This window comes from Oncorhynchus kisutch, linkage group LG17 (genome assembly GCF_002021735.2).
Source record: "Oncorhynchus kisutch isolate 150728-3 linkage group LG17, Okis_V2, whole genome shotgun sequence".
NCBI lineage: Eukaryota > Metazoa > Chordata > Actinopteri > Salmoniformes > Salmonidae > Oncorhynchus > Oncorhynchus kisutch.
The window spans coordinates 9,521,817-9,665,995 of NC_034190.2; the positions used below are offsets into that span (position 1 = coordinate 9,521,817).

At 44.1% G+C, this 144,179-nt stretch overlaps 3 protein-coding genes across 22 annotated transcripts; 1 reads left to right on the forward strand and 2 right to left on the reverse strand.

Moving 5' to 3' along the window:
* Positions 1–10,235: 10,235 nt before the first annotated feature.
* LOC109907152 (MAP7 domain-containing protein 1-like) lies at positions 10,236–84,418 on the reverse strand. Of its 8 annotated transcripts, none has more exons than XM_031795071.1 (18): positions 83,979–84,418; positions 45,085–45,537; positions 41,191–41,259; positions 40,111–40,131; positions 35,500–35,663; positions 34,604–34,712; positions 32,872–32,976; positions 24,183–24,311; positions 21,017–21,171; positions 20,783–20,886; positions 19,000–19,229; positions 18,463–18,787; positions 17,834–18,014; positions 16,528–16,632; positions 15,819–15,881; positions 13,935–14,004; positions 12,053–12,325; positions 10,236–10,656 (listed from the first exon to the last, which is right to left on the reverse strand). In XM_031795071.1, the coding sequence occupies exons 1-18, from the start codon at positions 84,043–84,045 to the stop codon at positions 10,646–10,648; spliced, it is 2,634 nt and encodes an 877-aa protein (XP_031650931.1). In that variant the 5' UTR covers positions 84,046–84,418; the 3' UTR covers positions 10,236–10,645. The 8 variants fall into 8 exon arrangements, with proteins under 8 accessions (XP_031650931.1, XP_031650932.1, XP_031650934.1 ...); XM_031795072.1 differs by having other exon boundaries at positions 19,000–19,232; XM_031795074.1 differs by having other exon boundaries at positions 10,236–10,653; positions 12,065–12,325; positions 19,000–19,232; positions 83,979–84,416.
* A 10,982-nt stretch (positions 84,419–95,400) lies between these two features.
* LOC109907154 (chromatin modification-related protein MEAF6) lies at positions 95,401–100,955 on the forward strand. Of its 13 annotated transcripts, none has more exons than XM_031795081.1 (11): positions 95,419–95,543; positions 95,800–95,901; positions 96,194–96,311; positions 96,830–96,945; positions 97,051–97,138; positions 97,433–97,478; positions 97,613–97,802; positions 98,433–98,462; positions 98,994–99,062; positions 99,246–99,279; positions 99,396–100,955. In XM_031795081.1, exons 3-11 carry the CDS (start codon positions 96,222–96,224, stop codon positions 99,408–99,410), a joined length of 678 nt encoding a protein of 225 aa, XP_031650941.1. In that variant the 5' UTR covers positions 95,419–95,543; positions 95,800–95,901; positions 96,194–96,221; the 3' UTR covers positions 99,411–100,955. The 13 variants fall into 13 exon arrangements, 12 of the variants coding, with proteins under 12 accessions (XP_031650948.1, XP_031650944.1, XP_031650941.1 ...); XM_031795082.1 differs by having other exon boundaries at positions 96,215–96,311; XM_031795084.1 differs by lacking the exon at positions 95,800–95,901 and having other exon boundaries at positions 95,403–95,442.
* Positions 100,956–109,742: 8,787 nt separating this feature from the next.
* LOC109907155 (four and a half LIM domains protein 3-like) lies at positions 109,743–140,125 on the reverse strand. The gene is made up of 6 exons (XM_020504958.2): positions 139,957–140,125; positions 119,819–119,998; positions 116,675–116,849; positions 110,969–111,138; positions 110,643–110,829; positions 109,743–110,154 (listed from the first exon to the last, which is right to left on the reverse strand). Exons 2-6 carry the CDS (start codon positions 119,972–119,974, stop codon positions 109,994–109,996), a joined length of 849 nt encoding a protein of 282 aa, XP_020360547.1. The 5' UTR covers positions 119,975–119,998; positions 139,957–140,125; the 3' UTR covers positions 109,743–109,993.
* Positions 140,126–144,179: the final 4,054 nt, after the last annotated feature.

Here is a 144,179-nt window from a genome sequence, read left to right on the forward strand (position 1 = left end):
GTCTGTCCACCACAGACCTACAGGGTATCATCAAAATAACCGCCTGTCTGTCCACCACAGACCTACAGGGTATCATCAAAATAACCGTCTGTCTGTCCACCACAGACCTACAGGATATAATCTAAATTACCATCTGTCTGTCCACCACAGACCTACAGGATATAATCTAAATTACCATCTGTCTGTCCACCACAGACCTACAGGATATCATCATTATGATTGTAGAGAGGAGACAAACCCAGCTGTGCTCTAAAGCCATCTCAAGGAGAGGGACTGCCCAGAGGAGGGACAGTAGACTCTTTATGTGTTCCAAATGGCACCATATTCCCTATATGGTACACTCTCTACTTCCATATACTCTACTGTATAACATCTCATCATAACTAGCCACTGCCAGCTCCAAGACCTCATTGTCTCCATTTCATCATATCATTCCCTTGTCTGCGGTAGTAAATTCATCCCCCTTTTGACCCTTTTTTTGCCACTCTCCCTTCCCTTCGGTCTCTTCTGGACAGCAGGTGTCTCTAGAGCTGGTGGTGCCAAGGTTAAAAGTAGCCCTGCACAATTCATTCACATTGTTTAGCCCACATGCCTCCTAGACCTGTCAATCACTATAATAGGCTGTTTATGGTCTCATTTTGGGCTTACATTCCAATAGCTATGGAACTAAACAGGTAAAAGGAGGCGGACAATGAACATTGTTGCCACCAAGGTTTTGACCCTGTAAAAGTACTAACCTACAGGGCGAATATATGGCAAGGATTTTTTGGCTATGTCTGCTGTAAAATCCCTTCTACAACTCAATTACCAGCTACTAAAGTTTCATTTGTCTAAGGTCTTGATACTCTGAGAGTTTTTATGACTGTAGTCCAACAGCCAGTCAACTGATGTTTGGGGCCTATGTGAAACAATCTTCGTGCTTCAAATGCAAAATCCTTCAGGGATCCTCCTTCTCCCTTTATGTTTAGGAAATTGTTACACACCACATAATTGCAAGCATAAAAATAAATGAGTAAAGTTGTTATGCCAGAACTTGAGTCATTTAGTCATAGGCTCTCCAGATTAGTATACTTGCAGTCCTGAACTCATCCCACAAAAGGGCACAAATCAACACATGACAACACTAAGCCCATGGCACAATGAAGGAAAGAGGCACAATGAAGGAAAGATAGGTACAATGAAGGAAAGATAGGTACAATGAAGGAAAGATAGGTACAATGAAGGAAAGATAGGTACAATGAAGGAAAGATAGGTACAATGAAGGAAAGATAGGTACAATGAAGGAAAGATAGGTACAATGAAGGAAAGATCAGGAAACAACAAATAATACAAATAATAAAATAAAATCAATTCAAGGGTTTAATTAGACTTTTTATCAAATGAAACACTTTTGTGGTTTCATCAGTGTGATTCCCAGTTTACTGCATTCCCATTGAAGGAATGTCATTTTAAGAGCAGTGAGTGGCTGGCTGGCCACTTAAACACTGAAAAAGAACCACATGTTTAGTCAGTCCCTGTTTCTATGTTAAAGCCTTGATCATTGCCCTTCACTTCCATAGGAGACCGGAGGTACTGTAGATATCCTGTGGGAACAGAACGGCTGCTGCTGCAGTGCTGACATGAACCATGTTGTGCTGTGACTCATTTCCTGCTCCTCCTGGCTGAGAGCTGTCCACAATAGAACCCTATTCCTTATATAGTTCACTACTTTGGACCAGGGCCCATAGGGCACTATGTAGGAAAATAGGGTGATATGTGACGCAGCCTATGTGGCTCTAGTTGTGCAGAAAGAAAATTGAGGGTAATTCTGCTGCTTACTCAGGCCTTATTGACCCCAACCCCCTGCTCCTCCTCCTTACTCAGGCCTCATTGACCCCAACCCCCTGCTCCTCCTCCTTACTCAGGCCTCATTGACCCCAACCCCCTGCTCCTCCTCCTTACTCAGGCCTCATTGACCCCAACCCCCTGCAACTGCTCCTTACTCAGGCCTCATTGCCCCCACCCCCCCTCCGCCTAACTCCCCCTGTCCCTCTTAACCTGGGGAGAACTGTGCATTATGTCTAAGTGAAAACATATCAAAAAGAAAACACCTTAGTTTGGTGGTAATATTCCCTCCGCTCTGTATTGATCACTTGATAAAAACGCATTTTATTTCCACATAGGGTCATTTCAGGCAGCAGGTAGCCTGGTGGTTAGAGCGTTGGGCCAGTAACCGTAAATGTTGCTAGATCGAATCCCCGAGCTGACAAGGTAAAAATATGTGGTTCTGCCCCTGAACAAGGCAGTTAACGCACTGTCCCTAGGCCGTCATTGTAATTAAGAATTTGTTCTTAACTGACTTGCCTGGTTAAATGATAGTTTATTTCGATATATGTTGTTTACATCAACAGCTTAAAAGGAATGCATCCATTCACTACATAGTGGAACACTCTGTATCAACTTAGCATGACATGTACATTCAATTGAGGAAAAAAATATTAACAAATCCATAAGGAAATTGCATTCATTCCATTGCTTAACAAGAAAGGATGTTGACTCTTTCAGCATTTTACACAGGTACAGTGCCTTGCGAATGTATTCGGCCCCCTTGAACTTTGCGACCTTTTGCCACATTTCAGGCTTCAAACATAAAGATATAAAACTATATTTTTTTGTGAAGAATCAACAACAAGTGGGACACAATCATGAAGTGGAACGACATTTATTGGATATTTCAAACTTTTTTAACAAATCAAAAACTGAAAAATTGGGCGTGCAAAATTATTCAGCCCCCTTAAGTTAATACTTTGTAGCGCCACCTTTTGCTGCGATTACAGCTGTAAGTCGTTTGGGGTATGTCTATCAGTTTTGCACATCGAGAGACTGACATTTTTTCCCATTCCTCCTTGCAAAACAGGAGGAATGGGTTTCTTCTTGCCACTCTTCCATAAAGGCCAGATTTGTGCAATATACGACTGATTGTTGTCCTATGGACAGAGTCTCCCACCTCAGCTGTAGATCTCTGCAGTTCATCCAGAGTGATCATGGGCCTCTTGGCTGCATCTCTGATCAGTCTTCTCCTTGTATGAGCTGAAAGTTTAGAGGGACGGCCAGGTCTTGGTAGATTTGCAGTGGTCTGATACTCCTTCCATTTCAATATTATCGCTTGCACAGTGCTCCTTGGGATGTTTAAAGCTTGGGAAATCTTTTTGTATCCAAATCCGGCTTTAAACTTCTTCACAACAGTATCTCGGACCTGCCTGGTGTGTTCCTTGTTCTTCATGATGCTCTCTGCGCTTTTAACGGACCTCTGAGACTATCACAGTGCAGGTGCATTTATACGGAGACTTGATTACACACAGGTGGATTGTATTTATCATCATTAGTCATTTAGGTCAACATTGGATCATTCAGAGATCCTCACTGAACTTCTGGAGAGAGTTTGCTGCACTGAAAGTAAAGGGGCTGAATAATTTTGCACGCCCAATTTTTCAGTTTTTGATTTGTTAAAAAAGTTTGAAATATCCAATAAATGTCGTTCCACTTCATGATTGTGTCCCACTTGTTGTTGATTCTTCACAAAAAAATACAGTTTTATATCTTTATGTTTGAAGCCTGAAATGTGGCAAAAGGTCGCAAAGTTCAAGGGGGCCGAATACTTTCGCAAGGCACTGTATTAATAAAATATAATAACCTTCACCTCTTTAGATAATGTTGGTACAGTAAGGTTTACATCAATGTCGTATCTTTCTTTTATATGGTCGACACACAAGTACAAAGGGCATTACAGAATGCCCCATTGGATGTCCACTAAATCGTTGTTATGGCTGTTCTTCTATCAAACTATTTTTGTTAAAAACATTTAAATAATTGGTTTAAGACAAGCATACTAAATATCACATAAGATCAGTTTAAAATCACAGTTTAGCAAAGCACGTAATAGTAAGAAATCCTGAAAACAGAAAAGAAGACTCACCTCGAGTCAGCAGAAGAAGAGAAAGTAAAACTAAGACCAGAAAGTCCCCTATGGAGGTGGAATACAAACCACTTCCTGGTTCTAGTCTGCCATGTGCTTGATAAAAACCAAACTGAAAACAAGCTGTATACAGCACATGCTGTTAGTTATATTTACTGTATAATCATCTTTAGTTATGCAGTAAAGATGGTGCCGGAGAAGAAGGCAGATGTTTTACATGTCCCCATCCGATTGTGTTTTTTTGTTTGTAACATATTTTGTACATAATGTTGCCGCTACCGTCTCTTATTACCAGACATAAGTTCTGGACATCAGGACTGCTGTTACTCACCACGGACAGGCAGAATCCTTTTTTTTCCTTTAATGAGTCTGACGAGCCCGACGCAAACAATATACTGCTTTCTCGGGAACAGGCCCAGATCCCCGTGATTTGCGTGAAGAGGAGGCGGAGAAAAAGGGGCCAGACGGCGGGCTGCCTTCTGAGAATTGGTAGGTGATCGAATAAGCACCTACTTCCTTCCATTCTGCAAGCAAATGTGCAATCTTTAGAGAATAACATCGATGACCTACGCGGAAGATTAAACTAGCAACGGGACATTCAAAACTGTAATATCTTATACTTCACGGAGTCGTGGCTGAATGATGACAATACCAACATCCAGCTGGCGGGTTATATCCTGTACCGGCAGGACAGAACAGTGGTGTCTGGTAAAACAATGGGTGGCGGACTGTATTTTGGTAAATAACAGCTGGTGCACGATATTTAAGGAAGTCTCGAGCTATTGCTCGCCTGAGGTAGAGTATCTCATGATAAGCTGTAGACCACACTATCTACCTAGAGAGTTTTCATCTGTATTTTTTGTAGCTGTTGACATACCACCACAGTCAGAGGCTGGTACTAACACAGCATTGAATCACCTGTGTTCCGCCATAAGCAAACAAGAAAACACTCACCCAGAGGTGGCACTCTTAGTAGCCAGGGACTTTAATGCAGGGAAACTTAAATTTGTTTTACCAAATTTCTATCAGCATGTTAAAGGTGCAACCAGAGGGAAAAAAACTCTGGACCACCTTTATTCCACACACAGAGACACGTACAAAGCTCTCCCTCGCCCTCCATTTGGCAAATCTGACCATAATTATTTTCTCTTGATTCCTGCTAATAAGAATTTTTTAAAGAAGGAAGCACCAGTGACTAGATCAATAAAAATGTGGTCAAATGAAGCAGATGCTAAGCTACAGGACTGTTTTGCACAGACTGGAATATGTTCCGGGATTTCTCCGATGGCATTGAGGAGTACACCACATAAATAATTTGCTTCATCAATAAGTGCATCGATGACATCCTCCCCACTGTGACCATACGTATATACCACCACCACAAACATACATCAACACCATTATCCCAGAAACCCTAGACTCACTCCAATTTGCATACCGCCCGAAACAGATCCACAGATGATGCAATCGCTATTGCACTCCACACTGCCCTTTCCCACCTGGACAAAAGGAACACCTTCTAGGGTTTCTAGGATAATGGTGTTGATGTGAGCTATGACCAGCCTCTCAAAGCACTTCATGGCTACCGACGTGAGTAGTCATTTAGGCAGGTTACCTTAGTGTTCTTGGGCACAGGGACTATGGTGGTCTGCTTGAAACATGTTTGGTATTACAGAATCGGTCAGGGACAGGTTGAAAATGTCAGACACTTGCCAGTTGGTCAGCGCATGCTCAGAGTACACGTCCTGGTAATCTGTTCCACCCTGTGGGCTTGTGAATGTTGACCTGTTTTAAAGGTCTTACTCACATCGACTACAGAGAGCGTGATCACACAGCCGCCTGGAACAGCGGATGCTCTCATGCATGCTTTAGTGTGGCTGCCTGGAAGCGAGCATAGAAGTAATTTAGCTCGTCTGGTAGGCTCGTGTCACTGGGCAGCTCACGGCTGTGCGTCCCTTTGTAGGGAAAGAGAAAGGGGGATACCTAGTCAGTTGTACAACTGAAATGTGTCTTCGTCATTTAACCCAACCCCCTCTGAATCAGAGAGGTGCGAGGGGCTGCCTTAATCGACATCCAGGTCTTCGGCGCCCGGGGAACAATGGGTTAACTGCCTTGCTCAGGGGCAGAACGAAATATTTTTTTACCTTGTCAGCTCAGGGATTCCTTTCGGTTACTGGTCCAACGCTCTAACCACTAGTTAGTCCATAATAGTTTGCAAGCCCTGCAAACTATTAACTAAAACATCCGACGAGTGTCGGCGCCGGTGTAGTACGATTCAATCTTAGTCCTGTATTGACGCTTTGCCTTTTTGATGGTTCGTCTGAGGGTTTTATTAGTCATATATACAGGATACACATGGTATACACTTTCCAACGAAATGCTTACTTGCAGGTCCCTTCTCTACAATGCAACAACAAATTGGTTGATTATGTTAGATAGAAAAGTTAAAGTGACCGTGGAAACACAGGCATGTACACACACACACACACACACCTGTCCTAGTGTCTGCTTTCACTACAAGGCTCAGTCATCATGATGCCGTAACCCAGAGCAACGGCTAAACAAATACAGCCTGTCCTGCACAGATAACAGGTGTTACATTTTTAGTCCGATGCATCAAATCATTATTCCATCACAGTTCGATGACCTTTCTACGTTTCAATTGTAACCGCAGTAGAAACCTGAGACGTCTAACAACACAACAAATGCAAATATCAATGGTTTTAGCCATAGCAACCAAAACCTTGAAAGATGCACTGTGTATAATCTGTTTGGGAGGATCATGCGTAAATAACAGCAACCAATCAACACTGCAGTAAACCATCTGTAATGTTGCCACTTTGCAAACCTTCAGCGTAGATTGAATGTTTCAAATGCAGGCATTGGTGGCTGAATCCATCATGATGGATCCTGTTCCCCATGTCCAGTAACGTCCCATTCCCAATGAGTTAAGTCCCATTGCGTCCCAAATGGCACCCTATTCTCTATCTAGTGCACAACGTTTGACCAGAATGACTACTTCTGACCAGAGCCTGATGGGTCCTGGTCAAAAGTAGCGCACTACAGAGGGAATAGGGTACCAATTGGGATTGCAACCCCTCTTGGCACAGGCCATGGCTGAAGCCCCATATGTCATTGACTGTTAACACTCTCAACTATAAATAAAAAGATAGACAGAAGCTCCTTTGTTCAGTCAGCATCAGCTGTAGATCATCCATCAGAGTGGGTGGGACTTGTTTTGGGAATGCTGGTGGTGCTTCGACAGTGAGAGGTGATGAGTCACGTTTTGATGTCCCTACTTTGGAGGGACTAATACCAGCGAGTAAAACTCTCAATTTTATTGTTTGAATTTGAATGTACTAAATAGAATCCATGTGTTGTTGTAGATGAGGCTGAACACATATGTGATAAAGATACCATTATAAAAGACCAGCAGGAGAAATCAGAAAGCTAATGCTGCCACCTTGTGGCATTATAATCCTAAACGACTAAGCATACTTGTATCAAACTAATGACCAAACAACTAACCTATAAACTCACTATTACCATTGTCCACGTGTCGTACTGGTGAGGGAGAAACCACACAATTTGCATCAACAACCAAAAAATACAACATTGCACAGTCTCCTCTTGAGAGAAAAAATATGTCTGGAATGGAGGGATGAAACAGATTGAATTATTCACATCACCAGCTGCTACTCTGGGTGAAACGGGCCGGCAATTGTACCCCAGTGATTCCTAGTGAAGTGTGATCAGACAGAACAGCTGTATGGCTGCACTTAAAGGCCCAGTGCAGACAAAAAAAAGTAATTTTTTTCCTGTGTGTTATATATATTTCCATACTATGAGTTAGGAATAATACTATGAAATTGTGAAAATGATGATAATGCCCTTTTAGTGTAAGAGCCGTTTAAAAAAAAAACGTTTTGGTGGTATGGAGTATTGGCCATGCATTGTGACATCACCATGCGGTAAATTAATTAATAGACCAATAAGAAAGAGCGTTCCAACCCTATCTGCCAATAACAGCTATTTTTCTGTTTTCCCCTCCCCACTCAGACCACTCCCAGTCATAGCAGAATTCTTGCTAGAGAAATTGCCCTTTGCTAAGAAGCCATTTACATACAAATGTTTATTTTTATTTTTATCGCTGTTAAGGAACTGAATTGTTCCCAAGAAATAATGATGGTACCACTTCATTTGGGTAGTCCATCTGTAGATGCTCTACAGACTAATCTACAGAGTATCAGTAACCTTTCAACTATCTACTAACCCTAACCTTAACTCTAACCCTAATTCTAAACCTAACAAGCAGTTGCTTATCAACATATAGTTTGTTGATAGTAGGAGAGCATCTACAGATTGATTTTGAGATAAATAAATAAAAAGTGCTGATTTGGACCTTCAACACATCTCTCGCTCTCCATCTTTCACTCTTTCTGTCTCTGTTTGTCTCTCTCACACTCCATCTGTCCCTTGATCTGATTAAATCTCTCAACCTCCCTCCTTTCCTTCCCCACCTTAATATTTCTCCCTCTGTCAGAAGCCTGGAATATGAATATATGTGTCTAGAAGTTCATCCTTCACTGTAAAAACCAGGCAGGAGGCAGCTTATATGAGTCACAGCCATTAAACCAGCAGCGGCCAGGAATAGAGGACAGATACTGTGTTCTGATAGCAGCGGCCAGGAATAGAGGACAGATACTGTGTTTTGATAGCAGCGGCCAGGAATAGAGGACAGATACTGTGTTCTGATAGCAGCGGCCAGGAATAGAGGACAGATACTGTGTTCTGATAGCAGCGGCCAGGAATAGAGGACAGATACTGTGTTCTGATAGCAGCGGCCAGGAATAGAGGACAGATACTGTGTTTTGATAGCAGCGGCCAGGAATAGAGGACAGATACTGTGTTCTGATAGCAGCGGCCAGGAATAGAGGACAGATACTGTGTTTTGATAGCAGCGGCCAGGAATAGAGGACAGATACTGTGTTTTGATAGCAGCGGCCAGGAATAGAGGACAGATACTGCGTTCTGATAGCAGCGGCCAGGAATAGAGGACAGATACTGTGTTCTGATAGCAGCGGCCAGGAATAGAGGACAGATACTGTGTTCTGATAGCAGCGGCCAGGAATAGAGGACAGATACTGTGTTCTGATAGCAGCGGCCAGGAATAGAGGACAGATACTGTGTTCTGATAGCAGCGGCCAGGAATAGAGGACAGATACTGTGTTCTGATAGCAGCGGCCAGGAATAGAGGACAGATACTGTGTTCTGATAGCAGCGGCCAGGAATAGAGGACAGATACTGTGTTTTGATAGCAGCGGCCAGGAATAGAGGACAGATACTGTGTTCTGATAGCAGCGGCCAGGAATAGAGGACAGATACTGTGTTTTGATAGCAGCGGCCAGGAATAGAGGACAGATACTGTGTTTTGATAGCAGCGGCCAGGAATAGAGGACAGATACTGCGTTCTGATAGCAGCGGCCAGGAATAGAGGACAGATACTGTGTTCTGATAGCAGCGGCCAGGAATAGAGGACAGATACTGTGTTCTGATAGCAGCGGCCAGGAATAGAGGACAGATACTGTGTTCTGATAGCAGCGGCCAGGAATAGAGGACAGATACTGTGTTCTGATAGCAGCGGCCAGGAATAGAGGACAGATACTGTGTTCTGATAGCAGCGGCCAGGAATAGAGGACAGATACTGTGTTCTGATAGCAGCGGCCAGGAATAGAGGACAGATACTGTGTTTTGATAGCAGCGGCCAGGAATAGAGGACAGATACTGTGTTCTGATAGCAGCGGCCAGGAATAGAGGACAGATTCTGTGTTCTGATAGCAGCGGCCAGGAATAGAGGACAGATACTGTGTTCTGATAGCAGCGGCCAGGAATAGAGGACAGATACTGTGTTCTGATAGTTCTACCTGTATTAATGTGATCGCCATGGGAACTGCTGAAGAAACCAACCTAAACTCATTCTGTATCACAACAGCAATACAATTGAAGAAGAAACGAGCCAGAGAAACTTTAAGACTGTCTCAGGTGAAACATGAAGTTATGACAGACATGTCAGATGTCAACGCACTAGAGGCGATGTCCACACGGATCAAACTTACTCTTTAGTCTATATCATATCTTAGTTAAATGAGAGGCAGACAGACAGACAGACAGACATCTTCTCCCGTTCATTAAGCTTTATCCCACAGCTTCCCCTGACAGCATCCTCCCACTGCTTCCTCCCCTAGTTAAATAACCCAATTATTCCAAGACTAACAAAACACACACTTTGATCAACTTTAAGATAACAACAGCAATAGCATAACAACAATGATAATAATAACCGTAGTCAAATACTGTATATTTCCAGGTCTTACAATGCTCTAAAACTCCTCATATTACATTGTCAGCCATTTTAAAGGTACACCATAAAATCTCCATTTGACATTTTCAACTAAACCCAACGTATGTTGCACCAAAACATGCCGAGAAGACAGACAATATATATATATTTTTCTTCGCAGAGTTTTCTTCCTCCCTCAGGACCTCTGTGGAATTTGATGTTTTTCAGTGATTTAAAAGTTTAGTCCATAGTTTGTTTCTTTGTTTGACACACTTCCTTTAGAAGCTGTTGCAGTGTGTGGCACACAATCAACTACATCAACCAGTGGAAGCGTGTGGAAGCCTGGTGTCTCAGAGAACTTCTGGAGAGAGGGAGAGAAAAAGAGAGAGAAAGAACAGAGAGGGAGAGAAAAAGAGAGAGATTTTTTTTTTAAATCAGCATTGCTTTCTGCTTCAATTGGGAATATGAGCTAGTTTGAAGTCTACAGTACGTGAGGCATACCGTCTATCAGACCTTATCATTAAAAATGTTCAGTTCTAGGGATGATATTCTGCACGTGCCATTATCATTAGAACCGTTGGGCTGTGGGGACATAGACATGGGATATAATATGGTGCGGCAGGTAGCCTAGTGGTTAGAGGGGGAGGCAGGTGGCCTAGTGGTTAGAGCAGGTAGCCTAGTGGTTAGAGCAGGTAGCCTAGTGGTTAGAGCAGGTAGCCTAGTGGTTAGAGGGGGAGGCAGGTAGCCTAGTGGTTAGAGGGGGAGGCAGGTAGCCTAGTGGTTAGAGCAGGTAGCCTAGTGGTTAGAGCAGGTAGCCTAGTGGTTAGAGGGGGAGGCAGGTAGCCTAGTGGTTAGAGCAGGTAGCCTAGTGGTTAGAGGGGGAGGCAGGTAGCCTAGTGGTTAGAGCAGGTAGCCTAGTGGTTAGAGCAGGTAGCCCAGTGGTTTGAGCAGGTAGCCTAGTGGTTAGAGCAGGTAGCCTAGTGGTTAGAGCAGGTAGCCTAGTGGTTAGAGCAGGTAGCCTAGTGGTTAGAGCAGGTAGCCTAGTGGTTAGAGCGTTGGGCCAGTAACCGTACGGTTGCTGAATCTAAAACCCGAGGTGACAAGGTAAAAGTCTGTTGTTCTGCCCCTGAACGAGGCAGTTAACCACTGTTCCCCGGGCGCTGAAGACGTGGATGTCGATTAAGGCAGCCCCCCCCCCACCTCTCTGATTCAGAGGGGTTGGTTTAAATGAGGAAGACACATTTTGGAGGCATTCAGTTGTACAACTGACTAGGTTGTCCCCTAATATTATGTATGTCCCATTGGTCTCAGTCATATTGTTTGTTTTGCTTACATTTAATGCTTGGGTATGGCCGTCTTTGAGACCGGCCGTGGGGGCCTTGGCATAATAAAGGGGGCCTCGTTTGCCAACCTAAGGAGCATGGCAAAACAGGACTGGGATCCTCTTTCCAGTCTTAGATGCCAACTCTCCCACATAGGGAGCCTGGGCAGCATGCCCAGAGGCTAGGACTCAGGCTTTGGGATAGTGGTAAAGGTTTGGAGTCCCCTCTCTGTAAACTCTAGTAATGGTTGTAGCTATCTACAGGATGCATATCTTTTAGCACAAGATCCACACTGTGATTCTCTATACACATGCTGGTAATGTAGTTATAGAGTTATGGATTGCGTACATCCTAGAGTGCTATGTACTGATACAGTGATAGTATGCTTTATTTGAAATGTTAAAATGATATGGCATGTCTGGTCCTAATCCTGACCTGTATAGCTACCTGCAGCATGCTGAGGCTTCATGGGACCCGTTTTCATCAGGAAGGGATCTCCTCCCTCGAAGGCCAGGATTGGGTCGCTGACGATGCCACTCCCCGGTTTTCCCGGCCCACCGTTGCTGTTCCTGCTGTGATTGGACAGCTGGATGATCTGCTCAAAGTCAGCTGCCTTCCCGTTGGCTGAGAGGCCATTCTGGTGCATGGCTGGCCGGACAGCATTCAGCACAGGACTGGATTCTGCTTCAATCTGCTGCATTTTAGGAGCTGCATGAAAAAAAAATGTAAAAAGTTGCTCTCTTTAAAATGACCAATAAAATAGTCCTAGACTGAGTGTTATCTCTCTAATTGAATGTAATGTTTTGTTACTGTCGTGTCTTTTAATCATAACATTATTTGTTAGCATCCAAGACCACTTTGTAAATAAGTGCCATCCTCTTGGGATCTAATGCACAGCCCAGCTAACAATTCTAAGGAGAGAGAACATTTTTTGTAACGTTACCTGTAATGTTCCCCTAACGTTTCATTGTCCAGTTATCAGTTATTTAGGGGAACATTCTATCTATGTTAGCAAAGACCTTCAGCAAACCTTTTAACCATGGTAACCAGAACGTGGTTACCATGGTTACCGTGTTCTCAGAATATCCTTTTGACCTTACCTTACCGATTAAGAGGAGCAGAGTTAGGTTTTTACGTGGCTATTGTATGATCTGCTTACTGCCATAATTGGTTCAATATCAAATTATTTGAACTCACAACCTCTTGGCTCATGGTACTCTGAACCCCCCCCCCCCCCTCTTCCTCCTCCCCCTCCCCCTAGGCAGGAATGTAGATCTGGAAAAAATGGATAGGTGTAAGGCTGTGAATGGACTTTGAAGTAAATCTCAGCTCTGTTAAAAGTACACTCAAGAAAAACTTGTATTGATCGTAGTGATTCAGGAGGATCATTAAAACAGGTTCACATGTCCCACCAACATCACAACTATACTGAAAGCCTTTAAAAGTATTTCATTGATTTATTTTACCTTTATTTAACTAGGCAAGTCAGTCAAATTCTATTCCTATTCCTATTTTCAAATAGGCCGAAATCAAATCAATGATGAAAATAGTAAGAGTACTGACATGGTGGCGTAGTGGGAAAATCTGAGTACCGTGAATCAAGAGGTTGTGACTTCAAATCCCAGATGAGGACACGTTGAAAAATAATTACTTTATAAAATAACATACACAATGTAATCAAATACGTAAGTTGAAAAAAAATGATGTTAAAAGCACTGTGTGTGTGTTTGTATCTCTAATCTTGCCAACAGACACAGAGCTATGAACGGTTCACTGGTTCACCAATCAGAGCCTTGATTGGCTCAGCAACAGTAACGAGGCAAGATGTGTAATGTTTCTTTGGGACCATCAGGTGACATCCTGACAACTATTACACAGAAATGTTCCTGCAAAGTTCCCATGAAACGTGTCTAGAACATGAATATCTTATGTTCTGAGAACATGGCAACCATGTTCTGTGTATGTTTGGTGGGACGTTTATGGAATATTCTCCTAACCCTCAGATAACTGGACACAAACGTTCTTGCAATGTTTCCATGAAGCGTGTCTAGAACATATCTTAAATTCAGAGAACATGGTAACCATGTTCTGGGTAAGTTCTGTTTGACATTAAGGGGATGGTCTCTTGGAAAAATTCCTTGCACATCACTGTAACATTGCAAAGAAAGCATTAGTTAAAAGCCCAATGAAACTCTTAAGGAAACGTTCTCTAAAGTTGTGGGAACGTTTGTTGTATATTTTTTATACCCAAATACATTTTTATCAAATCAGATCACAGGTTGAAGGAGACCGCAGAATGGCACTGTATGTAACTTACCTTTACTGTTCTTCGTACTATCTTTGCCGTTGACCTGTGCTGGGGAATTAGACTCATTCGGCAGTGAAGTCTAGAAGAACACAACATGGGACAAATGGTTGCTGTGTATCACACAAGGTTGCTACACATTGGTGGTGGATGAGGTGTTCTAATCAAGAAGTGCTTTGAACATCTGCACAGACACTATTATGAATTCAGTTAATTAAATAAGAAAACACATACAGTTGAAGTCAGAAGTTTACATACACCGTAGCCAAATACATTTAAACTCAAGTTTTTCACAATTCCTGACATATAATCCTAGTAAAAATTCCCTGTCTTAAGTCAGTTAGGATCACCACTTTATTTTAAGAATGTTTAATGTCATAATAATAGTAGAGAGAATGATTTATTTCAGCTTTTATTTCTTTCATCACATTCCCAGTGGGTCAGAAGATTGCATACACTCAATTAGTATTTGGTAGCATTGCCTTTAAATTGTTTAACTTGGGTCAAACGTTTCGGGTAGCCATCCACAAGCTTCCAACAATAAGTTGGGTGAATTTTGGTTTGGTTTGTAGGCCTCCTTGCTTGCACACACTTTTTCAGTTCTGTCCACATATTTTCTATAGGATTGAGGTCAGGGATTTGTGATGGCCACTCCAATACCTTAACTTTGTTGTCCTTAAGCCATTTTGCCACAACTCTGGAAGTATGCTTGGGGTCATTGTCCATTTGGAAGACCCATTTGCTACCAAGCTTTAACTTCCTGACTGATGTCTTGAGATGCTGCTTCAATATATCCACATCATTTTCTTACCTCATGATGCCATCTATTTTGTGAAGTGCACCAGTCCGTTCTGCAGCAAAGTACCCTCACAACATGATGCTGCCACCCCCGTGCTTCACGGTTGGGATGGTGATCTTCGGCTTACAAGCCTCCCCCTTTTTCCTCCAAACATAACAATGGTCATTATGGCCAAACAGTTCTATTTTATTTTCATCAGACCAGAGAACATTTCTCCAAAAAGTATGATCTTTGTCCCCATGTGCAGTTGCAAACCCTAGTCTGGCTTTTTTATGGCGGTTTTGGAGCAGTGGCTCCTTCCTTGCTGAGCGGCCTTTCAGGTTATGTCGATATAGGACTCATTTTACTGTGGATGTAGATACTTTTGTACCTGTTTCCTCCAGCATCTTCACAAGGTCCTTTGCTGTTGTTCTGGGACTGATTTGCACTTTTCGCACCAAAGTACGTTCCTCTCTAGGAGACAGAAAGCATCTCCTTCCTGAGCGGTATGACGGCTGCGTGGTCCCATGGTGTTTATACTTACGTACTATTGTTTGTACAGATGAACGTGGTACATTCAGGCATTTGGAAATTACACCCAAGGATGAACCAGACTTGTGGAGGTCAACATTTTTTTTCTGAGGTCTTAGCTGATTTCTTTTGATTTTCCCATGATGTCAAGCAAAGAGGCCCTGAGTTTGAAGGTAGGCCTTGAAAAACATCCACAGGTACACCTCCAATTGACCGAAATGATGTCAATTAGCCTATCAGAAGCTTCTAAATCCATGACATCATTTTCTGGAATTTTCCAAGCTGTTTAAAGGCACAGTCAACTTAATGTATGTAAACTTCTGACCCACTGGAATTGTGATACAGTGAATTATAAGTGAAATAATCTGTCTGTAAACAGTTGTAAAAATGACTTGTGTCATGCACAAAGTAGATGTCCTCACCGACTTGACAAAACTATAGTTTGTTAACAAGAAATTTGTGGAGTGGTTGAAAAGCGAGTTTTAATGACTCCAATCTAAGTGTATGTAAACTTCAGACTTCAACTGTATAATGTTTCATCTGAATCAAGGGTCTAGAAGGGTTGTTATACGAAGCATGGGCCTTACATCAATTGCCTTTTCTCCAGCATCAGTACTTTTACGAGTTCTCTTCATGATCTCCTCAAGGCGCTGTGGAGTTCAACAGCAGAGGCAGAAGTTGTCAGCTGCTGGATTTGATTACTTACAACTAATGCACTGTGTATCTTTACTGATTCTATATTTATGTAGAAAGTAGAAAGTAAAGACAAGTTAGACTTTTTCAATCTAAGTCCCCTTTATCCATCCCATCCATCTTTCCTCCCTCCTCCCCTCCATCCCATCCCTCCTCCATCCATCCTCACTCCTCCCATCCTCCATCCCTCCTCCATCTCTCGTCCCTCCTCCCCTCCATCCCATCCATCCTCCATCTCTCCTCCCATCCTCCATCCCTCCTCCATCTCTCCTCCCTCCCTCCATCCCTCCTCCCCTCCATCCCATCCCTCCTCCCTCCATCCCTCCTCCCATCCTCCATCTCTCCTCCCATCCTCCATCTCTCCTCCCTCCATCCCTCCTCCCATCCTCCATCTCTCCTCCCTCCATTCCTCTCTTCTCCATCCCTCCTCCCTCCCTCCTTCCACCTCTCCTCCCATTCTCCATCTCCCCTCCCTCCATTCCTCTCTCCTCCATCCCTCCTCCCTCCATCTCTCCTCCCATCCTCCATCTCTCCTCCCATCCTCCCTCCATCCCTCCTCTCATCCTCCATCTCTCCTTCCTCCATCCCTCCTCCCCGCTCCACCTTCTTTCTCTCCAGGCGCGCCTGTTCCTCCTTCTGGAAGTGCTTCTCTCTCTCCAGGCGCTGACGCTCCGCCTCCTCACGAGCTTTGACCTCGGCCTCCTCCCTCTGACACAGACGGGACAAAACAACATCATCAATACGATCATCAATACTATAGGATGTTCATCATTCTATTAAGACAACAGGGAAATGACTCAACAAGAGAATTGTGTCAGTCTAGATAAAACCCTACTTTCATATAATATCAAATGATGGAATGTAAAAAATTATTATTAGCAAATGAATACAAGAGTAGATGAATGTCCCCTTTTCTAACCACTAGGTGGCAACATATTTCCAGTCTAGACTGTTAAAAAAAAAAATAATTTTAATTTGACCTTTATTTAACCAGGCAAGTCAGTTAAGAACAAATTCTTATTTTTAATGACAGCCTAGGAACATTGGGTTAACTGCCAGTTCAGGGGCAGAACGACAGATTAGTACCATGTCAGCTCGGGGGTTTGAACTTGCAACCTTCCGTTTCCTAGTCCAACTCTCTAACCACTAGGCTACCCTGCCGCCCCACTGTATCTCCCTGTAATAATGCCAGTACACAGCTCACTGGATCCTTCATCAGTACTAAATAGGTGATGCATTGTGGGATGAAAACAAATCTGTGATCACATCAGTTCCAAACAAACCACTGGGCTACACCACAGGCAGCACATATCTACATAACGACATCCATCAAAACAACAAGGTTGCTATGCTTCATAAACAGTGCAAAACACAGGTTGTATACAGTTGAGCAACTACAGATGTTCGCAATGACGTTTTAACGTTCAAAGTTTCCTGGAAGTTAAAACTTGCTGCGTCATGGTTCATGAGATGAGCTGAAAAAGGTTGTATGAATATGAGGCCTCACCATCTTTACACACACGGCAAGGAAGATGGCTGCCGGCAGTGTCGAACAAACAACAAATTGCACTGGTCTTCCCTCGGGGGAGACTCAAGCATGTCTGAATGCTACAGGCAGGGGTAGTGGGAACACTGTCACTATCTATCCCCTGTCAGCCCACTGCAGTGCGGAGCAGAGACGGGGACAGGGGGAGGACAGAGCTGTCACTATCCCACTCTGACAGCGGCTCTCTCAGCGCCAATAAATTCTGGGCATCTGCCTGGAGAAGGCATGGTGACAATGACATGCTGATTGTAGGCCTTACAGCAAACATTCCCTCTCATAACGTTTCCTGGACCTAAGATCAGTCAACCTGTGTCATACGTCTTCTTCTATGCTGGAAGTCAAGACTGCCTGTCGATCTCGCACCTGTTTCTGCAGGCGTTGGTTCTCCTCCTGTTCCGCCTTGGCTTTCTCCTTCGCCCCCTTCTCCTCCTCCAGGCGCTGGGCCTCGTCTCTCAGAAGCTGCTCCTTCGCCATGAGGCGTGCCTCCTCCTCCCTGCGCCTCCTCTCCTCCGCCTGCCGAGCCATGCCCTCCTCACGAGCAATCCTGCATGGGGAGCATGCTCAGTCAGGTCAGCACATGCTCATACAGTATATGCTCACACTATCAATGTATGGTACACACTTGTCTTAGACATGAGGCAAACAGTAAACCATTCATATGTCTATAGACCAGGGTTTCTTTAACTATGGTTCGGGACCCAAATCGGGCCCTGGTCATGTGAAAGGTGGGTCGTGAGTTATGAGAATAGATCTATACATCACACACGACTTATTTTTAATTTGGGTCATTGGAGAACAATTTGGGTCACGGGAAGACAGTCAATTTCTCATTTGGGCCTTGAGCTAAAAAGGTGAAGAACCCCTGCTATAGACAGACAGACAAACAAACAGACAGACACAACACTCCAATCAAAAACATTCAATAATACTACAGTACTATAATAACCAACTCAATGACATGTCTCATCAATTCCAGCCAGAGTCTGACTGACCGTTTCCTCTCCTCCTGCTCCAGGCGCTCCTGCTCCTCTCTCTCCCGTTGCTCCCGGGCCTGTCTGCGTTTCGCAGCCAGGACTCGAGCTGCTTCCTCTGGGTCGTTGGTGCCGGCTGAGGGCCTGGAAGCCAGAGTGGCAGCAGTAGATGAGGCAGCCGGGGAAGATGAGGCAGCAGAGGAGGCAGTTGTGGGAGTTGAGGCAGCAGAGGCAGTCAGCTGTAGGTTTGAGGATTGGGTAGAGGCGGCCACTGTGACTGGTGCACTAAGAGATGTTTGTGTCGCCGGCGCCGAAGACACCATTATAGCAGGAACATTACTGGAGCCTGTAAGAGCAAGAGAGACAGGAGAGGCCTCTGTTTCACATCTGAAGCCACACGATGGACCATAACCATGGAATACACTTCAAGGATTATATGAGGCAAACAGCATAGAGTTGGTACAATGTGTGTTTTCTCAAGGCAGAGAAGACAAGAAGTAACAGCTGAAAAGAAACATCCTGGAGCTTGGATACGGTAACCACGGCGAACAAACTTACTCTTTGTCTCCACAGGAGTGTCTGGCTGATGGGGCTCGTTGTTAGTTTCCACAGTGACCGGCTGAAGCTGTACCCTGACAGGGGTCTGGGCTCTTTTGGGGCGGGTCTTGGTGCCTGTGGGGATCTTCTTGCCCGTGGAGGGGGTCTTGGGAGCCATTGGAGGGCAGGGGGACAACAGTTTGCTTTTGGGGGCCACAGGTGATGGAGGTCGGTTTTGGGGTTTTGGGGTACTGCTGCAGGATAACAGATGAAAAGAGATAAGTGGGGAAGAGAAGGAAGGAAGGAAGGAAGGAAGGAAGGAAGGAAGGAAGGAAGGAAGGAAGGAAGGAAGGAAGGAAGGAAGGAAGGAAGGAAGGAAGGAAGGAAGGAAGGAAGGAAGGAAGGAAGGAAGGAAGGAAGGAAGGAAGGAAGGAAGGAAGGAAGGAAGGAAGGGGGAGAAGATTCTTAGTGTCTGGAACTTTATTGGAGGGATGCGACACAATTCTTCCACAAGAAATGTAATTATTTGGTGTTTTGTTGATGGTGATGGAAATCACTGTCTCAGGAGCTGCTCCAGGATCATCCATATGTGTTCAATTGGGTTGAGATCTGGTGACTGAGACAGCCATGGCATACATAGTTTTCATGCTCATCAAACCATTCAATGACCACTCGTGACCTGTGGATGGAGGCATTGTCATCCTATGGGGGGCATAGTCATTGTAGCCAAAATAATGGGCAAAATGATGGTCTGCCCAGCATTTTTATATATGACCTTAAGCATGATGGGATATGAATTGCTGAGGAATTGCTTAGGAACCCCACCTTTGAGAAAGCACCTGCTTTCAATATATTTGATCTCCTTAATTTAATGAAGTGTTTCCTTTATTTGGGCAGAGACCTGAAGTATAGGACTGTTCTAGAGTAGTTCTACTGTTTGGCACAAGACAGATTCTGGTCTCTATTCCATCCTATGTTCTGTGTTCTGTAATCTGTAATCCGTGTTCTGTAATCTGTGTCCTGTGATCTGTGTTCTGTAATCTGTAATCTGTGTTCTGTAATCTGTGTCCTGTGATCTGTGTTCTGTAATCTGTAATCCGTGTTCTGTAATCCGTGTTCTGTAATCCGAGTCCTGTGATCTGTGTTCTGTAATCTGCAATCTGTGTTCTGTAATCCGTGTTCTGTAATCTGTGTTCTATGATCTGTAATCTGTAATCTGTGATCTGTGTTCTGTGATCTGTAATATGTGTCCTGTGATCTGTGTTCTGTAATCTGTGTTCTATGATCTGTAATCTGTGATCTGTGTTCTGTGATCTGTAATCTGTGTCCTGTGATCTGTAATCTGTGTTCTGTGATCTGTAATCTGCAATCTGTGTTCATAATCTGTGGTCTGTTATCTGTCATTTGTGATCTGTAATCCGTGTTCTGTAATCCGTGTTCTGTGATCTGTGTTCTGTAATCTGCAATCTGTGTTCTGTAATCCGTGTTCTGTAATCTGTGTTCTGTAATCTGTGTTCTATGATCTGTAATCTGTAATCTGTGATCTGTGTTCTGTGTTCTGTGTTCTGTGATCTGTAATCTGTGTCCTGTGATCTGTGTTCTGTAATCTGTGTTCTGTGATCTGTAATCTGCTATCTGTGTTCATAATCTGTGGTCTGTTATCTGTCATTTGTGATCTGTAATCTGTGTCCTGTAATCGTGTTCTGTAATCTGTGTTAAGGAATCTGGGTTCTGTGTTCCGTAATCTGTGTTCTGTGTTCCGTAATCAGTGTCCTGTGTTCTGTGTCATGTGTCCTAACAATACCTGAACTCCGGCCTGGATCTGGTCGGTATTGGCAACTTCTTCAGAACTTTCTCTTTTTCATTCTCCCTCTCCTTGTCTTTCTTCTCTTTCTTCTTCTTATCCAACTTTGAGGGAAAAAAAGGGTGAACAGTTATGGCAGAATACCTGGAATTACACTATAGTGTGTGTGTGTGTGTTAACATGTATGCTTGAACATATGTGTGTGTGTGTGTGTGTGTGAGGACGTGCGCTGACCAGCGTTGAGTTCCGTCGGCGTTGGCGCTGTGTGATGTCGGGAGTGCTGGCGGACACTCCTCCCCTCCAGCGTTCGGAGGAGTCCCGGTGAGGGTGGTGGTGGGAGCAGGCGTCCAGGGGGCTGGCGGAGGCTGAACGGGAGCAGTGGTGAGAGTCTAAGTGCATCACAGAGATGAAGAAAACAGGCAGGAAAGACGAGGTCAGGTCAGGACCCCTAATAGTTAGGACACCTACTGAAAATGTAACGGTGGCAGACACAGTTATTCAGCGTGGACCTCTGGCCAGCTGTGATCCTTGTTGGTAACATTGGGCTCTGCAGGATTTAACTGACTGAGTTTACTTCCCGTGTCAGAAATAATGCATGAAACAAAGATACTGTACCTAGTGGTAGTCTGGTGTGTACTGTAACTAGTGGTAGTCTGGTGTATACTGTACTGTACCTAGTGGTAGTCTGGTGTATACTGTAACTAGTGGTAGTCTGATGTATACTGTACTGTACCTAGTGGTAGTCTGGTGTATACTGTAACTAGTGGTAGTCTGGTGTATACTGTACCTAGTGGTAGTCTGGTGTATACTGTACTGTACCTAGTGGTAGTCTGGTGTATACTGTAACTAGTGGTAGTCTGATGTATACTGTACTGTACCTAGTGGTAGTCTGGTGTATACTGTACCTAGTGGTAGTCTGGTGTATACTGTAACTAGTGGTAGTCTGATGTATACTGTACTGTACCTAGTGGTAGTCTGATGTATACTGTACTGTAACTAGTGGTAGTCTGGTGTATACTGTACCTAGTGGTAGTCTGATGTATACTGTACTGTACCTAGTGGTAGTCTGGTGTATACTGTACCTAGTGGTAGTCTGGTGTATACTGTAACTAGTGGTAGTCTGATGTATACTGTACTGTACCTAGTGGTAGTCTGGTGTATACTGTAACTAGTGGTAGTCTGGTGTATACTGTACTGTACCTAGTGGTAGTCTGGTGTATACTGTAACTAGTGGTAGTCTGATGTATACTGTACTGTACCTAGTGGTAGTCTGGTGTATACTGTAACTAGTGGTAGTCTGATGTATACTGTACTGTACCTAGTGGTAGTCTGATGTATACTGTACTGTACCTAGTGGTACTCTGGTGTATACTGTACTGTACCTAGTGGTAGTCTGATGTATACTGTACTGTACCTAGTGGTAGTCTGGTGTATACTGTACTGTACCTAGTGGTACTCTGGTGTATACTGTACTGTAACTAGTGGTAGTCTGGTGTGTACTGTAACTAGTGGTAGTCTGGTGTATACTGTAACTAGTGGTAGTCTGGTGTATACTGTACTGTACCTAGTGGTAGTCTGGTGTATACTGTAACTAGTGGTAGTCTGGTGTATACTGTACTGTACCTAGTGGTAGTCTGATGTATACTGTACTGTACCTAGTGGTAGTCTGGTGTATACTGTACTGTACCTAGTGGTAGTCTGGTGTATACTGTACCTAGTGGTACTCTGGTGTATACTGTACTGTAACTAGTGGTAGTCTGATGTATACTGTACTGTACCTAGTGGTAGTCTGGTGTATACTGTACTGTAACTAGTGGTAGTCTGATGTATACTGTATTGTAACCTGTGGTAGTCTGATGTATACTGTAACTAGTGGTAGTCTGGTGTATACTGTACTGTAACTAGTGGTAGTCTGGTGTATACTGTACTGTAACTAGTGGTACTCTGGTGTATACTGTACTGTACCTAGTGGTAGTCTGGTGTATACTGTACTGTACCTAGTGGTAGTCTGGTGTATACTGTAACTAGTGGTAGTCTGATGTATACTGTACTGTACCTAGTGGTAGTCTGGTGTATACTGTACTGTAACTAGTGGTAGTCTGGTGTGTACTGTACTGTACCCAGTGGTAGTCTGGTGTGTACTGTACCTAGTGGTAGTCTGGTGTATACTGTACTGTAAATAGTGGTAGTCTGGTGTGTACTGTACTGTAAATAGTGGTAGTCTGGTATGTACTGTACTGTAACTAGTGGTAGTCTGGTGTGTACTGTACTGTACCTAGTAGTAGTCTGGTGTATACTGTACCTAGTGGTACTCTGGTGTTTACTGTACTGGACCTAGTGGTACTCTGGTGTATACTGTACCTAGTGGTAGTCTGGTGTATACTGTACCTAGTGGTAGTCTAATATATACTGTACTGTACCTAGTGGTAGTCTGGTGTATACTGTACTGTACCTAGTGGTAGTCTGGTGTGTACTGTACCTAGTGGTAGTCTGGTGTGTACTGTACCTAGTGGTAGTCTGGTGTATACTGTACTGTACCTAGTGGTAGTCTGGTGTATTCTGTACCTAGTGGTAGTCTGATGTATACTGTACTGTACCTAGTGGTAGTCTGGTGTATACTGTACTGTACCTAGTGGTAGTCTGATGTATACTGTACTGTACCTAGTGGTAGTCTGATGTATACTGTACTGTACCTAGTGGTAGTCTGATGTATACTGTACCTAGTGGTAGTCTGGTGTATACTGTACTGTACCTAGTGGTAGTCTGGTGTATACTGTACTGTACCTAGTGGTAGTCTGATGTATACTATACTGTACCTAGTGGTAGTCTGATGTATACTGTACTGTACCTAGTGGTAGTCTGATGTATACTGTACTGTACCTAGTGGTAGTCTGGTGTATACTGTACTGTACCTAGTGGTAGTCTGGTGTGTACTGTACCTAGTGCTAGTCTGGTGTATACTGTACTGTAACTAGTGGTAGTCTGATGTATACTGTACTGTACCTAGTGGTAGTCTGGTGTATACTGTACTGTAACTAGTGGTAGTCTGATGTATACTGTACTGTACCTAGTGGTAGTCTGGTGTATACTGTACTGTACCTAGTGGTAGTCTGGTGTATACTGTACTGTCCCTAGTGGTAGTCTGGTGTATACTGTAACTAGTGGTAGTCTGATGTATACTGTACTGTAACTAGTGGTAGTCTGGTGTATACTGTACTGTACCCAGTGGTAGTCTGGTGTGTACTGTAACTTGTGGTAGTCTGGTGTATACTGTAACTAGTGGTAGTCTGGTGTATACTGTACTGTAACTAGTGGTAGTCTGGTGTATGTATGCTGTAAGTTCCCCTTCCCTGGAAAATAAGGGAGATAAAGGTTCCTGTAGGGGTCAGAGGTCACTCACAGGGGTCCCGGGAGTCGCTATTGTTGAGCAGGGTCACGGCGCTGCGGCTACGGGCCAGGAAGGACAGGGTGGGTGTCATGAGCCGCTCCACGATGCGGCTCTCCCACGGACTAAGACGCAGACTGCGAGCTGGCAGACACAAGAGGGCACTCTTTTACACACACACATACACACACACACACTGCAGAGTCCCCAGAATCAGACTCCCGAGTAGTGCACCACCAAATTACCCACCGTTCCCCAGTCACTCACTGACAACACTGCAGCACAGCATTTCATCCCGCAACACAAACTGGTCCCCGTCTGATCACACTTAATAACTGTAGCTATTTCACCCTGACCACTCTTACTACGTACTGTGGAGACAGACTTCACTCCAGTTAAACATGATGGACAGGTGGAGAAATCTGGAGATGTTTCACCCACATGTACTGTACCAGTCAAAAGTTTGGACACACCTACTCATTACAGTTTTTTTTGTACTATGTTCTACATTGTAGAATAATAGTGAAGACATCAAAACTATGAAATAACACATATGGAATCATGTAGTAACCAAAACAGTGTTAAACAAATCAAAATATATTTTAGATTTGAGATTCTTCAAAGTAGCCACCGTTTGCCTTGATGACAGCTTTGCACACTCTTGGAATTCTCTCAACCAGCTTCATGAGGTAGTCACCTGGAATGCATTTCAATGAACAGGTGTGTCTTGTTAAAAGTTAATTTGTGGAATTTCTTTCCTTCTTAATGTTTTGAGGCAATCAGTTGTGTTGTGACAAGGTAGGGGTTGTATACAGACGATAGCCCTATTTGGTAAAAGACCAAGTCCATATTATGGCAAGAACAGCTCAAATAAGCAAAGAGAAACGACAACCCATCATTACTTTAAGACATGAAGGTCAGTCAATACGAAACATTTCAAGAACCTTGAAAGTTTCTTCAAGTGCAGTCGCAAATACCATCAAGCGCTATGATGAATCTAGCTCTCATGAGGACCGCCACAGGAAAGGAAGACCCAGAGTTACCTCTGCTGCAGAGGATAAGTTCATTACAGTTACCAGCCTCAGAAATTGCAGCCCAAATAAATGCTTCACAGAGTTCCCGTAACAGACACATCTCAACATCAACTGTTCAGAGGAGACTGCGTGAATCAGGCCTTCATGGTCAAATTGCTGCAAAGAAACCACTACTAAAGGACACCAATGAGAAGAAGAGACGTGCTTGGCCAAGAAACAAGAGCAATGGACATTAGACTGGTGGAAATCTGAGTCCAAATTGAGTCCGGATGATCTCCACAAGTGGGGTTCCAATCGTGAAGCATGGAGGAGGAGGTGTGATGGGGTGGAGATGCTTTGCTGGTTACACTGTCTGTTATTTATTTAAAATTCAAGGCACACTTAACCAGCATGGCTACCACAGCATTCTGCAGCGATACACCATCCCATCTGGTTTGCGCTTTTCAACAGGACACACCTCCAGGCTGTGTAAGGGCTATTTGACCAAGAAGGAGAGTGAATGAGTGCTGCATCAGATGACCTGGCCTCCACAATCACCAGACCTCATCCCAGTTCAGATGGTTTGGGGTGAGTTGGACCGCAGAGTGAAGGAAAAGCAGCCAACACGTGCTAGAAACTCCTTCAAGACTGCTGGAAAAGCATTCCAGGTGAAGCTGGTTGAGAGAATGCCAAGAGTGTGCAGCCATCAAGGCAAAAGGTAGCTACTTGTAAATGTAAATTCTGATTTGTTAAACACTTTTTTGGTTACTACATGATTCCAAATGTGTTATTTCATAGTTTTGATGTCTTCACTGTTATTCTACAATGTAGAAAATAGTAAAAATAAAGAAAAAACCCTTGAATATGTAGGTGTGTCCAAACTTTTCAACGGTACTGTACATGTCACATACCTCATAACGTCACAGATCACACACATAACAATATAACTGCTCAACTGCTACATTTCCTCCATACTAAAAGAATGACAACTTACTTGCCATCCACAATACATGTAAATATTGGACTATAAATTGTGGGTTCCTGTATTATACGTATGCTAAAATGTTTATTCTAGTCTAGAGACATTTACTTTATGTTCGTATACTTATATTAGATTATTTCTTGTTGTTGTTGCGTTGTCGAGAAGACACCTGTGCATAAACATTTGGTTGATCAGTGTATACCATCTGTATCCCGTACATACAACATTGAAAATGTTGAATTCATGTAGTTCTTCTTCTCAAATGACTTGTCATTCAAAAACACACCACCCATAAAGCCATGACTGTCTAGCAGGCCTAGGCTCCACCCAGACCAAGCCATGCTGACAGAGGCATGCTAGATCAGATCCTCAGCATTCGAGCCGACGTTACTCCTGGGATGCTGTGCCTAAGACTTACTCTTATGCCATAATATGTTTGTCATATTATATTTTAGACTACGTCCTAAATGGCAGACTATTTACTACATAGTGCACTACTTTTGACCAGGGTTCCACAGGGCTTTGTTTAAAACTAGTGCACTATGTAGGAATAGGGTGCCATTCGGGACACAGACATCATGACAAACACTCAAGAACAATCACAACTGGAACAAATCTAATGTCAGAGCAAATGGCTTTTGAACGTCGGGAGCCCCTGAAATCATTTGTCCCTAAAACTACGTAAATTTCAGAAAGTTACAAAACAGTGTGTGGGTCACAGGGTGCTACGTTGTGGTGACGGAACCAGACTGGTGGATTTATGAGAGCCCTCTGTGTGAGATTTTCTGTGTGGAGGAGAATTTGGTGGAAAAATGACCCAAACCTTTTGAAGATGAGTTGAAATAGGGCACGTAACGTATTAAAGTACCTCCAGTAGGGTAAAGAGTATGACCCGAGTCTCTCATAAACTTAATTCTAAGTAACTGGCAATTAGGCCTATGTGACCACGGAGTTTCAGCATCTTCGATGGGCCATTGATAGTATCGTACAATAGAATGTTAACATAGGCATCACTAGGACTTGATTGATAGCGGCATGATAAGGGACCCTGGGATGAACAAAGCTGTGTAGGCCTACAGTAACACCATTCTATAGAGACTCCACTGCTATATAACTGATTTATGGTGTGGGCCCTAATCGTTGGGTCCAGTCAGCTATGCTAAGTAGCATCCCAAACGGTACCATAACCCCTATTTAGTGCCCTTCTTTTTACCAGCCCCCATAGGGCTCTGGTCAAAAGTAGTGCACTATACTATATACTGTATAGGGTGCAGTTTGGGACACATCTCTTGTGTGGATCACTCAGCTCTCTCTGTATCCTCTAACTGATGGCATGGTGTCACACAGAATGTTGCCCCGTTGACTCTTTGCTCAGCAATGAAGCCAGACTGGAATCAGAAACTGGAATCAGAAACTGGAATCAGAAACTGGAATCAGAAACTGGAATCAGAAACTGGAATCAGAAACTGGAATCAGACTGGAATCAGAAACTGGAATCAGACTGGAATCAGAAACTGGAATCAGAGAAAATGCTGTTTATAGAGGAACATCTCAATATGTCGTCTTATTAAGCATTATCCTGTAATAACAACATTGAATGCGTACACACACACGCGCGCACACACACACACAGTCACACACACACACAGTCACGTGCGCACACACAATCACACACACACACAGTCACACACACACACACACACACACACACTGTCACGCACAGTCACGCGCGCACACACAATCACACACACACACACAGTCACACACACACACACACACACACAGTCACACACACACACACACACACACAGTCACGCGCGCACACACAATCACACACACACAGTCACACACAGTCACGCACAGTCACGCGCACACACACAATCACACACACACACAGTCACGCACGCACACACACACAGTCATGCACACAGTCAACCAAGCACAGAAAGTTCACAATCACAACGGCAACACCAAGAAGCTGATGATAAGCATGAGTCGTGCCACTTCATTTCTGCAGATGCATGTAAAGCACATTTAGGATGGTACTGATCAGTGAATGGAAAACACTGAAAAGCTTTGACTATCCCATAACATTGACTGGTTCATATTATTTAATGGACCAGGGGTCACCTTCGCTGTATTTTGGACAGATCATTTTCACAAAGTCTTTTACGGTTGATAACCCAACTTGAGCCCGGGCCTGTTGCTAAGCAACAGTGAGGCGGCTTATTTTCTCCTTCAATGCGGCAAGACATTTACTGCTGCTGCCTGATACAGTGAACACCTGGTAGATAAGTCATGGGGCTCTAAAAAAACATCAGGCTATTATAGGCCTACGTATGTCCCACAGCCAGAACATTTTAACTGCTAAGTCGACTGGATTTCATATGGCAGATCCTGGAAAATATCAGTCTGCTGAAGAGAGGACATTCTGTGTCAAGTATTTAGTATTGACTTTGTATTGAATTTGTTCGGGAAGGTCAATAAAAGCTGACTGCGTGTAGTCAGTTATGAGTGACATGACAACTTCTGATGGCGGAGATCCAAAGGTTGGAAGAGGACTTGGACAGCCTTCAAAAATAATGGATGACGAGCTAATGACATATATTATAGCAACCTAAGATCTCCTCCATCTATGATCTCCTCCATCTAAGATCTCCTCCGCCTAAGATCTCCATCTTAGATCTCCCCTACCTAAGATCTCCTCTATCTAAGATTTCATCCACCTAAGATCTCCTCCATCTAAGATCTCCTCCATCTATGATCTCCTCCATCTAAGATCTCCTCCGCCTAAGATCTCCTCCATCTAAGATCTCCTCCGCCTAAGATCTCCATCTAAGATCTCCCCTACCTAAGATCTCCTCTATCTAAGATCTCTTCCACCTAAGATCTCCTCCATCTAAGATCTCCTCAACCTAAGATCTCCTCCGCCTAAGATCTCCATCTAAGATCTCCCCTACCTAAGATCTCCTCTATCTAAGATCTCTTCCACCTAAGATCTCCTCCATCTAAGATCTCCTCAACCTAAGATCTCCTCCGCCTAAGATCTCCATCTAAGATCTCCCCTACCTAAGATCTCCATCTAAGATCTCCCCTACCTAAGATCTCCTCTATCTAAGATCTCCCCTACCTAAGATCTCCTCTATCTAAGATCTCTTCCACCTAAGATCTCCTCTATCTAAGATCTCCCCTACCTAAGATCTCCTCTATCTAAGATCTCCCCTACCTAAGATCTCCTCTATCTAAGATCTCTTCCACCTAAGATCTCCTCTATCTAAGATCTCCCCTACCTAAGATCTCCTCTATCTAAGATCTCCCCTACCTAAGATCTCCCCTACCTAAGATCTCCATCTAAGATCTCCTCTCCACATGTTATTACTGCACATGTGATAATTAGATAAAGAGTTCATCAATGACTACCTGACCATTTACATGACACTATCTGACCATTATGGTGGAAAATTGCAGGATTATTTTATAGTACTTTTATTGCATCAAATTGTTGTTTTATGTAACAGAATAGAGTATTCATATAACTATTGTGTGTGTGTTCTACTGAGGATGGGCCTCTGGGAGATAACACTGACAGGAGATTTATGATGTCTTTTGGGTGATAAAACCTAAAGAGCATTCCAGAGCATGAGTTAATACTTCTGTTCTATATGGTACCAGGGAGAGATGACCCCAGGGCCAGACTCTGGTCTGTAGACAAAGATGACTGTTTTTACAGCAGATACTGTCTGCTATGAATTATAGGTATCTTTCATACAAATCGTAACCCTGTGACCCATTCTATATATCTGTTGTTCGTCATGTAGGTTGAAAGGGGTGTATCTTGGCTATAAAATACCTTTGTACTTTTGTCTCAACAAATCATCTGAGGGTGATTCGTCGACCAGCCATCGCTATTGCAAAACTCTCACTAACAAAGATTTAGTTTAAAACCAAGTTTGTCTCTCCTCATTTGATAGTAAAGAAATGAACCACCACACCATTTACAATATACTATCTGACCATTGACATTACACTATCTATCTACATTACAGTATCTATTTGCATTACACTATTTGATCATTTACATTACATTATCTGACCATTTACATTACATTATCTGACCATTGATATTACACTAGTCTTCTTCCAAACCAAAATGGAGAATCCTTAGCATTAGATGAAACATTAGCCACAGTCACATTACAATACCCATCACCACCACCACCACCGAACCACACCATGCCATCATGACCACAGAACCACACCACCACCTCTACCACCACCACGACACCTCTACCACATCTCTACCACCAGTGAACCACACCATGCCATCATGACCACTGAACCACACCATGCCATCATGACCACTGAACCACACCATGCCATCATGACCACTGAACCACACCATGCCATCATGACCACCAAACCACACCACCACCTCTACCACCACCGCCGAACCACACCATGCCATCATGACCACTGAACCACACCATGCCATCATGACCACTGAACCACACCACCACCTCTACACCTCCACCTCCGAACCGCACCATGCCATCATGACCACTGAACCACACCACCACACCTCCACCACCTCCTCTACCACCTCCACCTCCACCACCACCACACTTCTACCACCTCTACCACCACACCTCTACCGACCTCCTCCATACCTCTACCACCTCCCTCTATCAACTCTACCACACCTCCACCACCACACCTCTATCAACTCTACCACACCTCCACCTCTACCACCACCACACCTCCTCCACCTCCACCACACCTCTATCAACTCTACCACACTTCCACCACCACACCTCTACCAACTCTACCACACCTCCACCATCACACCTCTATCAACTCTACCACACCTCCACCACCACACCTCTACCAACTCTACCACACCTCCACCACCACACCTCTACCACCACATCTCTACCACCACCACCACCACATCTCTACCACCACCACCACCACACCTCTACCACCACCACCACCACCACACCTCTACCACCTTTACCACCTCCTCTATCACCTCTACCACCACACCACCACATCTCTACCACCACCACCACATCTCTACCACCACCACCACATCTCTACCACCACCACCACATCTCTACCACCACCACCACATCTCTACCACCACCACCACATCTCTACCACCTCCACCACCACACCTCTATCACCTCTGCCACCACCACCATATCTCTACCACCACCACCACCACCACCACCACACACCATGCCACCACACCTCTACCACCTCCACACCTCTATCACCTCTACCACCACCACCACCACACCTCTACCACCACCACCACACCTCTACCACCTCTACCACCACCACACCTCTACCACCACCACCACACCTCTACCACCACCACACCTCTATCACCTCCACCACCACACCTCTATCACCTCCACCACCACACCTCTACCACCACCACACCTCTATCACCTCTACCACCTCCACCACCACACCTCTACCACCTCCACCACCACACCTCTATCACCTCCACACCTCCACCACCACCACACCTCTATCACCTCCACCACCACACCTCTACCACCACCACACCTCTACCACCTCCACCACCACACCTCTACCACCACCACACCTCTACCACCACCACCACCACACCTCTATCACCTCTACCACCACACCTCTACCACCTCCACCACCACATCTCTACCACCTTTACCATCTCCTATCACCTCCACCACCACCACCACACCACCTACCACCACCACCTCCTCCACCACCACACCTCTACCGACCTCCACCATACCTCATTCACCCCCCCACCACATCTCCACCACCACCACCACACCTCCATCACCACACCTCTACCACCTCCTCCACCACCACCCCACCTCTACCACCACCACCTCCTCTCCACCATCACCTCCTCTCCAACCACCACACCTCAACCACACCTCTACCACCACACCTCCACCACCACCACACCGCCACCACCTCCTCTACCACCACCTCTACCACCACCTCCACCACCACCTCCTCTACCACCACCTCTACCACCACCACCACCACCTCTACCACCACCACACCTCCACCTCCAACACCACTTCTGCCACCCCCACCCCCACACCTCTACCACCACCTCCACCACCACCACCTCTACCACACCGCCACCACCACCTCTACCACCACCTCTACCACCAGCTCTACCACCACCACCACCTCTACCACCACCACACCTCTACCACCACCACCACCTCTACCACCCCCACCACCTCCTCTACCACCACCACCACCTCCAAACCAGCACAGCTTATGACCAACAGCAGAGTGGAGGACAACCAAAGAGTGTGGAATAGAAGGGTGTCATGACTGAAGTGACAGAAACCTATACACACCAATAGAGCGAAAAAATTATCACAAAATATGGAATAATATAGATGTCTAGTCTGATCAAAAATTCAGAGAGAAGAAGGTAAATCAATCAACAACAACTAATCAACAAAACCATGATGCACATGAGATCGGGGATGTGAGACGGGTAATGTAGTGTTGTAAGGATAGGAAATGATTGGTCACCAGGCAACAGGCAGGCAGGCAGGCCACCAGGCCACAGTTAAAACTAAAACCAGGTAGTAAGGAGGATCTGAGAGGAGAAGGGAGTGGGGAGGAGGGGAGGAGGGGGACTGATATAAAGGCCTGGTGGACATTGACGCGGGTCGGTCATCCTTACTTCTGTTGGGGGAGTTCCAGAGGGTGGCAGAAGACTTGGACAGCCTGTTGTTAATGACAGGGTCCACCTGTCTCGGTAAGTTGACAGTGGAGGCCGAACATCTGCCTGCACCAGAGAGAACGCAACAGACAACAACTGTTCACAAGGCTGACGGGGTGGGGAACCCAAGGATGTACTGTAGACGTAGGCCTAGTGTGGATGAGCTCGCCCTCTGTCTGTCTCTGTCTGTCTCTCTCTGTCTGTCTGTCTGTCTGGATCATGCAGTTGACAGAGCGTATAGCAGAGTGGGACCACATCATTCACTGATTTACTGATTCATTGATTCACTGATTCATTGTAGTTTAGGGCACTCTAAAACCCAGAAACACATGGCGTCTAAACCCCAGAAACAGATGGCGTCTAAACCCCAGAAACAGATGGCGTCTAAACCCCAGAAACACATGGCGTCTAAACCTCAGAAACACATGGCGTCTAAACCTCAGAAACAAATGGCGTCTAAACCCCAGAAACAGATGGCGTCTAAACCCCAGAAACAAATGGCGTCTAAACCCCAGAAACAAATGGCGTCTAAACCCCAGAAACCAATGGCGTCTAAACCCCAGAAACCAATGGCGTCTAAACCCCAGAAACCAATGGCGTCTAAACCCCAGAAACCAATGGCGTCTAAACCCTATAAATAAATGGCGTCTAAAGCCCAGAAACCAATGGCGTCTAAACCCCAGAAACAAATGGCGTCTAAACCCCAGAAACAGATGGCGTCTAAACCCCAGAAACAGATGGCGTCTAAAACCCAGAAACAGATGGTGTCTAAAACCCAGAAACAAATGGCATCTAAAACCCAGAAACAGATGGCGTCTAAAACCCAGAAACAGATGGCGTCTAAAACCCAGAAACCAATGGCGTCTAAACCCCAGAAACAGATGGCGTCTAAACCCCAGAAACAGATGGCGTCTAAAACCCAGAAACAAATCTTTCTAGAGAACACCAAGTGGTATAGATTGTTTGGTTTGAACTACAAAGACTAAGAAACAAACAAACACAAAAAAAAACACACACACATTCGTATTTAGACTTCAGAGAGAAGAGAAGGCTCCTGACATCGTCACAATCCAAGAGAAGGCCTGCCTTTCACAAGCTTGAGTCATTGTTGGATTGAGCAGCATAGTGTACTGTAGGAGACAGTTGGCATACTGAACGCTGAGAATGTTCCTCACAGCTCTGTGATAAACTCAACACCTTGCCGTTCACACAGCAAGTCTAATGAAACATTTACATGACACCCTCCACATATTCCCCTCTGTCTCCTATATCTGGATTCTACTGAACAGTTAGAATCTAGAGTCTGAGAAACAGTTCAGATGAGAAGGATCAATACAAATCTAGTCTAGCCATAGGCAACATATTGTTAGTAAACATGAATTATATAATGACTCATCTAGCTATTGTAATAGTCCTCAAATGAAAACTTTACCACCCCTAAACCAAATTACAATCCCACCCCTACGACATCCAAACTGTAGGACACTGTAAAGCAACATTAGTTAGTCTAGAACGTCTCTGTCCTGTTCTATGCTGCTCAATGAGGGAACTGTGTGAGCAGTTGTACGAGACATCATGGGGGTCCTAGGTGGTTCGGGTCTATGTAGTAATATGTGGTTCTATGTGGTTCTATGAGGTTCTATGTGGTTCTATGTGGTTCTATGAGGTTCTATGTGGTTCCAGTGCTGCTCACTTTGTCGGCGCGAGGTCTGGTTGAGGCCTCCAGCCCAGGACCATCTCTGCTGACGGATCTCAGCCCAAGTCTTTTTGGTTGACTTCCTGATGGCCGCCTCGTAGCGCTCCTGTGGCGTGGTAAAAGGGAGACAAAACTTTGACTCACTCAAACAGCTACTAAGGACCTCAACGTGTAATGTTTCTACAACCTCCAACCACTATGTGTATGTACCCTGTGACCTTGTACCCACAAAGCAAAAGCTGAGTTTCTATATTTGTAATCAGCAAACGCTTAGATAAAGTGACCAAATACTTATTTTCCACCATAATTTGCAAATCAATTCATTAAAAATCCTACAATGTGATTTTCTGATTTTGTTTCTTCTCATTTTGTCTGTCATAGTTGAAGTGTACCTATGATGAAAATTACAGGCCTCTATCATCTTTTTAAGTGGGAGAACTTGCACAATTGGTGGCTGACTAAATACTTTTTTGCCCCACTGTAGTTGGATGGGCTATTTACAGATGGGCTATGTACAGCTGCAACGATCGGTAAGCTGCTCAGATAGCTGATGCTTAAAGTTAGTGAGGGAGATATAAGTCTCCAACTTTGGGAGATTTTTGCAGTTCGTTCCAGTCACTGGCAGCAGAGAACTGGAAGGAAAGGCGGACAAATAAGGTGTTGGTTGGGAATGACCATATATAGATAGATAGATATACCTGCTGGAGCGAGTGCTACGGGTGGGTGTTGTTATGGTGACCAGTAAGCTTATATAAGGCGGAGCTTTACCTAGCAAAGATATACACTTAGGTACAGTATGCTGTCCCCTAGCCTGTAACAAAACTACCTACAAAACTGAACACAACACTTGAGCAACAGAGAGATCTTGAAGGTGACCCTCCTCCAGTCCCCACCTTGTTCTTCTCTAGTTTCTGCCTCTGTTTCTCTTCCAGGAGGGCTCTGCGTTTCTCAAGCTTCAGTCTCTGGTCCTCCAGCCTCCTCCTACGTTCCTCCAGCTGGCTCTCCCTCAGACGCCTCGCCTTCTCCTCCTTCTCCAGCCACTGGGCCTTCTTAGTCGCTAGACAACGGGAGGCAACGGGTACAGTTTTTTATTTTATTTTTTTATTTCACATGATTTAGTTGTATTTATTTTAATGTTCTGAAATTATTCAGACATCTTGACTTTAAAAAAAAAGTGTTACAGCCTCATTCTATAATGGATTCATTTAAATGTTTATTTGCAAACATTTCTAAAAATCTGTTTTTGCTTTGTCATGATGTGGTATTGTGTGTAGATTGATGAAGGGAAAAAAACGAATCAATATTAGAATAAGGCTGTAACTTAACAAAATGTTGAAAAAGTCAAGGGGTCTAGAATACTTTCAGAGTGCATTGTACATAGCAGCTAAAAAGGTGCATTGCGTATACATCAGGAAACTCAAGAAAACAAAACAAATGAATGGGATAGTTAGCTAGTCAAGAAAGTGTAGAAATCATGAATGGAATAATGGACAATTCAGGGTTAGTTGAAGCAACTAATAACCTCTTTCTCTCAATCTCTCTATTTGTTTTTGTCTGCCCTCCATATATCTCTGCACTAGCTGGTCATAATAAACAACTCAACACTACATAGTGGGTTGTTGTTTGTCCATTGAGACGAACTCTGGCCTTGTGATCTCACAGTTTAAGGCTGTTAAAATTCTCATGGTTTCTAGGAACCATTTTGGAAAAGGTAGAAGGATAGAATGGGAAGAAGACAGTTGTTTACACCCTCCCATAGGCCTAATTGCAATCCTACTCTAGTCATCATAACAGTCAACAAGTAGTAGTATAAGTAGCAGTAGCAGCAGTAGTACAAGTAGTAGACAGTAGTAGTAGTAGTAGTAGTAGTAGTAGTAGTAGTAGTAGACAGCAGTAGTAGCAGTAGTAGTAGTAGACAGCAGTAGTAGCAGTAGTAGTAGACAGCAGTAGTAGTTGTAGTAGTAGTAGACAGCAGTAGTAGTAGAAGTAGTAGACAGCAATAGTAGTAGACAGCAGTAGTAGTAGTAGTAGTAGTAGTAGACAGCAATAGTAGTAGTAGTAGTAATAGTAATATTAGTAGTAGTAACAGTAGAGAATAGTAGTAGTAGACAGCAGTAGTAGTTGTAGTAGTAGTAGACAGCAATAGTAGTAGTAGTAGTAGACAGCAGTAGTAGTTGTAGTAGTAGTGGTAGTAGTAGTAGACAGCAATAGTAGTAGTAGTAGTAGTAGTAGACAGCAATAGTAGTAGACAGTAGTAGTAGTAGTAGACAGCAATAGTAGTAGACAGGAGTAGTAGTAGTAGACAGCAATAGTAGTAGACAGTAGTAGTAGTAGTAGACAGCAATAGTAGTAGTAGTAGTGTCCCACTGTGTTTTATTAGTGCCCTCTAGCAGATACTGAGTTTCACTCCACAGTCTGTGTCTCATTTCTGACAGCCACAATTAAAATACAATGATTCTGCTTTGTTTAAACTCCCAGCATGCTGTGCACCAGCTGTGTCCTCTCTGCTCATTGGGCCTCCCCTAAGGTAGACACGCCACATGTGTACTGTATCTCAGAGTGGCATTTCCTGTTTTGCAATCCTCTGCATGTGGACCTACTTCCAATACACATGTGTTGTTAAAGACTAGCATGGTGAGGGGCAGGATACGTGTGAAGAGGTTTTTTGGATGAAGCTCAGTGTTGAATGGAGGGAAGTGAATGTGAGATGTTTTTAATAAAGCATACAATCCTCATTCTGGAATATTAAAACATTGAATGAAATGCATGAGTGTTTGATATTCATTGAGTGCATGCACTTTCATATTGTAATGGCTTTACTACAGCTTCATATACAATGGCCTTTACATAACAGCCTCATGGTTTAATGTACGGTGGGTTCTCTCTCATATGTGGTTCAACAGATGATAATCACATGTTCCTTTTTTCTCAGCATGTCATCATCAGTACAGTATACATACTGTAGTACATCCAACCATAAACATACTGTATACATACTGTAGTACATAGAGTATACATACTGTAGTACATAGAGTATACATACTGTAGTACATCCAACCATAAACATACTGTATACATACTGTAGTACATCCAACCATAAACATACTGTATACATACTGTAGTACATAGAGTATACATACTGTAGTACATAGAGTATACATACTGTAGTACATAGAGTATACATACTGTAGTACATCCAACCATAAACATACAGTATACATACTGTAGTACATCCAACCATAAACATACAGTATACATACTGTAGTACATAGAGTATACATACTGTAGTACATAGAGTATACATACTGTAGTACATAGAGTATACATACTGTAGTACATAGAGTATACATACTGTAGTACATAGAGTATACATACTGTAGTACATCCAACCATAAACATACAGTATACATACTGTAGTACATCCAACCATAAACATACAGTATACATACTGTAGTACATCCAACCATAAACATACTGTATACATACTGTAGTACATAGAGTATACATACTGTAGTACATAGAGTATACATACTGTAGTACATCCAACCATAAACATACTGTATACATACTGTAGTACATCCAACCATAAACATACTGTATACATACTGTAGTACATAGAGTATACATACTGTAGTACATAGAGTATACATACTGTAGTACATAGAGTATACATACTGTAGTACATCCAACCATAAACATACAGTATACATACTGTAGTACATCCAACCATAAACATACTGTATACATACTGTAGTACATAGAGTATACATACTGTAGTACATCCAACCATAAACATACAGTATACATACTGTAGTACATCCAACCATAAACATACAGTATACATACTGTAGTACATAGAGTATACATACTGTAGTACATAGAGTATACATACTGTAGTACATAGAGTATACATACTGTAGTACATAGAGTATACATACTGTAGTACATAGAGTATACATACTGTAGTACATCCAACCATAAACATACAGTATACATACTGTAGTACATCCAACCATAAACATACAGTATACATACTGTAGTACATCCAACCATAAACATACTGTATACATACTGTAGTACATAGAGTATACATACTGTAGTACATCCAACCATAAACATACAGTATACATACTGTAGTACATCCAACCATAAACATACAGTATACATACTGTAGTACATAGAGTATACATACTGTAGTACATCCAACCATAAACATACAGTATACATACTGTAGTACATCCAACCATAAACATACAGTATACATACTGTAGTACATCCAACCATAAACATACTGTATACATACTGTAGTACATCCAACCATAAACATACTGTAGTACATCCAACCATAAATGCTTGATGAAGTGAGATCTAAACATTTGCAGTCTGTAGTCCATATGAGATTCATTTCTTACATCTGGACAGACAGAGAGATTGTTCCAAATGGCACCCTATTCACTATCTAGTGCACTACTTTTTACCAGAGTCCTATGGCTAATGACACCCTATTCACTATCTAGTGTACTACTTTTGACCAGAGTCCTATGGCCAATGACACCCTATTCACTATCTAGTGCAGTACTTTTGATCAGGGCCCATAGGGAATTATCAGGTAAAGAAAAGGCTTCTTCCATTGGTTGGCTTCTGAAATGATTCCGTTGGCATGGCGATTATAACGAATCTAATGAAATGAGTAATTGCATCTAATCTGTCTGAGAGGCACGGCGGGTCAGTTCACAGTAATGACTACACATTTTTCACGCCTCGCCCCAGGGGGACTATGGGACGGCTCAGTGGGAGACATCCTCTGATTGGTCAGTTGGTTGCTGAAGCTCAGCGTACAGGGAGAGAGAGGCGGGGGGGGGGGCTTGGGCCATCGTTGAGGGATCCGATGTACTGCATGTCGTGTTGAAAACAAGCTCACAGAATACCTTGGATTGGATTGATTGCACAGGCTTTGGGTTGAGTGTACAAACAAGGGGCTTGAGCCAATGCTATGGAATGAGGCTGTGGGGAAATTATAGTGTACTAAGTGTCTCTGAGTTGATAATAAGATCACACAATACCTTGACATAAAAATAGAAAGTCAAGAAAAATCTATACTGGAAAGACATTACAATGATCCAACAAAATGATGCAAAGTACACATGCAAACACGTATAATGGACAGGAACGAATTAGGTGAAAGGCAAATCTCCACACAACGAAGACAGGAAAGAGAAAACATAATGAGGGACTCGTATAACTGAACTATCTGATCATTCTTCTTCTCAGAGACAAACAGGATGTTGTAAAGTTTCCCACTGGACAACAACAGGACAACATCCAGAAAGCAACAAAACTGATTAATGAACGAGAAAGGAAAAGTCGGTTCAGAAGCAGACAGAAATAAAAATAGATTGCATCCCAACCACAAGGTGGAGATGTGGAGAAAAGCATGACTGTTGCTGATAACAACTGATGTTACCAACGCTGATCTTATACAGTGCCGTATAGAGTAGCCTTACCTTGCAGCTGAGTTTGCTGTTCTGAAGCAGCAAAATGAGAAGACAACAGCAATAATCAATATCCATCAATCATTAGAAAGAAAAAACCCCATGGCAGAACCCCCATGACAGAACCCCCATGACAGAACCCTCATGGCAGAACCCTCATGGCAGAACCCCCATGGCAGAACCCCCATGGCAGAACACCCATTACAGAACCCCCATGACAGAACCCACATGACAGAACCCCTAATGGTAGAACCCTTATGGCAGAACCCTCATGGTAGAACCCCCATGACAGAACCCCCATGACAGAACCCCTAATGGTAGAACCCCCATGGCAGAACCCCCATGGCAGAACCCCCATGACAGAACCCCTAATGGTAGAACCCCCATGACAGAACCCCTAATGGCAGAACCCACATGACAGAACCCCTAATGGTAGAACCCCCATGACAGAACCCCCAATGGTAGAACCCCCATGGCAGAACCCCTAATGGTAGAACCCCCATGACAGAACCCCTAATGGTAGAACCCCCATGACAGAACCCCTAATGGCAGAACCCACATGACAGAACCCCTAATGGTAGAACCCCCATGACAGAACCCCCAATGGTAGAACCCCCATGGCAGAACCCCTAATGGTAGAACCCCCATGACAGAACCCCCATGACAGAACCCCTAATGGCAGAACCCCCATGACAGAACCCCTAATGGCAGAACCCCCATGACAGAACCCCTAATGGTAGAACCCCCATGACAGAACCCCATGGCAGAGTAATACAATGTAAGAGAGGCCAAGGGTTAAAGACAGGCGGACAGTTCAGGGTAGTGTAATACAACATATTGAAGGCTACAGTGTCTATTGGTTTATTCCATTCCTTCTATATCTCTGCCTTGTGTCAGGAACCCAAATGGCACCCTATTCCCTTTATAGTGCACTAATTTTGACCAGGGCCCTGGGATAGGGTGCCATTTTGGATGCTTCCCTAGACATGACTAGCTGAGTCTCTTGAGGCCTCCATACCAGACAAGCCCAACATGTCACACATGATAACAGAAAACACATTTCTCTATAGCTTATTTTCCTTTAGGGCTTACCAATGTATTTGGCCCTCTCCTCCCTCCGCTCCTTAGCCAGCTTCTGTCGTTGCTCTGTCGTCAACCCATCTAGGCAGAGAAAAAAATAACTATGCATCAGACATACATTTATTTTTACCTAAAATATCAATGCACCAAACAGCTGATCACACCTGTCATGTAGAGTATACTAGTATGAGAGAGGTCAAGTAGTTGAAACAATTCCTGCATCAATTCTAAACTACGGAGTGATGTCATACATACACTACCATTCAAAAGTTTGGGGTCACTTAGAAATGTCTTTGTTTTTGAAAGGAAAGCAAAAACAATTGCCCATTAAAATAAGATAAAATTGATCAGAAATACAGTGTAGACATTGTTAATGTTGTAAATGACTATTGTAGCTGGAAACAGCAGATTTTTTATGGAATATCTACATAGACAAACAGAGGACCATGATCCGCAACATCACTCCTGTGTTCCAATGGCACGCTGTGCAAGTTTATCATTTTAAAAGGCTAATTAGAAAGCCCTTCTCTAAATAGTACCTGCAAAACACCAGTCTCAACGTCAACAGTGAAGAGGCGACTCTGGGATGCTGGCCTTCTAGGCAGAGTTGTAAAGAAAAAAACATATCTCAGACTGGCCAATAAAAATAAAAGATTAAGATGGGCAAAAGAACACAGACACTGGACAGAGGAACTCTGCCTAGAAGGCCAGCATCCTGGAGTCACCTCTTCACTGTTGACGTTGAGACTGGACAGAGGAACTCTGCCTAGAAGGCCAGCATCCCGGAGTCGCCTCTTCACTGTTGACGTTGAGACTGGACAGAGGAACTCTGCCTAGAAGGCCAGCATCCCGGAGTCGTCTCTTCACTGTTGACGTTGAGACTGGACAGAGGAACTCTGCCTAGAAGGCCAGCATCCTGGAGTCGTCTCTTCACTGTTGACGTTGAGACTGGACAGAGGAACTCTGCCTAGAAGGCCAGCATCCCGGAGTCGCCTCTTCACTGTTGACGTTGAGACTGGACAGAGGAACTCTGCCTAGAAGGCCAGCATCCCGGAGTCACCTCTTCACTGTTGACGTTGAGACTGGACAGAGGAACTCTGCCTAGAAGGCCAGCATCCCGGAGTCGCCTCTTCACTGTTGACGTTGAGACTGGACAGAGGAACTCTGCCTAGAAGGCCAGCATCCCGGAGTCACCTCTTCACTGTTGACGTTGAGACTGGACAGAGGAACTCTGCCTAGAAGGCCAGCATCCCGGAGTCGCCTCTTCACTGTTGACGTTGAGACTGGACAGAGGAACTCTGCCTAGAAGGCCAGCATCCCGGAGTCACCTCTTCACTGTTGACGTTGAGACTGGACAGAGGAACTCTGCCTAGAAGGCCAGCATCCCGGAGTCGCCTCTTCACTGTTGACGTTGAGACTGGTGTTTTGCAGGGACTATTTAATGAAGCTACCAGTTGATGACTTGTGAGGTGTCTGTTTCTCAAACTAGACACTCTAATGTACTTGTCCTCTTGCTCAGTTGTGCACCGGGGCCTCCCACTCCTCTTTCTATTCTGGTTAGAGCCAGTTTGTGAAGGGAGTAGTACACAGCGTTGTACAAGATCTTCAGTTTCTTGGCAATTTCTCGCCATGGAATAGCCTTCATTTCTCTGAACAAGAATAGACTGATGAGTTTCATAAGAAATGTCTTTGTTTCTGGCCATTTTGAGCCTGTAATCAAACCCACAAATGCTGATGCTCCAGATACTCAACTAGTCTAAAGAAGGCCAGTTTTATTGCTTCTTTAATCATATCAGTTTATCTGTGCTAACATAATTGCTAAATGTTTTTTTTAATGATCAATTAGCCTTTTAAAATGTTAAACTTGGATTAGCTAACACAACGTGTCATTGGAACACAGGAGTGATGGTTACTGATAATGGGCCTCTGTACGACTATGTAGATTAAAAACCATCAGCCGCTTCCAGCTACAATAGTCATTTACAACATTGACAATGTCTACACTGTATTTCTGATCAATTTGATGTTATTTTAATGGACAATTATTTATTTTTTTTGTTTCAAAAACAAGGACATTTCTAAGTAACCCAAAACATTTGAACGGTAGTGTATATTCACGATGAAGGACAGGAAGCTGCATCTCCTGCTGCGGTGCTATAATGGAATTCACTCAATAGTTGCACAGTGTTGTGTGAACCAGAAGGGAACTCATTCATTCATGTGTGCGCCCCAAACGGCACCTTATTCCATATATAGTGCCCTTCCGTTGACCAAAAGTTGTGCACTATTATAGGGAATCGGGGGCCATTTAGGATGCGGTCATGTATTCTTCTGAATTTCCTGTCTGCAGCAATTATCAACGTTCTCCCTGTTCCTCTTTGATAAACACAAACATAAGATGAAGGATTTTTATATTAATCCTGTTTCAGCCTAGGCCTAAAATATGTCTGCATTGGAAACGGGGCCCTGGGTTAAGCAACGTCTCCGTTCTGGAGCCCCATGCTATGTCATATGTATGCTGCGTTTTCTCTGCCAACCTGAGAGGGCCTTGCAGCAAGAGCTGCGGCCGTCACTATAGCAACAACTCTTTCCTCCCACCACCACAATCAAAGGGTGAATTCCTGTACAGGCGTCTCACAGCCAGGACTGGCGTCTCACAGCCAGGACTGGAGTCTCACTGCCAGGACTGGAGTCTCATAGCCAGGACTGGAGTCTCACAGCCAGGACTGGCGTCTCACTGCCAGGACTGGAGTCTCATAGCCAGGACTGGCGTCTAACAGCCAGGACTGGAGTCTCACAGTCAGGACTGGAGTCTCACAGCCAGGACTGGAGTCTCAATGCCAGGACTGGAGTCTCACAGCCAGGACCGGCGTCTCACAGCCAGGACTGGCGTCTCACAGCCAGGACTGGAGTCTCACAGCCAGGACTGGAGTCTCACAGCCAGGACCGGCGTCTCACAGCCAGGACTGGCGTCTCACAGCCAGGACCTGCGTCTCACAGCCAGGACTGGCGTCTCACAGCCAGGACTGGCGTCTCTCAGCCAGGACTGGCGTCTCATTGCCAGGACTGGCATCTCTCAGCCAGGACTGGCGTCTCACAGCCAGGACGGGCGTCTCTCAGCCAGGACTGGTGTCTCATAGCCAGGATTGGCGTCTCTCAGCCAGGACTGGAGTCTCACAGCCAGGACTGGAGTCTCACAGCCAGGACTGGAGTCTCACAGCTAGGACTCGCGTCTCATTGCCAGGACTGGCGTCTCTCAGCCAGGACTGGCGTCCCATAGCCAGGACTGGCGTCTCACAGCCCTGGGATGGAGTCTGGAGAGACAAGGCTGGAGTCTGAAGAGACAAGGCTGGAGTCTGAAGAGACAAGTCTGGAGTCTGAAGAGACAAGTCTGGAGTCTGAAGAGACAAGGCTGGAGTCTGAAGAGACAAACCTGGAGTCTGGAGAGACAAACCTGGTGTCTGGAGAGACAAATCTGGTGTCTGGAGAGACAAACCTGGAGTCTGGAGAGACAAACCTGGTGTCTGGAGAGATATGCTGGGGAAGGTTTAGGAAAACTCCCTAAGCCTGGAAGTCCTGTCCCAACACAAGGCCCTCGTCCCTCCCCCTCTATACCGTCCACCACTCCCCTAACAAATGAAGATGTGTAGTTCACCCACTGCCATCTGTCTGATTGGGTCTGTAATGGCTGAAGATCCATTAGATTAGTCTGAGGAACCTTTCATGAAGACATGAATCCCTGAATGGTTCTCCCCTCACATGATAACTAGCTTAAACAGCTACCAAACTGTACACCTCACACTGGATGTCCAACCACATGCTATTTCCTTATCTTCCTGGTTACAGTATGTCTCTCAGTGGGTCTCAGAGCTGTTCTGAGCACAGGCCAAGTGTTGAATAATGTACCTCCTTTTTTGGGATGGGGGCTGGTGCCAGACCCAGGGGTGCCTGGTCTAGCATCTGTCTTGGTAGAGGGGTCTGTCTTGGTGGAGGGGTCTGTCTTGGTGGAGGGGTCTGTCTTGGTAGTGGGGTCTGTCTTGGTAGTGGGGTCTGTCTTGGTAGAGGGGTCTGTCTTGGTGGAGGGGTCTGTCTTGGTAGTGGGGTCTGCCTTGGTGGAGGGGTCTGTCTTGGTAGAGGGGTCTGTCTTGGTGGAGGGGTCTGTCTTGGTAGAGGGGTCTGTCTTGGTGGAGGGGTCTGTCTTGGTAGAGGGGTCTGTCTTGGTGGAGGGGTCTGCTTTGGGACAGGACTCCGTGTCTGGGGAGAGGTCTGAGATGGCTGAATCGTCTGATGTCAGAAGGTCCTTCACTATGTTCTTGTCTTCATTCTGGTTGTCCAAAGGCTCTGGTGTGGAGGAGATACCTGGAAGAAAGATAACACATTCATAAAGAGTAAGTTTGAAGACAAGATATTTGTTTCATTTCCTAAAATGTAGAAATATGGAATACCTGTAAAGTAGAATATTTATGATATCAGGCCACACCTGGCCATGATTACAGACACCTGTGTGTGTTCTTTGACGCTGTATAAACTAGTGACCCACATTGTTTGTCATTATACCCTGATGAAGACAACCAACGTTTCAACAGACAAGCTATCAGGTTATTACATTATTGCATCTGAGCTCCTAGAGTGAGAGGGTTTCAAGTGGAATATTTACACATGATTGATATCAACATTATCTGAACATTACTAACACCTGTCCCAGAACACAATTGGGAGAGTATTATACATGTTAACTCCATTTGTTGTCAAGCCAGTACGATGACGTGATGCTAGCACTAGTGATGCTTACAAACTCTAGCATCATCCCATTCTGCTCCCAGGCCACCTTCACTGGGAAGAACTGTCTGCTGTCATTATCCCAAAACTCCCCATTACCCTCCATTAACATCACCTTCTCATCCAATTCACACACATCAGTCACACTCCTCCTCCTCCTCCTCCCCCCCCCCCCTCCTCCTCCTCCTCCTCTTTCGGTTCTGCAGAGCCAAACTCCCCCACCATCAGACATTACAGGGACAGGACTGGCATGAGGCACACATTGTTTCCAATATGGCACCCTATTTGCTATATAGTGCACTGCTTTGGACCAGAGCCATATGGGCCCTGGTCAAAAGTAGTGCACTAGCCTATATAGGGAATAGGGTGCCATTTTGGATGTAGACACAGTGTGTAATACATCTGACTTATCTTCAAAGGAAGACCAGGCTCAGCTTTCCCAAAAACACACAAGACACATTCAAAGGCAGAGGGAAGGAAGTTAGGGAATACATTGATTTTTTTGTAATAGATTGAGAAAGATAGTAGGAGCGAGGGAGGGATACAGAGCGAGACAGAGAGAAAAGGAAAGAGGGCAGGAAAGAGAGGGAAGGAGAGATAGGGGGAGTAGAGAGAGAGACAGAGAGATAGGGGGAGTAGAGAGAAAGAGAGAGAGACAGAGATAGGGGGAGTAGAGAGAGAGAGAGAGAGAGAGAGACAGAGAGATAGGGGGAGTAGAGAGAGAGAGACAGAGAGAAAAGGAAAGAGGGCAGGAAAGAGAGGGAAGGAGAGATAGGGGGAGTAGAGAGAGAGAGAGACAGAGAGATAGGGGGAGTAGAGAGAGAGAGAGAGAATGAGAGAGAGAGATATGGGGAGTAGAGAGAGAGAGAGAATGAGAGAGAGAGAGATTAGAGAGCAAGAGAGAATGAGAGAGAGAGATGGCAATGTTAACACATGTTTCCCATGCCAATAAAGCCCCTTGAATTGAATTGCGAGAGAGAGAGAGAGAGTGAGAGAGAGAGAGAGAGAGACAAAGAGATAGGGGGAGTAGAGAGAGAGAGAGAGAGAGAGAGAGAGAGAGAGAGACAAAGAGATAGGGGAGTAGAGAGAGAGAGATAGGGGGAGTAGAGAGAGAGAGAGATAGGGGGAGTAGAGAGAGAGAGAGATAGGGGGAGTAGAGAGAGAGAGAGAGAGAGAGAGAGCGAGCCGTACAGAACCATTTGATGGGAAACTGGTCCATTTAAATACAGGCCCTTGTTGCAATGGAAAGTGCTGACATTACAGTTGTGGGGTGGTCTCTGGGGGTTGGTGTGTGGGGTGGTGTGTGTGGGGGGGGGGGTGGTGTGTGGGGTGGTGTGGGGTGGTGTGTGGGCTGTTGTGGGGGGTGGTGTGGGGTGGTGTGTGGGGTGGTGTGGGGTAGTGTGGGGTGGTGTGTGGGGTGGTGTGTGGGGTGGTGTGTGGGGTGGTGTTGGGGGTGGTGTGGGGGTTGGTGTGGGGTGGTGTGGGGTGGTGTGTGGGGTGGTGTGGGGTGGTGTGTGGGGTGGTGTGTGGGGTGGTGTGGGGTGGTGTGTGGGGTGGTGTGGGGTGGTATGTGGGGTGGTGTGTGGGGTGGTGTGGGGTGGTATGTGGGGTGGTGTGTGGGGTGGTGTGGGGTGGTGTGTGGGGTGGTGTGGGGTGGTATGTGGGGTGTATGAGTAGACAGAATGTAACGTATGCACACTGACCATTGGAATGAGACACCATACCACCAGGCAGCTACTTTACAGTATCACATAACCAGTAACATTCAAAGGCAAGTTACATAAACACATCTCAAATCAACGATAAGATGCACCAACAAAGCCTGCTCTGATCTCTTCTTAACCTCTGACCCCTCTGGCACCGTCTCAGTGGGCTGGGCTATTCAGCAGCTGTTTGTGCCCGGCTGCTCACAGTGGCAAACTGCAATATGCCAGAACGATGCCTGGCAGGAGAGAGAGGGTGGGGGGGGGGGGAATAAAAATTGTGCACCCCCACAATAACCTGTACAGAACAGCAGGAGAGGAGGAGAGTGTTGTAACTTTAATGTGTTAGAGTTAATGTTTAAGTTTATTCTTTGAGCTGAGATATTTGAGATATTTCTTTAGATTTATTTGCATATGTAATTGTATTGGGTTGTGTTGAATTACGCTTTTTGACTGCAAGTCCCAGAATGCCTTTCGAGAGGAATGAGTGATAACGCGCCAATTATGTGCAGGTGTTGCGTGATTGTGGCTGACTTTCCGACAGCATCTTACCTGCATTGCTCTGTACCAAAACAATTGTTGTTAAATGTAACGTAAACAAGTATTCTTACTAAAAGAAGCTTTCGTATCAAAACCGACGTCCCGAGTCATTACTAAGAAGTTAGTTAATCTAAAAGTTGGTGCCGAAACCCGGGATATGAGCTGCGACGAAGAAGTGGCTGAAATGGCTGAGGAGGAACGTCGGCATGAAGCAGAAAGAATGAGACGAAAGCGGGGTACCATTCGAGGCGCAACAACGCGGATTTAGAATCAGATTGACGTGGAAATATCCCAGTCAAATCCGGATACCGGTCACTTGAGTACATTGTTGGAATTGTTATCAGCTAAGGAGGACAGTTTGTTTGAACCCGATCGTGGAATTGAACGGTTAACGCCATTGGACGGATTGGAGGCAGAGATCGCATGCACGGAGGATTACAAAGAACGCATTATCATGCTGAAGAGTCGTGCACAACGAGTGATAACGAAGAAACAGGACGTCAATCCACTACCAGCCCGGGTGAGTGACGCTAACTCAGTAAGGCTACCGAAGTTGATTATTGAGAAATTCTATGGAGATGTCAGTATGTGGCAGGAGTTTTGGAGCCAGTATGAGACTGCTATTCACAACAATGATTCACTGTGTAAAAAAGAGAAGTTTATCTATTTGAAAACATATCTCACTGGACCAGCTGCAAAGGCAGTAGCAGGACTGATGTTAACAGACAGTAACTATGATAATGCAATCGCTCTACTCAAGAGCAGATTTGGAAGGAAAGACCTTGTGATTAGTGCTCATATGTCAAAGCTGCTGAATCTCACACCTGTGAAGAAATCCTCTGATCTAAATGCATTGAGGCAGCTATATGATGAATGTGAAATTCAGATTAGGAGCTTGGAATCACTGGGTGTAGTGTCAGAATCCTATGGAAGCCTACTATTCCCAATCTTACTGCAGATGATTCCAGAGGACATAGCTCTTGACTATAGTCGTCAGAGGGGAGTAGATGATGAATGGAAAGTGTCTGAGATGATCAGTTTCCTACAGAAAGAGGTTCAGAGCAGGGAGAGAGCGCTACAAATGACAAGATCATACAACCAACAGAAAGGGAGCAAACCATGGAACCAGTCATGCTTCTCCAATGAAATGAAACCAAAAAGACCCAACATGCCCTCTGCTGCAGCACTGCATACAGCCAGCCAGAAGGAGCAGCAAACTTGTCTATTTTGTGACAGTGCAGACCACAAATCAGAAAACTGCCCTGACTACAAACTAAAGAACATGGGAAGATGCTTTGTATGTTTAGGACAGAGACACATAGCACAATTCTGTAAAGTCAAAGATGTGTCATGTGCAACATGTGGAAGCAGACATCACATTGCGGTGTGTACCAGTAAGAGGAGTGAGGTGCCACCCCCTACTGTTTCTGTAGATGCTGTTGTTTCCTCAGTTATTCCCCATTCAGTGAAGATGAAACCAGATGGACAGAACACTGTGTTACTACAAACAGCAAAGGCATGGGTAGAAGGCCCATCAGGCAGGAAGATAGCTCATTGCTTACTAGATGGAGGCAGTCAGAGAAGCTTCATACATGAAAACCTTCTGAAGGGCTTGAAGCTACCAGTAATCAGACAAGAGGCACTCACTCTTCACGTTTGGCTCCTCTGCCCCAGCAACATCCCAACGCAACACAGTGAAAGTCATCTTGGAGAATGTCTGGGACAAACAGCAGAGAATAGAGATAGAGGCCATTGAAACCCCACAAGTGTGCACAGCTGTGATGAAGGTTCCTGGTGAACGGATTCAGCATGAGCTCAGTAAAAGGGGACTGCAGCTCGCAGACGTTCCAGGAGATGACAATGATCCTGAACTCTCTGTCCTGATAGGAGCAGACTACTACTGGCAGATAGTATCAGGCAGAGTGGAGCGACTGACGGAGACGCTAGTTGCTTTAGAGAGCACCTTTGGATGGTCGGTGCAGGGACCCGTGTCCATGTCAAGTGTCGCCAAGGCAACCTGCATGTTCATCCCACTTGATGAAGACACACTAGTCTCCAAGCAACTGCATGCATTCTGGGAGCTTCAGTCTCTGGGTATTCTAAGCGAGAGGACACAGAACTCAGAGGAAACCCGAGGCTCTACAAAGGTTTGAGGAAACAACCACCTTCAAAGATGGGCGATACCATGTGGAGTTGCCATGGAAACGAGAAATGCCAGAACTCCAAGACAACTATAGAATCGCCAAGAAACGGTTTGAATGTCTGAAGAAAAGAGTGAAGAAGGATGTGACGTTGTACAGCAGATACAATGAAGTAGTAGAAGACTACTTACAACAAGATATGGCAGAGGACGTGCCCAAGGACAACACATCAAGTGCAGACAACGTAAAATACTACTTACCTCACCATGCAGTACTCCGAGAAGATAAGGTGACAACAAAACTGAGAGTGGTGTTTGATGCCTCGTTCCATGAAGATGGCTGTCCATCTCTCAATGACTGTCTACTCACAGGACCGAACCTGAATCCGGATCTGCTCAGCGTTCTGATAAAGTTCAGACTACATGAGATCGCATTCATGGCAGACATTAAGAAAGCTTTCCTGCAGATATCCCTAGCAGAGAGAGACAGAGACGCCGTGAAATTTCTATGGCTCACTGGCCCACCAAGGGGAGAAAATGAAGAGGAGCTGCGTGTGCTGAGGATGAAAAGAGTGGTATTTGGAGCTTCCCCAAGTCCATTTTTGCTGGCAGCTACAATCAGGAAGCACCTGAACCAATATGAAACAGAACAACCAGAAGTTGTAGAGATACTGAGAGAGTCACTCTACGTAGATGACTTCATTGCAAGTTCACGCAATGTTGAAGAGGCTTACCTTGTGACAACTGCAAAGCGAATGCTGTCGATTGCAGGCATGGACCTCTGCAAATGGATGACCAATTCTCCTGAATTGAAAACAAAATGGGAGGAGAGTACGACAACTGACCACCCGTTGACGTTACAAACACAAGGATTAGTGCTGAAGGTTTTAGGTTTAGTATGGAGGCCGGAAACGGATGACTTTGTGTTTGACCTCAGGCTGTTACTGAGCATTCTAAGGCAAAAGGAGAACACAAAGATAAGTGTTCTGCAGTCGTCTGCACGTATCTTTGACCCTCTTGGTTTCTTAACTCCCTTCACCATCAGGATCAAGTGCATGTTCCAGGAAATGTGGGAGAGGGGACTCTGCTGGGACGAAGAATTACCACCTGATCTGACACGAGAATGGCAACAGTGGTGTTCAGAACTACCCCAGTTACACCAGCTCATCATACCAAGGTGGTACCGTACAGACATGCGGCCACAGAATAACCACACCCTGAAACTACACGTGTTCTGTGATGCAAGTGAAAGGGCTTACAGTGCAGTAGCTTACTTGCAAGGTGAGTCACAAGACAAGGAAACAACAAGTCTAGTCACATCCAAGTCCAGGGTAGCCCCACTTAAGAAAATGACGCTGCCACGCCTGGAGCTCATGGGAGCTGTGATTGGAGCGAGACTAACAAACAAGTTGATGACCACACTGAAAATGGAAGAAAAACAGATCAAAATGTGGACAGACTCGATGATCGTGCTGCATTGGATTTGCAGCTCAGCTCAGAAATGGAAACAGTTAGTTGCGAACAGAGTGACGGAGATCCAGTCCTTGACCAATCCAGAGTCATGGTCACATATTGAAGGGAAAACTAATCCAGCTGACCTCCCTACAAGAGGACAAACTGTTTGAAACTTGACACAGAGCGAGCTATGGTGGAATGGACCCAGAATTCTGACATCACCCAATCAGTCCGAAGAGACTGATGATAAGGTTCCGGATGAGGTGAATATAGAACTCAAGTCCAGTTGCCAGGTTACTGTACAACTCGCAGCAAACAGCACAGACAACACTGAACCTGTGTTGGAGTTTGAAAGGTACAGCAAACTGAAAAGAGTGTTCAGAGTCACCGCCTGGATAAAGAGATTCATAGCCAATGCACGTACAACCATAAAGATGCAAGGTGAACTGACTGCTGATGAACTGTTCGATGCAGAAAAGTACTGGATTAAGGTAACACAACAACAGAGTTTTGGACAGGAGATCAAACTACTGAAGGCAGGAAAAAGCCTAAACAATGACTGTAAAATCAGAGAACTGAAACCTTTCCTGGACGAACACGAACTGCTCAGTGTAGGAGGAAGACTGCAACAGTCCAACTTCACATTCAGAGAGCAGCACCCATGGGTTCTGCCCAATAAGTACAGATACTCAGAAATGCTGATACAGTACCACCATGAGAAGGTGATGCATTCTGGAGCAAGTGACACTCAGCACCCAACGTTAAACAAGCGGGAAATGACACGCAGATGGAAGTACAGGCAGAGACTTGTGACCAGTTTCTGGAACAGTTGGCGAAGAGACTACTTGCTGGATCTAAAGTCAGCACACCGCTGCAACACACCCAGACAAACCTGTAAACTAGAAAAGATTGAGGAACTTTTTCCAGGCCGAGATGGCTTAGTTAGATAATGTTCAGTTCGTACTGCTTCAGGGACTTTGTTGAGGAGACCTATTCAGTTGATATACTGCCTAGAGATCTAGATGAACACAATTGTTCATCGGGGGGGAGGAGGATGTTGTAACTTTAATGTGTTAGAGTTAATGTTTAAGTTTATTCTTTGAGCTGAGATATTTGAGATATTTCTTTAGATTTATTTGCATATGTAATTGTATTGGGTTGTGTTGAATCACGCTTTTTGACTGCAAGTCCCAGAATGCCTTTCGAGAGGAATGAGTGATAACGCGCCAATTATGTGCAGGTGTTGAGTGATTGTGGCTGACTTTCCGACAGCATCTTACCTGCATTGCTCTGTACCAAAACAATTGTTGTTAAATGTAACGTAAACAAGTATTCTTACTAAAAGAAGCTTTCGTATCAAAACCGACGTCCCGAGTCATTACTAAGAAGTGAGTTCATCTAAAAGAGAGAGAGAGAGTGATTGATAGAAAGAAAGAGTGGGGAGGTTCAGTCGAACGAGGGAGGAGAGAAATAGTGAATGATTAAAAGGGAAAAGAAAGAGGTAGAGAGAGAAAAGATAGAAGAGATAGAGGAAGAGAGAAAGACAGACAGAAAGAGAAGGATATTGTTGAGTGATATAGGTGTGAAGGGCTCCAGGTCAGCTAGCTGACTCACGCTCACAGAACGTATCCCTCTCATCAGAAGTTTACATCCCAAATGGCACTCTATTCCCTGCATAGTGCACTACTTTTGACCAGGGCCCATAGTGGGCGTCGCTGTCTCTGACCAAACATTTTAGACGCCCTCCTCTTGGCCGCAGAGAGAAAATGTTGCTGTTTAAATGCTAGCTTCCTGCAATTCTACACATTTTGCCATGGGGCGGAGATAAAACGGTACAGTTTTAAAGTTTGTTTCTTGTAATTCTACACATTTTGTTATGGCAGGTAGCCTAGTGGTTAATTACAGGTAGCCTAGTGGTTAATTACAGGTAGCCTAGTGGTTAATTACAGGTAGCCTAGTGGTTAATTACAGGTAGCCTAGTGGTTAATTACAGGTAGCCTAGTGGTTAATTACAGGTAGCCTAGTGGTTAATTACAGGTAGCCTAGTGGTTAATTACAGGTAGCCTAGTGGTTAATTACAGGTAGCCTAGTGGTTAATTACAGGTAGCCTAGTGGTTAATTACAGGTAGCCTAGTGGTTAATTACAGGTAGCCTAGTGGTTAATTACAGGTAGCCAAGTGGTTAATTACAGGTAGCCTAGTGGTTAATTACAGGTAGCCTAATGGTAACTGAAAGGTCGCTGGTTCGAAAAGCTGAGCCGACAAGGTGAAAAATCTGTCAATGTGCCCTTGAGCAAGGCACTTAACCCTAATTTGCTCCAGGGGTGCCGTACTACTATGGCTGACACTGAAAAACAACACATTTCACTGTACCTATCCGTATGTGACAATAACATATATTTTTGTTGTAGTCAATCAACGCCCACTGGTGTGATCCACAGGAGGGACTGTTCTCTCTCCACAGGTAGGTCGGACTGGATGAGATGCTGGGTGTCTAAGTACTGAAGAAAAATAAGACCCCTCTTGATCTGGTTAGGAAGTGTGTTGTAGTGTGTTATGTTAATACAACTCAGCTGTACTAGCCTGGGGACCTTCCAGAACACGTGTGTGTGTGTGTGTGTGTGTGTGTGAGTGAGTGAGTGAACAGCAGGTCGTGTGTAGTTTGAGTATTAGCTGTCCCTATATGACAATAAAACATCCATTACTTATGCTACTGGAGTTGCTCAAACTAAATCATTGGGGGCCTGTCATGCCAAATAGTGTCCCCCTTTTGGCTGGGGGACATTATTTGGCATGACAGGCCCCATGCCATGGCATTTTGGGAATTTTAGATTCTACCTGACTGTCTTAGTTTTTATTTTGGTGATTGTTCGTTCTCAAAGAGTGTAGGCCGTCATTGTAAATAAGAATTTGTTCTTAACTGACTTGCCTAGATAAATAAAGGTAAAATAAAAATCTTATGATCTTATTTTAAAATATATAATAATAATAATAATAATAATATTTTTTACATACAGTACTTAATATCTGTTTTTCCAAACGCTAAAATAGAAGCCATTGTGACATCTCTCCAAAGAAACAGGAGCTTAGACATGCAATAGAGGGAAGGAGGGTGACAGAGTGTGGAACTGTGTTATAGGGTCATTACAGTAATAAGTAACCATCTGAGACTGTTTTATGGGGTTATTACAGTAATAAGTAACAGTCTGAGACTGTTTTATGGGGTTATTACAGTCATAAGTATCAGTCAACCTGTTTTATAGGGTTATTACAGTAATAAGTAACAGTCTGAGACTGTTATAGGGTTATTACAGTAATAAGTAACAGTCAACCTGTTTTATAGGGTCATTACAGTAATAACTAAGTCTGAGACTGTTTTATAGGGTCATTACAGTAATAAGTAACAGTCTGAGACTGTTATGGGGTTATTACAGTAATAAGTAACAGTCTGAGACTGTTTTATAGTTATTACAGTAATAAGAAACAGTCTGAGACTGTTTTATGGGGTTATTACAGTAATATGTATCAGTCAACCTGTTTTATAGGGTTATTACAGTAATACGTATTTGGGTGTGATCGTTTGTTTTCGTGTGGCCTTTAATGACGTTGAGGGTTGGGACTTGGGGGGAACCAAAAGTGGATGAAGGAGAAGGACAGGGCACATAAAGAGAACCGAAACAAACATAATGATGACATCACTCAAAATGGAACAGACAGAGAGGAACATTCTGTCAGAGACAGAGAGGAACATTCTGTCAGAGACAGAGAGGAACATTCTGTCAGAGACAGAGAGGAACATTCTGTCAGAGACAGAGAGGAACATTCTGTCAGAGACAGAGAGGAACATTCTGTCAGAGACAGAGAGGAACATTCTGTCAGAGACAGAGAGGAACATTCTGTCAGAGACAGAGAGGAACATTCTGTTAGTAAACCCTTAGAGCATACATACTGTACTCGCTGAGCATACATACTGTACTCTCTGAGCATACATACTGTACTCTCTGAGCATACATACTGTACTCTCTGAGCATACATACTGTACTCTCTGAGCATACATACTGTACTCTCTGAGCATACATACTGTACTCTATGAGCATACATACTGTACTCTGTGCCCCCAGTCTAGCCAACACGTCTCATAAACTAGGCCCATTCATGTTAGAGGTCCCCAATTAACACACAGACACGGATCTGGCAGATCTACCCCCTCCCTCCCCTCCCTCCATCCATTCTGCTCCCCTCTGCAGCCGGTCATCTCAGGTTTCTGCAGCCACTGACAGACACAGTAGTTAAAAATAGAGACAAGCTGCTAGGGAGCACGGTGCATCCGACAGAGAAGGTCAAGTGTTTTCATCCATACATGGGACTTCTGCTGAGGTACCTTGGGAAAATCAGAGAGACTGGAAGCATGTTCTGACGGAACAAAAAAAAACACACTAGAAAAATACTGAAAAGACAACAGACAACAGGACCGTTGAAGCACGTGAGTATTGACACAACATTAGAGGAACTGCCTTTCACCGGCTAGGAAGACAAGGTCGTGGTTACGTAACACTGCAAATGTTATTACTTTGTCAATTCTCCATAAAGCCATGCCGAGATATGGTGCACTGCCCTATGCAATGGCTTGAACTGGGACAGTGCTGGAAATGGAGGGGCTTTCCAACTGTCCAGCTACAATGTGCTGGAAATGGGAAACGGGTCAGAACCTGTGATGGGGGCTGTTTGAGTGTGCAGGCAGTGTGTGTGTGTGTGTGTGCATTTAGGGTCTGTCAGCTGCGGGAGGGAGGGAGATAGGGAGGGGAACCTCAGCATACGAGATCTGGGTAAGGCCGACCTCAGGCATCGCTGGTATGCGAGTTCCCCTGTGTCTCCGTGTGTGTGTACTGTATGTGTGTGTGCACATGCGTGCATGTGGTCAAGGATGATAACATGGTCACAGGGGCTGCCTGCACTCCAACAACACAAATGCTTCCACTTCCCAGTGAGGGCCTCAAGAAAGCTGCCCTCTGTGTGTGTGTGTGTGTGTGTGTGTGTGTGTGTGTGTGTGTGTGTGTGTGTGTGTACACAGCAGACAACACAATCTACAGCAGACCACACAGTCTACGGCAGACAACACAGTCTACGGCAGACAACAAAAGCAAGTAAACCAACAGTTCAGTGGGTCCAGTCAGTCATTCAAATAGAAAACTGTTCCACGAGCAGCAGGTAGATTTGCAGTTGAAAGTGTTGGGCCAGTAACCAAATGGTCGCTGGTTCGAATTTCCGAGCCGACTAGGTGAAAAATCAGTTGATGTGCCCTTGAGGAAGGCAAAACACCAAAACATCCCCATTAAACACCACCAAAACACCACATTAAACACCACCACCAAAATACCACATTAAACAACACCACCAAAACACCACATTAAACAACACCACTAGCAGACTAGGTAGAGGCCTGGTGCCTTCCAACAGCCCTACTCTGTCTATGGAAGAGCCTAGATAGAGGCCTGGTGCCTTCCAACAGCCCTACTCTGTCTATGGAAGAGCCTAGATAGAGGCCTGGTGCCTTCCAACAGCCCTACTCTGTATATGGAAGAGCCTAGATAGAGGCCTGGTGCCCTCCAACAGCCCTACTCTGTCTATGGAAGAGCCTAGATAGAGGCCTGGTGCCTTCCAACAGCCCTACTCTGTCTATGGAAGAGACTAAATAGAGGCCTGGTGCCTTCCAACAGCCCTACTCTGTCTATGGAAGAGCCTAGATAGAGGCCTGGTGCCCTCCAACAGCCCTACTCTGTCTATGGAAGAGCCTAGATAGAGACCTGGTGCCTTCCAACAGCCTACTCTGTCTATGGAAGAGCCAGGTAGAGGCCTGGTGCCTTCCAACAGCCCTACTCTGTCTATGGAAGAGACTAGGTAGAGGCCTGGTGCCTTCCAACAGCCCTACTCTGTCTATGGAAGAGCCTAGATAGAGGCCTGGTGCCTTCCAACAGCCCTACTCTGTCTATGGAAGAGCCTAGATAGAGGCCTGGTGCCTTCCAACAGCCCTACTCTGTCTATGGAAGAGCCTAGATAGAGGCCTGGTGCCTTCCATCAGCCCTACTCTGTCTATGGAAGAGCCTAGGTAGAGGCCTGGTGCCTCATTTAGAACCATTGCGTGAATGTAACACTAAATAACTCACAAAAATATAGAGATTTATATACTTGGTGTGCGCCATACATGTTTCCCATTATAAAATCAGACCTGTCGTAAAACTATGCACGTGAACAAGCATTATAACTCTGCCTGAATAACACCCATCATTCACCTTTCATGGTGACAATAACACCCATCATTCACCTTGGTGACAATAACACCCGCCATTCACCTTTCATGGTGACAATAACGCCCATCATGGGTTGGCGTCCACCCCTTTGGTTGTGCCGTGGCCGAGATCTTTGTGGGCTATACTCAGCCTTGTCTCAGGATGGTAAGTTGGTGGTTGAAGATATCCCTCTAGTGGTGTGGGGGCTGTGCTTTGGCAAAGTGGGTGGGGTTATATCCTTCCTGTTTGGCCCTGTCCGGGGGTGGCCTCGGATGGGGCCACAGTGTCTCCTGACCCCTCCTGTCTCAGTCTCCAGTATTTATGCTGCAGTAGTTTGTGTCAGTGGGCTAGGGTCAGTTTATTATATCTGGAGTACTTCTCCTGTCCTATTCGGTGTTCTGTGTGAATTTAAGTGTGCTCTCTCTCTAATTCTCTCTTTCTTTCTCTCTCTCGGAGGACCTGAGCCCTAGGACCATGCCTCAGGACTACCTGACATGATGACTCCTTGCTGTCCCCAGTCCACCTGGCCGTGCTGCTGCTCCAGTTTCAACTGTTCTGCCTTATTATTATTGGACCATGCTGGTCATTTATGAACATTTTGAACATCTTGGCCATGTTCTGTTATAATCTCCACCCGGCACAACCAGAAGAGGACTGGCCACCCCACATAGCCTGGTTCCTCTCTAGGTTTCTTCCTAGGTTTTGGCCTTTCTAGGGAGTTTTTAGCCACCGTGCTTCTACACCTGCATTGCTTGCTGTTTGGGGTTTTAGGCTGGGTTTCTGTACAGCACTTTGAGATATCAGCTGATGTACGAAGGGCTATATAAATACATTTGATTTGATTTTGATTTGATTTGATCATTCACCTTTCATGGTGACAATAACACCCTTCTTCTCTGTATACTTTGGAGGTATTGGAATTAGGCCAAGTATCTAAAGGAAATATCAACGCATGTCGCACATAATACATAACACACAGTGTACAACACTCTTTCCATAGACTGACCAGGGGAAAGCTATGATCTCTTATTTATGTCACTTGTTAAATCCAATTCAATCAGTGTAGATGAAGGGAAATAGACGGGTTAAAGAAGGATTTTGAAGCCTTGAGACAATTGAGACATGGATTGTGAATGTGTGCCATTGAGGGTGAATGGGCAGTAGGTGCCAGACGCACCAGTTTGTTTGAGTGTGTCAAGAACTGCTACGCTGCTGGGTTTTTCACGCTCAACAATTTCCTGCGTGTATCAAGAATGGTCCACCACACAAAGGACATCCAGCCAAATTGACACAACTATGGGAAGCATTGAGGTCAACATGGGCCAGCATCCCTGTGGAACCATTTCGTGAACTTGTAGAGTGCATGCCCTGACAAATTGAGGCCGTTCTGAGGGCAAACGTGTGTGCAACTCAATATTAGGAAGGTGTTCCTAATGTTTTGTACACTCAGTGTATGTTTGCCATTTGCACTAGGCTACTTTTGCTTTCACATTTGGCAGAGCCTAGGCTACTGCTGGAGTGCAGTAATCTGGTTACCTTCACTGACACTCATGGCTCATGGCTCCACCAGCTAGCTTCTATAGAGAGGAATGTCTTAGCCTGAGTCCCAAATGACAGGCTTCCTTCTGTTCCGTCACTTCATAACTCAATCGATTACCTTCTCCATCTCTATAATGACGCCACACTGTTTTTCCATTGGAATGATTGAACCGTGGCTGATTGCCTGCCGAGGCTAAGTTGGCCTCCTGTGTCTCTGTGGTTTATCGCTGCATCCCAAACGGCACCCTATTCACTATATAGTGCACTACTTTTGACCAGAGCCCTATTGGTCCTGGTCAAAAAAAAGAGTGCACTAAATAGGGAAAAAGATGCCAATTGGGACGCAGATCCTGTATCACTCTCTTCCAGGATCACATGACCTATAACAGAGCTGAAGATGCTGCACCGGGACCAACACTTTACATTAATATGGAGCATGGAAGCCCAATATGGAATACACACTCCATCTGCTGCCATTTCGTGCCAGATAGCACTCAGCTGATTCCACATAGTCTAAGGTTTGACAAACTGTTTGCCAAGGATCTCTACTGATGGTAGGAAACCCCCCATCCACCTCCATTAAGAGCAGAGAGGTTACAGAGTCTCATGTGAGTGCTAAGGTTAGACCACTTGCCACGGAGCCGAAAACAACTATAACAGGAAACTGTAGACGGGCGCTGGCTACAGAACGTGTCCTCCTCTGGAACGATGGCTCACTCCACCGAGGCTTTTAGCCAGTGTGAATTTAGTTACCTAGTCACACAGACAGACAATGTAAAGCAAAGCATTAATCAGAAATGGATCATCAATGACTCAGCATTTTCTCCCCATTCTGTAGTCACCAGTATGATTAGAATCAAAGTGACAGAAGTGTTGGCAAACAATACAAGACGGCTGTCGTGGCATGTAGACAGGGCCAGCGTCTCAAATAGCACCCTATTACCTATATACTGTACTCCTAGGGACCAGAGCCCAATGGGTCCTAGTAAAAACTATTGCACTAAATAGGTGGCCATTTGGATGGCAGACAGGGAGAAAATAGACTGGTTATCGTGACTGTATAGGAGCCATGGAGGCTGACAGACCAGACCGTGGAGGCTGACAGACCAGACCGTGGAGGCTGACAGACCAGACCGTGGAGGCTGACAGACCATGGCCTCATCATACTGTCATACTTCCTCCATAGAGGGGCTGTCATTAGTGCAGGGCATGATGGGAATGAAAACAAGGGTACCTGCATGAACATAACACTGGATAGAAATAATAGGATTTGAATTTGTTGATGTTTAAGAGAACGAGGAAAAGAAAGAGGGGGAGATATACTGCATCTTTACATAAAAATCTACAGATTTGTCTATTCTCACATTCACATCATTCAGCAGACACCCAATTCCGGCTGACATGCTACCGTGTCCTGGGTGGCATTGCGGAGCAGTTGCTCCAACTACCTTCTATTTGTTTTCATATAAATAATGTTAGCCGTATTGTGAATGAGCATGCTGAATGGGAGATCAGGGCCCTGACCTAAGACGCCTCGGCATGGCTCCTTAGACGGACGGACAGACCGACAGCGGGACAGACAGACATCCAATCTTGCAACCTTAACTAGTCCAACGCAATAACGACCTGCCTCTCTCTCTCGTTGCACTCCACAAGGAGACTGCTTGTTACGCGAATGCAGTAGACCAAGGTAAGTTGCTAGCTAGCATTAAACTTATCTTATAAAAAGCAATCAATCATAATCACTAGTTAACTACACATGGTTGATGATATTACTAGATATTATCTAGCGTGTCCTCCGTTGCATATAATCTGACTGAGCATAAAAGTATCTGACTGAGCGGTGGTAGGCAGAAGCAGGCGCGAATACATTCATTCAAACAGCACTTTCATGCATTTTGCCAGCAGCTCTTCGTTGTGCGTCAAACATTCCGCTGTTTATGACTTCAAGCCTATCAACTCCCGAGATGAGGCTCGTGTAACCGAAGTGAAATGGCTAGCTAGTTAGCGCGCGCTAATTGTCGTTGTGTTGCTGGTTCGAGCCCAGGGAGGAGCGAGGAGAGGGACGGAGGCTATACTGTTACACTGGCAATACTAAAATGACTATACGAACATCCAATAGTCAAAGGTTAATGAAATACAAATGGTATAGAGGGAAATAGTCCTATAATTCCTGTAATAACTACAACCTAAAACGTCTTACCTGGGAATATTGAAGACTCATGTTAAAAGGAACCACCAGCTTTCATATGTTCTCATGTTCTGAGCAAGGAACTGAAACATTAGCTTTCTTACATGGCACATATTGCACTTTTACTTTCTTCTCCAACACTTTGTTTTTGCATTATTTAAACCAAATTGAACATGTTTCATTATTTACTTGAGGCTAAATTGATTTTATTGATGTATTATATTAAGTTAAAATAAGTATTCATTCAGTATTGTTGTAATTGTCATTATTACAAATAAATTGTAAAAAAAATAATAATAATTGGGTTAATCGGTATCGGCTTTCATGGTCCTCCAATAATCGGTATTGGTATCGGCGTTGAAAAATCATAATCGGTCGACCTCTAGTCTCAACATCAACTGTTCAGAGGAGACTGCGTGAATCAGGCCTTCATGGTCTAATTGCTGCAAAGAAACCACTAATAAAGGACACCAATAAGAGGAAGAGACTTGCTTGGGCCAAGAAACATGAGCAATGGACATTAGACTGGTGGAAATCTGTCCTTTGGTCTGATGAGTCAAAATTTGACATTTTTGGTTTCAACCGCCGTCTTTGTGAGACGCAGAGTAGGTGAACGGATGATCTCCGCATGTGTGGTTCCCACCGTGAAGCATGGAGGTGGTGGTGTGATGGTAATTTGCTGGTGACACTGTCATTGATTTATTTAGAATTCAAGGCACACTTAACAAGCTTGGCTACCACAGCATTCTGCAGCGATACGCCATCCCATCTGGTTTGCGCTTAGTGGGAGAATCATTTGTTTTTCAACAGGACAATGACCCAACACACCTCCAGGCTGTGTAAGGGCTATTTGACCAAGAAGGAGAGTGATGGAGTGCTGCATCAGATGACCTGGCCTCCACAATCACCCGATCTCAACCAATTGAGATGGTTTGGGATGAGTTGAACCGCAGAGTGAAGGAAAAGCAGGCAACAAGTGCTGAGCATATGTGGAAACTCCTTCAAGACTGTTGGAAAAGCATTCCACTTGAAGCTGATAGAGAGAATGCCAAGAGTGTGCAAAGCTGTCATCAAGGCAAAGGGTGGCTACTTTGAATAATCTCAAATATAAAATATATTTTGATTTGTTTAACACTTTTTTTGGTTACTACATGATTCCATACGTGTTATTTCATAGTTGTAATGTCTTCACTATTATTCTATAATGTAGAAAATAGTAAAAAATAAAGAAAAACCCTTGAATGAGTAGGTGTCCAAACTTTTGACTGGTACTGTGTGTGTGTCAGCATGCATGCGTGTGTGACAACAGAATAAAAGCTTGAGATGTGAGTGTACAGCACGTGCTGTGCGTCACACCAAGTACAGTAAATCATGTGAGATACAAAGCTGTGATACATGTGCAATACCAAAACATGCTAAGTATGTGACACTATGCAAGAACACATGCCATGGCTCATCACAGCCACTTCAAAGTTCTAACTAATAGAACAGGCCATGTGAGCAGCACATCCCTAGCCTGACGAATTGCTCCGCTGCCCTGCCGTTCACCACTGTACATACTTCCATCTGAGACTGCCATCATTGCAGTTGTTTGTGGTGACGAGAGGCACAGGGGGCGTTGTACAAAACAAAGTCGTCAGCGATTGGACCCGTCGCTAACCAATCAGAGTATCAAAGCCAATGACGAATTTTCAAACCGCCACTTTATTTGGTATTTTATTAGGATCCCCATTAGCTGTTGTGAAAGAAGCAGCTACTCTTCCTGGGGTCCACACAGAACATGAAACATGACATAATACAGAACATTAATAGACAAGAGAAGCTCAGAACAACAGAACAACATATATTTTTACAAGTGGAACACATAAATTATCAATACACAAACTGTCTAGGTCCAATAGGGGAGAGGCATTGTGCTGTGAGGTGTTGCTTTATTTCGTTTTTTAAACCAGGTTTGCTGTTCATTTGCTATGCTGTGCTCTATTTGCAATGCTGGCTCTATATAATACTGTACACTTTCATGAATATGTTCTGGATTTGGTGAAACGACCCCTGGTGGCATGTCTGGTGGGGTAAGTGTGTGTGTCAGAGCTGTGTGTAAGTAGACTATGCAAACAATTTGGAATTTTCTACACGTTTCTTATCAAATGAAGAAGTGATGCAGTCAGTCTCTCCTCAACTCTTAGCCAAGACAGACTGGCATGCAAAGTATTTGTATTAGCCCTCTGATTACAATGAAGAGCAAGACGTGCCGCTCTGTTCTGGGCCAGCTGCAGCTGAACTAGGTCTTTCTTGGCAGCATTTGACCACATGACTGGAGGACTTGCTTTTTGGAGTGTGGTGTCAAAAAAGCAAGAGCATCTCTTTATTACAGACCTCTCCCCATCTTTACAACCATTCAATCTATATGTTTTGACATTGACAGTTTACATTCTAAGGTAACACCAAGTAATTTAGTCTCCTCAACTTGTTCAGCCACAACATTCATTACCAGATTCAGCTGAGGTCTAGAGCTTAGGCAATTATTTGTACCAAATACAATGTTCTTAGTTTTAGAGATGTTGACTGTGATGACTGTTCCTAGGCAGTCATTGAAAATAAGAATCTTTTCTTAACTGACTTGCCTAGTTAAATAAAGGTAAATAAAAAGAGATGTTCAGGACCAGTTTATTACTGGCCACCCATTCGAAAACTGACTGTTAAGAGTTTCAGTGACTTTATTAGCTGTGGTTGCTGACACGTATATTGTTGAATCATGGACACACAGGCTTTGTTTAATGCCAGTGGCAGGTCATTGGTAAAAATTGAAAAGAGTAGAGGGCCTAGAGAGCTGCCCTGCGGTACATCACAACTTACATGTTTGACATTAGAGAGGCTTCCATTAAAGAAAACCCTCTGAGTTCTATTAGATCTTTAGCTCTGAATCCACGATATGGCAGAGGTTGAAAATCCATCAAATATAAGTTCTCAACAACAGGTTATGGTCAATAATATCAATAATATCAAAGGCTGCACTAAAATCTAAATGTATAGATCCCACAATTTTCTTCTTATCAATTTCTTTCAACCAATCATCAGTCATTTCTGTCAGTGCAGTACATGTTGAGTGCCCTTGTCAATAAGCATGCTGAAAGTCTGTTGTCAATTTGTTTACAGAAAAATAGTATTGTATTTGTTCAAACACCATTTTTTCTAACAGTTTGCAAAGAGCTGGCAACAAGATGATAGGGTAGCGGAATAACTTTTGCTTCCCTCCAGGCCTGAGGTTAAACACCTTCCTCTAGACTCAATTTAAAGACATGACAAATAGGAGTGGCCATAGAGTCAGTACCTGCTGCAGAGAGACAAGAGAGGGTCATGAGAAGAGAGTTTTGATCAGTCTGGGAAATAAAAGTTCTGAAAACATGGTGTCTCACTATTGAAAAAGAAGATGGAGAACCAGCTATAGGATGAAAAATACCTGAGTTTTGGAGCAGGTAAAACTGACTAGCGTTAGCTAACGCTACCTAGTGGCGATACTACTAAATCGATACACGATAATCGTGTTCTTGCATAGTGTGAAATATTGATTATAATATCATCCCAAAATAATATCACGATATGTAACTGTATCGAGTTTCCCCCCTATCACTAGTAGCCATGCAAGCACATCCCTGGGCAATGAGAAACAGTGAGAAACATTTATTTAGATCTCATAAACACAGTCAATACTCATTAGCTATGCTGCTTCATGGAAACTAGCTAAAGCTGCTGCTGCCAGAGTAATGACTGCTGACACTGCTGTGTTGGGACTAAGTAGGGAATACTGTAGAGAGCAGAGCAGAGAGCAGAGCAGAAAGCAATACAGAGAGCAGAGCTAGCAGAGAGCAGAGCTAGCAGAGTGATGGTGACTTGGCAGAGCGTAGAGAGTGAAAGGTGACGGGGGGCATGTTTAATGGTATCAAGTGAAGCCAGCAGGGCATGCCAGCCTCACTGCTCAACGTGGCTGATCACACAGTCCTGTCTCAACCTAACTTCACACACTGCTGTCTCAACCGTACTAGGTAGTAGTTAGTCAGGTTGAGACAACACTGTGTCATACTTAACTTCCCACACTGCTGTCTCAGCCGTACTAGGTAGTAGTTAGTCAGGTTGAGACAACACTGTGTCATACTTAACTTCCCACACTGCTGTCTCAGCCGTACTAGGTAGTAGTTAGTCAAGTATGACACAGTGTTGTCTCAACCTAACTTGGGAGTCAAGTATGATTCAATCAGTACTTTATCAAAGTGTTCCAACTTTATGCAAAAGTATTCATGTATTTGACCTAATAAAAAGCAGTGATTAATGATATTAACATTAGACCACTGAGATGCTTTAACACATCTGACAGATACTCAACACTAATTACCCAGATGAGATGACGTTCAAATAATTCAAGAGGGAGAAACTAAACACAACTATTAACAGAGTGTGTGTTTAAAACCATAGCCATGTTGAATTGACAAGGCTGTCGTTGGTTATAAAGAGCAGCACAAGCCTGAGGGGGAAGTGAGTCAAGGGTCAACACAACAACAACACCACAACACAGCAGAGCCCATATGATTCACAGCGGACCTGATCAGATCTAAAAGATATCTCTGCAAGAAAGAAAATGGAGGACAGAGGAGGAGAGAGGATGACAGTGGAGGACAGAGGAGGAGAGTGGAGGACAGAGGAGGCAGCCGGCGAGTGTTTCACTGTTTTCCTGGAACAGACAGGAGGTGACAGGAGGTGACCTTGTTCCTGATGCTGCCAGGGAAAAGACGTGACAGGAAGGAAAGAGAAAGTCTACGTCCCAAATGACACTCCATTCCCTATGTAGTGCACTCCTATTTTTTACCAGGGCCCATTCAGCTCTGGTTAAAAGTAGTGCACTATATAGGGAATAGGGTGCCATTTGGGACGCATACAAAACCACAGAGACACAGGAGGCCAACTTAGCCTCGGCAGGTAGGCAATCAGTCACGGTTCAATCATAGTAATGGAAAAACAGTGTGGCGTCATTATAGAGATGGAGAAGGTAATCAATTGAGTTATGGACAGATGGAACAGAAGGAAGCCCTGTTACGGTCAACCCACTATCACAAATGGTTGTGAAATAAACACAAATTACTTGTCCATTTTTTTGTGTCTCTGTGGTTGTTGTTGTTGTTGTTGACGTATTGTTGCATATTACGTGAAGGTCTAGCAACCCAAACATTGCATGTCCGAATCACATGATGGACAACTTTAGCATTTTAGCTAATTAGGAACTACTTACTACTTTTTAACTAGTTAGCTGGCATTAAGCTAACCCTTACCTTAACCCTTTAACTACTTAGCTAGCATGTTACCTAACCCTAACCCCTAACCCTAACCCCTAGCTAACGCTAGCCACCTAGTTAACCTAGCTAGCTAATGTTAGCCACAACAGATTGGGGCGGCAGGTAGCCTAGTGGGGCCAGTAACCGAAAGGTTGGTTGATCAAATCCCAGAGCTGACAAAGTAAAAATCTGTCATTCTACCTCTGAACAAGGCAACCCACTGTTCGTAGGCCGTCATTGTAAATAAGAATTTGTTCTTAACTGACTTGCCTAGTTAAATAAAAGGTCAAATAGAAAATGGAATTAGTTATGAATAAAATTGTGTATTAGACACGAATGCGCTATGAAGAAGAAAATCGTGTGGTGGACATTTTTTTCTTTGTGTGCCTGTCACGATTATCACATGTATTTCAGGATAATCTGCGATAGTGGTTACAGTAGATCCCTGTATCAGAGGTGTAGTCTGCCTGCTTCTCTCCTGTGGTTCTGCTTGAAAAATAAAGGATGCAAGGACCAGGGATATTATTTGTAAACAACCAAAAGAAAATGGTTGCACAGTCACAGGTGGATGACTATCAACCCAGAGAACGGTGGGGTCTTTAATCAGAGCACATCCCTCGTAAGGCCTCAGGGCAGTACGGTATCCCAGGGTGTGTTCTCAGAGCATGCACAGATCAACTGGAATGCGCATATTCACTGGAATTTTCAACCTCTCCTTGTCCCAGTCTGTAATCCTCACGTCTTTAACTGACCACCATCATTCCTGTTCCTATGAACTGTAAGGCTTCATGCCACAATGACTACTGCCCTCACATCTGTAATAATGAAGAGCTTTGAAAGACTGGTTATGGCACACATCAACTCCATCACCCCAGACACCCTTGAAACCCACTCAAATTTGCAAACCGCCCCAACAGATCCATAGACAACGCAATCTCAATTACACTCCACACTGCCCTCACCCACCTAGATAGGAGGAATACCTGTGTAAGAACGCTGTTCATTGACTACAGCTCAAAGTTCAACACCATTGTCCCCTCAAAGCTCGTCACCAATGCTTAAGACCATGGGACTGAACACCGCCCTCTGCAACTGGATCCTGGACTTCCTGACGGGCCGCCCCCAGGTGGTAAGGGTAGGCAACATCACCTCCACCACGCCAACTCTCAACACTGGGGCCCCCTCAGGGGTGCGTGCTTAGTCCCCTCCTATACTCGCTGTTCACCCACAACTGTGTGGCCACGCACAACTCCAACACCATCATTAAGTTTGCTGACGACAACAGTGGTTGGCCTGATCACCGGCGACGATTAGACAGCCTATAGGGAGGAGGTCAGAGACCTGACAGTGTGGTGCCGGGACAACAACCTCTCCCTCAATGTCAGTCAGACCAAGGAGCTGATTGTGGACTACAGGAAAGGGGGGGGGGGGGCATTCCCCCATCCACATCAACGGGGCTGCAGTGGAGTGTGTCGAGAGCTTCAAGTTCCTCGGTGTCCAAATCACGAAGTACTTAAAATGGTCCACATACAAGCGTACAGTTGTGAAGAAGGCACGACAGCACCTCTTCCCCCTCAGGAGGTTGAAAAGGTTTGGCATGGGCCCTCAAATCCTCAAAACGTTTTAAGAATGCATCATTGAGAGCATCATGACCAGTTGTATCACTGCTTGGTGTGGCAACAGCACCACCCTCGATTGCATGGTGCTACAGAGGGTGGTTTGGACAGCCAGTACATCACTGGGACAGAGCTCCCTGCCATCCAGGACCTCTATATCAGGCGGTGTGAAAGGAAGGCCCGGAAAACTGTTAGACTCCAACCACCCAAGCCATAGACTTATTCGCTCTGCTTCTGCACAGAAAGCGGTACCAGTGCCTCAAGTCTGACACCAACAGGCTTCTGAACAACTTCGATCCCCAAGCCAAAAGACTGCTAAATAGCTACAAACTATCTGAGTTGGTCCTTTTGTTTTATTTTTAGGGTCTCTATACACACTGACAGGACTCTTCACAGTCACGCAGAATGACACTCCAATACACACACACGCGCACGCAAGCACACAATTTGACACATAGCATTAACATGCACACACATTTATACTGACTACACACACTCAAATATAATCATTTACGTTGCTGCTGCTACTCTGTTTATCCTTATCCTGATGCCTAGTCACTTTACCCCTATACATATCTCCCTCTGTCACTCCAGGATCCCTGCACATTGTTAATATGGTACTGCAACTGACCCTGTATACAGTATGTATATAGTATGCTTTACCTACTTTCTCCTGTGTTTTTTGTTCCACCTTTATGTTCTTTTTTAGTATTACATTGATATTGATGAATGTTTTGTTGGGTTGAGAGACTTGCAAGAAAGTTCTCACTGTACTTGTACACATGACATTAAAACTTTAAACATGGCTACAGGGCAGGACAACAAGGCAGGACAACAAGGCAGGACAACAAGGCAGGACAACAAGGCAGGACAACAGCACAGGACAACAAGGCAGGACAACAAGGCAGGACAACAAGGCAGGACAACAGCACAGGACAACAAGGCAGGACAACAAGGCAGGACAACAAGGCAGGACAACAAGGCAGGACAACAGGGCAGGACAACAAGGCAGGACAACAGCGCAGGACAACAAGGCAGGACAACAGCGCAGGACAACAAGGCAGGACAACAAGGCAGGACAACAAGGCAGGACAACAAGGCAGGACAACAAGGCAGGACAACAGGGCAGGACAACAGCGCAGGACAACAAGGCAGGACAACAAGGCAGGACAACAGCGCAGGACAACAAGGCAGGACAACAAGGCAGGACAACAGGAAGAAGTGTTCTGGTTGGATACACAGCTGGATAGCACTTCCCCAGAGCAACACTACAGAGCTCTAATATAATTGTGGACTATACAGTGCATTCGGAAAAGTATTCCGACCCCTTGACTTTTCTTTGTTTTTTTTGTTACGTTACAGCTTTATTCTAAAATGGATTAAATATTTTTTTATCACAAAAATACAAAAATATGTCTCTTTTAAATTTTTTATACATTTGCAAAAAAAAAAATTTAACCTGTTTTCGCTTTGTCAATATGGGGTGTAGATTGATGGAAAAAAAACATGTTTTAATCAATTTTGGAATAAGGTTGTAACGCAACAAAATGTGGAAAAAGTCTAGGGGTCTGAATACTTTCCGAATGCACTGTATATTGAATGGGTAAAAAACGTGTTAAATCAGATTAACTTGTGTGGATCAATGATGTATTTCACCCATATTTATGCATACTGCTATTTAAATCAGTAGGTATGTTAAACATTACATACAAGCAATGCAGCAATCTGCTTGTAACAAAGTCTACTCAAGTTTAATGCAAAGGGTGGACAGATGCCATCCTACCAGCTTGCATAGCAAGAAATCAAGTACTTAACACATAAAATGGATTCAATTGTATCAAAATGACCAAAGTAAACTTTAACGGTGTGACAATCCTGCCCCGGGGACATGTACTGTAAAACGGTGTGCTGCTGCAGAAGAGAAGAAGAGAGGAAAGAAAGTGCCTCTGGTCTGGTTGTAAATACAATAGCTAGTCAGAGAGGGACCTTACTAACTGACAGATACAACAGGCACTATAATGAATATGATGGATGACCTCACTTCCTGGATCTGGATCCAGATAATAATAATAATAACAGTAGTAATAATAGTAATAATACATTATATTTATATTGCGCTTTTCAAGGACCTAAAGTCACTTAATACAAACAAAAGGCCCAGGCAGAAGGGAAGATTGAATGAAACTACAATAGATTGAATATTGTTCTAACAAATCAAGGACAAAAATGGAGAAATATGAAACTATGAGATTAACAAAAATATCCAATAACTAGGCCTTATGCTTCAACAGTAGCTCAAATTAAACCATGCATATTAAAACGCTATACTGTGTGTTTAGCAACACTAATTAGTGAGTAATCTGCATAAATATGCATGTAACCACACTTTAAAAGCAAATTAACATGAGAAGCATGGACTAGATAAAAAACTTATTGTCATGTTAGCCATTGTCTTTCCATCTTAATTATTCACATTGTGACCTCCTTTTTCCTGCTACCTCGAATTACACACATCCTGCTTTTAACTCAATCTAAATCTGTGATGCAGTTTCACAGTTTTAAAAACAGAATCAAACACACACACCTTTCTCAGATAAAATCAACCAAATGCCTTTTGTAACTTAGAAACATATTTCATCAATGCTTCTGTATTTCATTTACAATCAATTTGCTCATATTTTAATTTTAATTTTTTATTTTTTTATTTTGTCATTATAGGTTACTGCATGTAGATGTAACACAACAAAATGTGGAATAAGTCAAGGGGTAGGAATACCACCCGAAGGCACTGTAGATGTATTTCTTACGTACCGAATATTGAATTGGCTACAAAGGAAATCCTAGTCGTCACAAAGCAGAGTTGAGGCATCGACTACAACCCTCCAACTGGCATATAATGTTAAACTCATGACTGTTTTCTGTTTTCTTTTCATCTGTAAGGAAGCATTTCAATAAAATTGGATCTTTGGGTAAGAAAGGTAGTAACAAGGGATAACGGATGAGGCAATAGTTTACCGTTAAAAACAATAGCATTTTAACATAGCTCATAGCCAGACATGAAAGGTTTTCCTCATATTCATCAGTCTTCTCAACATCCCTGCCACTGATGTGGCTGTTTTCGGCTCAAGTGGAGCTCTTATATTCAAATCCAAGGCAAGAACATTTCTTACATTCTTACCATGTTTTGTTGTCTTGTGCTATTTTGTTTGGTCGGGCAGAGTGTCTAATTCAAGCATCTGGGAGTGATCATGGGAGTGACGCAGCTAAGGTGGCAAAGCGAGGGTACTGGAACTTTCCAAGTTTACCAATAGAATAACCAGTGCTTGTGCCTCCCGAGTGGTGCTAGAGGTGTCACTACAGACCGGGGTTCGATCGCGGGCTGTGTCACAACTGGCTGTGACCGGGAGTCAATTGGCCCAGCATCTACGGGTTAAAGGAGGGTTTGGCTGGGAGGGGCTTTACTTGGCTCATCGAGCTCTAGCGACTCCTTGTGGCGGGCCGGGCGCTTGCAGGCTGACCTCAGTCCGTCAGTTGAACGGTGTTTCTTCCGACACATTAGTGCGGCTGTGTTCCGGGTTAAGCGGTCGGGTGTTAAGAAGCGCGGTTTGGCGACACATGTTTCGGGGGACTCAAGACTCAACCTTCGCCACCCGAGCATATTGGGGAATTGCAGCGATGAGACAAGATCGAAATTGGGGATAAATAAAGGATTAAAAAAATTAAAAATAATAAAAATAATAATAGAATAACCCGTGCTTGACTTGGATGAAAGAGGCGCAGGAGTTGACTTTTTCCAAGTCCTTTACAGAAATCAAATGGCATTATGCATTATGCTATAGAGACCTCTGATTATTCCCTGTTAAGGGTTCCTACGCATTTTGACAGATGGAATTCCATGACTTTTCCACGACTTTTAACCAAATTTCCATGACCAATAAATGGTGGTGTCTACGTACATGAAAAGGTCAGCATAGCAGAAGGCTGCTAGTTTCTGATCCCATGTAGGCCTACTATCTCCTGCCTTCGTGTCCTTGATTAAGGCACTTAACCCCTCACAAATGAGAAAAACGACACTGTTAGGCTACTGTATAAAACACATGTGGTCAACCCTCCACATGGAGAGCTAGTGGGCATGCAGGCATTTGATCCAACCCAGAAACACACCCGAGTTGCTTATCAAGATGGTGTTGTGCAGATGATGTTTAGGCTACAGTGTGGTGTATTAGACCAGGGCTGATGTTTAGGCTACAGTGTGGTGTAATAGACCAGGGCTGATGTTTAGGCTACAGTGTGGTGTATTAGACCAGGGCTGATGTTTAGGCTACAGTGTGGTGTAATAGACCAGGGCTGATGTTTAGGCTACAGTGTGGTGTATTAGACCAGGGCTGATGTTTAGGCTACAGTGTGGTGTAATAGACCAGGGCTGATGTTTAGGCTACAGTGTGGTGTAATAGACCAGGGCTGATGTTTAGGCTACAGTGTGGTGTAATAGACCAGGGCTGATGTTTAGGCTACAGTGTGGTGTAATAGACCAGGGCTGATGTTTAGGCTACAGTGTGTTGTAATAGACCAGGGCTGATGTTTAGGCTACAGTGTGGTGTAATAGACCAGGGCTGATGTTTAGGCTACAGTGTGGTGTAATAGACCAGGGCTGATGTTTAGGCTACAGTGTGGTGTAATAGACCAGGGCTGATGTTTAGGCTACAGTGTGGTGTAATAGACCAGGGCTGATGTTTAGGCTACAGTGTGTTGTAATAGACCAGGGCTGATGTTTAGGCTACAGTGTGTTGTAATAGACCAGGGCTGATGTTTAGGCTACAGTGTGGTGTAATAGACCAGGGCTGATGTTTAGGCTACAGTGTGTTGTAATAGACCAGGGCTGATGTTTAGGCTACAGTGTGGTGAATTAGACCAGGGCTGATGTTTAGGCTACAGTGTGGTGTAATAGACCAGGGCTGATGTTTAGGCTACAGTGTGGTGTAATAGACCAGGGCTGATGTTTAGGCTACAGTGTGGTGTAATAGACCAGGGCTGATGTTTAGGCTACAGTGTGGTGTAATAGACCAGGGCTGATGTTTAGGCTACAGTGTGGTATAATAGACCAGGGCTGATGTTTAGGCTACAGTGTGGTGTAATAGACCAGGGCTGATGTTTAGGCTACAGTGTGGTGTATTAGACCAGGGCTGATGTTTAGGCTACAGTGTGGTGTAATAGACCAGGGCTGATGTTTAGGCTACAGTGTGGTGTAATAGACCAGGGCTGATGTTTAGGCTACAGTGTGGTGTAATAGACCAGGGCTGATGTTTAGGCTACAGTGTGGTGTAATAGACCAGGGCTGATGTTTAGGCTACAGTGTGTTGTAATAGACCAGGGCTGATGTTTAGGCTACAGTGTGGTGTATTAGACCAGGGCTGATGTTTAGGCTACAGTGTGGTGTAATAGACCAGGGCTGATGTTTAGGCTACAGTGTGGTGTAATAGACCAGGGCTGATGTTTAGGCTACAGTGTGTTGTAATAGACCAGGGCTGATGTTTAGGCTACAGTGTGGTGTAATAGACCAGGGCTGATGTTTAGGCTACAGTGTGGTGTAATAGACCAGGGCTGATGTTTAGGCTACAGTGTGGTGTAATAGACCAGGGCTGATGTTTAGGCTACAGTGTGTTGTAATAGACCAGGGCTGATGTTTAGGCTACAGTGTGGTGTAATAGACCAGGGCTGATGTTTAGGCTACAGTGTGTTGTAATAGACCAGGGCTGATGTTTAGGCTACAGTGTGGTGTAATAGACCAGGGCTGATGTTTAGGCTACAGTGTGGTGTAATAGACCAGGGCTGATGTTTAGGCTACAGTGTGGTGTAATAGACCAGGGCTGATGTTTAGGCTACAGTGTGGTGTAATAGACCAGGGCTGATGTTTAGGCTACAGTGTGGTGTAATAGACCATGGCTGATGTTTAGGCTACTGTGTGTTGTATTAGACCAGGGCTGATGTTTAGGCTACAGTGTGGTGTAATAGACCAGGGCTGATGTTTAGGCTACAGTGTGGTGTAATAGACCAGGGCTGATGTTTAGGCTACAGTGTGGTGTAATAGACCAGGGCTGATGTTTAGGCTACAGTGTGGTGTAATAGACCAGGGCTGATGTTTAGGCTACAGTGTGGTGTAATAGACCAGGGCTGATGTTTAGGCTACAGTGTGTTGTAATAGACCAGGGCTGATGTTTAGGCTACAGTGTGGTGTAATAGACCAGGGCTGATGTTTAGGCTACAGTGTGTTGTAATAGACCAGGGCTGATGTTTAGGCTACAGTGTGGTGTAATAGACCAGGGCTGATGTTTAGGCTACTGTGTGGTGTATTAGACCAGGGCTGATGTTTAGGCTACAGTGTGGTGTATTAGACCAGGGCTGATGTTTAGGCTACAGTGTGGTGTAATAGACCAGGGCTGATGTTTAGGCTACAGTGTGGTGTAATAGACCAGGGCTGATGTTTAGGCTACAGTGTGGTGTAATAGACCAGGGCTGATGTTTAGGCTACAGTGTGGTGTAATAGACCAGGGCTGATGTTTAGGCTACAGTGTGGTGTATTAGACCAGGGCTGATGTTTAGGCTACAGTGTGGTGTAATAGACCAGGGCTGATGTTTAGGCTACAGTGTGGTGTATTAGACCAGGGCTGATGTTTAGGCTACAGTGTGGTGTAATAGACCAGGGCTGATGTTTAGGCTACAGTGTGGTGTATTAGACCAGGGCTGATGTTTAGGCTACAGTGTGGTGTAATAGACCAGGGCTGATGTTTAGGCTACAGTGTGGTGTAATAGACCAGGGCTGATGTTTAGGCTACAGTGTGGTGTAATAGACCAGGGCTGATGTTTAGGCTACAGTGTGGTGTAATAGACCAGGGCTGATGTTTAGGCTACAGTGTGTTGTAATAGACCAGGGCTGATGTTTAGGCTACAGTGTGGTGTAATAGACCAGGGCTGATGTTTAGGCTACAGTGTGGTGTAATAGACCAGGGCTGATGTTTAGGCTACAGTGTGGTGTAATAGACCAGGGCTGATGTTTAGGCTACAGTGTGGTGTAATAGACCAGGGCTGATGTTTAGGCTACAGTGTGTTGTAATAGACCAGGGCTGATGTTTAGGCTACAGTGTGTTGTAATAGACCAGGGCTGATGTTTAGGCTACAGTGTGGTGTAATAGACCAGGGCTGATGTTTAGGCTACAGTGTGGTGTAATAGACCAGGGCTGATGTTTAGGCTACAGTGTGGTGAATTAGACCAGGGCTGATGTTTAGGCTACAGTGTGGTGTAATAGACCAGGGCTGATGTTTAGGCTACAGTGTGGTGTAATAGACCAGGGCTGATGTTTAGGCTACAGTGTGGTGTAATAGACCAGGGCTGATGTTTAGGCTACAGTGTGGTGTAATAGACCAGGGCTGATGTTTAGGCTACAGTGTGGTATAATAGACCAGGGCTGATGTTTAGGCTACAGTGTGGTGTAATAGACCAGGGCTGATGTTTAGGCTACAGTGTGGTGTATTAGACCAGGGCTGATGTTTAGGCTACAGTGTGGTGTAATAGACCAGGGCTGATGTTTAGGCTACAGTGTGGTGTAATAGACCAGGGCTGATGTTTAGGCTACAGTGTGGTGTAATAGACCAGGGCTGATGTTTAGGCTACAGTGTGGTGTAATAGACCAGGGCTGATGTTTAGGCTACAGTGTGTTGTAATAGACCAGGGCTGATGTTTAGGCTACAGTGTGGTGTATTAGACCAGGGCTGATGTTTAGGCTACAGTGTGGTGTAATAGACCAGGGCTGATGTTTAGGCTACAGTGTGGTGTAATAGACCAGGGCTGATGTTTAGGCTACAGTGTGTTGTAATAGACCAGGGCTGATGTTTAGGCTACAGTGTGGTGTAATAGACCAGGGCTGATGTTTAGGCTACAGTGTGGTGTAATAGACCAGGGCTGATGTTTAGGCTACAGTGTGGTGTAATAGACCAGGGCTGATGTTTAGGCTACAGTGTGTTGTAATAGACCAGGGCTGATGTTTAGGCTACAGTGTGGTGTAATAGACCAGGGCTGATGTTTAGGCTACAGTGTGTTGTAATAGACCAGGGCTGATGTTTAGGCTACAGTGTGGTGTAATAGACCAGGGCTGATGTTTAGGCTACAGTGTGGTGTAATAGACCAGGGCTGATGTTTAGGCTACAGTGTGGTGTAATAGACCAGGGCTGATGTTTAGGCTACAGTGTGGTGTAATAGACCAGGGCTGATGTTTAGGCTACAGTGTGGTGTAATAGACCAGGGCTGATGTTTAGGCTACTGTGTGGTGTATTAGACCAGGGCTGATGTTTAGGCTACAGTGTGGTGTAATAGACCAGGGCTGATGTTTAGGCTACTGTGTGGTGTAATAGACCAGGGCTGATGTTTAGGCTACAGTGTGGTGTAATAGACCAGGGCTGATGTTTAGGCTACAGTGTGGTGTAATAGACCAGGGCTGATGTTTAGGCTACAGTGTGGTGTATTAGACCAGGGCTGATGTTTAGGCTACAGTGTGGTGTAATAGACCAGGGCTGATGTTTAGGCTACAGTGTGGTGTATTAGACCAGGGCTGATGTTTAGGCTACAGTGTGGTGTAATAGACCAGGGCTGATGTTTAGGCTACAGTGTGGTGTATTAGACCAGGGCTGATGTTTTGGTTGTGTTTCAGATTATTTTGTACCCAATAGAAATGAATGGTAAATAATGTACGGTATCGTTTTGGAGTTATTTTTTATTGTAAATAAGAATATGTTTCTAAACACTTCTACATTAATGTGGATGCTACCATGATTACGGATAATCCCAAATGAATCGTTAAATAAATAATGACTGAGAAAGTTACACATGCCAAATATCATACCCCCAAGACATGCTAGACCAGGGGTGGGCAAACTTTTTGGCTCGAGGGCGCCCAATTTTTCAGTTTTTGATTTGTTAAAAAAGTTTGAAATATCCAATAAATGTCGTTCCACTTCATGATTGTGTCCCACCTGTTGTTGATTCTTCACAAAAAAATACAGTTTTATATCTTTATGTTTGAAGCCTGAAATGTGGCAAAAGGTCGCAGAGTTCAAGGGGGCCGAATACTTTCGCAAGGCACTGTATATAGTATATATATAATAATACAACTTTAAAAAAAATGTGTGGTCTCGCAGGCTGGATTGAAGTGCCCGGCGGACCGTACTTTACCCCCCCTTTTGCTAGCCTCTCACAATTACAATAACAGGAGAGGTTAGAATTTTTTTTTTTTGGGGGGGGGTGATATTTGTGCGTCTAACTTTCTCACGCATCATTATTCATGGTTCCCTCAGGAAACATGATTTATTACAAATAGAATGAAAAAAGCTGTAATATCCTAAACATAAACCATCAATTTAGCAAATCCCATGGGGGGTTAATATGAGGGTTTCAGCATGAAATCGAGAGCTTGGGACTATGAGGTTGTATCTGCATTTATGTCCAAATGTTGTTATTGACATAGCCTTGTTCTATTCAATGTGCTCTACCTATATAGAAGTCTTAATACCCCAATTCATGTTGCTAAGTTCAGAAGAATACAATATAGAAATACCTGACACCATTCAAACCAATAAGGGTTCGGAACTTCAAAGCCAATCATCTCCTCTTTTTGCAGATAGAAACTTATCAGTCAGACAGAAAAACAAAACAAAAATCTTAATTAGGCTAAATACTCTTGAACCATATGGTCTATCTACTAGAAACTCATGGACAATACGGACACCGTTTTTTAAAAAGTATATGAATACATTTTGTTAAAGTTATTCAAGTATAAATTACCAAAATTTAGATAGATTTTCAGTTAATTACCAATCCATGACAAAATTACTGAATATTGTGGTAACTTTGGTAGCTTTGCAATCCTAGAAATAACTATTTCTGTCACAGAATTCCATTGTTTCTCCCTTCCTATACGTGTAATAGAATGTTTTGACACAGTAAAATTGATCTCTGAGGAAAATATGAGAGGCCTAGAGACATGAGTATGATTCCTCAGTAATTGAAAACATGAAAACAGACATTAGAATCTTACGTTAGTCATCAATGACTTCAGTGTTTTACAATGGGAGCGGAAACGTGAGCCCGTCTCTGGATAGGTTGCTATCCCAAATAGCACCCTATTCCTTACATAGTAACCTACTTTTGACGAGAACCCAATAGGGAATAGGGTGCCATTTGGGACGTCCTCTAAGGCGATGACCTCGTCTGTCTCTATACACTACAGGATGTCTCTATGCACTACAGGATGGAGCTTTTCCTCTAGTTCCTGTGGGAGAGGTCAGTGACCATGGCCCTGATTTATACCAGCTTGAGCTGCACGGTGAGTGTGTGTATGTGGCTGCTCCTGCTCGCTGACGTGGAGCGCTCTGGGCTCGGTTTCCCGATAGCAATGGAACTTTAGCTTCTGAGTGTTTTAACGATGCGTCGTTCCTGCAACGGACGAAGACGTAACATGCGTTTCTCAAAACACCAGCAGAGAGAATGTCCACGAAGTGCGTCGTGGAGACATACGTCGATACGTATAGGATCGAGAGAAGAAGAAAGAAAAGGGCAGCGATGCTCTCGGATGAGCTATTACCATTCAAATCTTACCTTAACATTATAATTATTCCACAATACTGACGACGCATCAGCTCCTAGAAAGATATTATTATTATTGGCGGCAAATATTGAGGCGACTTATTCTAATATATAAATCTCCTGAATAAGGATGCGTTAAATTCAAGCTTTGGCACATCATGTTGCTACACACCATGACATATATTGAGGCAGAAATGACAGACAGTAGCCTACAATTAGCAAAATAATCCAATCAAAACGTAGTTTATTTCTCACATGCGTCGAATACAACCTCACCGTGAAATGATTACTTACAAGCCCTTAACCGACAGTGCAGTCCAAGAAATAGAATTAAGAAAATATTTACTTTAAAAAATATATATATAATAATATAGATCTCAATTGAATGAACATGACATTTATTTAAATATTATTTAGTTATATGCCTGTGTGGCCTGTACTGTTAATTATCATTTAAATTTGGTCATATGGGTTTTCATTTCAAACATTGTTTTATCCTTGTTTGTAACAATTCCAATGACATTGTCAACTTTGTATTTATAGTCAGCTTAGTTCGGTCGCAGAGAAACAGACATCTTGATTCTATGTTTAGCAGATATATTCTATGTAGGCCTGTATCTAACGAAACACTTAGCTGTTCTAAGTGGTCTGAGGCAGTCAGTCTGTAAATAACAAGCGTTTTCAAGTGCAACTTTAGTAACAATGGTTTTGGGAAACAGCTCTGAGATGTAACATTGCTCCTATGAAGGTTTTATCAATGAACTTAGCCTTAGCCGTGTTTCTACATCTGCATTGCTTGCTGTTTGGGGTTTTAGGCTCGGTTTCTGTACAGCACTTTGTGACATCTGCTGACGTCATTACACTAATGCTAGTTAGCAAGTGTGCTAAAGCTAGTTAGTAACTTCCTTCAAACTGGACACGGAGACATACAAATGGTTTCCACGAGTTCATCTGCTTCTGAGGAAGGAGATAAAGGGCTTCATTTCCAAAATCCTGAAGTATCCCTTTAAGATGTTTTTTAGGAAGCTGAGCCCAGATCTGTCTGCCTGAGAAACAGACACCTCCCTCCCTCCCTCCTCAGACGCCTACTGACCCAGCTAATGCCACAATAACATCCCTAGCTCCCCTCCTGACCCGTTACTCCCCCCTGCTCGCTCGCAGCAGATATGGGCCTCTGGAGAAGAATACCTCACATTCTAACATGGCCCTTCCACACCCATCCCAACCCCTCCTCTCCCGAATGCACAAACACACAGTACCCCTGCCAATAGGAGACAAAACTGAAACTGAGAATTTCAACATGTCTGACTAAAGGAGAAATGAGAGAAGGTACTTTGTTATTTTCCATAGTCAGTCTACCCCTCTAATTCAGCCCCTCTCTTAGCAGTAAATGGAATGGTAATCACAACACGGTATGCAAAATGTTATCTTAATCATGTGTATGACAGTTGAAAAACAAATGGTTTTGTCATCAAAAACCATTTGTTTTTCAACTGTTTTAATGAGAGAGAATGAGGGAACTTCTGTGGTGGTGGTGGTGGGGGGGGGGGGGTTGTGCTGAAGCCCAAATCTACGTCTAAGTCCCAAATGGTATCCTATTCCTATATAGTGCACTACTTTGGACCAGAGCCCATAGAGTTCTGGTCAAAATAAGTGCTCTATGTAGGGGATAGGGTACGATTTGGGACACAGACTACATTTCCAGGCCAACTGTGATCTTGAATGTGGGCCAGGAACATTGCATCAGGAAAACTTTGAGAGAGTGGAAGAGGGTCCACGTCAGTCCACGTCCCATGATTACTTCCACAGAAGAGAAGCTCTATTGTCTTGGAGCTCTATTCAAAGTTCTCCAGTTTAAAAAAAAAAATTGCAACCAAGAAGATAAATAAAATCTTCAACAAGGCGTGTTTTGAAACGGAAAAAAACTTTTGTCAGTTCAGATCGTGACTGATAGTAGGCCTTATATACCACGGAACAGACTTACAAACACTTGCAGTATACTGCCAGTCCTCGGGATTTCAGTGAAATCATATACAATACCACACATGTTGAAAAAAACTTTCTGTCTGCATTAAACAAAAGCTGATTCATTGTCTTGACAAGGAAACGGGTGCCTCACTGCCATTCCTTTTGTGGTCCCAAATACCACCCTATTCCTTTTACAGTGCACTACCTCTGACCAAGGTCCATAGGGCTCCAGTCAAAAGTAGTGTACTATAGAGGGAATAGGGGGCCATTCGGGATGTAACCCTTTTGTGAGCTGCAAACAGAGCTTCTTGGAGGGGCTTAGTCTCATGGCTGCCTCAACTACAAAGCCACTAATGTTGCTCTTACAAGAGGATTCTGGTGCTTGTCTCTCTGTCTCAATGTCATGGTGGCCCTCTCCAGTCAGCGTCCCTCTCCAGTCAGTGTCCCTCTCCAGTCAGTGTCCCTCTCCAGTCAGCGTCCCTCTCCAGTCAGCGTCCCTCTCCAGTCAGCGTCCCTCTCCAGTCAGCGTCCCTCTCCAGTCAGCGTCCCTCTCCAGTCAGCGTCCCTCTCCAGTCAGCGTCCCTCTCCAGTCAGCGTCCCTCTCCAGTCAGCGTCCCTCTCCAGTCAGCGTCCCTCTCCAGTCATCGTCCCTCTCCAGTCAGCGTCCCTCTCCAGTCAGCGTCCCTCTCCAGTCAGCGTCCCTCTCCAGTCAGTGTCTCAGTGTCCCTCTACAGTCAGTGTCCCTCTACAGTCAGTGTCCCTCTACAGTCAGTGTCCCTCTACAGTCAGTGTCCCTCTACAGTCAGTGTCCCTCTACAGTCAGTGTCCCTCTCCAGTCTACCCGGGATCATGGCACTGCTCCAAGAGAGATGACGGGGGGTCAAGGGGAGAGTCTAACTGCAGTAGGGTCGCGTCCAAAATGGCCACCTATTCCATATAAAGTGTCTGTCTGTCTCTTTCTCGGTCTGTCTGTCTGTCTGTCTGTCTCTTTCTCGGTCTGTCTGTCTGTCTGTCTCTTTCTCGGTCTGTCTGTCTGTCTGTCTGTCTCTTTCTCGGTCTGTCTGTCTGTCTCTTTCTCGGTCTGTCTGTCTGTCTTTTTCTCTGTCTGTCTGCATAGAGCAGAGCAAACCTATTCCACAGGAAAGGTAAACTATCATAAAAGCAGCGTGAGAAACAGGGTTCTCCTGTCACAGTGCTGGAGGTCAAATCAAACACCAGCCACAGGACAAGAGAAACAGGGTTCTCCTGTCACAGTGCTGGAGGTCAAATCAAACACCAGCCACAGGACAAGAGAAACAGGGTTCTCCTGTTACAGTGCTGGAGGTCAAATCAAACACAGGACAAGAGAAACAGGGTTCTCCTGTTACAGTGCTGGAGGTCAAATCAAACACAGGACAAGAGAAACAGGGTTCTCCTGTTACAGTGCTGGAGGTCAAATCAAACACCAGCCACAGGACAAGAGAAACAGGGTTCTCCTGTTACAGTGCTGGAGGTCAAATCAAACACAGGACAAGAGAAACAGGGTTCTCCTGTCACAGTGCTGGAGGTCAAATCAAACACAGGACAAGAGAAACAGGGTTCTCCTGTCACAGTGCTGGAGGTCAGTAGTACTGTGCTTCTGGAATGATGAAGAGCTGCAGCACAGCGGTTCTGCCTCCATCAAGTGCCTGCCTTCCTCATCAAGAGGAAGAGCAGGGTTACCCTTACCAGCCTCCAGTGACCAAACCATCCACAAGACTTGTGGAATACAACACTGTACATCCCAATATGTTAGCCTATTGTTCACACCATCAAATCACCATTCAAACACAAATGTTATTACAAGGCATTATGATGGTCAAGATAACAGCCATCACTGCTATCAGCTGGTTCATGACTAGAGGGTGTAATCAGACCAGGCCAGACCACTGCTGGCTCTGGTCCAGGGCGAACGTGCACTAGGCCTTGGACCAGAGCTAACTGACTGCATGGGCCAGGTTTACTGGTGGAATATTATTGTTTGTTACCAAGGTGCTGGTCTGCTATGGTAATCTATTTTGAGGTATAGGGTTTGACGCTTACAGCAACTGGACACTGTAGAGAGACCAGCAGATTTCCAAAGTCAGGTTAATTTGAAAACGGCATTGTTTGTTGTGCCTGGTGCTGGATTGGTTCATTGGTATTGGAAGGTAATAAAGAATTACACATAGGTCGCAGTATTTCCCAGCTCTCTGGCCAAGGAACGATGTCAGGGCATTTTGCACTATATTGAACATGCATCTTTCTGGTCATTTAATCCGGAGAGCAGGTGGCCAAAAGGCAACAAAAAACCGGCATTGCTGCTTTAGTGAAAAAATGTCTGTTAGGAATAGTAGGGTATCAATCAATAAGATATTATGTTTTTTTTACAGTTTTTTTAAAAATGAATGTTTATGTTAATGCCTATTCAAATGGTGGCTTGTTGATTTTGATTGAACAGATCAAACACAATGCATGCGCAGGCACACAGATTTTATCAACACGTCTATGAATACCAACACATTTACTCCAAGCATTCCATCCTGTTGAAATATATTTGATTGTTAATTTGATCCCCGCATTAAGTGTGGCTAATGTGTCTTATGGTGGCGAGTATAAAATAACTTACATGTATCTGTTAATGTCAGTTTCTCCTCAATGTTTTTCTCAAGATCGTTGTATTCCATTTTTTCCATTCAAGCGATTGTCAGTCCCTTTCCAGTTGCAGTCATTCCTCAAATATATCGAAGGACAGGAGAAAAACTCTCTGTAGACTCAGATCACCAACATGCTCTTCGTAAATCCAAGAGGGAACGGAAGGGGAATCAAATGAAAGAATAACTAGACAGAAAAATCACGATGAAAAGTAGTCTATGTACGTCTCTCTTATTTACTCTTGAACTACAGACCCTGTCACTGTCAGATCATATTGTATGACAAATTAATATCAACAGAGTTGACCAAAGGAAAAGTCCGAGCTAGGCAGAGACTTAATTGTAGCAATAGGACTGCTTGTCGAATATCGGTACCGGACCGACAGCCGCTGCCTGCCTCTCTGATTGACTGTACCATCTATCTTACCGTGGGTTAAGCAAAACCCGGTGCACCTACTGATCAAAAATAATTTAACCAACAAAATGTTACCAAATGTTTAACACGTCTCGATAATTGATTTACAGTTGCATTTTTGTACACTTAGAGTATATGGTTTGACGGGGGAAATGGGAGAATATATCGAGCTTGCAAAACAACGACCCCCCTATTAGAAATGGTTGCAGCCATCAGATACACACGCTGAACACTCAAAGCAATGTATCTATCTAAGGAGCCCACAGACATCTGTGCTATAGTCATAATAACAGTTTAATGCAGCATTATTAACATGTCATTCATCAAAAGAGGGTTCTTAACATGATCTCTTGAATTCAGATAAACTGCCCGTTGCAGTTGGACCTGCATGTTTTCTAATTTGGGTTGCTCTTTATTTTTGTATGTGAGGCAATCAATGGATGGAACGAATAGTCTCACGTGAATCATTTCTGTTTTAATTCATTCAGCCTGTAGTTTGACACTGCGACAAGATCGTTAAGAATTAATGCGACCTTCCTTTTCACTGTAGGTGACACATTTATCCTGCAGTCAGAGGTTGAAGTCCGGTGTCTATTTTCCATTTAGGTAAGGCAGGGTGAGTGAGTTAGGCCTGGAACAGCCCTGTTACACAAAGACACAATACACCGAGTGGAACTTCTACTGGATTCACTTACTTTTGCGACTAAGTTTAGACCTACTAAAGCACACTAGGCTACCCTGGGGAGGCAGGGTAGCCTAGTGGTTAGAGCATTGGACTAGTAACCGAAAGGTTGCAAGTTCATATCCCCGAGCTGACAAGGTACAAATCTGCCCCTGAACAGGCAGTTAACCCACTGTTCCTAGGCTGTCACTGAAAATAAGAATTTGTTCTTAACTAACTTGCCTGGTTAAATAAGAGGTATAAAAATAAATAGCCTATCATACATTTTTGGATGGGATGGAAAATTACAGTACATCACATTTATTTTACCTTTATTTCTGGGTGTTGAGACACAAATAAAAAAATGCATGACCCACAGCAATACAAATAAATTGTTTACAAGCTTGAGAATCGGAACTAACGGCAACATCTCAACAAACTATCATGGTCCAAACACACCAAGACAGTCGTGAAGAGGGCACGACAACACCTTTTCACCCTCAGGAGACTGAAAAGATTTGGCATGGGTCCCCAGATCCTCAAGAAGTTCTACACCATCGAGAGCATCCCGACCGGTTACATCGCCGCCTGGTATGGCAATTGCTCGGCATCTGACCGTATGGCGCTACAGAGGGTAATGTGTACGGCCCAGTACATCACTGGGGCCAAGCTTCCTGACATCCAGGACCTATATAATAGGCGGTGTCAGAGGAAAGCCCAAAAAATTGTCAAAGTCTCCAGTCACCCAAGTCATAGACTGTTCTCTCTGCTACTGCACGGCAAGCGGTAACAGAGCGCCAAGTCTAGGACCAAAAGGCTCCTTAACAGCTTCTACCCCCAAGCAATAAGACCGCTGAACAATTAATCAAACCCAACAATACAGTAATCAATATCAATGTAACACTAAAAATAACAGGGTAGAACAAAAACACAGGAGAAAGTAAGAGAATCCATCAAGATGAATTGTGTTAGGGGAGGATTAAATACACCATCAAGATGGTGTTAGGTGAGATAAAATACACCACCCAGATGAATTGTGTTAGGGGAGGATTAAATACACCATCAAGATGGTGTTAGGTGAGATGAAATACACCATCAAGATGGTGTTAGGTGAGATGAAATACACCACCCAGATGAATTGTGTTAGGGGAGGATTAAATACACCATCAAGATGGTGTTAGGTGAGATGAAATACACCATCAAGATGGTGTTAGGTGGGATGAAATACACCACCCAGATGAATTGTGTTAGGGGAGGATTAAATACACCCAGATGAATTGTGTTAGGGGAGATGAAATACACACAGATAAATTGTGTTAGGGGAGATGAAATACACCCAGATGAATTGTGTTAGGGGAGATGAAATACACCCAGATGAATTGTGTTAGGGGAGGATGTTGCTGATCCATCTACTGAGGACTACCCATAGAAATATAATTACTAGAAAGGGAAAAGCCCATCAGAACGCAGCAATTTACTTTTGTAGTGATTCAATTTCTATGGTATTGCCTCTCTCAAACCCATCAACAGCCTATCCAAGACTTGCAGCACCGGCATCCATAATGGAATTGGCTTTATTAGTATGAGTTAAACCACAGTGCCTGTGAGGGAGAAATACATGATTTAGTGGCGCAGTAATGAGCTTTTGAGAAGCAGCAAGGACGAGAAGTAGGGGCTGGGGGAATGGACAGTCAATCACCCACGCCCATCCAAGATGAGATAGGATCAGGCTCGATTGTTAAATAGTCTCTCTCTCCCTTTCTCTCTCTCAATTCAATTCAAGGTGCTTTATTGGCATGGGAAACATGTGTTAACATTGCCAAAGCAAGTGAGGTAGATAATATACAAAGTGAAATAAACAATACAAATGAACAGTAAACATTAAACTCACAGAAGTTCCAAAATAATAAAGACATTATAAATGTCATATTATGTCTTTATACAGTGTTGTAACAATGTGCAAATAGTGAAAAAGTACAAAAGAGAAAATAAATAAGCATAAATATGGGTTGTATTTACAATGCTGTTTGTTCTTCACTGGTTGCCCTTTTCTTGTGGCAACAGGTCACAAATATTGCTGCTGCGATGGCACACTGTGGTATTTCACCCAGTAGATATGGGAGTTGATCAAAATTGTATTTGTTTTCCAATTCCTTGTGGGTCTGTAATCTGAGGGAAATATGTGTCTCTAATATGGTCATACATTGGGCAGGAGGTTAGGAAGTGCAGCTCAGTTTCCACCTAATTTTGTAGGCAGTGTGCACATAGCCTGGCTTCTCTTGAGAGCCAGGTCTGCCTACGGCGGCTTTTCTCAATAGCAAGGCTCACTGAGTCTGTACATAGTCAAAGCTTTCCTTAAGTTTGGGTCGGTCACAGTGGTCAGGTATTCTGCTGTTTAGGGCCAAATAACATTCTAGTTTGCTCTATTTTTTGTTAATTCTTTCCAATGTGTCAAGTAATAATATTTTTGCTTTCTCATGATTTGGTTGGGTCTAATTGTGTTACTGTCCTGGGGCTCTGTGGGGTCTCTCTCTCTTTCTCTCTCTCTCTCTCTCTCTCTCTCTCTCTCTCTCTCTCTCTCTCTCTCTCTCTCTCTCTCTCTCTCTCTCTCTCTCTCTCCCTCTCTCTCTCTCTCTCTCTCTCTCTCTCTCATACACTACAAGGAACTTATACATATGTACGGCCAGTTAAGACATTATGCGGCAGTGTTTTCAGGTTAATTAATTCCATAAGTTCCTTCAGTCTTCTCGTATTTCTTGCTCCCTGAAAGTTCCTGTTTGAGAATACTGTATATTCAACAATGCAGTGCATTCAACCAGGCTCCAATTCATGTTTGTGCTGATTGAGTATGAAAAGAGAATTGATAAGTCTTGATTCCTGAGGGCTTGTGTCCCCTGATGATACAAACAGCTATTACGTAGCCAATTCTTCCACAAATCATCCCATTAATGTTTAACAGCTATACAAAAGGAAGATGGATACATGAATGGGTTCTTTGTTGAGCTGATGATGACTTTAAGACACTGATGACAATGTTACGTCACTGAAGACCATGTTAAGTCACTGATGACGGTGTTAAGTCAATGATGACCATGTTAAGTCACTGATGACGGTGTTAAGTCAATGATGACCATGTTAAGTCAATGATGACCATGTTAAGTCACTGATGACCTGGTTAAGTCAATGATGATGATTTTAAGTCACTGATGATGATTTTAAGTCACTGATGACCATGTTAAGTCACTGATGACGGTGTTAAGTCAATGATGACCATGTTAAGTCACTGATGACCTGGTTAAGTCACTGATGACCATGTTAAGCCACTGATGACGGTGTTAAGTCACTGATGACCATGTTAAGTCAATGATGACCATGTTAAACCACTGATGACCATGTTAAGCCACTGATGACAGTGTTAAGTCACTGATGACCATGTTAAGTTACTGATGACCTCCTGTCTCAGCCTCCAGTATTTATGCTGCAGTAGTTTATGTGTCGGGGGGCTAGGGTCAGTTTGTTATATCTGGAGTACTTCTCCTGTCCTATTCAGTGTCCTGTGTGAATCTAAGTGTGCGTTCTCTAATTCTCTCCTTCTCTCTTTCTTTCTCTCTCTCGGAGGACCTGAGCCCTAGGACCATGCCCCAAATCAAATCAAATCAAATCAAATCAAATCAAATTTATTTGTCACATACACATGGTTAGCAGATGTTAATGCGAGTGTAGCGAAATGCTTGTGCTTCTAGTTCCGACAATGCAGTAATAACGAACAAGTAATCTAACTAACAATTCCAAAAAAAACTACTGTCTTATACACAGTGTAAGGGGATAAAGAATATGTACATAAGGATATATGAATGAGTGATGGTACAGAGCAGCATAGGCAAGATACAGTAGATGATATCGAGTACAGTATATACATATGAGATGAGTATGTAAACCAAGTGGCATAGTTAAAGTGGCTAGTGATACATGTATTACATAAGGATGCAGTCGATGATATAGAGTACAGTATCTACGTATGCATATGAGATGAATAATGTAGGGTAAGTAACATTATATAAGGTAGCATTGTTTAAAGTGGCTAGTGATATATTTACATCATTTCCCATCAATTCCCATGATTAAAGTGGCTGGAGTAGAGTCAGTGGCATTGACAGTGTGTTGGCAGTAGCCACTCAATGTTAGTGGTGGCTGTTTAACAGTCTGATGGCCTTGAGATAGAAGCTGTTTTTCAGTCTCTCGGTCCCAGCTTTGATGCACCTGTACTGACCTCGCCTTCTGGATGACAGCGGGGTGAACAGGCAGTGGCTCGGATGGTTGATGTCCTTGATGATCTTTATGGCCTTCCTGTAGCATCGGGTGGTGTAGGTGTCCTGGAGGGCAGGTAGTTTGCCCCCGGTGATGCGTTGTGCAGACCTCACTACCCTCTGGAGAGCCTTACGGTTGAGGGCGGTGCAGTTGCCATACCAGGCGGTGATACAGCCCGCCAGGATGCTCTCGATTGTGCATCTGTAGAAGTTTGTGAGTGCTTTTGGTGACAAGCCGAATTTCTTCAGCCTCCTGAGGTTGAAGAGGCGCTGCTGCGCCTTCTTCACGATGCTGTCTGTGTGAGTGGACCAATTCAGTTTGTCTGTGATGTGTATGCCGAGGAACTTAAAACTTGCTACCCTCTCCACTACTGTTCCATCGATGTGGATGGGGGGGTGTTCCCTCTGCTGTTTCCTGAAGTCCACAATCATCTCCTTAGTTTTGTTGACGTTGAGTGTGAGGTTATTTTCCTGACACCACACTCCGAGGGCCCTCACCTCCTCCCTGTAGGCCGTCTCGTCGTTGTTGGTAATCAAGCCTACCACTGTTGTGTCGTCCGCAAACTTGATGATTGAGTTGGGGGCGTGCGTGGCCACGCAGTCGTGGGTGAACAGGGAGTACAGGAGAGGGCTCAGAACGCACCCTTGTGGGGCCCCAGTGTTGAGGATCAGCGGGGAGGAGATGTTGTTGCCTACCCTCACCACCTGGGGGCGGCCCGTCAGGAAGTCCAGTACCCAGTTGCACAGGGCGGGGTCGAGACCCAGGGTCTCGAGCTTGATGACGAGCTTGGAGGGTACTATGGTGTTGAATGCCGAGCTGTAGTCGATGAACAGCATTCTCACATAGGTATTCCTCTTGTCCAGATGGGTTAGGGCAGTGTGCAGTGTGGTTGAGATTGCATCGTCTGTGGACCTATTTGGGCGGTAAGCAAATTGGAGTGGGTCAAGGGTGTCAGGTAGGGTGGAGGTGATATGGTCCTTGACTAGTCTCTCAAAGCACTTCATGATGACGGATGTGAGTGCTACGGGGCGGTAGTCCCAGGATTACCTGACATGATGACTCCTTGCTGTCCCCAGTCTACCTGGCCGTGCTGCTGCTCCAGTTTCAACTGTTCTGCCTTCTTATTATTCGAACATGCTGATCATTTATGAACATTTGAACATCTTGGCCATATTCTGTTATAATCTCCACCTGGCACAGCCAGAAGAGGACTGGCCACCCCACATATGCTCTCTCTAATTCTCTCTTTTTTTCTCTCTCTCGGAGGACCTGAGCACTAGGACCATGCACCAGGACTACCTGACATGATGATTCCTTGCTGTCCCCAGTCCATCTGACCGTGCTGCTGCTCCAGTTTCAACTGTTCTGCCTTATTATTACACGACCATGCTGGTCATTTATGAACATTTGAACATCTTGGCCATGTTCTGTTATAATCTCCACCCGGCACAGCCAGAAGAGGACTGGCCACCCCACATAGCCTGGTTCCTCTCTAGGTTTCTTCCTAGGTTTTGGCCTTTCTAGGGAGTTTTTCCTAGCCACCGTGCTTCTACACCTGCATTGCTTGCTGTTTGGGGTTTTAGGCTGGGTTTCTGTACAGCACTTTGAGATATCAGCTGATGTACGAAGGGCTATATAAATACATTTGATTTGATTTGATGACCTGGTTAAGCCACTGATGATGATTTTAAGTCACTGATGACCATGTTAAGCCACTGATGACCATGTTAAGTCACTGATGACCATGTTAAGTCACTGATGACGATGAAAGAATAACCATCCTACATGTAGGTTCCACTTGTGCTAATCTCCATCCACCCATCTATCCCTCCAGTCATCCACCTATCCATCATTTATCCCATCCACCCATCCACCCACCCACCCATCCATCCATCCATCCATCCACCCAGCCTATTGCACATTAATAATTAAAGCACAGCTACCAAACTCAACCAATCAAAGCCTCTCACAATCCCACCTGGAGGCAAATCACAATTAACAATAAAACAGAGGTTCTAATTTTGTTAACCACATCGAAGCACTCTGAGATGGAATAAAATCATGTTTCCACGCTCCAGTAAGTATCTCTGGCACTTTTTAAACGTCTTATGCAAATCGCTATGAAATAATAGCACCATATTGTGCCCGTAATCCACTGATGTACTGCCAAGTCACAGATATAAGATTAGGCTGACACAATTAGCTCTACCATGAATATGACTGAAGATGCTCTCATCCACCCCATCACATTAGCACCATTCTGTGGATACTTCAAATGATGAATCCCACAATACAATTGTATCTCTCACCCCTTTTGTTTTTGCTGATAACTATCAGCAACTTCAGAGCCAAATCTAATTAAAGTGATGAATGAATTGCTCTTTTTATTTGATAAAACCTCATAAATGTACTTTCCTTAGTTTCAAGAAAGAACGGTTATTGGCTCATGCTGTGTATGTATCATGCCTGTCGGTGCTCTCATGTTTATTTCTATTGGCTAAGAAGTATGACAATAGAGAGTGATACAGATATTAGCGTTAAATTGTAATTAGGTGTAGGATCAGTCATGTGTCTCGCTGTACATCTACTTACCATACAGTACATGGGGTTAGAATACACAGACGTTCCTGAATGCACACACTCACAACAAAAGGCTGTCTCAGGAAGGGCCCCTTTGAATGAACTTGTTTATACTTGCCCAATTTGACTACAAGCTATAATGGAGCTCAGTCAGCTCCGATAAAGCCAGAGGTTTGTCTTCCAGTGTCTCTGTCCCCTTTGGCACTTCAACTACAACACTAGTGGCTTCAGAAAACAGCAGTTGAGACAATAGTTGAAATGTCAAGAGATAAATCCACCGGGGGCAGCTGAAACCAAGGTCAGTCAGAGTAGGTAATGCCTCCTCTGTTGAGACCCCCAGATCTCAAAGCTTCCGAAAGGTCTTAAACCGAGTCTCCAAGTTTTTATTTTACAAGATGAATTTGTTTTCCTAAAAGTCTTTCAGACCAGTGGAAGACCAGAGGAGTAATAAAAGCAGGGAGCTCAGCCAGAAGCCTTGTTTAGGGAGTGAAAGTCATATAAACTGAGGTTTGGTTTTACAGGGAGTGTTTTAGTGGACAGAATATTGAATTGTCTGAATATACAGTATCTGCAGCTGTTCTCCTCAGTCTCACCCCTCATACAGACCCCCTACCCAGTGTCTCACACCTTAAACAGACCCCCTCCCCAGTGTCTCACTCCTAATACAGACCCCCTACCCAGTGTCTCACTCCTAATACAGACCCCCTCCCCAATGTCTCACTCCTAATACAGACCCCCTCCCCAGTGTCACACTCCTAATACAGACCCCCTCCCCAGTGTCTCACTCCTAATACAGACCCCCTCCCCAATGTCTCACTCCTAATACAGATCCCCTCCCCAGTGTCTCACTCCTAATACAGACCCCCCTCCCCAGTGTCTCACTCCTAATACAGACCCCCTCCCCAATGTCTCACTCCTAATACAGACCCCCTCCCCAGTGTCTCACTCCTAATACAGACCCCCTCCCCAGTGTCTCACTCCTAATACAGACCCCCTCCCCAGTGTCTCACTCCTAATACAGACCCCCTCCCCAGTGTCTCCAGGGAGGGGGGGGGGTGGCAGAGTAGGTGTGCTGACCTAGGGTCAGGCCCCCCCCCCTGTCCATGTAGACTTCTTCATTCTGATCTAAATGAAAAACTGATTCTAGGTCAGCCCTCCCCCTTCTCAGATTTATAGCCTTGAATTCTGTACATTCAGTGCTTTCGGAAAGTATTCAGAACCCTTGACTTTTTCCAAAGTTGTTACGTTACAGACTTATTCTAAAATCGATTAAATAAATGTTTTTCCTCATCACTCTACACCCAATACCCCATATTGACAAAATGAAAACAGATTTATAGAATAGTTTTTTTTTGTGCAAATGGCTAAGGTGTATGTAAACTTCTGACTTCAACTGTGTATATACAGTTGAAGTCGGAAGTTTACATACACCTTAGCCAAATAGATCTAAACTCCGTTTTTCACAACTCCTGACATTTAATCCGAGTAAACATTCCCTGTCTTAGGTCAGCTAGGATCACGACTTTATTTTAAGAATGTGAAATGTGAGAATAATAGTAGAGAGTGATTTATTTCAGCTTGTATTTCTTTCATCACATTCCCAGTGGGTCAGAAGTTTACATACACTCAATTAGTATTTGCTAGCATTGCCTATAAATTGTTTAACTTGGGTCAAATGTTTCAGGTAGACTTCCACAAGCTTCCCACTATAAGTTGGGTGAATTTTGGCCCATTCCTCCTGACAGAGCTGGTGTAACGAGCCTCCTTGCTCGTACACGCTTTTTCAGTTCTGCCCACAAATTTTGGGATTAAGGTCAGGGCTTTGTGATGACCACTCCAATACCTTGACTTTGTTGTCCTTAAGCCATTTTGCCACAACTTTGAAAGTATGCTTGGGGTCATTGTCCATTTGGTAGACCCATTTGCAACCAAGCTTTAACTTCCTGACTGAGGTCTTGAGATGTTTCTTCAATATATCCACATAATTTTCTTTCCGCATGATGCCATCTATTTTGTGAAGTGCACCAGTCTCTCCTGCAGCAGAGCACCCCCACAACATGATGTTGCCACCCCCGTGCTTCACGGTTGGGATGGTGTTCTTCGGCTTGCAAGCCTCCCCCTCTTTCCTCCAAACATAACGATGGTAATGATGGCCAAATTGTTGTAAAGTACAATCTTTGTCCCCATGTGCAGTTGCAAACCGTAGTCTGGCTTTTTTATGGCGGTTTTGGAGCAGTGGCTTCTTCCTTGCTGAGCGGCCTTTCAGGTTATGTCGATATAGGCCTCAGTTTACTGTGGATGTAGATACTTTTGTACCGGTTTCCTGCAGCATCTTCACAAGGTCCTTTCCTGTTGTTCTGGGATTGATTTGCACTTTTCACACCAAAGTACGTTCATCTCTAGGAGACAGCATCTCCTTCCTCAGCGGTATGACGGCTGAGTGGTCCCATGGTGTTTATACTTACGTGCTATTGTTTGCACAGATGAACGTGGTACCTTCAGGCATTTGGAAATTGCTCCCAAGGATGAACCAGACTTGTGGAGGTGTACAATTTTTTTTCTGAGGTCTTGGCTGATTTCTTTTGATTTTCCCATGATGTCAAACAAAGAGGACCTGAGTTTGAAGGTAGTCCTTGAAATACATTAACAAATACACTTCCAATTGACTCAAATTATGTCAATTAAACAATCAGAAGCTTCTAAAGCCATGACATCATTTTCTGGAATTTTCCAAGCTGTTTAAAGGCACAGTCAACTTGTATGTAAACTTCTGACCCACTGGAATTGTGATGCAGTGAATAATAAGTGAAATAATCTGTCTGTAAACAATTGTTGGAAATATTGCTTGTATTACATGCAAAAAGTAGATGTCCTAACCGACTTGCCAAAACTATAGTTTGTTAACAAGAAAACTGTGGGGTGGTTGAAAAACGAGTTTTAGTGACACCAACCTAAGTGTATGTAAACTTCCGACTTTAACTATATATATATATATATGGAGGATACAACCATCCCAGCTCTGCAGATTTTCCTGCGAAGAGACAGAATCATTAGATCATTTACTTATTCTTATTTTCCACCATAATTTGCAAATAAATTCATTAAAAAACCTACAATGTGATTTTCTGGATATTTTTTCTTCTCATTTTGTCTGTCATAGTTGAAGTGTACCCATGATGAAAATTACAGGCCTCTCTCATTTTTAAGTGTGAGAACTTGCACAATTGGTGGCTGACTAAATACTTTTTGCCCCACTGTATGTGCCTGCGCCTGGGTTTTGATTCTGAAAACTAAATGTAAAAATCACATCTTAATTTGACAATTCATTGGCTGATTAATGTATTAATTAGCTGGAGGGTAGATTGATTTATTGGTTGACATATCTACCTGACTGTCTTCTTAAAATAACCTCTTAGCTTGTGACAAGAACCCCTTCTTATCGACCTCATTAATTATCACCTGTGTTTGGTATTTGGTGGGTATTGATGAAATGTATTCTAGATGTTTGCCGCCTAGATGAATGTAAAAAGCGATAGCAGAAGTCTGAGCATCATTTAGATTTACACGGGATGCAAGGTAACAAAAAAAAGGACACTTAAATGTCATTCTCTGTGTATTTTTCCCCATCATTAGCGAAGAGAGTTACAACACAACTGGAGGGACAGGTGCCTGACATGTATTGTATCGCCTGACAATCTGTTTAGAAGGGAGGAGAGTTTGTAATGTCACCAGTGCTTAACTTGGACTGAAATATGTACCTGTAATCATTTTGGGTGCCGGTACTGTTCATATTTACGCGCAAGGAGCTTGAACTTCACAATATTTTTTATAGGAAGTACTGGGGCCAAAGAAGTAGAACATGTGAGGTGCTGCTGGTACCCAACTCAAGCAATGACTGCAACACCCTCATGCTGACTAGGTAGCAATTTGAATGGTAAATGTAGCCCGACTACGTTGACCAAATTCGCAAAGTGACTAGGATGCAACAAAAATTAATTCATTCACCACACTGTAAAGTTACTGTAGCCAGAAAACAAACTTCTGAGTGTGGATACAACGTTTCCGCATATGATATGTTTCCACGACAGCGATTACTCGGTGAAAGCAGAGCGGCAATAGAAGAAAAAGCATTTGGCTCGTTTGCAAGACAAGCAAACGTACCAGTCATCTAGCGCCCACTTGTGGTGAAAATCTTTGTTTTTCCCTATTTTAACTCATCATTGAAGACGCTGTTTTGTTTTTCGGAGATTCATCATGGCGATGCATACGAAGGCGACACCGCCACAGATTCCCGACACACGTCGGGAACTCTCGGAACTGGTCAAGAGGAAACAAGAACTTGCGGTAAGTTTATTAGCTGCTGTAGTTAGATACGTTTCCGTATGAGTAAATATTTTTGCTACATGCGTATTTGCTGCATCTTATGTTTAAGTTGCAAGGTAGCTTTTGCTAGTTTACTAGGCCGCACTGGCTATCCTAGCTAAGCTACTACGACTAGGCCTCGGCTCTCTACTCTGCTGGTAAATATTTGTTGCTCGCTGGCAAGATACTTTAGTTAACGTTACCATTATAATGAAACATTATAAAATGTAACTAAAAGTATATGCTTTTATTCCGCGTCATACATCCATAGGTATTGATTTTATTTTTTTTACTAGATATATCAATGTTTATGTACAATGTCGTTGGAGTTAAGTAGTAACTTCCTTTGTCCACAAGGTGCAGTCAAACCCTACATACTAATGCCCACATCACCATGGGCATGGCTGTGGTACTGTCTCTGGCTATATAGTAATTACACTTTCGGTCAGTTTCATACATTTGAAATGCAAAGTCTAATGCCTTTTACATACTTTCCACAGGAGACATTGGTGAACTTGGAAAGACAGATCTATGCATTTGAGGGCAGCTACTTGGAAGACACCCAGATGTATGGGAATATCATTAGAGGATGGGACAGATACCTCACCAACCAAAAGTAAGCAAGACATGGACCATGGCTACTCGGACATGAAGTGTTGATATTGAATCATCTTGCCTGTGTTTATGATCTATTTACTCTGTTTTTGTATCGTTCTGTCAGAAATTCCAACAGCAAGACAGACCGAAGAAACAGAAAGTTTAAGGAGGCAGAGCGTCTGTTCAGCAAGTCTTCAGTCACTTCTGTAGCAGTGAGTGCCTCACTCTATTTTCTGCCTGTCCTCAGTATTGTCCTAGGAGGCCATCGGTCCTCTCGGTATTGTCCTAGGAGGCCATCGGTCCTCTCGGTATTGTCCTAGGAGGCCATCGGTCCTCTCGGTATTGTCCTAGGAGGCCATCGGTCCTCTCGGTATTGTCCTAGGAGGCCATCGGTCCTCTCGGTATTGTCCTAGGAGGCCATCGGTCCTCTCGGTATTGTCCTAGGAGGCCATCTATGATTGTAATAACGTGTAAATGCTGACCAACTGTTCGTCTTTGTTGAACAGGCTGTCTGTGCACTTGGCGGGATACCAGATCACATGAATGAAAAGCGTAAGTATATGAATCAGCCATCCCAAATTGATCAACTTTTGTTTGCCACAGTGCTTACTGAATGTAGCCTACTGGTACGTGAGGGAGTTGAGCTCCAAGGTGGCATGCTGCTCTCCTGTTGTCTGGCCCTTCAGGTGAGCCCGGCAGTGGGACAGAGAGCGACACATCCCCAGACCTCCAGAACCAGGAGAACGAGCCCAGTCAGGAGGACACGGAGGACGCAGACGGGGCACTGCAGGACCTCAAACCCCAGAAGGCTGCCTCGTCCTCCTCCGGAAGCCATCATGGGAGCCACAAGAAAAGGAAGAACAAAAACAGACACAGGTACTCGACCCTAAACGCAGTCGCTGGTCTAGACCAACTCCTAGGGCACGTTCAGCAGAACACAACGTTGTGGAACGTTCGGATAGAAATATGCATTGTAGAACAAACATGCCTCTCTGATATGTAGAATATTGAATCAAAGTGGGTCTATCTGCAACCGTTGGCTACTGAACATGGCCCTGCTATCAATTCTGAAATATGTGCAAGTGTATCTCTTGCGCGCAAGGTAACTTAAAAAAAAAAATTGTTTGGGAGGGTCAGATTGATTGGCTGTACTGCTGTATAAACATCAGGAGGGTCTGTTTGATTGGCTGTACTACTGGTTTATAGCAAGTGGCTTAGTCTGTTTGTATTGGAGCTGGAATGTGAGGAGAAGTAAGAAACGATGCCAACTTTCCCAGCTGTATTATCTCATCACACTGGTTCCTAGCCACATTGTGTTATGTTGTATGTAGCCTAATAAAACCACCGCATATTTAGACAAAATCATCTCAATAAGTAAAAATATTGTGGTAGCCAGTTAAATTATTAACAAGCCTGTATTTTCCAGAAACAAAAGCATCCCTTTAGAGTGAGTCAGGCTGGTGTACTAATTACTACTGCTCTCTACTTCCCCTAATGCTGCCCCAGCCCTTCTGCCATGTTTCATTATGACTTTGAGTAAGTCTCACATTTTTACTTCCTGCTTCCTGTGGTGATACATCCTGGCTGTGTCCCAAATGGCACCCTATTCCCTAATATAGTGCACTGCCTTTTGACCAGAGCTCTTTTGACCCATAGGGGTCAGGAATAGGGTGCCATTTGGGGGGGGACTACCCCTGCCGTCTCTGACCACATCCTGACGTTCCCACTCTCTCTCTCTCCCTCAGCTCTCCATCTGCTTCTGTCACGGTTAATGTGTCATCATAGAAAATCTATCATTACTACATGTCCAAATCTTTGTTTATATCCCAAATGGCATCCTATTCCCTATTTAGTGCACTACTTTTGACCAGGGCCCATATAGGAAATAGGGTGCCATTTGGGGACGCACACTTTATTTCTCAAATAATGCATTGTATCTAATAAAGTATTTGCACCTAGCTTCTGTAGACTCGACGCTAGATTCTGTAGTGTTTTGAGTCATAGGGGCATAAACACTATTTTAGGAGCTCAGTTTTTATTTCTTGACCCTGGTTTCATTCCATAAAGGTCCTGTTCCCTTAATCCAGTTATGAAAAAGTCTGCTCTTCCTGCCAAAATGAGATGGGGAGCTCACAGGTTGAGTAAAAACCCACATCTTTCAGCACATCCCAGGCTTTCATATGGTTCTTTTAGTTGTCTCTTAGCTTGAGTAACTGTAGTGGTGTTTGTCGTCTCCATGGTTACTCGTGTTGTATTTAGTGAAACCTGAAAGACCTGTCTTAACTCTTGCTTTTTTTTTATATATTTTTATTTTTTTAGATTCGACATGAAGGTGAACAAAAAACCCAGAGCGGTAAGCTATTGGAATGTTATGTTGTCTTGAGCTTCCAATAAAGCAATATGTGATTTAGAAATATTTTTCAAAATTGTGTTTTTAATTCTGTCGTCGACGTGATTGTTGTTCCACAGGACTATTCAACCTGATGAATGGGGGTGTTAAGCACTTCAGACCAGAACTGGCCACACAGGAGAAGTCTTCAGTTAAGCAGAGAATCAATTCTCTGGGCTTTGTCAACTTTATATGCCTTATGTTAACTGACTCGGTTTCTGCTTTGTGTATATTGCATGAAATGTTGCCCCTCCCCACCTGCAACTAGAAATACTTGTGTTTCATGATTTTCCTGCAGAAAAGTACAAGGTGTGTAATTGCATGTTACTCAATACCCAGCGGGGGTTATTGTATAGTGTTGAACATTCTATGTTTATCATGTAACTTCACATTTTCCTCTGCTCTTCTTGTGACAAAAAATAACAAGATTATATTTGTCGTTGTGTGGGTTTGTTAGCTCTAGAATATCCCAGCTTCTGTTTATTATTTAATTTTTTTAGATTTGTTAAGCATAAAATTGTAATAAAACACTGAAATGATAAATATTACTATATATAGTTTTAGGGTAAAAATCTAAATGTGTGAAGATCGCGGCCACCAGAAGCATTGAAAATGTCTTGCTGTTAATCAAAATCTCATCTCTGTCTTTACTCTGCACTCTTCAGTGATCATATAGCAGGGAAATCAATAGGGAAGCTAGTTTATGACCAACATCTGTGTCTGACGGCATCTACTGTCTGGTTTCATTGTGGCTTCTTCATGGCCCTGTTACCTGTCAAGGTGCTCAGACAAGGCTCTCTCTCTCTCTAGTCCACCATCTTATTGTCTCAAATAGCTCACTATTCCATTTATACTGCACTACGTTTGACTGGTGACATTTCAGTGAGTTCATGGAAATAGTTTTAGTACTGTGTTCACCTTCAAACGGATTCATTCTGACACCCAAGTATGATTATAATAACTCTGTTTACACACAGAGATATGACGTCATTATGGCATTCCTACAGTGGCCGTTTCAGAGATTTGAGTTTGATTTCTGAGCAGTGGCAGTTAAAGTGAACCTGGGGGCAACAGGCTGACAACACATGACCCATGCCATGTTGGGAGGGGGCAACAGGCTGACAACACATGACCCATGCCATGTTGGGAGGGGGCAACAGGCTGACAACACATGACCCATGCCATGTTGGGAGGGGGCAACAGGCTGACAACACATGACCCATGCCATGTTGGGAGGGGGCAACAGGCTGACAACACATGACCCATGCCATGTTGGGAGGGGGCAACAGGCTGACAACACATGACCCATGCCATGTTGGGAGGGGGCAACAGGCTGACAACACATGACCCATGCCATGTTGGGAGGGGGCAACAGGCTGACAACACATGACCCATGCCATGTTGGGAGGGGGCAACAGGCTGACAACACATGACCCATGCCATGTTGGGGAACAGTGTACTATATGCAGTTTAACTAGTAATTGAACTACATTTTACAGTAGGTTGGGTGGTACTTGAACGAAATTCAAATCTTGGTACTGTTTTCAGTAGGTAACTTTTTGTTTTGTTGTGTAGCTAACTAGTGGAACTACACACTTTTGCAAAAGGAAAATAAAATGTGGCTGAAGTGGGCAATCATTTATTTTTTCGGCATCATACCTGCCTAATTCTCACTTGAAACATTGTAGTGTGTTTAATTGGCTAAATTACACCTTTTGTTAACATTTGATCCTAGTACGATCTGTTCTTGGAATTTGTAGTCTGACATTTTAAAGATTTAGATATACTTTTTCACAAAGTAGTTTGGATGTAGTGAACTACTTTTTCAAAGCAACTTTAAGTAAACTACATTTTTCTTAAGGGTAGCATTAGCGTAGCTTAATGTCTGCCAGTGAGATGGAAATGTTAGCTTGGAAATCTATATTTTAAGAGTAGCTTCTCCAACATTGGTCCGGTGCTATTTCTAGAATGTTCCCTGTGTGCGACCAGTACTGATCGGATGTGTAGTATTGAAATAGTTTGGTGAATACATCAATCTGGATGATAACAATTTGTCCAGATAACAATAGAGTATTACGTTTATTTAAAGTAGATATGCTTATTAGTGAATACTTTATCAGTATGCAATACCACATTCCTTCACTAGGTAGTGCTTACTTCACAATGCGTGTTTGACAGTACTCAAAGCATTGCCTTACATGTCTTTCAACCACAGGCTTTCCCGTATCATAAACAAAGTCCTACTCTGTCTGACTACTAGGACTATGAGTCATAAGTGGGTTGTTAAATCTGCCATCAATCTATCAAATGCACGGTTTATGCTGTTCTTTAATTCTCTGTAAGGACAAAGATCCTCAGATGAATAGGGTGTTTGTCCTCCAAACCTATGTTCTGCCATGCCGACAGTATGATGTCCCCAAGGCACACTTAAAGACCTTTACGACCCGGGCTTTTGGGTTTGGCTCATGGACATCCGTGCACATCCCAAATGGCACCCTATTCCCTATTTAGTACACTACTATAGCACCCTATTTAGAGCACTACTTTTGATCAGGACACATGGGCTCTGGTTAAAAGTAGTGCACTATATAGGGAATAGGGTGCCATTTTGGGATACACATGGTATCTCCTCAGTAGTATTTAGAAGAGGTGATCCTCTTTAAAAATCACACACCTCTCAGTTATGTTATGGGCAGTACAGCAAAGGTTAGTCAGAACACTGACCTATTAATGATGTAGTGACTAGGACGTTAGTAACAGACCAAGTGTGTCCCCAATGGCACCCTATAACCTAAATAATGTACTACTTTTGACCAAAGCGCTATTGGCCCTGGTCAAAAGCTGTGCACTATATAGGAGAGAGAGGGTGCAATTTGGGATGCAGTCTGAATGGTTCCAAGCATCATCTCACTGGAGAAACCCAGGCAAAGCCAAACTTCTGACAAGCAAGATGGAGAGGCTCTCTGGAATTACTCAATCTCTGTTTCACGCTGTTCTCCTGCCACACATTTTACAGTCACATTTCATTTGGAATGGACTATAGAATTATATTTTATTTGTCCTCTCGTTGATGCTACTTGCCACAGTTAGGCCTACCACTCCTCTTAGATTTGGGTGTTGTTGTTGATGTGTGGGGCGATTTATGTAATAAAGATTTGGGGTTTTCTCTAACAAATTGTATCCTCTAGCTTTTACCCCAACCATAATCACTCATAAAGAATAATGTTGCATTTCAAATGACATCTTTCCATTCTCTACTAAACCAGTGTCTCCCCTCCCTGTCTCTTCCCACGTCTGTTGCCATGGCATCTGACATGAGCAGCTTGTGATTAGAGCAAGTCACATTTCAGTCCATGATTCAGTCGTGTGTCATACTGTAGGTACAAAAGTTACTCAGTTCTACTGTAGCAATATGATCTGGCAGCTGTTTACTGTAGCAATATGATCTGGCAGCTGTTTACTGCTCCATAAAAAAAACATCTGATCTGATCAATGGATTGTGTAAATGAGCTTGAAAAATACACTACACTACTACATGATCAGGGACAATGGTATTTTGATTCCAGAGAGTTCAGGAAATTCATGAACTGAAGAATCCTGATGTAAATTCTGGGACTGAAAGTTTCCTAGAACGAATGGGTTCCTCCAAATGGCACTAAGTTGTGTAATTAGTTCTAGTATACTCTCCCATGACAAACTTAACATAAGTGTTAAGCCAAATGAAGTAGCTGGCCAGCGTGCACTTGAGATTTGATTCTGTGTTGTGAGGTTAATTCCAGTAGCCTACAGCATATTGTGCTGTATCCTGTTATAGACCCAGTGTATCATGTTAGGCCTGTATCTCAGTGATGTGAGGCCTGTATCTCAGTGATATGAGGCCTGTATCTCAGTGATGTTAGGCCTGTATCTCAGTGATATGAGGCCTGTATCTCAGTGATGTTAGGCCTGTATCTCAGTGATATGAGGCCTGTATCTCAGTGATGTGAGGCCTGTATCACAGTGATGTGAGGCCTGTATCTCAGTGATGTGAGGCCTGTATCACAGTGATGTGAGGCCTGTATCACAGTGATGTGAGGCCTGTATCTCAGTGATGTGAGGCCTGTATCTCAGTGATGTGAGGCCTGTAATCTCAGTGATATGAGGCCTGTATCTTAGTGATGTGAGGCCTGTATCTCAGTGATGTGAGGCCTGTATCTCAGTGATGTGAGGCCTGTATCTCAGTGATGTGAGGCCTGTATCTCAGTGATGTGAGGCCTGTATCTCAGTGATGTTAGGCCTGTATCTCAGTTATGTGAGGCCTGTATCTCAGTGATGTGAGGCCTGTATCTCAGTGATGTGAGGCCTGTATCTCAGTGATGTGAGGCCTGTATCTCAGTGATGATAGGCCTGTATCTCAGTGATATGAGGCCTGTATCTCAGTGATGTGAGGCCTGTATCTCAGTGATGTTAGGCCTGTAATCTCAGTGATATGAGGCCTGTATCTCAGTGATGTGAGGCCTGTATCTCAGTGATGTGAGGCCTGTATCTCAGTGATGTTAGGCCTGTATCTCAGTGATGTGAGGCCTGTATCTCAGTGATATGAGGCCTGTATCACAGTGATGTGAGGCCTGTATCTCAGTGATGTGAGGCCTGTATCTCAGTGATGTGAGGCCTGTATCTCAGTGATGTGAGGCCTGTATCTCAGTGATGTGAGGCCTGTATCTCAGTGATGTTAGGCCTGTTATCTCAGTGATGTTAGGCCTGTAATCTCAGTGATGTGAGGCCTGTAATCTCAGTGATGTGAGGCCTGTATCTCAGTGATGTGAGGCCTGTATCTCAGTGATGTGAGGCCTGTATCTCAGTGATGTGAGGCCTGTATCTCAGTGATGTGAGGCCTGTATCTCAGTGATGTTAGGCCTGTTATCTCAGTGATGTTAGGCCTGTAATCTCAGTGATGTGAGGCCTGTAATCTCAGTGATGTGAGGCCTGTATCTCAGTGATGTGAAGCCTGTATCTCAGTGATGTGAGGCCTGTATCTCAGTGATGTGAGGCCTGTATCTCAGTGATGTTAGGTCTGTATCTCAGTGATGTGAGGCATGTATCTCAGTGATGTGAGGCCTGTATCAGTGATGTGAGGCCTGTATCTCAGTGATATGAGGCCTGTATCATAGTGATGTGAGGCCTGTATCTCAGTGATATGAGGCCTGTATCTTAGTGATGTGAGGCCTGTAATCTCAGTGATATGAGGCCTGTATCTCAGTGATGTGAGGCCTGTATCTCAGTGATGTGAGGCCTGTATCACAGTGATGTGAGGCCTGTATCTCAGTGATATGAGGCCTGTATCTCAGTGATGTGAGGCCTGTAATCTCAGTGATGTGAGGCATGTAATCTCAGTGATGTGAGGCCTGTAATCTCAGTGATGTGAGGCCTGTATCACAGTGATGTGAGGCCTGTATCTCAGTGATATGAGGCCTGTATCTCAGTGATGTGAGGCCTGTAATCTCAGTGATGTGAGGCCTGTAATCTCAGTGATGTGAGGCCTGTATCTCAGTGATGTGAGGCCTGTAATCTCAGTGATGTAATGGCCCGTGGGTGGTGATTTGTTTTGCAGCTGCCACCAGCAGAACTCTGTTGACAATATATGCGTCCCAAATGGCATCCTATTTCCTATACATTCCCTATAAAGTAGTGCGGTATATAGGGAATAGGGAGCCATTTGGGATGCATAGTAGTTTTCAATGGGGCCTGTTCACTGCTAGTCCCCAGTGCCAGATCTGATGCACAGATCTCAGTGGGTTGTGTGGCCTGGCTGATAGTCCTTGTGGGACCAAACAGGGTCAGCCGTGTTCCAGGAGAAGTCATGGGAAAAGCTACATATAAAAACAACAGTGCCCTTGATTTAATAGATAGGCTTTTGTGTCGCAGTTGGTGTTTCTAATATGGGTCCAAATGCATTATGGGAACAAAACAAATCTGTTTTGAATGAGAGTTGCATGATCTATTACACTGTTATGATCCACTGCTAAGACACCTGCGAATGATGCCATGCGTACGTATGGCTGGGACTATACAACGCGCCTCAGATTGAATCCCCACCTAAATCCCAATTATCCGCCCCCCCATTTTTGACTGATGCGTACACACTGCATTAATCTGGGTGCTGATACTGGTCTGCTGGTCCCAGAGGGTGTATCCTCAAGCCCTTGCGACTTCATAGGTTATAGCCCCTCACTTACTGTGAACCATCGTTTAATTTACTACAGTCACACGGCTGTCAATCCTGTTATTAATGTGTGAACAGTGTTGTGTTTTGCTATTGACCCCAGTGACCAACAGATCTCTTTTTAAAGAGATTATCCGGTACCTTTGTACTGTGCATTCGGAAAGTATTCAGACCCCTTGACTTTTATTTTTTTACTCAAATACCACATTTACATAAGTTTTCAGACTCTTTACTCAGTACTTTGTTGAATAACTTTTTGCAGCGATTACAGCCTCGAGTCGTCTTCTTGGGTATGACACTACAAGCTTGGCACACTTGTATTTGGGGAGTTTCTCCCATTCTTCTCTGCAGATCCTCTCAAGCTCTGTCAGGTTGGATGGTGAGCATCGCTGGGCTTCTATTTTCAGGTCTCTCCAGAGATGTTCGATCGGGTTCAAGTCCAGGCTCTGGTTGGGCCACTCAAGGACATTCAGAAATGTCCCGAAGCCACTCCTGCGTTGTCTTAGCTGTGTGCTTAGGATCGTTGTCCTGTTGGAAGGTGAACCTTCGCCCCCAGTCTGAGGTCCTGAGCGCTCTGGAGAGTGTTTTAATCAAGGATCTCTCTGTACTTTGCTCCGTTCATCTTTCCCTCAATCCTGACTAGTCTCCCAGTCCGTACCACTGAAAAACATCCCCACAGCATGATGCTGCCACCACCATGCTTTACCGTAGGGATGGTGCCAGGTTTCCTCCAGACGTGATGTTTGGCATTCAGGCAAAATAGTTCAATCTTGGATTCATCAGACCAGAGAATCTTGTTTCTCATGGTCTGAGAGTCCTTTAGGTGACTTTTGGCAAACTCCAAGCAGGCTGTCATGTGCCTTTTACTGAAGAGTGGTCTCCGTCTGGCACCTCTACCATAAAGGCCTGATTGGTGGAGTACTGCAGAGACGGTTGTCCTTCTGGAAGGACACCTCCCTGACCAAGGCCCTTCTTCCCTAATTGCTCAGTTTGGCTGGGCAGCTAGCTGTAGGAAAAGTCTTGGTTGTTCCAAACTTCTTCTATTTAAGAATGATGGAGGCCACTGTGTTCTTGGGGACCGTTAATGCTGCAGACGTTTTAAATTTTTTAATACCCTTCCCTTGATCAATTAATTAATTAATGTGTAGATCACAATCCTGTCTTGGAGCTCTACAGACAATTCCTAGGGATTTAGTGGCTATTAGATTTAGTGGCCTAGGGATTTAGTAGCTATTAGACAGTACTTCTGCATGTATATGAACTACACATTGACACATCCAGATCAAAGCAGTAGGTTTAAAAAAAAATACTTAGTAGTCGCCAAAGTTCCGGAGCATGTCTTTAACGGTTCTCTATGTAGTCTACAAATGGAGAGTATGGGCTTTTCCATAGTGCCTTACAGTTTCCATAATGCCAAGGCTTTAGCAAGTAACTTATTTTGTGATAGAAATCTAAAACAATGGGTGCAAATATAGAGCCTGTTATGGAGTTTGAGGAAAATTACATTCCAGACTAAATAAAGATTCAAATCAGCCTTCTGGGACAGTTTGCCTTTGTCCTCTACTACAACGCTTTTGTGTTGGTCTGCCTGAACCTTCACTGGATTCCAGGGAGTGGGCACTGGACACCACCCTGGCCTGGCATCACATTGGCACCGCCACACCATTGTAAAAATGATCAAATCGGTTCACACCGGGGGTTAAGTAAGGAAAGTATTAATGTGTAATGTACACAGTAGTCCAAAGGCTGTTCTCATTGGAAGACAACACACCTCAAAGAAGCCTTACAAAGTGTTTATTTTGGCCCACCTTTACAGACACAGTATTTTGACCCAATAGGGTTATTATTACAGTACATACTGGATTGGTTTAGAGTTGTAATATTACTGGTTACAATACAGCAAACAGAGGAAAGAATAGTGATAAAATAATACAAAGAAATGTAATTGACTGTTTGATACTTTTTGATATATAGCTGTAATAAAATACAGCTGTTAAGACACTATTTAGTTCAGACTGTGTGTGCATCATTAATGCCATATTTCAGCAGAGCTCAGGTCAGCTGCATTAATATGTGAGCTCCGTCAGGATATGAATAGTTCATGTATTCCTTCAAGTGCTTTAGCGACTCCTGTGGCGGGCCGGGCGCATTGCACGCTGACACAGTCCCCAGGTGTATGGCGTTTCCTCCGACACATTGGTGCCGGCTGGCTTCTGGGTTGTGGGCATTGTGTCAAGAAACAGTGCGGTTTGGTTAGGTTGTGTTTCGGAGGACGCACGGCTCTCGACCTTCGTCTCTCTCAAGTCCGTACGGGAGTTGCAGTGTTGAGACAAGACTGTAACGACCACTTGGATACCACGAAATTAGGAAGAAAAAGGGCAAAAAAATATTTGGGGTAAAAAACTAGTGTTTACATTATAAATATATTTAAATGTGCTCTTTATGTTTGAAAATCAGTTTAACAACATAGACATACATGCAACACTGAAAAAAATGGTGTATTATATATTTTAAGATGTATACAGTACAGGTCAAAAGTTTGGACACACCTACTCATTCAAGGGTTTTTCTTAATTTGTACTATGTTCTACATTGTAGAATAATAGTTAAGACATCAAAACTATGAAATAACACATATGGAATCATGTAGTAACCAAAAAAGTGTTCAACAAATCAAAATATATTTTATATTTGAGATTCTTCAAAGTAGCCACCCTTTGCCTTGATGACACTCTTGTCATTCTCTCAACCAGCTTCATGAGGTAGTCACCTGGAATGCATTTCAATTAACGTGTGCCTTGCTAAAAGTTAATTTGTGGAATTTCTATCCTTCTTAATGCGTTTCAGCCAATCAGTTGTGCTGTGACAAGGTTATGTTTTCTATTTCTGTGTGTTTGGCCGGGTGTGGGTCTCAGAGGCAGCTGTCTATCGTTGTCTCTGATTGAGAACCATACTTAGGTAGCCTTTTCCCCTCTGTGTTTTGTGGGTAGTTATTTTCTGTTTTGTGTGTCAGCACCAGACAGAACTGTTTTGTTTGTGCCGATTTGTTATTTTTTTGTTCTAGTGTTCAGTTTGATTAAAAACCATCAACGCGTACCACGCTGCACATTGGTCCTCTTCTTCAAACAGCCGTTACAATAGCCCTACTTGGCAAAAGACCAAGTCCATATTATCGCAAGAACAGCTCAAATAAGCAAAGAGAAATAACAGTCTATCATTACTTTAATACGTGGTCATTCAAACTTGGAAAATGTCAAGATATTTGAAAGTTTCTTCAAGTGCAGGTCGCAAAAACCATCAAGGGCTATGGTGAAACTGGCTCTCATGAGGACCGCCACAGGAAAGGAAGACCCAGAGTTAACTCTGCTCCAGAGGATAAGTTCATTAGAGTTACCTGCCTCATAAATTGTAGCCAAATAAAATGCCTCACAGAGTTCCCGTAACAGACACATCTCAACATCAACAGTTCAGAGGAGACTGCGTGAATCAGGCCTTAATGGTCAAATTGCTGCAAAGAAACCACTTCTAAAGGACACCATTAATAAGAAGAGACGTGATTGGGCCAAGAAACACGAGCAATGGATATTAGACTGGTGGAAATCTGTCCTTTGGTACTGATGAGTCCAAATGTGAGATTTATGTTTCCAACCGCCGTGTCTTTGTGAGACACAGAGTAGGTGACCGGATGATCTCTGCATGTGTGGTTCCCACAGTGAAGCATGGAGGAGGAGGTGAGATGGTGCTTTGCTGGTGACACTGTGTGTGATTTATTTTTAATTCAAGGCACACTTAACCAGCATGGCTACCACAGCATTCTGCAGCGATATGCCATCCCATCTGATTTGAGCTTAGTGGAGAATCATTTGTTTTTCAACAGGACAATGACCCAAAACACACCTCCAGGCTGTGTAATGGCTATTTGACCAAGAAGGAGAGTGATGGAGTGCTGCATCAGATGACCTGGCCTCCACAATCACTCGACCTCAACCAATTGAGATGGTTTAGGATGAGTTGGACCGGAGAGTGAAGGAAAAGCAGCCAACAAATGCTCAGCATATGTAGGAACTTCAAGACTGTTGGAAAAGCATTCCTAATGAAGCTGGTTGAGAGAATGCCAAGTGTGCAATGCTGTCATCAAGGAAAAGGGTGGCTACTTTGAAGAATCTCAAATATGAAATATTTAGATTTGTTTGTTCCATATGTGTTATTTCATAGTTTTGATGTCTTCACTATTATTCTACAATGTATAAAATAGTAAAAATAAAGAAAAACCCTTGAATGAGTAGGTGTGTCCAAACGTTTGACTGGTACTGTATATATTTAGGGTGATGTAGTATTAAATATAGGTTGAGGTTTAGAGGCTCTCTTAAATGTACGATAGGTGGTCATGTCACCGCTCTGTGTTACAAACGGGATAGCTATAACTGTACATTTGTGATTGGTCAAGCACAGTTGAAGGACAGAGAAAGTGATTTCTCATTGGTCTTCTTGGTCGTTGTTGCAGTCTCCGCAAAGGATCTGGTCCCGGTCAGGGAAGAAGCCGGACCCAACCAGAGAGACAGAGCAGTGGGAGCACTTGAAGCAGGGCTGGTGCCACTGCCGATCCTGGAAAGAAATGTACTTCCCCTCGCCAAACCCTGGAGGGAATAAAACACCTAGCATGTATAGTAGCATACGAGTACGTCCCAAATGCCACCCTATTTCCAATATAGTGAACTACTTTTGACCAGCGTCCTATGGGCCCTGGTCAAAAGTAGTGCACTACAAAGGGAATAGGATGCCATGTGGGACGTATCCTATGACTACATAGAGAACATTGACTCTCACCTGGATTGACAGGTGTGCAGTAAGAAATGACATTCTGAACATTAAGTAATTCTATGGTTGGCTGTAATATCAGCCATGAACACCTGCCAGTTCTCTGCGTTCAGTTGAAACACTGGCATTCTAAACAGCCACAGGCTCTACCAATATATTTCCAGTATGTCTGTGCTCTGGCATGCAGGGCGTCTTTGCCTGGGCTGGTACTTAGTGCCACAGTGTAAGTGCAGTAAGTAGGGAATAGGGTGCCATTTGAGTGTTTCAAATCAACCCATATTATCTAGTGAAATGGAGAAGACATGACCTGTGATGGGCGAGTTACAGGAGGCACACTTCTGTGCGTAGAGGCTGCTGAAGCACTTGACGCAGTAGGGCGTGTCTCCCTGGGAGGTGAAGGGCTGGCCCGCCAGTGGGCTCTTACAGCCGTTGCACACCAAACACTCCTTGTGCCACGTCTCATCTTTGTAGCTGACGCCTCCTGTCGCCAGCGCCTACGCAGGACACATACCCATCAACCTTACTGACTTGATCTGACAAAGTGGTTTCACAAGAAACCGATCTACTACCGTGAGAACGTCAATAACAGTGACAGGGAGAGGATAATGTTGATTCGAGGAGACCCTGGTTCACCTTTTTGCAGAGGCTGCATCGCGGGGTGAACCTGCCCTCGTAGCAGGGTACACAGTAGTAGTCGTCTTTGTCGGGGATGAAGGACTGGCCACCGATGGGCTTCTCACAGCCATGGCACACAAAGCAGTCCTCGTGCCACGCAGAGCCCCCATACTCCAACTTCTTTGAGCCTGCCAGAGGGAGAAGGAGAGAGAGAGAGAGGGGAAGGGAGAGACTGAGACATAGATCGAGACAGAGATTGAGACTGCGATTGAGACAGACATAGATTAAGACTGAGACAGAGATTGAGACAGAGACTGAGACAGAGACTGAGATTGAGACAGAGACAGAGATTGAGACTGAGACAGAGATTGAGACTGAGATTGAGACAGACATAGATTGAGACTGAGACATAGATTGAGACAGACAGAGACTGAGATTGAGACAGACATAGATTGAGACTGAGACAGAGACTGAGATTGAGACAGACAGAGATTGAGACAGACAGAGATTGAGACAGATATCGAGACAGAGATTGAGACAGAGATTGAGACAGAGATTGAGACAGACAGAGATTGAGACAGACAGACAGATTGAGACTGAGACAGACAGATTGAGACTGAGATTGAGACTGAGATTGAGACTGAGATTGAGACAGAGATTGAAACAGAGATTGAGACAGAGATTGAGACAGAGATTGAGACAGAGATGGAGACAGACTGAGATTGAGACAGACATAGATTGAGACTGAGACAGAGACAGACTGAGATTGAGACAGACATATATTGAGACTGAGATTGAGACAGACAGACAGATTGAGACTGAGACAGACAGATTGAGACTGAGACAGACAGATTGAGACAGAGATGGAGACAGAGATGGAGACAGAGATGGAGACAGAGATGGAGACAGAGATGGAGACAGACTGAGATTGAGACAGACATAGATTGAGACAGACATAGATTGAGACTGAGATTGAGACAGACAGAGATTGAGACAGACAGACAGATTGAGACTGAGATTGAGACTGAGATTGAGACAGAGACAGAGATGGAGACAGACTGAGATTGAGACAGACATAGATTGAGACTGAGACAGAGACAGACTGAGATTGAGACAGATATATATTGAGACTGAGATTGAGACAGACAGAGACTGAGACAGACAGATTGAGACTGAGATTGAGACTGAGATTGAGACTGAGATAGAGACTGAGATTGAGACTGAGATTGAGACAGACTGAGATTGAGACAGACATAGATTGAGACAGAGACTGACAGAGATTGAGACAGAGATTGAGACTGAGACAGAGACAGACTGAGATTGAGACAGAGACAGACTGAGATTGAGACAGACATAGATTGAGACTGAGATTGAGACAGACACAGACTGAGACAGAGATTGAGACATAGATTGAGACACAGACAGGTTTGGTATAATTCACTCTGTCTGCAAGAGTCATCACCTGTGTAGTCATCACAACTACCGGTTTGTGTGCCTTGTCAGCCACTTGAGTTCTGGGTTAGAATGTCAAACCTCAGTATGCGTAATCTCCTAGTTCTGACACCTACTGCTACAGCTGGTTCTGATTGAGGACCTTGCTACTAATAAATGTGTTTGTTTTTTATGACTGTGGTTTTCTTTCTGCTTGCATTTTGGATTTATATTATGACATGTATTTTTTGTTGTAATTCAGGGCTCATATACTTTGTTCTAAATATGACTATCTGACAAAATCAAGGTTAAATAAAGGTAAAAAAAAGATTTTTTACCAAACCAGATAATTCAGTAAAACCTGGACACCATCCAGTCTGACTTGCTATAACTCCATCCAGTCTGACTTGCTGTAACACCATCCAGTCTGACCTGCTATAACACCATCCAGTCTGACTTGCTGTAACACCATCCAGTCTGACTTGCTGTAACACCATCCAGTCTGACTTGCTATAACACCATCCAGTCTGACTTGCTATAACACCATCCAGTCTGACTTGCTGTAACACCATCCAGTCTGACTTGCTGTAACACCATCCAGTCTGACTTGCTGTAACACCATCCAGTCTGACTTGCTGTAACACCATCCAGTCTGACTTGCTGTAACACCATCCAGTCTGACTTGCTATAACACCATCCAGTCCTGACTTGCTGTAACACCATCCAGTCTGACTTGCTATAACACCATCCAGTCTGACTTGCTGTAACACCATCCAGTCTGACTTGCTGTAACACCATCCAGTCTGACCTGCTATAACACCATCCAGTCTGACTTGCTGTAACACCATCCAGTCTGACTTGCTGTAACACCATCCAGTCTGACTTGCTATAACACCATCCAGTCTGACTTGCTATAACACCATCCAGTCTGACTTGCTGTAACACCATCCAGTCTGACTTGCTGTAACACCATCCAGTCTGACTTGCTGTAACACCATCCAGTCTGACTTGCTGTAACACCATCCAGTCTGACTTGCTGTAACACCATCCAGTCTGACTTGCTATAACACCATCCAGTCCTGACTTGCTGTAACACCATCCAGTCTGACTTGCTATAACACCATCCAGTCTGACTTGCTGTAACACCATCCAGTCTGACTTGCTGTAACACCATCCAGTCTGACTTGCTGTAACACCATCCAGTCTGACTTGCTGTAACACCATCCAGTCTGACTTGCTGTAACACCATCCAGTCTGACTTGCTATAACACCATCCAGTCTGACTTGCTATAACACCATCCAGTCTGACTTGCTGTAACACCATCCAGTCTGACTTGCTGTAACACCATCCAGTCTGACTTGCTATAACACCATCCAGTCCTGACTTGCTGTAACACCATCCAGTCTGACTTGCTATAACACCATCCAGTCTGACTTGCTGTAACACCATCCAGTCTGACTTGCTGTAACACCATCCAGTCTGACTTGCTGTAACACCATCCAGTCTGACTGCTAATCCAGTCTGACTTGCTGTAACACCATCCAGTCTGACTTGCTGTAACACCATCCAGTCTGACTTGCTGTAACACCATCCAGTCTGACTTGCTGTAACACCATCCAGTCTGACTTGCTGTAACACCATCCAGTCTGACTTGCTATAACACCATCCAGTCTGACTTGCTGTAACACCATCCAGTCTGACTTGCTGTAACACCATCCAGTCTGACTTGCTATAACACCATCCAGTCTGACTTGCTGTAACACCATCCAGTCTGACTTGCTATAACACCATCCAGTCTGACTTGCTATAACACCATCCAGTCTGACCTGCTATAACATCATCCAGTCTGACCTGCTATAACACCATCCAGTCTGACCTGCTGTAACACCACCCAGTCTGATCTGCTATAACACCATCCAGTCTAACCTGCTATAACACCATCCAGTCTGACCTGCTATAACACCATCCAGTCTGACCTGCTATAACACCATCCAGTCTGACTTGCTATAACACCATCCAGTCTGACTTGCTATAACACCATCCAGTCTGACTTGCTATAACACCATCCAGTCTGACCTGCTATAACACCATCCAGTCCTGACTTGCTATAACACCATCCAGTCTGACTTGCTATAACACCATCCAGTCTGACTTGCTATAACACCATCCAGTCTGACTTGCTATAACACCATCCAGTCTGACTTGCTATAACACCATCCAGTCTGACCTGCTATAACACCATCCAGTCTGACTTGCTGTAACACCATCCAGTCTGACCTGCTATAACACCATCCAGTCTGACTTGCTGTAACACCATCCAGTCTGACTTGCTGTAACACCATCCAGTCTGACTTGCTGTAACACCATCCAGTCTGACTTGCTGTAACACCATCCAGTCTGACTTGCTATAACACCATCCAGTCTGACTTGCTATAACACCATCCAGTCTGACTTGCTGTAACACCATCCAGTCTGACTTGCTGTAACACCATCCAGTCTGACTTGCTGTAACACCATCCAGTCTGACTTGCTATAACACCATCCAGTCTGACTTGCTGTAACACCATCCAGTCTGACTTGCTATAACACCATCCAGTCTGACTTGCTATAACACCATCCAGTCTGACCTGCTATAACATCATCCAGTCTGACCTGCTATAACACCATCCAGTCTGACCTGCTGTAACACCACCCAGTCTGATCTGCTATAACACCATCCAGTCTAACCTGCTATAACACCATCCAGTCTGACCTGCTATAACACCATCCAGTCTAACCTGCTATAACACCATCCAGTCTGACCTGCTATAACACCATCCAGTCTGACCTGCTATAACACCATCCAGTCTGACTTGCTATAACACCATCCAGTCTGACTTGCTATAACACCATCCAGTCTGACTTGCTATAACACCATCCAGTCTGACCTGCTATAACACCATCCAGTCCTGACTTGCTATAACACCATCCAGTCTGACTTGCTGTAACACCATCCAGTCTGACTTGCTATAACACCATCCAGTCTGACCTGCTGTAACACCATCCAGTCTGACTTGCTATAACACCATCCAGTCTGACCTGCTGTAACACCATCCAGTCTGACCTGCTATAACACCATCCAGTCTGACCTGCTGTAACACCATCCAGTCTGACTTGCTATAACACCATCCAGTCTGACCTGCTGTAACACCATCCAGTCTGACCTGCTATAACACCATCCAGTCTGACCTGCTGTAACACCATCCAGTCTGACCTGCTATAACACCATCCAGTCTGACTTGCTATAACACCATCCAGTCTGACCTGCTGTAACACCATCCAGTCTGACCTGCTGTAACACCATCCAGTCTGACCTGCTGTAACACCATCCAAACATCCAGTAATATTATTCATACTTTATTTAAACTTCTGACTTTAAGCGTCCCCCACAAATAAACACTTCCTCCAAGTAGGTAATAAAAGTAGCCAAAATAAACAGCGAGCCATGCCTATGAAAATGAACATCAGATCTCTTAATTATTGCCTTTTGTTTTACGAGCTTTGGGAACTGAAATGCGCACGTGGGGAGGTCGGCCAGTGCAATCGCAATTGGCTGCATTTTTAAGAGGGGCGAGGAGGCAGTGTAGTGTTCAACTGCGGTAGACCATAGAAACGAGCCAAAACGACTACTCAGTGCTCAGTTGTACAGAAACTGTGGAGAAATAACCCCCAATCTGGCCTGTCCAGATTGAATCCTGTGTCATTTCCAGCCCTGTCCTGTCCAGCCCCTGCTGGTGGTGTAACACTGCCATGCCGTCACAAAGACCGTTGGGCCAGAAGTCAACTGAGAGGTACTTTCGGTCAAATGAGCAGACAATCACAATCACATCCAAGCTGTGTCACACACAGCTCAACCACAAAAATACATTAGACTGCGTCCCAAATGGCACCCTATTCCCTACGTAGGGCACCACTTCTGACCAGGCCCATACGGCTATGCCTTCCGCGACTGCTTGTGAAAACGCCTATGTCTATACTTCCGTGACGTTGACAGAGAGAGAGCTGCTTAGTCAAAAGTCATGACAGTGGTTAAACGCCTGTCTGTGATAGGTGTGAGAACAGCAGTTGAGTAACTGAGGCCAAAGCAGGCCATTTTTTATGTCACGGCAACTATGATGGATAGGTAACCAGGTCAGCGCAGTACAGCTCGGCTCAGCTCAGTAGGACGAAAGGGTGTTGTCATGTATCCCCGCACGTTTTTGGGAGTTTCGATGTTTCTGCTACTCAAGGGAAGCAGTAGCAGGTGTGGGTACCTGGCATGACGGGCTTGTCGCAGGCCACACACTTGGACGAGAACTCATTGTGGTAGCAGTCGTTGCACAGCAGCGCCTCCTCCTGGCTGGTGAAGGGCTCGTCCGCCAGCGAGCGGTCACAGCGCAAACAACGGAAACAGTGTTCGTGGTAGTGCCTGTCCTCGTAGAACAGCTCCTGGAGAGGGAAAGGGAGAAAGGTCATTACTGGTAATTACTGGTAATTACTGATGGGAAACTCAGCAGTAAGATTTTGGCAGTTAAATGCAACAACAAAACACATTATTTATAGAAAGCAAACTATTCATACGTTTTTTTTTTACACTGTAAACAAATACTATAATTTGTTTACAAGCATGATAGCTGTACTTTTAGTTTATGGTTGCTGCAGCTTGTTGGCTATTAGCCAATCAGCATTTCTCGATGAGTTCAAAGCATGTGAATGCATCCAACTGGTATTTGTGACTTTAAAACAGGTAACTAACACCTTCCTACAACGAGCTAGATTAGATCTGTTAACAGGGAGCTAGATCAGATCTGTTAACAAGGAGCTAGATCAGATCTGTTAACAAGGAGCTAGATCAGATCTGTTAACAGGGAGCTAGATCAGATCTGTTAACAAGGCGCTAGATCAGATCTGTTAACAAGGAGCTAGATTAACAAGAAACTAGATTAGATCTGTTAACAAGGCGCTAGATCAGATCTGTTAACAAGGAGCTAGATTAGATCTGTTAACAAGGAGCTAGATTAGATCTGTTAACAAGGAGCTAGATCAGATCTGTTAACAAGGAGCTAGATCAGATCTGTTAACAAGGAGCTAGATTAGATCTGTTAACAAGGAGCTAGATTAGATCTGTTAACAAGGAGCTAGATCAGATCTGTTAACAAGGAGCTAGATTAGATCTGTTAACAAGGAGCTAGATTAACAACAAACTAGATTAGATCTGTTAACAAGGAGCTAGATTAGATCTGTTAACAAGGAGCTAGATTAACAAGCATGTGAATGCATCCAACTGGTATTTGTGACTTTAAAACAGGTAACTAACACCTTCCTACTTGGTCATGAACACAGCATTATAATCCGTAAAATTGGGATTGAAAGACCATTCACATCAATTGTGGCTGATGGGCAGAGATATCGGAGGTCGGGCTCATTCTGATAGTTGGTAACCATTTTGATGTGGTCCATACCTTTCCAGATCTGTTAACAAGGAGCTAGATCAGATCTGTTAACAAGGAGCTAGATCAGATCTGTTAACAAGGAGCTAGATCAGATCTGTTAACAAGGAGCTAGATTAGATCTGTTAACAAGGAGCTAGATTAGATCTGTTAACAAGGAGCTAGATTAGATCTGCTAACAAGGAGCTAGATTACATGTGTTAACAAGGAGCTAAATTAACAAGAAGCTAGATTAGATCTGCTAACAAGGAGCTAGATTAGATCTGTTAACAAGGAGCTAGATTAGATCTGCTAACAAGGAGCTAGATTAACAACGAGCTAGATTAGATCTGTTAACAAGGAGCTAGATCAGATCTGTTAACAAGGATCTAGATTAACAAGGAGCTAGATCAGATCTGTTAACAAGGATCTAGATTAACAAGGAGCTAGATTAGATCTGTTAGCAAGGAGCTAGATTAGATCTGTTAACAAGGAGCTAGATTAACAAGAAACTAGATTAGATCTGTTAACAAGGAGCTAGATTAGATCTGTTAACAAGGAGCTAGATTAGATCTGTTAACAAGGAGCTAGATTAGATCTGTTAACAAGGAGCTAGATCAGATCTGTTAACAAGGAGCTAGATTAACAAGAAACTAGATTAGATCTGTTAACAAGGAGCTAGATTAACAAGGAGCTAGATCAGATCTGTTAACAAGGAGCTAGATTAGATCTGTTAACAAGGAGCTAGATTAGATCTGTTAACAAGGAGCTAGATTAGATCTGTTAACAAGGAGCTAGATCAGATCTGTTAACAAGGAGCTAGATTAGATCTGTTAACAAGGAGCTAGATTAGATCTGTTAACAAGGAGCTAGATTAACAAGAAACTAGATTAGATCTGTTAACAAGGAGCTAGATCAGATCTGTTAACAAGGAGCTAGATTAACAAGAAACTAGATTAGATCTGTTAACAAGGAGCTAGATTCGATCTGTTAACAAGGAGCTAGATTAGATCTGTTAACAAGGAGCTAGATTAACAAGAAACTAGATTAGATCTGTTAACAAGGAGCTAGATTAGATCTGTTAACAAGGAGCTAGATTAGATCTGTTAACAAGGAGCTAGATTAGATCTGTTAACAAGGAGCTAGATCAGATCTGTTAACAAGGCGCTAGATTAGATCTGTTAACAAGGAGCTAGATTAACAAGAAACTAGATTAGATCTGTTAACAAGGAGCTAGATTAACAAGAAACTAGATTAGATCTGTTAACAAGGAGCTAGATTAGATCTGTTAACAAGGATCTAGATTAACAAGGAGCTAGATTAACAAGAAACTAGATTAGATCTGTTAACCAGGAGGTTTTAAGTAAATATTGAAACACCACCACTTTTGTTCCAGGTCAACCGTAGTGCAAGCGAACACTGTTAAAACACATTGCATGATTCATGTCTCACATTATGTTCTGGGTGAAAACTATATATATATAATCTATTAGATCTGACACGCGTAGGTTTTTACAGAACCACTACAGGGAATGGGACTGAGAAGGATGAGTGCTGTGAGTTGTGTGTGGAGGAGGATGAGGGCCAAAGCTAACAGAACCTTGATTTACTGCGAGCCCCTCCAAAGGGAGTCTATAACTCAGGGGTCACCCGTGCCCCGTGGCGCCTAAGGGTGTTCCCTCCAGCCTTATGTTTTCATTTGACTCTAACTAAAAGGCCTTAATGTCTGGCAGGAGGAACTCAAAGGGGATTTGCAGACGTCTGGGTATTCGACAACGAGCAGGAAAGTTATGTTTTCCAAAAACTCCATCTGCTCTTTAGAATCCACAAAAGATAACCACGAGGACAAGGACAAACACACACACACACACGTGAAAACCTCAGAAGAGACCGCACATACAGAGGTGTAGACAGACAACAGAAAACACCCACTAGCCACAAGTAAACACACACACACACACACACACACACCCCCTTGTATATGCTTACCCGTGCGTTGTGTGCGATGAGCTCCTTGCACTCCTGACATGTGTTGGCATACAGGCGGTCATAGCAGGGGATACAGTGGGAAACGCCCTCCACCTGAATGTATTTGCGTCCGTAAAGGGACTCCTTGCACTCACCACAGTCAAAACGGTCACTCATGTTGTCTTATTTCTGATTCACCTCCTGAAGTCAAAACATCACAACCACAGTGAAGGGGTGTTAGCTGAGAGAAGGAGGAGAGGAATCAGGACAGCGCTGTGAGCATGTGAGGGCGGAGGGAGTAAAGGAGAGGGGGGCGAGAGAGAAAGCAAGGGAGAGAGAGAGAGAGAGGGACAGAGGGGAAAGAGAGAGGGACGGGGGAGTGACATGTTGACCAGACCGAACATGCATGTTGATTTTGTCCCCCCACACCAGACGCGATCAGAACAAGTAGGTTGAAATATCAAAACGAACTCTGAACCAATTATATTAATTTGAGGACAGGTCGATAAGCAAACATTTATGGCAATTTAGCTAGCTAGCTTGCTTGCTGAAATGCACAATATCCTCTACTCCGAAAATTAATCCACAGGTAAACGGTAAACTGAGTTTTAGGAGATGGGAGTTAGAGAGAGAAAGAGAGAGAGAAAGAGGGCAAAAGAGTGAGAGAGAAAGAGGGCAAAAGAGAGGGAGAAAGATGGAAGGAGAGAGAAGGAAGGAGAGAGAGGCAAGGAGAGAAAGAGGGAGAGAGAGAGAGACAGAGAGAGAGAGAGAGAGAAAGGGAAGGAAGGAGAGGCAAGGAGAGAAAGAGAGAGAGGGAAGGAAGGAGAGAGAGAAGGAAGGAGCGAGAGTCAAGGAGAGAAAGAGAGGGAAGGAAGGAGAGAGAGAAGGGAGGGGAGAGAGAAAGAGGGAGAAAGAGAGAGAGAGAGAGAGAGGGAGGGAGAAAGAGAGAGAGAAAGAGAGAGAGAGAGAGAAGGAAGGAAGGAAGGAAGGAGAGAGAGGGAGAGCCAGCAGATACAGGGGAAGGGGGGAGATGAGAGAGAGAGAGAGGAGAGAGAGAGAGAGAGAGAGAGAGAGAGAGAGAGAGAGAGAGAGAGAGAGAGAGAGAGAGAGAGAGAGAGAGAGAGAGAGAGAGAGAGAGAGAGAGAGAGAGAGAGAGAGAGAGAGAGAGAGAGAGAGAGAGAGAGAGAGAGAGAGAGAGAGAGAGAGAGAGAGAAGGAAGGAAGGAGAGAGAGGGAGAGCCAGCAGATACAGGGGAAATGAGAATGAGTTAGAGAGGGGGAGAGAGAGAGAGAAATAGAGAGAGAAATAGAGAGAGAAATAGAGAGAGAAATAGAGAGAGACAGCAGATACAGGGGAAATTAAGGTCTATTAACTTTTATTGCTCTCTGATTAGAGATGAAGATAGAGAATAGAGGTTTTAATGGGATTGAACTCTCACACACAGTCTAGTAATGTTTGTTTTGTTATCAATAAGAACCCCATTTGGATCTGTGATTAACAGGAACCCTGAGAACATGAAAACAAATGATGCGGAGAGAGCGAGAGAGGGGGATATGCGTCAACAGCAACCTTGGGAAAATCCTCTGCATTTTCATTAACAGCAGACTCGTACATTTCTTCAGTGAAAACAATGTACTGAGCAAATGTCAAATTGGCTTTGTACCAAATTACCGTACGACGGACCACGTATTCACCCTGCCACTCTAATTGACAAACATACAAACCCAAACAAAGGCAAATTGGCACGAGGGTCTGCTATACAAATTGACGGAAAGTGGTGTTGGGGGAATAACATACCACATTATAAAATCCATGTACACAAACAACAACATTTCTTTCCACAGGACCATGGGATGAGACAGGGAAGCAGCTTAAGCCCCACGCTCTCCAACATATATATAAACGAATTGGCGCGAGCACCAGAACAGTCTGCAGCATCTGGCCTCACCCTACTAGAATCTGATGTCAAATGTCTACTTTTTCTGATGATCTGGTGCGTCTGTCAACAACCAAGGAGAGAATACAGCAGCACCTAGATATTCTGCACAGATTCTGTCAGACCTGGTCCCTGACAGACCTGGTCCCTGACAGACCTGGTCCCTGACAGACCTGGTCCCTGACAGACCTGGGTCCTGACAGACCTGGTCCCTGACAGACCTGGTCCCTGACAGACCTGGTCCCTGACAGACCTGGGTCCTGACAGACCTGGGCCCTGACAGACCTGGGCCCTGACAGTAAGTCTCAGTAAGACAAAAACAATTGTGTTCCAAAAAAGGTCCAGTTGCCAGGACCACAAATACAAATTCCATCTAGACACCGTTGCCCTAGAGCACACAAAAACTATACATACCTCGGCCTAAACATCAGCACCACAATTAACTTCCACAAAGCTGTGAACGATCTGAGAGACAAGGCAAGAAGGGCTTTCTATGCAATCAGAAACATAAAATTTGACATACCAATGAGGATCTGGCTAAATGGAATTATTTCACTATGGTCTATTTATTGCCCACCTCCCCACTCTTCCCGAAAACAAGCAGGTCCAGGGGCTCTGTTCACAAACACAATTAGACCCAACAGAGCCCCAGGACAGCAACACAATTAGACCCAACCAAACAAAAGATAATTACTTGACACATTGGAAAGAATTAACAAAAAATTGAGAAAACTAGAATGCTATTTGATCCACAGAGACACAGTGGCAGAATGTCAGGACTTCTGCAGAAGTCGGTCCCTCTCCTTGTTCGGGCGACGTTCGGCGGTCGACGTCACTGGCCTTCTAGCCACCGCTGATCGACTTTTCATTTTCCATTTGTTTTGTCTTTGTCTTACACACCTGGTTTCACTCACCCAATTACCAGTTTAGTATTTAACCCTCTGTTCCCCATGTTTGGTTGTGAGTGAATGTTTGTTGTATTTGTGGTCTGTATTGTGGGCTTGGATTTATCTTGTATTTTGATGACTTTGAGTAAAGTTACTTTTATTCACTCATCTCTGCTGTCCTGCGCCTGCCTCCTCTGCACCAGCTGCACATAGATCCTTACACAGAATACCTGACCACTGTGACTGACCCAAACTTAAGAAAAGCTTTGACTATGTACAGACTCAGTGAACATAGCCTTGCTATTGAGAAAGGCCGCCGAAGGCAGACCTGGCTCCCAAGAGAAAACAGACTATGTGCACACTGCCCACAAAATGAGGTGGAAACTGAAACGGAGAAGGGGTTGGATCTGCAGCTTTTCCTACGGAACAGGAAGGGCAGATAGGGTCCATTAGGATCCACATTGGCAACATTACAAATGGCACCACATTCCCTTTATAGTAGTTCAAAGTAGTTCACCGCAGGAATTACACGACTGCCAGAAGATCTCAAGAGTTTAGGCATCACCGGCTCAAGGAAACAATGTCAGGAACATGGCATTGACAGAGACTAAAGGCAGACACAAATGTTTCTCTTGGAAGCCGTTTCGTTTATAATATTTTCCCTCTTTTCGGGGCAAAGAATACCCTTGAACTGCTTTCAGAATGTCAAAAAGTGTGGAGCGAGGAGGAGGAGGAGGAGGGTTGTGGGTTCAGCGATGTGCAGCTGAGAAACAGACGGTGGTTTTAAAAAAAAGTGGGAGTGAAGTGACGGCCCTGAGGGTGAAGGGTTCAGCAGCCCCCGCCGATCAGACAGAACTGACGTCACAGCCTTACAGGCTCCATGTCAAAGTGGCGACTGAACCCAGGAACAGGCTGCGTTCCAAATGGAAACCCTATTTCCTATATAGTGCCACCCATTTTGAACCAGGGCCCATAGGACTGTGGTCTAAAGTAGTGCACTATGTAGGGAATAGGGTGTAATTTGAGATGCAGAACCTGGTGCTCCTAATGAAGCCGACTGCATTTCTCGGAAATGCATTTGCAGGGGGGTGTCTTGATATGGAACGGGGGAGTGGGGGATTCCTTCCATTGCCCATGAAAGGAATCCCATCCAACAGTTGATGTTTTGTTTTCCAGGTACTGAGGTAAATATACTGGATGCCACAAGCTATTTGAATCTGGTCCATTAAGTAGTCATCTCAGCAGTGAGTGGGATTTACGTGCCATTAAAATGAAGAGCCTCAGACTTTATTTAACATTCTGAGCCCCTGTTAAAACACCATGACAAGCAAACAAGAAAGAAGAGCTGGTGAAAGAACAACTCCTGTTTTATCCACCTTATTTGTCTATTTTGTTTATTATCAAGCAACTGAAACTTGGTTGAGTAGCCCCTTTACAAAAATGTCATAGCAGCAGAGCATTTGGAAAATGGTAAAATTCAGTCATATCATTTCCCATGAGCAAGACTGCATCAGCCTGAAGAGGGTTGAGGCTTTGCAAGTTCAAAGACAAAATGGACGGAACACGAAACAGACACAACTCCGTCACACTTTCATGTCTGTTTATTGTCAGAGCAGTGGAAATCAGCTTGACTTCCCCAGCTAATGTCTCTCAGGTTTATATTCTGGTCCATACATCCCTAGGATCACCACTACACTGATACAATGGCCGTTCTTCCGGACATAGTTCCTCCTTCTACAGCTCTCTGATGGCCCCGGTATGACATCTGCAAATGCATTCTTTGTACTCCAGCTGTTGTGTCACCGAGCACAGACATTATGATATTCCTTTCTACGAAAGTCATACCAAAAAAAAGAAAAGAAAAAAGAATATGTCCGAAATACAAACCACGGCTTTCTATTGGATGATCTAACTCTACACGCGCTCCAGCAGGTGTATCTCACTGATCATCCCTAAAGCCAACACCTCATTTGGCCGCCTTTCGTTCCAGTACTCTGCTGCCTGTGACTGGAACGAATTGCAAAAATCGCTGAAGTTGGAGACTTTTATCTCCCTCACCAACTTCAAACATCAGCTATCTGAGCAGCTAACCGATCGCTGCAGCTGTACATAGTCTATTGGTAAATAGCCCACCCTTTTTCACCTACCTCATCCCCATACTGTTTTTATTTATTTACTTTTCTGCTCTTTTGCACACCAATATCTCTACCTGTACATGACCATCTGATCATTCATCACTCCAGTGTTAATCTGCAAAATTGTAATTATTCGCCTACCTCCTCATGCCTTTTGCACACATTGTATATAGACTCCCCCTTTGTTTTCTACTGTGTTATTGACTTGTTAATTGTTTACTCCATGTGTAACTCTTTGTTGTCTGCTCACACTGCTATGCTTTATCTTGGCCAGGTCGCAGTTGCAAATGAGAACTTGTTCTCAACTAGCCTACCTGTTAAGGTTAAATAAAGGTGAAATAAAAAAATAAAAATTGAGTCTACCCTCCCACAGACAATTCAGTTTCAGCTCATTTATACAATGTCCAGACTCTTCTGTTATAGTAATAACTACTGTACTACAAAGAGTCTCCTGTGGGGGAGATGACTGACCCTGAATGAGCCACGTCAGTGGTTCATCATCATTATGACTGGGGGTTGAAATACACATGGACGTGCCCTGGGTATAGAGGGAACGCCTCAAAGATATATGGAGAATAATAAAGAGAATTGACTGAACAACACACACGCACACACACACACAATATGTTGGCTGGCATCATTGTTTTCAGCCACAGATGGGTTGAACACATCCTTCTACACGTGTCTTTCTTCCAACCAACTGTGTCTTTCTTCCAACCACATAAAATGTATCTGTGTCTCCGCGTTGCGCTCCCAGTGAGACGTTAAGTCAAACAAAAAGCCATCAGAGGGAGACTTGTTTTTCTCTCCTAGCACACTGCTGTTATAACTGGCCAGGAGGACACATGGGTATTCTTCAGTGATATATTGGTTGCGCTGGCTGGTAAAAGATTAATCGGAGTCATTGACTCTGAAGGCTTTGTACTGTGAGCCAGACAGCAAAACTCTCTCTCTCTCTTCATCTTCCACATAGTCCAACGACAGACCAGGCCGCCTCTCCCTGTCTCACACATGGCCCAGCGACAGACCAGGCCGCCTCTCCCTGTCTCACACATGGCCCAGCGACAGACCAGGCCGCCTCGCCCTGTCTCACACATGGCCCAGCGACAGACCAGGCCGCCTCGCCCTGTCTCACACATGGCCCAGCGACAGACCAGGCCGCGTCACCCTGTCTCACTCATGGCCCAGCGACAGACCAGGCCGCCTCTCCCTGTCTCATATATGGCCCAGCGACAGACCAGGCCGCCTCTCCCTGTCTCACACATGGCCCAGCGACAGACCAGGCCGCCTCACCCTGTCTCACACATGGCCCAGCGACAGACCAGGCCGCCTCGCCCTGTCTCACACATGGCCCAGCGACAGACCAGGCCGCCTCGCCCTGTCTCACACATGGCCCAGCGACAGACCAGGCCGCCTCACCCTGTCTCACACATGGCCCAGCGACAGACCAGGCCGCGTCACCCTGTCTCACACATGGCCCAGCGACAGACCAGGCCGCGTCACCCTGTCTCACACATGGCCCAGCGACAGACCAGGCCGCGTCACCCTGTCTCACACATGGCCCAGCGACAGACCAGGCCGCGTCACCCTGTCTCACACATGGCCCAGCGACAGACCAGGCCGCGTCGCCCTGTCTCACACATGGCCCAGCGACAGACCAGGCCGCCTCGCCCTGTCTCACACATGGCCCAGCGACAGACCAGGCCGCGTCACCCTGTCTCACACATGGCCCAGCGACAGACCAGGCCGCGTCACCCTGTCTCACACATGGCCCAGCGACAGACCAGGCCGCGTCACCCTGTCTCACACATGGCCCAGCGACAGACCAGGCCGCGTCACCCTGTCTCACACATGGCCCAGTGACAGACCAGGCCGCCTCGCCCTGTCTCACACATGGCCCAGCGACAGAACAGGCCGCGTCACCCTGTCTCACACATGGCCCAGCGACAGACCAGGCCGCCTCACCCTGTCTCACACATGGCCCAGCGACAGACCAGGCCGCGTCACCCTGTCTCACACATGGCCCAGCGACAGACCAGGCCGCCTCGCCCTGTCTCACACATGGCCCAGCGACAGACCAGGCCTATCTGAACTTGTTTTCTTTCTAATCTGACATTTTATTCAGAGTGCAGAGCCAGTTGGAAGTGTGTGAGCCTTGAGTTAGTTCGGGAGGTTCTCTCTCTGCCATGAGTTAGTTCTGCGGGGGGGCTCTCTCTGCCATGAGTTAGTTCTGCAGGGGGCTCTCTCTGCCATGAGTTAGTTCGGGAGGTTCTCTCTCTGCCATGAGTTAGTTCGGGAGGTTCTCTCTCTGCCATGAGTTAGTTCTGCAGGGTTCTCTCTCTGCCATGAGTTAGTTCTGCAGGGGGCTCTCTCTGCCATGAGTTGGATCTGCAGGGGGCTCTCTCTGCCATGAGTTGGATCTGCAGGGGGCTCTCTCTGCCATGAGTTGGATCTGCAGGGGGCTCTATCTGCCATGAGTTGGATCTGCAGGGGGCTCTATCTGCCATGAGTTGGATCTGCAGGGGGCTCTATCTGGTACTGCTCCCCTCTCTCCTTTATCCCAGTATAAAGAGGTGACTGCTCCCCTCTCCTTTATCCCAGTACAAAGAGGTGACTGCTCCCCTCTCCTTTATCCCAGTATAAAGAGGTGACTGTTCCCCTCTCCTTTATCCCAGTATAAAGAGGTGACTGCTCCGCCCTCTCCTTTATCCCAGTACAAAGAGATGACTGCTCCCCTCTCCTTTATCCCAGTACAAAGAGGTGACTGCTCCCCTCTCCTTTATCCCAGTATAAAGAGGTGACTGTTCCCCTCTCCTTTATCCCAGTATAAAGAGGTGACTGCTCCCCTCTCCTTTATCCCAGTACAAAGAGATGACTGCTCCCCTCTCCTTTATCCCAGTACAAAGAGGTGACTGCTCCTCTCTCCTTTATCCCAGTACAAAGAGGTGACTGCTCCTCTCTTTTATCCGGGTACCGGCACCCCCAATGTGAGGTGGCTGATATCCTGACGGATCACAAAGGGCTGTTAGCTGCCTGCGCGCACACAAACCAAAATGAACACTACTGGTATTCGCATTTGTTGTCTTTGAGGGGAAAGCGCTCATCAAATCAATATGCAATTTCTGTCTGTTTCAACATTCCCAAACGGGATGTTTTGAGACACAGAGTTCTTGAATGTCAACCAAGCCCAACATTCCTAGACCAATGTCCTTCTGAGGTCACTTCAAGCAATGTGTTGAAAAAAAGACTGCATTGGGAAACACACACTGGGCGATGATGATGAGGATGATGAGGAGGATGAGGATGATGATGGCATAGCACATGAAGACAAGTGAAGACATCTTCATTCTTATCTGAATTTACTTACAAGCACGGACTGATTAATGTCTTCACCTGCTCGTAGGGTAGTAATCAAAATATCCCTTGCTGACATTAAAACAGAAACCCTGAGTCTGTGATCTTTCACCTGCCCATTGGGGAACATTAAAAGCTAAATTAATGAGAGGCTACGTGCTTGGCTGTGTTTAGCTTGGGCTTCCAGCTGACCGTTTTTACCCTGCAGAGAACAATGCAAGCTGCAACTGAAAGAACTCTTCGAACCACGTCCCTCCTACACCACCTCTGGTGCATACCAAAACAAAGGGCCAAACCAGATAACAAATAGAGATATCACTGTGCCAAGGCCTTCTTTGCGCTGAAAGCCTGAGCATGATCTGTTGCTGAAGTCGGTCTAGTCAAGCTAACAAAAAAGAGCATAAAGTTAGAAGAAATTCTGAAGAAAAATCTATTGAAATTAGGAATATAGCATGTATAAATCTACTGTATAACTCTATACTGTATACATCTATACTGTATAAATCTACTGTATACATCCATACTGTATACATCCATACTGTATAAATCTACTGTAAACATCTATACTGTATATATCAATACTTTATACATCTATACTGTATACATCTATACTGTATATCAATACTTTATACATCTATACTTTCTACATCTATACTGTATAAATCTATACATCTATACTGTATACATCAATACTTTATACATCCATACTGTATACATCCATACTGTATAAATCTACTGTATACATCAATACTTTATACATCCATACTGTATACATCTATACTGTATAAATCTATACTTTATACATCTATACTGTATAAATCAATACTTTATACATCTCTACTGTATACATCTATACTGTATACATCTATACTGTATAAACCAATACTTTATACATCTATACTGTATACATCTATACTGTATACATCTATACTTTATACATCTATACTGTATACATCAATACTTTATACATCTATACTGTATACATCTATACTGTATCCATCTATACTTTATACATCTATACTGTATAAATCAATACTTTATACATCTATACTGTATAAATCAATACTTTATACATCTATACTGTATACATCTATAGTGTATACATCTATACTTTATACATCTATACTGTATACATCAATACTTTATACATCTATACTGTATACATCTATACTGTATACATCTATACTGTATACATCTATACTTTATACATCTATACTGTATAAATCAATACTTTATACATCTATACTGTATAAATCAATACTTTATACATCTATACTGTATAAATCAATACTTTATACATCTATACTGTATACATCTATACTGTATACATCTATACTTTATACATCTATACTGTATACATCTATACTTTATACATCTATACTGTATAAATCAATACTTTATACATCTATACTGTATAAATCAATACTTTATACATCTATACTGTATAAATCAATACTTTATACATCTATACTGTATAAATCAATACTTTATACATCTATACTGTATACATCTATACTGTATACATCTATACTTTATACATCTATACTGTATACATCTATACTGTATACATCTATACTGTATACATCTATACTGTATACATCCATACTGTATACATCTACTGTATACATCTATACTGTATACATCTATACTGTATACATCCATACTGTATACATCTATACTGTATACATCTATACTGTATACATCTATACTGTATACATCTATACTTTATACATCTATACTGTATAAATCTTGTATATTCTTCATGTAGTCATAGATAGCCATGGAGTCTCTGGAATCCTCTTCTCGGGCAGTGTTACTTGGCAACAGGCTGTTTCATTTAGATTATTTTTCTGTGGAAATTTGACCAAAGAAGAAATAAACAAAGGTTGTCTTGATCTGCACAATCAGCAGTCAGTCATATTCCAAAACAAATATGCTTGTAAAATGTAAACACATTTTCCAAACAGATAGCTGCTGGTAGCCAGTGGAGCATCCATCCATCCAACCCCAGACCCCGAGTGTTAATGTTCTCAACTGTGTTTATTTTCCCAGAGCCCCAGGCACCCCTATGGCCTGTTGCCTCTGTTTCATGGCTGATTGATTTTAGATTTTTTTGTGTAACATCTCCATGTGTAAGCAGTTTAGGATTGTTGAGACAAATGTCTGTCAACACAACCCAGAAACTCAACAAGCTTTGAGGGAGGGAGTATGAGGAACTATAAGATGGAGTGGAGGACAAATCAATATAAGAGAGAGACTGGGGAGAGAATGAGAGTGAGAAATGGGGGAGAGAGAGAGAAAGAGATTGGGGAGAGAGAGAGAAAGAGAGACTGGGGAGAGAGAGACTGGGGAGAGAGAGACTGAGGAGAGAGAGAGAAATGGGGGAGAGAGAGAGAAAGAGAAATGGGGGAGAGAGAGAGAAATGGGGGAGAGAGACTGGGGAGAGAGAGAAATGGGGGAGAGAGAGACTGGGGAGAGAGAGACTGAGGAGAGAGAGAGAAATGGGGGAGAGAGAGACTGGGGAGAGAACGAGAGTGAGAGAGAGAAATGGGGGAGAGAGAGAAAGAGAAACGGGGGAGAGAGAGAGAAATGGGGGAGAGAGAGAGAAAGAGAAATGGGGGAGAGAGAGAGAAATGGGGGAGAGAGAGAGAGAGAAATAGAAACGGGGGAGAGAGAGAGAAATGGGGGAGAGAGAGAGAAAGAGAAACGGGGGAGAGAGAGAGAAATGGGGGAGAGAGAGAGAAATGGGGGAGAGAGAGAGAAAGAGAAACGGGGGAGAGAGAGAGAGAAAGAGAAACGGGGGAGAGAGAGAGAAACTGGGGAGAGAGAGAGAAAGAGAAACTGGGGAGAGAGAGAGAGAAACTGGGGAGAGACACATGATGCACAGTTTCACTCATGACACAGAAAGGACACCCCTGTCTGACTCCCGAGTCGTTCCGTGCCAACCAGCTGTTAGTGGCCAGGGCTTCATGTAGAACCCTCCACTGGAGGTCCCCTTAGATGTTAGTCCTGTTTGTTGTGCCAGGACTTCCAGGGTTTTCCACCCTTCCTCCCCCACAGCCGCATGTTGTCCAGCCTTAGTAAACCCGCTGCTGCCATTAGTCGCTTCTGCAGGGACTGAAACGATCTCAAAAGGATGGAAGATAGGCTCCTCCCACACCCACAGCCCAGGCTCCACAGCCCCTTCTCATTTGGGCCTTAATAGCTGCTAGGGCCTCGGTCCAACCCTAATCCGCCAGCTCTCCTCAGCAGCGCGCATGCAGGTTCCTTCCAGCCAACATCAGTATGGTACAGCAGTCTCGACAAGTCCAACATGTCCCTGACTAAGAACAAGTTGTCAGTGATTGAGCATCCCGGTACACAATATGTCTGGTCCTTGTGCACTATAGAGTCCAGACGGGACTTCAGTTAGCGAGGACCTTGGCAAATATCTTGTAGTCAGCACAGAGTAATGCCACAGGCCTGCAGTTCTTAAGTTCACAGAAGGCCCCTTTTTTGGGCAGAAGAGTCAGAGCCGCCGGACGGCAGCTCATTGGCAACTCTCTTACCCCGACGCACTCACGCAACATGCAAAATAAGTCCAGTCCAATTATTCCCCAGAATTTTTCATAGAACTCCACTGGGAGTCCATCGACTGCATAACCTTGACTTCACCGCTCTGACATCTGGGTTACGGCCTCTGCCAGTTCATGGGACAACAGGGGAATGTCCATTTCATCCCTCTGTGCCAGAGAGAGCTTAGGGAGTTCTGCAAACAAGACCTAAGCACAGATAGGATCACACATTTCTGCCCTATACAACTCAGTATAAAACTCCACAGTCTGCTCCCGCACCTCCCCCACCACAGAGGTCACCCGCCCATCAAACAGCCGTAGACAATGCATAACCTTGGCTTCACCGCTCTGTCTTTCCAAACCAATGAAGGAGACAAGCACAAGGACATGTGAAACAGATCAGAGCGTGACAAGGACACCATGCCCCTCATTTTTACAAAGCTCTCCCTCGCCCTCCATTTGGTAAATCCGACCACAATTCTATCCTCCTGATTCCTGCTTACAAGCAAAAATTAAAGCAGGAAGCACTAGTGACTCGGTCTATAAAAAAGTGGTCAGGTGAAGCAGATGCTAAACCACAGGACTGTTTTGGTATCACAGACTGGAACATGCTCCGGGATTCTTCCAATGGCATTGAGGAGTACACCACATCAGTCACTGGCTTTATCATAAGTATATCGAGGACGTCGTCCCCACAGTGATACCGCCCAAACAGATCCACAGATGATGCAATCTCTATTGCACTCCACACTACCCTTTCCCACCTGGACAAAAGGAACACCTATGTGAGAATGCTATTCATTGACTACAGCTCAGCGTTCCACACCATAGTACCCTCAAAACTCATCACTAAGCTAAAGATCCTGGGACTAAACACCTCCCTCTGCAACTGGATCCTGGACTTCCTGACGGGCTGCGCCCAGGTGGTGAGGGTAGGTAGCAACACATCTGCCAAGCTGATCCTCAACACTGGAACCCCTCAGGGGTGCGTGCTCAGTCCCCTCCTGTACTCCCTGTTCACCCACGACTGCACGGCCAGGCACGACTCCAACACCGTCATTAAGTTTGCAGATGACACAACAGTGGTAGGCTTGATCAACGACAACGACGAGACAGCCTATAGGGAGGAGGTCAGAGAGGCCGGGTGGTTCCAGAATAACAACCTATCCCTCAACGTAACCAAGACTAAGGAGATGATTGTGGACTACTGGAAAAGGAGGACCGAGCATGCCCCCATTCTCATCGACGGGGCTGTAGTGGAGCAGGTTGAGAGCTTCAAGTTCCTTGGTGTCTACATCAACAACAAACTAGAATGGTCCAAACACCAAGACAGTCGTGAAGAGGGCACGACAAAGCATATTCCCCCTCAAGAAAATAAAAAGATTTGGCATGGGTCCTCAGATCCTCAAAAGGTTCTACAGCTGCAACATCGAGAGCATGGTTGCATCACTGCCTGGTTAGGCAATTGCTCGGCCTCCGACCACAAGGCACTACAGAGGGTAGTGCGTATGGCCCAGTGCATCACTGGGGCTAAGCTGCCTGTCATCCAGGACCTCTACACCAGGCGGTGTCAGAGGAAGGCCCAAAAAATTGTCAAAGACCCCAGCCACCCCAGTCATAGACTGTTCTTTCTACTACCGCATAGCAAGCTGTACCGGGGTGCCAAGTCTAGGACAAAAAGGCTTGTCAACACTTTTTACCCCCAAGTCATAAGACTCCTGAACAGGTAATCAAATGGCTACCCGGACTATTTGCCTTGTGTGCCCCCCCCCAACCTCTCTTTTACGCAGCTGCTACTCTCTGTTTATCATATATGCATAGTCACTTTAACTATACATTCATGTACATACTAGCTAAATTGGCCCGACCAACCAGTGCCCCCGCACATTGGCTAACCGAGCTATCTGCACTGTCACGCCACCCACCACCAGCCAACCCCTCTTTTACGCTACTGCTACTCTCTGTTTAGCATATATGCATAGTCACTTTAACCATATCTACATATTACCTCAATCAGCCTGACTAACCGGTGCCTGTATGTAGCCTCGCTACTGTATATAGCCTCACTACTGTTATAGCCTCACTACTGTTATAGCCTCACTACTGTTATAGCCTCTCTACTGTATATAGCCTCTCTACTGTATATAGCCTCACTACTGTTATAGCCTCACTACTGTTATAGCCTCACTACTGTTATAGCCTCTCTACTGTATATAGCCTCACTACTGTTATAGCCTCACTACTGTTATAGCCTCACTACTGTATAAAGCCTCACTACTGTATATAGCCTCACTACTGTTATAGCCTCACTACTGTTATAGCCTCGCTACTGTTATAGCCTCGCTACTGTTATAGCCTCGCTACTGTTATAGCCTCGCTACTGTTATAGCCTCGCTACTGTTATAGCCTCGCTACTGTTATAGCCTCGCTACTGTTATAGCCTCGCTACTGTTATAGCCTCACTACTGTTATAGCCTCACTACTGTTATAGCCTCACTACTGTTATAGCCTCACTACTGTTATAGCCTCTCTACTGTTATAGCCTCACTACTGTTATAGCCTCACTACTGTTATAGCCTCACTACTGTTATAGCCTCACTACTGTTATAGCCTCGCTACTGTTATAGCCTCACTACTGTTATAGCCTCACTACTGTTATAGCCTCACTACTGTTATAGCCTCGCTACTGTTATAGCCTCGCTACTGTTATAGCCTCGCTACTGTTATAGCCTCACTACTGTTATAGCCTCACTACTGTTATAGCCTCACTACTGTTATTTTTCACTGTATTTTTTACTGTTGTTTTTATTTACTTACTTACCTGTTGTTCACCTAATACCTTTTTTGCACTGTTGGTTAGAGCCTGTTGTATTCAGCATTTCACTGTAAGGTCTACACCTGTTGTATTCAGCATTTCACTGTAAGGTCTACACCTGTCGTATTCAGCATTTCACTGTAAGGTCTACACCTGTTGTATTCAGCATTTCACTGTAAGGTCTACACAAATCAAATCAAATCAAATTTATTTATATAGCCCTTCGTACATCAGCTGATATCTCAAAGTGCTGTACAGAAACCCAGCCTAAAACCCCAAACAGCAAGCAATGCAGGTGTAGAAGCACGGTGGCTAGGAAAAACTCCCTTGAAAGGCCAATACCTAGGAAGAAACCTAGAGAGGAACCTGTTGTATTCAGCATTTCACTGTAAGGTCTACACCTGTTGTATTCAGCATTTCACTGTAAGGTCTACACCTGTCGTATTCAGCATTTCACTGTAAGGTCTACACCTGTTGTATTCAGCATTTCACTGTAAGGTCTACACCTGTCGTATTCAGCGCACATGACAAATAAACTTTGTTTTGATTTGATTTTCATAGTGTGTTGTACTGATCTTACCCAGATCGCAAAAAAAGCTTAAAGATGAACCTTTTTCCTTTTAGTCTCATTCAGTAACCTTGACAGTTCTCTCACCGTGCACTTTGACCCCTCTGCCTGACTGGCTGTCAGCTCAGGACCCATTGAGGAGGAGTCTGAAAAGAAAGTCTCCTCATCGTCCTCTTCCTCACCTTCCTCCTCATCTTCACCTCCCATTCTAACCACATGCCCTTTCTCTCTAGTCGGGGCTTCCTCCCCAGCACCAGGAAAAGGTTCCTTAGTGCCGTTGACAACACCGGCCTCTCCTCTCCCACCTTCTTTCTTCTCCACCTTTTTCCTCATCTGCTTGACACCCTCCTCCAACACCCCTAGTCGCTTACCCTTCCCCACACTATGCCCTCCTCATCCACTAGCATTACCTGACTAGGCTCAGCCTCATCTACACCACCATCCATAGCATGACTAGACCCAGCCTCATCTACACCACCATCTCTAGCATGACTAGACCCAGCCTCATCTACACCACCATCTTTAGCATGACTAGACCCAGCCTCATCTACACCCCCATCCATAGCATGACTAGACCCAGCCTCATCTACACCACCATCTCTAGCATGACTAGACACAGCCTCATCTACACCACCATCCATAGCATGACTAGACCCAGCCTCATCTACACCACCATCTTTAGCATGACTAGACCCAGCCTCATCTACACCACCATCCATAGCATGACTAGACCCAGCCTCATCTACACCACCATCCATAGCATGACTAGACCCAGCCTCATCTATACCACCATCTCTAGCATGACTAAACCCAGCCTCATCTACACCACCATCTCTAGCATGACTAGGCCCAGCCTCATCTACACCGCCATCCATAGCATGACTAGACCCAGCCTCATCTACACCACCATCCATAACATGACTAGACCCAGTCTCATCTACACCACCATCCATAGCATGACTAGACCCAGCCTCAGCTACACCACCATCCATAACATGACTAGACCCAGCCTCATCTACACCACCATCCATAGCATGACTAGACCCAGCCTCATCTACACCACCATCTCTAGCATGACTAGACCCAGCCTCATCTACACCACCATCTCTAGCATGACTAGACCCAGCCTCATCTACACCACCATCCATAGCATGACTAGACCCAGCCTCATCTATACCACCATCTCTAGCATGACTAAACCCAGCCTCATCTACACCACCATCTCTAGCATGACTAGGCCCAGCCTCATCTACACCGCCATCCATAGCATGACTAGACCCAGCCTCATCTACACCACCATCCATAACATGACTAGACCCAGTCTCATCTACACCACCATCCATAGCATGACTAGACCCAGCCTCATCTACACCCCCATCCATAACATGACTAGACCCAGCCTCATCTACACCCCCATCCATAGCATGACTAGACCCAGCCTCATCTACACCCCCATCCATAGCATGACTAGACCCAGCCTCATCTACACCACCATCTCTAGCATGACTAGACCCAGCCTCATCTACACCACCATCTCTAGCATGACTAGGCCCAGCCTCATCTACACCACCATCCAAAACATGACTAGACCCAGCCTCATCTACACCACCATCCAAAACATGACTAGACCCAACCTCATCTACACCACCATCCATAGCATGACTAGACCCAACCTCATCTACACCACCATCCATAGCATGACTAGGCCCAGCCTCATCTACACCACTAGCCAGGCAAGGAGTTGACACTATATAACTAGCCAGGCAAGGAGTTGACACTATATAACTAGCCAGGCAAGGAGTTGACACTATATAACTAGCCAGGCAAGTAGGAAATGGAAACAGAAGTGACAGTATAATGATAGTGAATGATTCACAACCTGTCGGTCAATGCCCCTGCTCATGGCCTGAGCCAGTATCAATGTGCATCCCAAATGGCACCCTATTCCTTATATAGTGCACTACTTCCCCATAGGGCTTTTGTCAAAAGTAGTGCACTATATAGGGAATAGAGTGCCATTTGAGATGTAAACACTCTTAGAAAAAAAGGTGCTATCTAGAACCTAAAAGGGTTCTTTGGGTGTACCCATAGGAGAACCATTTGAAGAACCATTATTGGTTCCAGGGGGGAAAAAAGGGTTCTACCTGGAACACAAAAGGGTTCTCCCTAGAACTAAAAAGAGTTATCCTATGGGGTCAGCCATTTTTTCTAAGAGTGTACCCTCTCAGGCAGTTTCTGGGAAAGCCGCCACCTTTCTGCTGGTTACTCACAAGGAAAGACTCACAAGGAAAGACAAGGAAAGCCAATTGTTTAAATAATCAAACCAATATATGTACAGTTGGACCAAAGTGGATCAAATTAAGGCGAGGATATTGGTTAGGTTAGATGGCTACATAGGCATCCTGTACAGAACTGCTTTAACGGTGATGCTGATAAGGCCGGCAAATCACACAAAAGTAAAACAGTAGAAAACAAAACTATTGTATTCTTCCTATTAGACAATGACTCCCCTATCCTATTCAGGATATGGTCAATCAAGCTCTTAGTTTGAACGATCCAGTAAATTAGGGTTCCCCAACTGGTGGCCTGTGGATCGAATCATGTTGATGATCTCGGTCTATCCAATCTACCCAGTTTAGAGCCCTAGGAATATGTGCAACAGGACAAGGACTCCCCTATTGTCAGGTTGTGCGCTACTGGTATAGAAGTCAGGTGCAGGAGAGCAGAGAGTTGTGATCTACTGGTATAGAAGTCAGGTGCAGGAGAGCAGAGAGTTGTGATCTACTGGTATAGAAGTCAGGTGCAGGAGAGCAGAGAGGTGTGATCTACTGGTATAGAAGTCAGGTGCAGGAGAGCAGAGAGTTGTGATCTACTGGTATAGAAGTCAGGTGCAGGAGAGCAGAGAGTTGTGATCTACTGGTATAGAAGTCAGGTGCAGGAGAGCAGAGAGTTGTGATCTACTGGTATAGAAGTCAGGTGCAGGAGAGCAGAGAGTTGTGATCTACTGGTATAGAAGTCAGGTGCAGTAGAGCAGAGAGGTGTGATCTACTGGTATAGAAGTCAGGTGCAGGAGAGCGGAGAGTTGTGATCTACTGGTATAGAAGTCAGGTGCAGGAGAGCGGAGAGTGGTGATCTACTGGTATAGAAGTCAGGTGCAGGAGAGCGGAGAGTGCTGATCTACTGGTATAGAAGTCAGGTGCAGGAGAGCGGAGAGTTGTGATCTACTGGTATAGAAGTCAGGTGCAGTAGAGCAGAGAGGTGTGATCTACTGGTATAGAAGTCAGGTGCAGGAGAGCGGAGAGTGGTGATCAGACACTTTATTTGGCAGAAGCAACAACAGACAGACGCAACTGCATCAAAAAACCTCCAGCCAAATGGCAAAATGAAAAGCGCGACAGTCACTATGATGCAAATGTTTAACAATTAAACATACTTCGGGAAAAACCAGCCTGGCGCGTCACACAAAACACGTAACAAAACAATTCCACACAAAGACATGGGGGGGGAACAGAGGGAATATATATGTAGTGTGATTAGGGAATGTAAACCAGGTGTGCGGGGAAACAAGACAAAACAAATGGAACAATGAAAAGTGGAGCAGCGATGGCTAGAAGACCGGTGACGTCGACCGCCGAACGCCGTCTGATCAAGGAGAGGAGCCGACTTCGGCGGAAGTCGTGACACCTGTACTAGTCAGGACACTGTCTATACAGGAAATAAAGTTTAAAGAGAGATAAAGAGGACATTTAACCATTTGTTGGCTGAGAGAGAAAAAATTAAATGGAGAGAGGTTTGTGACCTGTTGCCACAAGAAAAGGACAACCAGTGAATAACTAACACTTATAAAATACAATCCATATTTATTTTCTCTTTTGTACTTGAACTATTTGCACATCGTTACAACACTGTATATAGACATAATGTGACACTTGAAATGTCTTTATTCTTTTGTAACTTTTGTGAGTGTAATGTTTACTGTAAATTTTTTTATTGCTTATTTCACTTTTGTTTATTATCTATTCCACTTGCTTTGGCAAGTGAAATAGGTTTCCCATGCCAATAAAGCTCTTCGAATTGAATTGAGAGAGCATGAGGACTAAATAGAGAGAGAGAGAGAGAGAGAGAGAGAGAGAGAGAGCGAGAGAGAGAGCGCACATGAGGCCGAGAGAGAATATGTAAGAGAGAGAGAAACTGTTATTCACTTTTGTTTATCCATTTTACTTGCTTTGGCAATGTAAACATATGTTTACCATGCCAATAAAGCCCACTGAAATGAATTGAGAGAGAGAGAGAGAGAGAGCGAGATAGAGAGAGGCTATGAGAGAAATAAGTCACATATTCTGCCTGTGTCTTGTTTAAAACAACACCCAATAAAATGTTCCTCCTAAGAGCACTGCACCAACACTACTCTCTGCGGGGTCAACGGTGGGGACGTTTTTAGTTTTTAAGGGATACATATTTTCAACCTAAATTCAACGTAACAACGGATGTCGGGACTCAGCTCAGGAGTCTTTTTCCTCCTTAGTTACTGACTCACAGTCAGACAGGTGTCTCGTTACAGCTGTGATAGATAGGCTATCTTTGTGTGTCCAGATTTCTTGACCTACAAAGCCACGCGAATATCTGTTCTCTTGATAAAAACACACATGTTACCTTTCCCAATTTATGAAAGTAGTTAACATATACCAAATATGTTATCTGATAAATATCAACGGATGAACAGTGAAACGATTCGCATGACTGACACTGCATTATCTAGGTGCTTTCTTTGCCTGAAAGTTGACATTTAGTCTAGTAAAATTAAAACGAAATAAGGCAATTCACGTTTTAAATCGAATACTGATAATACCGAGTCCTATAAGTGTGTTATTATTCGTTATTAACACGTTCACAAATGTCAAATATCTTACCACCAGCTCTTTGCGTGTCAGGGAACTTTGCGAAATGTAGTCCCTTGGTTTCAGTCACCAATCTGTGGCTTGCAGTTTTTCTCCGGCAGCTGAATTGACTCCAAATGATGGCCAGTCAAGATCACACTCCTCCGAAGAAGTTGCGCACCCTCCTCTACTTCAACTACTATGAAAAGCATAATGAGCCTGCTACCTCCCCGTGCGCAGCAGCATCAATCAAAGCCGTAAAATCCCGCCCAAAAAATGTCCCTCCTCGCTCTACTGCTGAAGCATAGTTAACAGGAAACTCATTATTATGAGACAGTAAGTCATTATTGTGAGACAGTAAGTCATTATTATGAGACAGTAAGTCATCATTATGAGACAGTAAGTCATTATTGAGACAGTAAGTCATCATTATGAGACAGTAAGTCATTATTACGATACAGTAAGTCATCATTACGAGACAGTAAGTCATCATTATGAGACAGTAAGTCATTATTATGAGACAGTAAGTCATTATTATGAGACAGTAAGTCATTATTATGAGACAGTAAGTCATCATCATGAGACAGTAAGTCATTATTATGAGACAGTAAGTCATCATTATGAGACAGTAAGTCATTATTATGAGACAGTAAGTCATCGTTACGAGACAGTAAGTCATTATTATGAGACAGTAAGTAATAGTTATGAGACAGTAAGTCATTATTATGAGATACAGATTGCCTAAACATATCATTTGAATCCAATGTGCTCAACTTTCAAGGATAACCTTATGTATATCCTATAGTCAATCTCACGTGTGTGTTTGTGTGTGTGTGAGTGTTCATGAGAGAGAGAGAGTTTGTGGTGATATTGTTCCATATTAATGGAATGGACAGTTTTGTTGATGTGAGTTGGTACCTGTTTGATGACATCTGGTTGACATGAGATTGAATTAATATATTTTTTGAATTTTAAATGATGAATATATAACCATCGATTCTTGAAGAATGTAACTTGGAAATGCGTCATGAGCAACAGTCTTACCCCAAAAGTTAGATTGTTTGGGGGGTGGCGGTCAACGGGCTTCCATAATTAAATGCAAATGGCGCAGACAAACAAAACTTTACTGAGCTTTTCGTTGGCTAAAGAAACACGTTTCAAGTTAACATGTCAATGTTGTCACTGTAGAAGCTGCTTTTGACTTGAATGTGAAGTAGTCTTTACTATCGTGTCAACTCCCAATTGACATGCCATGTTTTGCTTGACCATGACCAATGGAGTTGCCAAGAGCACAAACAGATCTGGGACCAGGCTGTATGTCGCACTAATATTGTGCGACATACAGCCTGATTGGGTAAAAACTGAAGCAGTGAACTACCATAAGGCTTTATTTTCAATGATGTCGCTCTTGCTGCTGGTGATTCTCTGATCCACCTCTACACCGACGACACCAGTCTGTATACTTCCTTCTTTGGACACTGTGTTAACTGACCTCCAGACAACCTTCAATGCCACACAACTCTCCTTCCGTGGCCTCCAACTGCTCTTAAACGCAAATAAAACTAAATGCATGCTATTCAACCGATCATTACCCGCACCTGCCCGCCCATCCAGCATCACTACACTGGACGGCTCTGACTTAGAATACGTGGATAACTACAAATACTTAGGTGTCTGGCTAGACTGTAAACTCTCCTTCCAGACTCACATTAAGCATCTCCAATCAAAAATGAAATCTAGAATCGGCTTCCTATTTCGCAACAAAGCTTCCTTCACTCATGCTGCCAAACATACCCTCGTAAAACTGACCATCCTACCGATCCTTGACTTCGGCGATGTCATCTATAACATAGCCTCCAACACTCTACTCAGCAAACTGGATGTAGTCTATCACAGTGCCATCCGTTTTGCCACCAAAGCCCCATAAACTACCCACCATTGCGACCTGTACGCTCTCGTTGGCTGGCCCTCGCTTCATACTCGTCGCCAAACCCACTGGCTACAGGTTATCTACAAGTCTCTGCTAGGTAAAGCCCCACCCTATCTCAGCTCGCTGGTCACCATAGCAGCACCCACTCGTAGCACGCGCTCCAGCAGGTATATCTCACTGGTCACCCCCAAAGCCAATTCCTCCTTTGGTCGCCTTTCCTTCCAGTTCTCTGCTGCCACTGACTGGAACGAACTGCAAAAATCACTGAAGCTGGAGATTCCCATCTCCCTCACTAGCTTTAAGACCAGCTGACAGAGCAGCTCACAGATCACTGCACCTGTTCATAGCCCATCTGTATACAGCCCATCTATATACCTCATCCCCATACTGTATTTATTTATTTTGCTCCTTTTGCACCACAGTATCTCTACTTGCACATCCATCTTTTGCACATCTACCATTCCATGGCCTATTTATTGCCTTAACTCCCTTATTTGACCTAATTTGCACTCACTTTATATAGACTTTGTTTTATTTTTTTCTACTGTATTATTGACTATGTTTTGTTCATTCCATGTGTAACTCTGTGTTGTTGTATGTGTCGAACTGCTATGCTTTATCTTGGCCAGGTCGCAGTTGCAAATGAGAACTTGTTCTCAACAAGCCTACCTGGTTAAATAAAGGTGAAAAACGTGTTGTCATTCATTCAGACTCAATTCAGACCCCCCCACGTTCAATACGATGTGGCTCCATCCTGCCACTACTCATTAGGCATGACAAAATGTAAGAGCACATGTGGAGTATTAACGGGGCTTTGTGTCACATACAGTGCCTTGCGAAAGTATTCGGCCCCCTTGAACTTTGCGACCTTTTGCCACATTTCAGGCTTCAAACATAAAGATATAAAACTGTATTTTTTGGTGAAGAATCAACAACAAGTGGGACACAATCATGAAGTGGAACGACATTTATTGGATATTTCAAACTTTTTTAACAAATCAAAAACTGATAAATTGGGCGTGCAAAATTATTCAGCCTCTTTACTTTCAGTGCAGCAAACTCTCTCCAGAAGTTCAGTGAGGATCTCTGAATGATCCAATGTTGACCTAAATGACTAATGATGATAAATACAATCCACCGGTGTGTAATCAAGTCTCCGTATAAATGCACCTGCACTGTGATAGTCTCAGAGGTCCGTTAAAAGCGCAGAGAGCATCATGAAGAACAAGGAACACACCAGGCAGGTCCGAGATACTGTTGTGAAGAAGTTTAAAGCCGGGTTTGGATACAAAAAGATTTCCCAAGCTTTAAACATCCCAAGGAGCACTGTGCAAGCGATAATATTGAAATGGAAGGAGTATCAGACCACTGCAAATCTACCAAGACCTGGCCGTCCCTCTAAACTTTCAGCTCATACAAGGAGAAGACTGATCAGAGATGCAGCCAAGAGGCCCATGATCACTCTGGATGAACTGCAGAGATCTACAGCTGAGGTGGGAGACTCTGTCCATAGGACAACAATCAGTCGTATATTGCACAAATCTGGCCTTTATGGAAGAGTGGCAAGAAGAAAGCCATTTCTTAAAGATATCCATAAAAAGTGTTGTTTAAAGTTTGCCACAAGCCACCTGGGAGACACACCAAACATGTGGAAGAAGGTGCTCTGGTCAGATGAAACCAAAATGGAACTTTTTGGCAACAATGCAAAACGTTATGTTTGGCGTAAAAGCAACACAGCTCATCACTCTGAACACACCATCCCCACTGTCAAACATGGTGGTGGCAGCATCATGGTTTGGGCCTGCTTTTCTTCAGCAGGGACAGGGAAGATGGTTAAAATTGATGGGAAGATGGATGGAGCCAAATACAGGACCATTCTGGAAGAAAACCTGATGGAGTCTGCAAAAGACCTGAGACTGGGACGGAGATTTGTCTTCCAACAAGACAATGATCCAAAACATAAAGCAAAATCTACAATGGAATGGTTCAAAAATAAACATATCCAGGTGTTAGAATGGCCAAGTCAAAGTCCAGACCTGAATCCAATCGAGAATCTGTGGAAAGAACTGAAAACTGCTGTTCACAAATGCTCTCCATCCAACCTCACTGAGCTCGAGCTGTTTTGCAAGGAGGAATGGGAAAAAATGTCAGTCCCTCGATGTGCAAAACTGATAGAGACATACCCCAAGCGACTTACAGCTGTAATCGCAGAAAAAGGTGGCGCTACAAAGTATTAATTTAAGGGGGCTGAATAATTTTGCACGGCCAATTTTTCAGTTTTTGATTTGTTAAAAAAGTTTGAAATATCCAATAAATGTCGTTCCAC

Bases quoted from the DNA above. Each gene is read 5' to 3' on its own strand.
- LOC109907152 (XM_031795072.1), bottom strand. From the start codon at position 84,045: ATGGAAAAAATGGAATACAACGATCTTGAGAAAAACATTGAGGAGAAA. The intron at 34,713-35,499 runs GTGGGGACTGGA...ACCACGCCACAG, and splicing joins AGAAACTAGAGAAGAACAAG to GAGCGCTACGAGGCGGCCAT. The intron at 14,005-15,818 runs GTAAGGCCCATG...GTGTTCTTCTAG, and splicing joins CTGGAGAAAAGGCAATTGAT to ACTTCACTGCCGAATGAGTC.
- LOC109907155 (XM_020504958.2), bottom strand. From the start codon at position 119,974: ATGAGTGACCGTTTTGACTGTGGTGAGTGCAAGGAGTCCCTTTACGGA. The intron at 116,850-119,818 runs GTAAGCATATAC...TTCCCTCTCCAG, and splicing joins TCATCGCACACAACGCACGG to GAGCTGTTCTACGAGGACAG. The intron at 110,155-110,642 runs GTCATGTCTTCT...TATTCCCTCCAG, and splicing joins CTGTAACTCGCCCATCACAG to GGTTTGGCGAGGGGAAGTAC.
- LOC109907154 (XM_031795084.1), top strand. From the start codon at position 96,222: ATGGCGATGCATACGAAGGCGACACCGCCACAGATTCCCGACACACGT. The intron at 96,946-97,050 runs GTAAGCAAGACA...TCGTTCTGTCAG, and splicing joins AGATACCTCACCAACCAAAA to AAATTCCAACAGCAAGACAG. The intron at 99,063-99,245 runs GTTGAGTAAAAA...TTATTTTTTTAG, and splicing joins ATGAGATGGGGAGCTCACAG to ATTCGACATGAAGGTGAACA.